This window comes from Nicotiana tomentosiformis, chromosome 7 (assembly GCF_000390325.3).
Source record: "Nicotiana tomentosiformis chromosome 7, ASM39032v3, whole genome shotgun sequence".
NCBI lineage: Eukaryota > Viridiplantae > Streptophyta > Magnoliopsida > Solanales > Solanaceae > Nicotiana > Nicotiana tomentosiformis.
Genome location: NC_090818.1, coordinates 4,311,609 through 4,455,787, shown reverse-complemented (window position 1 = coordinate 4,455,787; position 144,179 = coordinate 4,311,609). Strand labels below are relative to the sequence as shown.

Genomic DNA, 144,179 nt, shown 5'->3' with positions numbered 1-144,179 from the left:
CCGCGAGACTCTAATAAACCGGCTTGTGACTCACGACACCTATGAACCTAGATCTCTGATACCAACTTGTCATGACCCAAACTTCCTCTGTATAACGTCGTGACGGCACCTAGTCTCTACGACTAGGTAAGCCTAACAAATTGCGGAAAATAACAAAAGGAAATTAAAATTTGGCAACTAACAACAGTGTATAACTAAATAACTAGTAACAATGCCGCTCGGCATGTACAATAACCAATACGCTATAAATACACAGTCTTCCCAAAATCCGAAACATCATAAGTCACAAGCTACAGAAGGAAAGTAGTATTTCTATACACCAGAGTCTAACAAAAGAAGTGCCGAAGGTAAATGACATATGAGAGAATAGGGGGGACTCCAAAGTCTGCGGACGCGGAAGATGTACCTTGAAGTCTCCGTACAACAGCAAGCACTCTCAGCTAGTAGCGAGGCAAATAAGAAGCACCTGGATTTGAACACAAAATATGTGCAGAAGAGTAGCATGAGTACACCACAATGGTACCCAGTAAGTGCCAAGCCTAACCTCGGTCGAGTAGTGATCGCTAAACAACAGGGGATCGCCCGAGATACGGTCTCATAGTCCCAAAATAAATATACAGGGAGAACTCCCGAGGTACCGCCTCGCAGTCTCAAAAGTAAATATGCAGGGAGAACTCCCAAGGTACCGCATCATAGTCTCAAAAGTAAATGTACAGGGAGAACTCCCGAGGAACCGCCTCACAGTGTCAAAAGTAAATGTGCAGGGAAAACTCCCGAGGAAACGCCTCGTAGTCTCAAAAGTAAATGTGCAGGGAGAACTCTCGAGGAACCGCGTCGTAAACTCAAAAGTAAACACACACCTCAAACCGATAAATACAATAGTTAACAACAAGATTTTTACAGTTATACTATTAAAGAACAAGGAAAAACAGGAATCAACTAGGCATGCTTCACAGAGCTCAAATAAGCAGTTAAAGCACATAGACATTTGATATTAGACTAAGCAGAATAACTACACAAACTGGAATAGCTCAATTAAGAATGAAAACAGACTAATACTCATTTAAACGGTATAACTCAAATGAAAGGGAAAACAGGTTGCTACTCAGTAAAATAAATTGGGTTTTACAACAAATAGCCAATGCACGTACTCTTCACCTCACGTACACTGCGCTCACATATCACAACAGTACCAAATCCTAAGGGGATTTCCCACACACAATGTTAGGCAAGCCACTTACCTCGAACCATGCTCAATCAATCAGTAAGAATGCCCTTTCCTCGATTATCCGACTCTGAATGGCCCAAATCTAGCCAAAAACAATATCATACCATAAATACAACTATAATAGACTAATTTAATTAATAAAATCAAGACTTTAACAATAATTTTGAAAATCGCCCTAAAAGGCCTCCCCGGGACCACGTCTCGGAATCGGGTAAAAGTCACAAAATATGAACACCAATTCACTCACGAGTTCACTCGTACCAAAATTTTCCGAATCTGATATCAAAAATCTGAATCAAAACTCAAAGCTTAGTTGAAGAACTTCCAACCGTTTCCCAAAATTTCTCAACCAAATTCCTTAATTAGATGATGAAAACAACTATAGATTAGTGGAATATAACCATAAACGAGTTAAGAATCATTACCCCAAAGTTCTCTCGAAAAATCCTTGAATTACGGCCTCAATCCGAGCTCTCAAGGACCCAAAAATGAAAATGGGATAAAAACCCTCAACTTGGCCCTTTTCTGCCAAGCGATTCCGCATCTCCGGACCTACTATCGCACCTGCGGAATTTCCCTCACAGGTGCGAAAATGACTTAAGGGGGATGGGTCCGCACATACGGAATTTCCCTCGCAGGTGCGGATATGACTTAAGGGGGATGGGTCCGCATCTGCGATGAAAGGGCCGCACCTGCCTGTGCGCGCCTGCGGGACCTGGTCCGCTTCTGCGGTCTCACTTCGCACTTGCGCTCCTTTGGCTCATCTGCGGGCATCGCAGATATGAAAATTTGCCTCGCACCCGCAACCCTTGACCAAACCTCCCAACTCCTCTTCTGCGTTAAACCTTGCACATGTGTGATCCCGCACCTGCGGTTTCCCTACCGCTGGTGCGAAAATACTAGAAACCAGAATCTTCAGCCATTTGCCTAAGACCAAATTCAATCCGTTAAGCATCTGAAACACACCCGAGCCCCCCGGGACTTCAATAAAATATACCAACAAGTCCTAAAATACCATACGAACTTAGTTGAGCCCTCAAATCAAATCAAATAACGCTAAAAACATGAATCACCCTCCAATTCAAACTTAATGAACTTGAAACTCTAAATTTCTATAATCGATGTTGAAACCTACCAAACCACGTCCGATTGACCTCAAATTTTGCACACAACTCATAATTAACATTACAGACCTACTCCAACTTTCGAAATCAGAATCCGACCCCGATATCAAAAAGTCCACTTCCGGTCAAAATTCACAGTCCGGACACTCTCCTAAGACCAAAATCACCCAACAGAGCTAAAGGAACCGACATAACTCCATTCCGGAGTCGTCTTCACACAGTTCCGACTACGGTCAAAATCCTAAGACTTAAGCTTCCGTTTAAGGACTAAGTGTCCCAAAACACTCTGAAACCAAAAATAAAACCTCCTGGCAAGTCACATGAGCAGAAAAAGATACGGGAGAAATAGTTAATAGGGCATCGGGGCTAATACACTCAAAATGACCGGCCGGGTCGTTACATCTACGCACATGCGACCACTGCCCAGACCTGTCCATTTCGCTTCTACGACCTCAGCCTCGCTTCTGCGATGGCACCTTTGCGGTCAATTTCATCGCATATGCGATGACACCGGTGGCTCCAAAAAACCAGTATTAACAAAAACTTTCAAACAATCCGCTAACCTTCCGAAATCCACCCGAGGCCCTCGGGACCATAACCAAATATACCAACATGCCTCGAAATACAATACGAATTTAGTCTAGGCTTCAAACCACGTCAAACAATGCCGAAATTACAAATCGCGCCTCGAATCGAATTATGAGTTTTCAAATCTTCCAACTTCTATAATTTGCACTGAAATGTATCAAATCAATTCGGAATGACTTCAAATTTTGCACGCAAGTCATAAATGATGTAATGGAGCTGTTCCAATTTCCGAAATCAAAATTCGACCTCGTTATTAAAAGTTCAACCTTCGGTCGAACTTTCCAAAATCTTCTATTTTCCAACTTTCGCCAAAAATGCGTTGAATTGTCCTACATACTTCCAAATCTAAATCCGAACACATGCGTAAGTCTGAAATCACCATACGAAGCTATTGACATCAACAAAATTCCATTCCGGAGTCGTTTGCTTAAAATTCAAACTCCGATCAACCATTTTCATTTATGCTTCAAAATTGAGAATTGTTCTTTTAATTTAATTCTGAATCTTCCGAAAACCAAAATCGACCACACACATGGGTCATAATATATATTATGAAGCTGCTCGAGACCTTAAGTCACTGAACATGGCATAAATTCTTAAAACGACAAGTCGGGTCGTTATAATTAGGCTCGAATATGAACAACTCGGGGCCCATTCTAGGTCTGTTCATCTCGTCAGGATAGTCGACAGAGTCCTAAGAGATGTTGATCGTGAACCAAGGTCGAACAGGGATCGATATCAGCCATACAATAGAGACTAGAGTTGGGCGTCGGTCGATTCGGCTCAATTTTACAGAAGTTCGGTTCGATTTATTCGATTTTCGATTTATGATTTTAATAACCAAAACTGAACAGTAATAATTTCGGTTCAATTTAGTTTATTCATGTTCAGTTCGATTTTGGTTTTCAAGCCATGGCAAATATTGCAACCAAACAATGATTGGTTAACTGACAATACACCGTGTGTGATTACATTATCTGCATTAATATGTAATACTTCTGGTATCGAAGACTGTGCAGGCTGTGTCTTTACTTTAAAGCTTACTTTTGATATAATATTTTAATACTGTTGGATGAGATTTTGTCATAAATGTATTATTAGTTAAATTACTCCTGAAGCTCTTGCCTTTTGTGCTTTGTTGCAACTCACAACACTTTCTATGGTAGTTAAAACTATCTAATTTTCCTGGAATCTTGGACTGCTCACCGCTAAAAGTTACTCACTATCAGTAAACGTCGGTTTTTTTAGTTTGACCTAAAACCGAACCCTTAAAACTGATAACCAAACCGAACACCGAACTAATATATAAATCGCAAACCGAACGAATAAACCGAACTTTTCAGTCTGGACAGTTTTTTCAGTTCGGTCGGTATTATGCCCACCCCTAATGGAGACCGAATAGGTAGTGGATCTTGGCAAACCCCCGTGAAACGTGAAAGAAAGAGTGATCGAGGTCAAACCAATCGGGGACTCATGAGAAAAAATAGTTTCGATAGGCCCATCGGGCATAAAGAGGCGCCAAGACTATCAGAGTATAACTTTAATGCTGACGCCGCCATTGTATCCGCCATTGGACGCATCAAAGACACCTAAAGGCCTCTACCTCTACAGTCCGATCCATCTCAAAGAGATCCTAACCTAATGTGCAAATATCATGGCACTCACGCTCAAAGAACAGAAGATTGCCGACAATTAAGAGAGAAAGTGGTCCGGCTGTTCAATAATGGACACCTCCGAGAGTTCCTAAGCGATCGTGCCAAGAACCACTTTAGGAACAGAGATTCTGGTAAATATATCATACAGGAGTAACCTCAACATTTCATTAACATGATCATCGGTGGGGTCGATGTTCCCCAGGGGCCAATGCTGAAGCGCACCAAAGTATCTATCACAAGAAAAAAACGGACTCAGGACTATGTGCTGGAGGGAACCTTGTCCTTTAATGATGAAGACGGTGAGGGAATCATGCATTCCTACAACGATGCACTGGTAATATCAATACTTATAAATAAATCTCGAGTTAAACGTGTGTTAATTGATCCAGACAGCTCGGCCAACATCATCATATCGAGGGTCGTGGAACAACTCGGCCTACAAGATCAGACCGTGCATGCGGTCCAAATCCTAAACGGGTTCAACATGGCATGTGAGACCACTAAAGGGGAGATAACATTACCGGTGAACACCACCGGGACCGTTCAGGAAACAAAGTTCTATGTGTTCGAAGGGGACATGAGGTACAATGCTTTGTTCGGGAGACCATCGATTCACAATATGAGGGCAGTACCTTCGACTCTGCACCAGGTGTTGAAGTTCCCAATGCCGGAAGGAATAAAAATAGTTTGCAGAGAACAACCGGCCGCAAAAGAGATGTTCGCGGTCGATGAGGTGGTCCAGATATCTACACTTTCAACACCGAATGAGCTGGGTCCAGTCACCAAGGGAGAACCAAATAGAAACTATTGACTCCGTCCCAACTGGAGAAGAAAGAGATGGGTGAGGACGACGACTACAGGGTTCCCAGGTCTTTCAAAGCTACCGACGATTCAAACGCTACCAAATCAATGGTTGAGGAACTGGAGAAAGTCGTACTGACCGAACACTTGCCCGATCTAAAGGTATACTTGGGCACGGGGTTGAATCCAGAGCTCAGGAAAAAACTTATTCAATTTCTTATAGCTAACGAGGATTGTTTCGCTTGGTCCCACCTTGATATGACAGGGATCCCGCCGGAGATAACCACTCACAGGCTAAGCCTGGACCCGAAGTTCCACCCGGTCAAGCAGAAGAGGAGACCCCAATCCGAGGTAAAACATGCTTTCACTAAGGATGATGTATCTAAATTCCTTAAAATAGGGTCCATCCGGGAGGTTGAATACCCGTACTAGTTAGCAAACGTAGTAGTAGTCCCCAAAAAGGGAACAAATTAAGAATGTGTGTGGACTATAAAGACTTGAATAAAGCGTGTCCCAAGGACTTTTTCCCTTTGCCTAACATCGATCGTATGATCGATGCAACGGCCGACCACGAGATCCTAAGTTTTCTCGATGCTTCGGGTTCAACCAAATTCGGATGGACCCGGGTGATCAGGAAAAAGACTTCCTTCATCACCAAGTACGGCACCTACTGCACCACTTACCAACGCCTAGTAAATTGGATGTTTGAAGAATAAATAGGAAAATCAATGGAGGTTTACATTGACGATATGTTGGTTAAGTCCCTGCGAGCAAAGGACCATTTGAAACATTTGCAGGTAACCTTCAGCATATTGAAGAAATACAATATGAAGCTGAACCCGAAGACATGTGCATTCGGAGTCGGGTCCGGTAAATTCCTCGGATTCATGGTATCCAACCGGGTAATTGAGATCAACCCTGAAAAGATCAAGGCCATTGAAGATATCACTATTGTGAACAACGTGAAGTCCGTACAAAGGTTAACCGGACGCATAGCCGCCTTGGGACGATTTATTTTGAGGTCATCCAACAAGAGCCACAGGTTCTTCTCACTGTTGAAGAAAAAGAACAACTTCTCATGGACCCCGGAGTGCCAATGAGCCTTGGAGGAGCTCAAGCGATATCTATCGAGCCTACCACTTCTTCACATGAAAAAGACAGACGAACAACTATACTTATACTTAGAAGTATCGGAGATAGAGATAAGTGGAGTCCTGGTCCGGGAAGAAAAAGGTACGCAATTTCCAATTTACTATGTTAGCAGAACTCTAGGCGAGGCCGAAACTAGGTACCCTCACCTAGAAAAGTTGGTGCTCGCTTTAATAAGAGCCTATACGAAGATAAAACCGTACTTTCAATGTCACCTCATATGTGTTGTAACCATTTACCCATTAAGGAATGTAATGTATAAACCTGAGCTCTCGGGACGGTTGGCCAAATGGGTCGTAGAGGTCAGTGGGTACGATATCGAATATCGGCCCTAGGACCGCCATTAACTCACAAATTTTGGCAGACTTTGTGGACGACTTTATGCCGGCCCTAATACCCGAGGTCGAAAGAGAGTTGATTTAAATTCGGGGGCTTCTTCGGGAATCTGGACCCTCTTTATGGACAGCGCTTCGAATCAAAGGGGTTCGGACTCGGCGTTGTAGTGAAGCCACCAACAGGTAATGTAGCTATTCAATCTATTAGGACTGTAAAATTAACTAACAATGAGGCCGAGTAAGAAGCTATGATTGTAAGTCTCGAACTAGGCAAAAGCTTGGGGGCAGAGGTGATCGAAGCTAAGTGCGACTCCCTCCTTGTGGTGAACCAAGTAAATGGGATGTTCGAAGTCAGGGAGGAATGAATACAAAGATACCTGGATAAACTACAGGTAACGTTACATCGATTCAAGGAGTGGACTCTACAACATGTGCCTCGGGATCAAAACAGCGAGGCCGATGCCCTTGCTAACTTGGGATCGTCAGTCGACGATGATGAATTCAACTCGGGGACGGTCGTACTACTCATGATATCGTTAGTGGAAGAATGTCACGCCGAGATAAACTCAACAAGCCTAACTTAGGACTGGATAAACAAATATATAGAATATCTAAATACCGAAAAACTGCCCTCGGACCCTAATGAATCGAGGACTCTACGTACAAAGATGACCCGGTTCAGCCTGTCAGAAGACGGTACACTATTTTGGAGAACGTTCGATGTCCCACTCGTAGTATGTCTAGGACCAGGAGACACCGAGTACGTTCTGAGGGAAATCCACGAAGGCACCTACGGAGATCATTCGGGCGTCGAATCAATAGTTCAGAAAACAATCAGAGTCGACTACTATTGGATCGACATGGAAAAGGACGCGAAAGAGTTCGTACAAAAATACAACGAATGTCAAAGGCATGCTCCGATGATTCATCAGCCCGGAGATATACTACATTCGTTCTTGTCACCCTGGCCGTTCATAAAATGGGGGATAGAACCAGTTCATCGGCAACAAAGTAAGCAAGTTTCTTGAAGATCATAAGAACAAAAGAATTCTATCAACAACCTATCACCCTAGTGGGAACGGGCAAGCGGAATCCACGAACAAAACCATGCTCCAAAACCTCAGAAAGTGATTGACCGACGCAAAAAGAAAATGGAAAGAAATCTTGCCCGAAGTCCTATGGGATTACCGTATGACCTCGAAGTCCAGTACCAGGGCCACCCCATTCTTGTTGGTTTACGGCGCCGAAGCTTTATTACCGGTCAAAGTCGTAGAACCGAGTATTAGGTTCCAATATCCAAACCAAGAATCAAACAACGAAACCACGAATACGAGCCTGGAACTGTTAGATGAAAGGCTCAAAGCCTCCCTCGTCCGGATGGCCACGCAAAAATAACGGATCAAGAGGTATTACAATCGAAGAGCCAACCTTCGACACTTCAATGTCGGGAACTTAGTGTTGAGGAAGGTCACATTAAACACCTGGAACCCGAACAAAGAGAAGCTGGGGTTGAACTGGAAAGGTCTGTATCAAATTATCGAGACCACCGGAAAAGGGTCGTACAAACTCGGAGTAATAAACGGTGAGCGACTACCGAACAACTGGAACATAACTCACTTGAAACGATATTACTGCTAAGGTACGACCCCGTTTACTTCTTTTATTTATTTACATTTTGGACTAACGCTTGCAAGTAACCTTCAAAGAACGATACAATTTTTTAGGCCTGAAAGAACGTGTTGCACTTTTTTTCCATTGAACCGGTTTTGTCCCAAATGGTTTTTTCGGTAAGGTTTTTAACGATGCAACAATGGATCGTGCTAACTTAGAATTGAAGATCGGTTGTCAACACTATCCGAGGATTCTCTATGATCTACCTAGAACACTGGGGGGCATCACCCTCGGATAATGATCTTGGCAAGGAAAGAAACTTTGTGCTCGAATAGTCTAGGCTCGATCGATAGGATTTAGTGTAAGGGACAAACGGTCGAATGAACCGTGCCCACATACACCGCCCGAGCCCGGACACAAAGCTCGAACACATGTGTAACTTTTTATTTTACGCACAAAATTGAAAGGAAGTTTCTACCTTGCAGATAAATATTTTGCCCATTGAAAATTTTTCTTTCTTACATTTGATCCCTTAAATACATCGAGCCTAAGGTCCACCTCACTCAGGGACTGCCGCCTAAGGCAGGTTTGGACAGCCCGAGATAATGAAGCCTGGGGGCACAAAGCTTATTTGGTAGTGCCCGAATATTAAAGGTTACGGTCATCCCCATTCGGGGACAGTTATCTCGGTTAAGACTGGATGATTCGGAGTAATAAGCCCACTGGGAAATGCATGAACAAGAAAGGGTACGGCTGTCTTAAAAAGTCTTGGAGACATCCGACACCCGTAACCAAAAAAAAATAAGGCCTTCAAAATTTCTAAACCGGTTCAAAAGGCTACCCTTGGCAAATTGTAATCTAAAAACATTCTAAGTACTTTGGGGAAAGCTTCCAGTCATATTGAGCCCCCCACGAGTCATAAGCAAATAATATCGAGAGCAAGGCATGTTCGAACCTCCGAACAAGACCTAATTATTATGTACTAAGGCATTCTTCACAATCATAAAGAAAAAAGCGAAAAGAAACAAACTTAAAGACTGTCGAAGGGAAAAAGAGCCTTATATTTATATAAAAATCTTTACAAAGGACAAACGGCCTCGACAAAAAGGTACAAAAGTATAAAACCAAGGAAACAACTACAAGGCATTTAAACGGCTTGTTCTCCACCGGAGCCCGCCTCATCACCGGGACCATCAGAGTCTTCTCCGTCCTGGATTCGTCCGAACCCTCAGAGTCTTCTTCGTCCTCGAGATACGCCAACTTCTTGGCCTCGGCTTCGAGCTTCTTAGAATTTTTGACCTCGGCTGACAAATCAAAAACCCGAGCATGAACTTTCTCGAGGGCCTCCCTTCGGGACTGCCACGTCACATACTTGACAATATCTTTTAGGCGGTCCTGGGCTGCCTCGGCATTGGCTTTATACTGGGCCACCATCTCGTCGGCATCGGCTTTGGTTACTTCAACCACCGACTTGACCGCCTAAAGTTCCTTGGTAAGGGTCTCTCGATTAGAAACACCAGGTTTAGCTGAGGCTGGAGCTCCTCAATATTTTAGGACCATGCCTCAGCCTTCTCCCTTGTCGCTCGAAGCTGTACCTCCGCCGAGGTAAACTGCGCCTGGACAATCTCCTTATCCAAGGCCAGGCAGTCCATCCTGCCTCTCCACTCTTCGGCCTCGACCTTGACTGCATCGGAGTTGGTCGATTCGATTAATCTTTTGTTGAACTTGTGGGTTCCGACCATTAGACACCGTGTCTAACTCATCGTCACTAACTTAAATTTTTTTTATCTGTATTAGGTCGGCGTGTTGTTTCCGAGCCACTTCCAACTCAGCTCGAAGGCTCTTAGTCTCTCCTTCACGCTGCTCGCTGAGAAGTTTGTACGTGTCTCTCTTCTCAGTAAGCTCTCTGACTTCGGCTTCGAGTTGGTTCAACTCATCCATGTACCGGAGGAAAGTTTCATGGTGAAGCACCGAGGCCTACAAATACGAAAAATAATATTAGGATTATCAGTGAATTAATTCAAGTATAAATGGAGAAATTGAAATCATCGAGAGTTATCTAAAGTTACTCGGTTCAGTGTCTGTTGTGCTCCGTTGAATAGGCAGGGTGCGTCTACCTCGTTCATTTTGGCATGGACTTCTTCGGTCACTAGGCACCGGAGGTAACTGGCCACACCCACGGGGGTGGAAAGAACTTGGGCATCTTCCGGAACGATAATGATAATGGACCACTTCCGATCAGGATCTAAACTCGGGGCAAGGAACCGGTTGACCAATTTCGGGCTCGAGTTAGGCCCGCCTGCCCTTGAGGTCGGACTCTTCTTCGGTACCTCTATGTCACCCAATCCGGTGACGTCTTTCGTGACGGTGGAATCCACGCCATCAAAAAATCAGCGGAGGGGGTCGTCCGCTCTGTGGGGCCCCTCGTTGGGGATCCCTTTCACCGTTTGGGCCTCATTGTACATGGATTCGGTAAACGAGGGTGACTCGGTGATGTCTATCATACCGAGTACCTCCTTCGGGGCACTGCCCGCATCCCGAGAAACCTTGACCTCGGTCTCCTCATCGACCCCCCTGGCTTGAGGCATATCTGCCTTACGAATCTCTGGTTCGAAGGCCCCCTGCTTTTCAAGTTGCGACGGCTCGCGGGCCACTAGAGCAAAAGGTTCTTCTTCTTCAGATTCTTCCCTCAGCCGATAGAGAAAATCCGAAGTTGGTGCTCGGGCGCTAGTGTTTTATCTTTGACTTGCTCACCAGCCTTCTCCTTGTTTTCTATTTCTCCGAGCTAGGGGAACTCGGAGCCCTCTTCCTCTTTTTCTCTTCGGCATGTTTCGGAGCTGGGGACTCGGCAGGAATGTCCTCTCCACCGACTGGAGGCCTCAGTTCGACATCCTTGGATAAACCTGCAAAAAAGAAGTAAAGGGAATAAAGACTTAATGTAGAAATGAGAATCTTAATACTACCTACTCCTTGAGACGAGGGACAACATTTGGGACCCGAGCGACAGCTGCACCACCACAAAGCACCGATAAGGAAAAGAAAAGTATGAAATCGACATTCAAAGGTAAATTATACTTACGTGATGTATTCCACTTCTCGGGGAAGGGCGTGCACTCAGCTGGGATCAAGTCCGAAATCCTCACTCGGACAAAGTGGCCTTGCCAGCCCCGATCCCAGTCCTCATCAATACTTGAGAACATGGCTTTACTGTCCTGACGCACGAGCTTTATCAGTCCCCCCGGGAAGATTCAAGGACTGTATAAGCGAAGAAGATGGTCGATGGTGAAAGAGAACCCATCAATTTTGTTCACAAAGAACCGAAGGAGGATTACAATCCTCCACAGTGAAGGATGAATCTGACCGAGGCATAACTCGTATCTCTTACATAAATCTATAATCATCGGGTCTACCGGACCTAGTGTAAAGGGATAAGTGTAAACACTTAATTATCCCTCGACATAGGTGGTAATGGCCTCATCGGGATCGGGGATCACTATGTCTTTATCGGCCCAGTTGCAATCTTTTTGGACCGTAGGTAGGACCTCTTCGGTGATCGAGTAGATGTATCTCGAGACCTCCTCACACCGGCCATGTATTGAGGAAGGCTTTTCGACCTTGAAATTGACGTTGACCGAGCATCCCTCGGGGATGAACATTTTGAAAGGGGGTTCGGGTACTAGTTCATTGACAGCCGTGCGCAGAGCGGTCTCCTCGGCTTCAATATTCGGTCGCGAAGAAGAAGGAGTTTCTTTTTGGGGAACGATTTTGGAAGTTTTTGTCATTTCTTTAGAGAATGAAAATGGAGGAAAACTTAAGAAAGGAAAAAAAGGAAGGAAGTTGAAAGATTACACTTTTTGGCTTGAGAATGAAGATGGGTAAAAATTATTGCAAAGAACCTCGAATAACCGGGGTAAAAGTGCTAAAAAGTATTGAAATCTTAAATGTACGAGGGTAGAAGGTTTAGATGTAAAGTTAAAATGAACAAAGGAAGGGGTATTTATAGTAGTTCAGCGGCGTTTCGCATCTAGGGGCGGCCGACCGGCGGCTGACATGCATTTAATACCATTATGACTTGACTGACGAGACGATTCAGTTGTTTTGTCGTTTCTGTCACAATGTATCGAAGCAAGAATCGGAAGCTCATGTCGTTTCTCGTCGTTTACTCTCCAAAAAATGAGGGGACTATCTGTATACGGGTGAAATCGAGCTCATGGTGCATCCTAACCTCTGACAAAATAAGGCAGGCTCGAGACATGGCAACAAGGAGCCGAAATTGAGCCAAAGTCCCACCGGGCCAGAACTCGGGGGCATAACGCCTGCCTTCAAGAATATCGAGGCCATGGTCCCGGAATCGGTCTTAGCCTCGATCGACTTCGAATGACATTGTCGGACAATCCAGCATAGCCAACAAAAGGCCGAAATATTCGTAACCGGCCAAATATTACGGCGGGGATCTCGGCACGTATCGGTGAGGTTCCCACAATCCGTTAATCAGAAGATTGTTTTACCTTTTATAGAGTTGTACCTAAAATAGGACTCCCCTACTATATAAAGGGAGTCTAATAATTCATGAAACACATTGTAACACGCACTCAAAAATAATATATTATTATTTTCTTTGTCTTCAGCTCTAGTTCTTTTTCGTCTATACCGGTCTTGGTGAGCTCGGTTTGAGGGTGGCTATTTCACTAAGGCTGAAACTATCCAATTCGTGTTGTTTGAATTTATTTTGTCTTTGTTCATTCAATAGCAACTTACTTTATCGCTTTGTATCAAGTTAATCCGCGTATTCTTAAAATCACTTACAAATTTAAAATATTATCCGATTTTGAGGGTAAACGCTTATATTTACTTAGATCATTAATTGGCTGATCTTTTTTTCGAATGATTGATTAATCTTTCTCTCATCTTCCAGCTACATTAAGTATACACTTTTTTCCTTTTTGTTTTATCATCTTGAAAGAAAGAAAGAAAGAAGAGAGATGGAGTGGAGGACTTTTTGTTTAATCATAATAACGCAATATTTACCCTAAAACGTTCTTTCTTTGATTCTATTATGGGGAAAGGGTATGCAAGTCAATAAAACTTGCAGGCCCTGTATTGATTATGTTCATATGAATCAACTTTATGACTACTTAGATTAAGAAATTTAAATTAACGCAATGACATAACCATACAATATATATATATATATAGCCTATTAAATTCGTTTGTGTGCATTACCTTGTACTATATATAGTTTTCCTAGTTTACACAAGCTAATTGTCATCTGCAAATGGACAAAGATGCGGAAGCAAAAATATCAATGTTCTAGTGCTCATCCTATGATTATTGGTTAAATTATATATATTATTTATCTGAAAGCCAATAGTCTTTTGACCTTTTTTTGACTCATAGGATGAAAGCCAATAGTATTTTGACCAAGAAACTTAAAAAGAAATCGCACAGATGAGACGTTGGTCCCGGCGGGGCTCGAACCCGCGACCTTCGGCTCATAAGACCAACGCTCTAACCAACTGAGCTACGGGACCATTTATTTACTTCTGTATCAGGGTATTATTTGACAAGGCAGAGCAGTAATATGACTTGACACAAGTTAAGCAAGTATTTGTAACTTAGAGATTAGCCATGCAAGGATTTTAGTACGGAGAATGTTTTTTGTTGAATGTATAGTTGAATAAATTACATATTAGTATGCATTGTGTAATTTAAGTAAATGTTTACTTTAAAACAATATGGGAGGTTTTCTAATATTGTGAGGGTTAATTAGTTTTTCCATTTTAGTGTTCTAAGTCCATGTATTACTAATACACATATTTTTATTTTACATATATTCCGCATAAAAATAATATATAAATTCTTGCACAAATTATGCTAGTATTATTTATTAGAAAAACAAAAAGAGCAACAAACATGGTATACATTAATGATGTTTTTTCCGTGGGGATTGATTCTCCAAAAACTCCAACCAAAATCTAGTTGTACTTCAAATTAGGTCCATGTAGTCAAGTTAAACAGTTAATCATGATTTGGTCATATTTCTTGAATTAATTTAAGATTTAGCCCAAATTGTATGCGATGTTGATCCGATAAAATTGAAATGTCTACACTCTTATGTTAAAATAAATGTTAGTTTCTTACGTAAATCTTACTCTGAAAATGATCGTTGCTTTTATGCTTTTGTTGATATAATTATCCGTGCATGCATGCATGTTACATGAATTTATATTGCAGGTTATACACACGTTTGTGATATAAACAATTGAACTTATATCACAAAATTAGAAGATGGAGAGAATTGGAGGATAAGCATGGACGTATTCCTCATACAGTATATATATATATATATATATATACACACACACGTTTGTGATATAAAACAATTGAACTTATATCACAAAATTAGAAGATAGAGAGAATTGGAGGATAAGCATGGACGTATTCCTCACACAGTATGTGTGTATATATATATATATATATATATATATATATATATATATATATATATATATATATTAAAAGCATGAACCCCTAAACTTAAAAGTTAAATTATATATTTGTCCTTCTAAATAATTTTAATATTTTTGTCACGACCCGATGCAACGATCCGGCTGGTCGTTTTGAGAGTAATAGCCCTGATCCCCTATTTACTGCTTCTCCCATATCTATTTATGCTATTGTGACTTGCCGGGAGGTTTCGTTCTGGTTTTTGGAGTGTTTTGGGACACTTAGTCTCTAAATGGAGGTTTAAGTCTCGGAATTTTAACTGTAGTCGGAAGTGTGTGAACACGACTTCGGAATAGAGTTCTGTCGGTTCTGTTAGCTCCGTTGGGTGATTTTGGACTTAGGGACGTGTTCGGATTGTGAATTTGATGTCTGTAGCTAATTTAGGCTTGAAATGGCAAAAGTCAAAATTTTGGAAAGTTTGACTGGGGGTGACTTTTTGATATCTGGGTCGGATTTCGATTCCGAAAGTTGGAGTAGGTCCGCAATGTTGAATATGACTTGTGTGCAAAATTTGAGGTCAATCGGACGTGGTTTGGTAGGTTTCGGCGTCGTTTGTGGAATTTGAAAGTTTAGAAGTTCTTTAGCCTTGAATCCGAGTGTAATTGGTGTTTAGATGTTGAGTGATGCGAAGGATCGACTAAGTTCGTATGATATTTTGGGATGTGTTGGTATGTTTGGTTGAGGTCCGAAAGAAGTCCGGGAGACCTCGGGTGAGTTTCGGGTGGTTAACGGATCATTTTTGGACTTGGCTTGATAACTGAAGTCTGGTTGCAGCAGGTTCTGGTTTCCTTGTACGCGATCGCATAATCTTATTCGGGGTAGAGGTGAGTTTGCTCTACGCGATCGCAGAGTTAGGAACGTGATCGCGTATGTGTGCGAAGTTGTGCTTCGCGAACGCGTGGCTAAGGTCGCGTTCGCGTACAAGGATTTGAGCAGGAGGGGAGGTGTGGCCAATGCTCTACGCGGTCGCGTGAGGTAGGATGCGATCGCGTAGATATGAGAGGCAGTGATCCGCGATCGCGTGGGTGATTCTGCGATCGCGTAGGGTAAAAATGCTGGGGCAGCGAAGTTGTTCTTCGCGATCGCGAGGCTATTTCCACAATCGTGATTAAGGAAATGTCTGGGCAGTATTAAAGTTTCCAAAAATGGGGGTTTGGCCATTTTATCAAAAACTTGAGTTGGGAGCACGGAATTGAGCGATTCTTGAAGGAATTTTCGTGGAGTTGATTGAGGTAAGTGATTCTTACTTGGTTTTGGTTAAATCCCATGATTTCATCTTTAATTTTATCATCTAAATTGTGATTTGGGGTGAGAAATTGCGGAAAAATAGGAAGAACTCTTGAGTGGGATTTTGAGGTTTTGAATGAGATTTTGTTATCGAATTTGAGTAAATTTGGTATGGTTAGACTCGTGAGTAAATGGGCTTTCGTGTTTTGTGACTTTTATCGGATTTCGAGACGTGGGCTCGGGTTCGGGCCAATTTTGGATTTTTGGCTATAATTTAGTACTTTTCTTGTGGAATTGATCCCTTAAGCCTATATTGATTGTATTGTTCTACGTGTGGCTAGATTCGGGACGTTTGGAGACCGATTTGAGAGGCAAAGCCATTTCGGAGTAGAGATTTACTCGGTTTGAGGTAAGTAACAGTCTTAAATTTAGTTTTGAGGGTATGATACCCCGAGAATTTGTGTAATGTGAATATTTAGAGGTGACGCACATGCTAGGTGACACGAATGCGAGCGTGCACCGTGAGGGATTGTGAATTGGTTCGTCCTGTGAGACTGTAAATTCGATTAGCCATTGTTATTACTTATTTTCCTTGTCTTTGAGCAATTGACTGCCTTTCATGTTAGAAACCATGCTTAGGCCATATGATATCACTGTTGGGACCCGCAACGGTCGTATACTTATTTAATTGACTACTAATTATTGTCTCGTACTCAGTCATAGTCTTACTTGTGTGTTATATCTCTGTTTCCTCTCATTTCTTATTTATACTTATTGTATTTTCTGTTTGGACTGCTTATTATGATATTCTGTGAGCCCGAGGGGCTGAAGAGGTTAGTGACTAAGATAGGGTCTGAGTGCCGAGCTGTGAGGTATATGGATCGGGTTGCACACTGCAACAAGCCTTCGGGCTATATATATATATATATATATATATATATATATATATATATATATATATATATATATATATATATATTGGATCGTGTTGCATGCCGCAATAATATTGGACCGGGCTGCGTACCGCGTGTGGGCTGAAAGAGCCCCTCCGGAGTTTGTACACCCCCAGTGAGTGCAGGTACCTATTGAGAGTGTGTAATGAGGGCTGAGAGCCGAGAGTATGAGATGAGTTGAGTGACTGCTGCCTTGAGAGGTTGTACTTGCTTTTATTTATTTTTGCACTTAGTTGCTATCCGATATTGTTGTGAAATTTCTGGAAGATTCATATCTGTTTTACTTGGGATTGAACTGATTTGACTTATACCACTGGATTTAAAAGCATGTTCACTCTTTACTGAAAACTTTCGATATGAACTGTATTTTATAGCCCGTCATTGCTTCTTAGTTCCTTATTTAATTCTGTTACTTGCTGAGTTGGATGTACTAAGGCTACACCCTGCACTTCATGTGCAGATCCAGGTGTGTACGGTTCTGGCAGTCGTTAAGTTCGTGCGCAGGCTGAGTATCGGAGTCTTACGAGATAGCTGCCGGCGTCCGCAGTCCTTGTTTCTCATTTCTTATTATCTTTTCTCTCTTGTATTGGCATTTGGCACAGACTGTAGTAGACTTTGTTTCTAGATTGGTTGTTAGATGCTCATGACTCAGTGACACCCCAATGTCGGGCTATTTGTTTTTCCGCACTTATATTTTATTTGGGTTTTACCCCGTTTCTATGATAGACTCCAGTTATTTTAAATGTCTTAATTCATTTCTGTTAAATTTTGAAAGTATTTTGGAAAGGTCGGCTTGCCTAGTATCACGACAGGCGCCATCACGACGGGTTAGGTTTGGGGTTGTGACACCTAAAATCTCACATGTCGTGATGGAGCATATCTCAATACTAGGCAAGCCGAAAATCTCAAAGAATCAGCATATCTTTTAAATTTGAAAATATAATAATTAAATTCAGCGAAAGAATCTCACAATTTTAAATATAACACTCCCAAAATCCGGTGTCACTGAGTACATGAGCATCTAATATGAATACAAAGTCTGGCTGATAAAATCAGTGTCTGAAAATATAGAACAGTACAATAATTAAACAGGAAGGGAATCAAGTTTGCGAACGTCAAGCAGCTACCTTGATAGTCCCCAACAGAATTAACTTTGAAATCTAGCAGTCACCGTATCCGGGAGCACCTGGATCTGCACACGAGGTGCAGAGTGTAGTATGAGTACAACTAACTCAATAAGTAACAAGACTAATCTCTGGAGTGAAAGCAATGACGAGCTCCGCAGGTACAGTCTATTATAAATAATGGTACAAAAATGCAGGCATGCTTTCAAGTTTAAAAGTTAAACTCAGTACAAGTGAAATAGATCAATATTGCATGATATTAAGTATATGGCATCTCAGTAGAAAGACCTCATGTAAATACTGATCACAAATTCTTCGGTCACTCGGTACCTTTTTTTTTAATGGCCAATCCAGCCCAGGGGTATTCCAACCCGTATATAAATACACATCGACTGACAGTCAGTCACTCAGTACCGTATAAGGCCAATCCAGCCCTGGGGTAATTTGTCCCTAAATATAAATGATACGGACAAGATCCATGTCCAGGTAAATTCAGTACAATATAAATCAATAAGGCAAGTCCATGCCCTGGAAAATCCATTCCGAATATATATATATATATGAACATCTACGCTCACTGGGGGTGTGTACATACTCCGGAGGGGCTCCTTCAGCCCAAGCGTGATATAAAGCCTATAAGGCCTGCTGCAGGCGGGCAACCCCGATCCATAAAATAGTAAAGCCTATAAGTCCTGCTGCAGGCGGGCATCCCCCGATCCATATAATAATAAAGTATAAAGCCATTTTGGCCTGCTGCAGGCGGGCAACCCCTATCCCTTTAATGATAACATATATAAAACCAATATGGCCTACTGCGGCGCGCAGCTCGATCCCATAAATATCCTCACAATGGACGAATATGACTGAGTATGAAATATATATTTTTGAAACAATTAATTCAACACCAACACGACCCCATGGGTCCCAAAATATTGGCACATAGCCTAAATATGATATTTAATAAGAGTCTCAGCTCAATTTCTCTAACACGTGGATCATGTTCAGATAATAACACGATTTATTAATTTTTCAACTGCACAGGATTTATTCAAAACACAATTTATATGGTGCACGTCCACATGCTCGTCACCTATCGTGTGTGTCACCTCCAAACAATTTATATCATACCAAATTCGGGGATTCATACCCTCAGAACTAAGTTTAGAAGTGTTACTTACCTCGAACCGTGTAATTTTTTACTCCGCTATGCCTTTGCCTTGTGAATTGGCCTCCAAACACCTCAAATCTAGCCACAATTAATTTGATTCAGTCAATAAAATTTATTGAAATTAATCCCATAAGAAAATACTAATTTTCCAATAAAATCCGAAATTTAGCTCAAAAATAGCCCATGAGGCCCACGTCTCGGAACCCGACAAAAGTTACAAATCTGAAAGCCCATTCAACCACGAGTCTAAACATACTAATTTTACCAAAATCTGACCTCAACTCGACTTCCAAATCATCAAATCTTATTTCCGAATCCCTAAGTTCAAATCTCCGATTTACACCTCAAAAACATGTAATCTAGTCGGATTATTCGATGATAATTTAATATTATGGAGTAGAAATGATCATAAGTGACTTACCTCAAGTTTCCCTTGAATTCTCTCTCAAAATCACCCCAAAAACCTTGCTTGAAGGTCCAAAAATGGAAAAACTCGGAACCCCTTCGAAATGTATACTGTCCAGGGGTTCCGCACCTGCGACTCACTTAGCCGCTTCTGCGGTCTCGCAGGTGTGAGAATTCAACCGTTTCTGCGGTTTCACCAAGCCTCCATTAGAGCCGCTTCTGCGAGCTAGGAGCCTCTTTTGCGGGCTCGAATTTGGGAGGCTAGCTCTGCTTCTGCGGAAAGCTCGCTTCTGTGATGGCTGGTGCGCACATGCGGCTTCGCACCTGCGATCAAACCTCCGCAGGTGCGAAAAATACGAGAAGCAAAATTTCCAACAGTGGTTTTAAGTCCGAATTTGATCCGTTAACCATCTGAAACTCACCCGAGGCCCCCGGGACCTCAACCAAACATACCAACAAGTCCTAAAATATCATACGAACTTAGTCGAGTCTTCAAATCACATCCAACAACACTAAAAATACGAATCACACCTAGATTCAAGCCTAATGAATTTTGAAACTTCCAATTTCTACAAACGACACCGGAACCTATCAAATCATGTCCGATTGACCTAAAATTTTGCACACAAGTCATAAACGACGTAACGGAGCTATGAAAATTTTCAGGATTGGATTCCGACCCCGATATCAAAAAGTCAACCCTCCCGGTCAACCCGGTCAAACTGTCCAAAAATTTAACTTTCGTCATTTCAAGCCTAATTCCACTACGGACCTCCAAATAATTTTCCGGACACGCTCCTAAGTCCAAAATCACCATACAGAGCTATTGGAATCATCAGAATTCAAATCTGAAATTGTTTACACATAAGTCAACATTCGGTCGACTTTTCCAACTTAAGCTTTAAGCCTTGGAACTAAGTGTTCCAATTCATTCCAAAACCCCACCGGACCTGAACCAATTAATCCAGTAAGTCATAAAACAACTTTAAAGCTTAAATTGTGCAGTAAATGAGGAAACGGAGTTGTAATACTCAAAACGACTGGCCGGTCGTTACAATTTTATTCCTAAAATTAAAAGAAAAACTGAAAAATTGCTACATTGAGTCACAATGGTTAGAAAAGTCTATCGACACGTTGGTTTGGCACAGCACATATTATAAATTTATAATAGTATATTAACTATAAAATATTTAAATAAAAAGAAGGCAACTGATGTGTCTTTTCCTTCCTAAGGTTGTGTCTTTTTAAGATAACTCACCAACCTTTCTTTCAATTCAAAATTCACCCCATCAAACATTGAACACAAGTTCATTCTCATTGAAGAAATATATTGGAGACAAAAAAAAAAAATAATGGTCTTGAAAATTGAATATTAAAGCAATTATCTATGAGGCGCATAGACACGGCTCTAAGAAGTCAAACACTCCTTTGGTAAATTTTCAAAGTAAGTATTATTTCATGAAAGAAGGTGTTACAAGATATTGTCAAGTTTTAATTGGAGAGATTGGAGCAGTTTGATAACGAAAAAATGGTTCTATTTTCTCTTATTCAACTTATGGTTTATATGTTGTTTCTTATCCTTAGTTATTTATAAATATAATTCTATAAATATTATATGGCACTTACTATATGGTGTGTCTTGCATGCATGTTACAATTAAGAATAAAAAATAGTATTATATTGATTATTCCTTTTGACAAATGAGATTGATTTGTTGGTCTATAATTTAGTAGCATGCATGAAATTATGTGAACATTATAGTTTTAAAGTTGTAATATGTGAATTGGGCTTACTAACTTGAATAAATTTCTGAAATCATAAGAATAAATGAGGTTTACATATAAATATTATTTAAATGTTGTTGTCCTTTTATCATGAATTTGATATCTCTTTGAGAGAAAATCCAAATAACCTTTTAATTTATTTTTAAAAATAATAATAATAATAATAAATTGAAATAATTATTTATATTGTGTTTCTATAAATAATTATGTTCTTTTATTAGTAAATTATTTTTAAAAAGAGTATTTAGTTGTTAAGAAAAGAACTTAGGGTTACTTATTTTATTTTAAGAAAATTATTTGTGAGAGAAAAGACATAACTTTTTAGTTATTTTATTTGTTTTTATTATATAATTACTATTATGTATAGCTATTCAGTGTGATTTTCACGGTTGGTGTTATGAACTATAAATCAATACTGATCAAGCGACCATACGACCATCTACACTGGTCATTTACATAAGCTTGTACTTAATTTTTTCATGTATAATCATCCCCTAAAAATAATATTTTAACAATGTTAATATGATTTTATAAAATTATAAAAGTGTGAAGCCCTAAACTAAGAAGTTAGATTACTTAAATACCCTTCTAAATAAATTAAATTTTTATATTTATAAAATAATAAAATAAAAATACTAAAATTATTTGAAGGGATGTAACCCTTCATATTAATTTCTAACTAACGGTTCTAATTTTTGCTTTTATTTTTCAAACTAAAATTGATTCCTTTTCAAGTAGAAAAGGGGACTATTGGATGACTTTAAACTCGAGAAACCTATTCCTATCACGCACTACTATCTCATGCTACACAAGTTCCGATATTACCTTGAAAGCAGCATGACAGTACACAAACACAAAAATTCTTTATTATTTTTAATGTCTCTCCTGGTTTGGTGTTTATTAAACCAAAAACAAAGGGCCAAGTTTTCATTTTTCTTACTCAGTATTCACAAGTCTTGCAAACACCTCTTAACATATACTCCCAACTTTTTCCTCCTAATACAAAAAAAAAAAAAAAAAAAGGTAACAATCATCTTTTTCTCACTTTTTCTCTTTTGTGTACTTCATCGTTGGAGTTCCATCAACGTTTACTGTTATTCCTCTTCCTTTGTCAGACAAACTCCTATTATAGTTCATCATCCTGATTTTCTTATAAGTTTTTCTAGAAAAAATATCGTAATAATATGTCGTTGTATTCATCGTAGCATATAGGGTAGATTTTATGCTAATTATATGTAAATATGAGTCTTTGAGAGTAATATATGATATGTAGTCTGTGTACACTATTAATTGTGATTAACTATATTCATGGAAAAAATAACAAAATAAACATCTCTTTGAAATCTGAATTGAATTACCATGAGATCAGAAATATGTTGGTGATGTTTCAAACGGTACATGCAACTTTCTCATGAATCATGATGAGGTACTTACAGTATGTATGATGCTCAACATGTCAATGTTTTCCTTTGAAATCCAAATAGAAAATCTTCTCTTAATGGACAAAGTTAAGATGGCTGATTGTACGACACTGAAGAAGGTCATAATAACAATCTAGAGTAATAGCATTTGACATGGATTTTTTTTTCCCAATATTTGATAAAAGAAGGAATTATGACGACTACAAAAGCCCTCCAGAAAATAAGATCAATTTCTAGAAGAACTGGTTGGTTCTTCCATGGATTGAGATAAGACATATAGATGCGAAAAATGGACTAAAGGTATGGTTTTGTAAAAATTCAATAAGAAATATGAGGTTCAAAGTAGAGCATAGATTTCATACGTTAGACTCAACCGAAATAGATGAAAGGAAAATGCACTACGAATATCGTCTATAAAGAAGTGTTACGTAAGATACGCTTTATTATATTTTATATCTAAAAAATATAAAAAAAAGTTTATATGTATCTAATTAAACTTTGATTGTTCATCTTCGTAGGTTAAGACAATAGCCAATCATCTTGACTCCAACAAATAATTCACTATGCGATAATCCATACTAATAATTCACAGAAACTTATATTTTTTTCATCCAAAGCTTCGTTTGAATAATATAAAAAAAAATTACAAAATCGTATACTACGTGACATGTTATACACGTGCAACACACGGCCGAGAGAATATATATATATATATATATATATATATATAAAAAAAAAAATCTCAAGAAATAGAAACATACCAAAGCTACCGCAGCCACTAACATATTCATGTTACTGATAATATAAGAATTCAATATCAATATACAAATTATAGTAGCCTTGCCATGAAAGAGTACATAAAATTATATGTAAAAAAATAAGTACATAATCCGTGCGTCTCTCTCTATATATAAATCTAAAAAATAAGACAGTTGTCACGACCCGAAATTTCTATCGTCAGGATCGTGATGGCGCCCAACATTCCACTTGCTAGGCAAGCCGACATTAGAGAAATATTAAGCCAATCCTTATTCAAAATATCTAAAATGGAATACAGCGAGTGCAGAATAATAAAAAAATATCATTAATTACTACCACCCGGTTCTGGAGTCACAACTCACGAGCTACTATGACTCACTACAAACAGAGTCTGAAAAGGAAAAATACATTGTTTTGAAGAAAGGAAACAGTAAATGATAAAATTAGGGAGAGACTCCAGGGTCTGCGGACGCCAGCAGATCTATCTTGGGTCTCCAGACAGCAAATCCAAGCTGCTAAGCCTCACGATCAGCTGGGACCGGTATCAAAATCTGCACAAGAAGTGCAGAGTGCAGTATCAGTACAACCGACTTCATGTACTGGTAAGTGTCGAAATAACCTCGACAAAGTAGTGACGGGGCTATGACAAGACACTCACATAATAAACATGTGCAGATAACAGTATATGTACAAGAAAATAACAGTAACAGCTAAACATGTACTATTGGGAGGAGGACATGCTAAAGGGCCATATGATATAGGAGATACAATGAAAATGATAACCAGAACAGTCAACATGCTTTTAACCAGTGAAAACAACTAAACACAATGAAGAAAATTACACGGCATCACCCTTCGTGCTTTTACTCTCAGCCTCACAATATAAATCAATAGATACGGCACGGCATCACCCTTCGTGCATTAACACTCACAATATGGCACGGTATCTCCCTTCGTGCATTAACACTCTCCCTTACCAAAATGCAATGAACAATTAACAACAGGGAGATAGAATGTCACAACCCAAATTAACCCTCCGTAAGGTGTCGTGATGGCACCTAGTCTTTATGACTAGGTAAGCCTAATATTACGAAAAATATAAAGAAAATATAACATTTTAAAGATAAACAGCATATTGTGAATAGCCAAGAGTAGTACCACTCGACATATACAAAATAACTTCCCAAGACCCGAAATATCACTAAGTCACAAGCTACTATAATCTATGTAGCTCTATACAAAAGTCTGAAGATAATAAAGAAAATCTCTAGGCGAGGGAGTAGAAGGGGACTCCGAAGATCTGCGGACGCAAGCATAAGTACCTTGAAGTCTTCTAGAATCAGCGGCACGCAGTAACCTCGAGGCTGATAGCTCGCACCTGGATCTGCACACGAAAACATGTGGAGGAAAGGGCATGAGTATACCACAATAGTACCCAGTAAGTGCCAAGCCTAACCTCGGTCAAGTAGTGACGAGGTCAAGTCATGGCCCTACCAGAGTGAATATAATAAATTAAACAGTAAAAGATATAAGTAAAATTTACGGTAACGCAGTTAAGGAAATTCTCGAAATTTAACAATTGCGGGAGCCCTTGGCTCAGAACAAGGTAAACACAGTGGGAACTCTCCCGGGATACCGTCCCGTAGTTCCAAATGAATATGCATTACAGGGGGGATCTCCCGAAATACGTCCGTAGTCCTAAAGTAAATATGCAGTGCTGGGGGATCTCCCAAAATACGTCTGTAGTCCCAAAATAAATGTGCATTATTAAGGGATCTCCCGGAATATATCTGTAGTCCGAAAGTAAATATGCAGTGTTGGTGGATCTCCCGGAATACGTCCGTAGTCCCAATTTAAATATGCAACGCGAGATGAAATGGCAAGTATGGCATCGAGTTATACAGTTTATACTGAACACAGATAAGGAAAGTAGGGACTTAACTAAGCATGGCGCACAGAATGTCAGATAGGCAGTTAAAACACGTAAGCATGCTTCTTTAGTCTAAGTTTAACAATTAAACGTATTAGTGCAATTTAATAAGGAAAAACAGTTTATGATTTAGAAGGAAAAAACGAGATTTTTGCAATAATAGCATGTGTACGTACTCTTCACTTCATGTACACGGCGCCCACACATCAATTAACATCAAACATCCTAAGGGAAAGCCCCCAACACAAGATTAGGCAAGCCACTTACCTCGAACCGCTCAAATCAACTCGATATCACGTTCTTGCCACGATTATCTGACTCCAAATGGCGCGAATCTATTTAAATTAATTACATAATGTAAATATGACTACAAGTAACTAATTTAGCTAATTAATTCGAAGCTAAAGCGTGAAATTAGGAAAAACGTCCAAAACATCTTCCCGGGCCCACGTCTCGGAATCGGATAAAACTTACAAATTTTGAACACCCATTCACTCACGAGTTCACTCGAACAAAAAATCATCTAAATCCAACATCAAATTCTCATTCAAAATCTCAGATTTTCAATTGGGGAACCTTTTCCCCCATTTCCAAACTTCTACCCTCAATTTCCTTAATTACACGAGGAAAACAACAATAGATTAATATATTATGATTAAAATAGAGTTAGAATTAGTTACCCAATAGTTTTCCTTCAAAATCCCTCGAGAAATCGTCTCCCACCGAGCTCTAAATCCAATTTTGTGTTATGAAATTTCAAACCCTCGAAATCCTCTTTTCTGCCCAACGATTTCCGCACCTGCGGACCTAGGACTGCACCTGCGGTCACGCACCTGCGAACAATCCATCGCAGGTGCGAAGTCCACTTACTTGGTCTGGGTCCACACCTGCGCGCATGAGTCCGCACCTGCGGATGCGCTTCTGCGCATAATCGTCCGCTTCTGCGGAACCTTGGGTCTTTCTCACCTCCGTATCTGCGACTGTTCACAAATAAGACCGTAGTACCCCAAGGTGATACACTGGGCCTGATGAAACCCTTATCAAGCAACTCCTGCAACTGCTCCTTCAACTCTGGAGGAACCATACGGTAGGGAGGAATATAAATGGGCCGAGTGCCTGGCAACAAATCAATGCCGAAATCAATATCTCTATCGGGCGGCATACCTGGAAGATCAGCTGGAAACACATCAGGGAAGTCCCTCACTACTGGGACTGACTCAGTTATAGGGGTATCAATACTGACATCTCTCACATAGGCCAAATATGCATCATACCCCTTCTCAACCATTCACTGAGCCTTAAGAAATGAAATGACCTTGCGGGGAGTATACTCTAAGGTACCTCTCCACTTTAATCTCGGCAAGCCTGGCATAGCCAGCGTCACGGTCTTAGCGTGACAATCAAGAATAGAATAATAGGGCGACAACCAGTCCATGCCCAAGATAACATCAAAATCTACCATATTGAGTAATAACAAATCGGTTCTGGTCTCAAAACTACTAAGAGCAATCAAACACGACCGATATACGCGGTCCACAATGAGAGAATCTCCCACGGGAGTAGATACATAGACAGTGGAACTCAAAGAAGCTCGAGATATCCCTAAATGTGGAGCAAAATAAGAAGACACATATGAATACGTAGAGCCTGGGTCAAATAATACTAATGCATCCCTATGACAGACATAGACGATACCTGTGATGACTGAATATGAAGCAACGGCCTCTGAATGGGCTGGAAGGGCATAGTACTGGCCTGGCCTCCCCCTCTAGGGCGACCTTGACCTCCCCAACCTCCACCTCGAGTTGGCTGAGGAGGTAGGGTGGAAGCTGGTGCTAGAAGAATGGCCGGAGGACCCGGTGGAGCACGTGGAAGCTGATAAGTCTGTGAAGGTGTACCCCTCCTGGCTTTGGGGCAATCTCTAACCATGTGACGAGTGTCACCACACTCAAAACAACCTCTCGGAGGACGCGGCGGCTAAGATTGACCCGGACCTGGCCTGCTAGACTAGCCAGTAATAGTACCTCGAGTAGGAGCCATATTAGATACTGGCGGTGCATAATAGGGCTCCTCATGTCTAGGAGGAGCTGTAGCACCGCTGGCTGCTGGAAGAGCTGAATAAATAGGGCGACTCACAAAACCCCTACCATAGCGTGCTACTGGCGCACGAGCTCCTGAATAATGACCAATCTCTCGAGACCTCTTGGCCTCTCTCTCCTCTCTGTCCCGAGTGATCATGCCCTCCACTCTCCTAGCAATGCTCACTACATATTGATAAGTGATGTGCATCTCCAACTCCCTGGCCATACTGGTCCTAATACTGGGGTGGAGTCCCTCAATGAAGCGACGAACCCTCTCTATGACTGTAGCAACCAGAGCTGGTGCATGGCGAGCTAACTCACTAAAACGGACTACATACTCCGACACAGTCATAGCACCCTGACGCAGCTGCTCAAACTCTACGTGCCAAGCATCCTTGAGGCTCTGAGGAACATACTCACGCAAGAACATCTCTGAAAACTGAGTCCAAGTGAGTGAGGCTGCCTCGTCCGAACTACTCAGCTCATAGGCACGCCACCACTGATATGCCGCTCCCCTCAGCTAGAAAGCGGTGAAAGAAACCCCGCTCATCTCCACAATGTCCATAGTGTAGAGAATACGATGACACTCTTCAAGAAAACCCAGAGAATCATCTGAAGCTAGTTCGCTGAAAGTAGGTGGGTGGTACTTCTTGTACCTCTCAAGTCTGATTTGTTCTGCCTCAGAAGCAGCTACCCTGATCTCATGCTGAACCGGAGCCACTAGGGGCATAGAAATATACTCAGGGGCCTAATCAACCTGGACCCTCTGCTCAGGAGTGCGGGCTGCGGGAGTCTGTGCCCCTCACCTGTCCTGAGATATAGAGGGAGCTATCGAAAATAGTCTAGCCTGAGCCAGAGTGCCGAACATGCTCATGAGCTGAGTTAAAGTCTCCTGGAGGGCTGGAGTAGCCATAGGGATCTCTGGTGTTGGCCTTCTAGCTGGAGCTGTTGGGGACTCCTCTAACGCAGTTCTCACAGGTGCTCGGGTTGCACAGCATGGTCGCCCTCTACCCTGACCCCGGCCTCTGGCAGATCTGACAGGGGGATCGGGTGCCTGATCGTCGGTCCTCCCAGTACGGGTCCTCACCATCTGTGAGAAAGAATAGAATAGAATTTTAGAATTTTTATGTCAATAACTCGCACGACAAGGAAATCGAAGAAATATGATTGTTCTTACCAGTTACATAGCCTCCCGAAGATAAGTACGGACGTCTCTGCACCGATCCACGAGACTCTAATAAACCGGCTTGTGACTCTTGACTCCTATGAACCTAATGCTCTGATACCAATTTGTCACGACCCAAATTAACCCTCCGTAAGGTGTCGTGATGGCACCTAGTCTTTACGACTAGGTAAGCCTAATATTACAAAAAATATAAAGAAAACACAACATTTTAAAGATAAACAGCATATTGTGAATAGACAAGAGTAGTACCACTCGACATATACAAAATAATGTCCCAAGACCCGGAATATCACTAAGTCACAAGCTGCAATAATCTATATAGCTCTATACAAAACTCTGAAGATAATAAAATAAATCTCTAGGCGAGGGAGTAGAAGGGGACTCTGAAGATCTGCGGACGCAAGCAGAAGTACCTTGAAGTCTCCTAGAATCAGCATCACGCACTAACCTCAAGGCTGATAGCTCGCACCTGGATCTACACATGAAAACATGTGCAGGAAAGGGCATGAGTACACCACAATGGTACCCAGTAAGTGCCAAGCCTAACCTCGATCAAGTGGTGAGGAGATCAGGTCAAGGCCCTACCGGAGTGAATATAATAAATTAAATAGTAAAAGATATAAGTAAAATTTACAGTAATGCAGTTAAGGAAATTCTCGAAATTTAACAGTTGCGGGAGCCCTCAGCTCAGAACAAGGTAAACACAGTGGGAACTCTCCCGGGATACCATCCCATAGTTTCAAATGAATATGCAGTACAGGGGGGATCTCCCGGAATACGTCTGTAGTCCCAAAGTAAATATGTATTGTTGGGGGATCTCCCGAAATACGTCCGTAGTCCCAAAGTAAATATGCAGTGTTGGGGGATCTCCCGGAATACGTCCGTAGTACCAAAGTAAATATACAGTGCTGGGGGATCTCCCGGAATACATCCGTAGTCCAAATTTAAATATGCAACGTGAGATGAAATGGCAGTTATGGCATCGAGTTATATAGTTTATACTGAACACAGAAAAGGAAAGTAGGGACTTAACTAAGCATGGCGCACATAATTTCAGATAGGCAGTTAAAACACGTAAGCATGCTTCTTTAGTCTAAGTTTAAGAATTACACGTATTAGTGTAATTTAATAAGGAAAAACAGTTTATGATTTAGAAGGGAAAAATGGGATTTTTGCAATAATATCATGTGTACGTACTCGTCACCTCACGTACACGACGCCCACACATCAATTAATATCAAACATCCTAAGGGAAAGTCCCCAACACAAGATTAGGCAAGTCACTTACCTCGAACCGCTCAAATCAACTCGATATCACGTTTTTGCCACGAGTATCCGACTCCAAATGGCCCGAATCTATTCAAATTAATTGCATAATGTAAATATGACTACAAGTAACTAATTTAGCTAATTAATTCGAAGCTAAAATGTGAAATTAGAAAAATTGTCAAAAACGTCTCCCCGAGCCCACGTTTCGAAATCAGGTAAAACTTACAAATTTTGAACACCCATTTACTCACGAGTTCACTCGAACAAAAATCATCTAAATCCGACGTCAAATTCCCATTCAAAATCTCAGATTTTCAATTGGGGAACCTTTTCCCCCATTTCCAAACTTTTACTCTCAATTTCCTTAATTAGACGAGGAAAACAACAATAGATTAATGTATTATGATCAAAATAGAGTTAGAATTAGTTACCCAATATTTCTCCTTCAAAATCCCTCGATAAATCGTCTCCCACCGAGCTCTAAATCAAATTTTGTGTTATGAAATTTCAAACCCTCGAAATCCTCTTTTCTGCCCAACGATTTCCGCACATGCAGGCCTAGGACCGCACCTGCGGTCACGCACCTGCGGACAATCCATCGCAAGTGCGAAGTCCACTTACTTGGGCTGGGTCTGCACCTGCGCGCATGAGTCCGCACCTGCGGATGCGCTTCTGCGCTCAATCGTCCGCTCCTGCGTCTTCCCTTCCGCAGATGCGGCTCCGCTCCTGCGGCTCACTCATCACATCTGCAACCACTGACTCCCTGGCCTAAAAGCGCACCTCCGAACCCAGCCTCACTTCTTCTTGGCCGCACATGTGGACTCCCCACCGCAGGTGCGAAAACACCAGAACCAGCAACTCATAAATTCCTCTAAGTCCAAAACATACCAACCAATCCTAAAACACCATACGAACTTAGTCGATCCTTCAAACCACATCGAACAACACCAAAATCATGAATTAAACACGGATTCAAGCTTCAAAATTTAAAATTTTCCAATTTCTACAAATGATGCCGAATCACATCAAATCTAGTCCGAATAACCTCAAATTTTACACACAGGTCACTTTCGGAATTCCATTCCGATCTCGATATCAAAATTTCCACTATCGGCCGAAATCGCCGAAAAACTAACCTTCACTAATTCAAGCCTAAATCTACTACAGACCTCCAAAACACATTACGGACGCGCTTCTCACCCCAAAATCACTCAACGGAGCTAACGGAGTCAACAGAATTCCATTCCGGATCCATCTTCACATAGTTCCGACTATGGTCCAAACTCTAAGGCTTAAACTCACAACTAGGGACTAAGTGTCCCAAAATTCTACGAATTCCATAACCAATCACTCCGGCAAGTCCCAATAGCGGAAACAAACGTGTGGAAAACAGTTATTAGGGGATCGGGACTCTAACTCTCAAAACGAACGGCCGGGTCGTTACATAGAATAACAAGTACAAGCCTTACTTCAACATTTAGTTCCACAATATCAACCTCAACTTCAGAATCAATACTCAATTATCACCATAAGGTCCACAAATATGATAAGAATGATCAATTTACCAATATTAGTCTAAACATGGATAACATGAATAAATGAAGCTATAATTGCAAGAAACCAAGCCCCCTCCCGCATGCTTTAACCTAACTATAACGCATAAGTACTCGTCACCTCACATATACATTGTTCCCCAACATCTAAACATGTAGCAAATAGACAAACAAGTCATATTCCCTCAAGTCAAGGTTAGACACAATACTTACCTCACTCCAAAGGCCACTCAATGCTCAATTACCGCTTTTCCTCTAGAATCCACCTCCAAACCACTCGTATCTATCCACAAACGACTCAATAATATCAAATATTGCTAAAGAAATCAATTACAATACATAAATTTAGATTCCCTAAACTTTCCCCCAAAGAGTCAAAAATCGAATTGGTCAAAGCTCGAGGTTCGGACCAAAATCCATTCACCCATTCACCCCCGAGCCTAATTATATAATTTATTTCAAAATCCGACCTCAATTCGAGGTCTAAATTTCAATTATGCAAAAATTCCTAATTCTACCCAAACGCCCAATTTCCACCATAAAAATCCTAGATTTTAGGTGAAAAACTCATGAAATATAATGGGTAATTGAAAGAAAGTAGGTTAGAATCACTTACAGCAAATTGGGGAAGCAATTCTTTTAGGAAAATTTCCTCTAGGTCTTCTAGTTTTGAAATTTTTGAAAGAATGGCAAAATCCCGTAATTGGGACTGCTTTGAAAGAGGCTACATGCGTTCGCGAAGGTTTAGCCCCCTGCCCTTCGCGTTCGCGGGACAAGACCCGCATTCGCGTAGTGTAACCTCAATTTCCCTTCCCAGCCTGCCTATTGCTATGCATTCGCGTGTGACTATTCACGTTCGCGTAGAGCAATCCCCCCCAATGCTCTGCGTTTGCGATAGTAGTCTCGCGTTCGCGTAGGAAAAAAATCCACCCATCCCAGTTCACACATCGCGTTCGCGAGAGTGCCTTCGTGAACAAGAAAAAGGAAACCAGAAGGCACCTGAAACTGCAGAAAACCCAGAATTTCATAGTTCAAATCATCTTGTAGCCTATCTGAACCTCACCCGAGCCCTCAGGGCTCCAAACCAAACATGCACACAAGTCCCAAAACATCATACGAACTCGTTCGCGCTACCAAAACACCAAAATAATGCCTAGAACTACGAATCGGACACCAAATCAAATGAAATTTTCAAGAAAACTTTAAAACTTTTATTTTTACAACCGAACGTCCGAATCACGTCAAATCAACTTCGTTTCCCACCAAATTCGACAGACAAGTCATAAATATTATAGTGGGCTTGTACCGGGTTTCGGACCAAAATACGGATCCGGTATCAACAAAACCAAACATCAGTCAATTTTTAAAATCATTAAACTTTCAAACTGTTAATTTTTTATCAAAATTCCATATCTCAAGCTAAGGACCTCGGAATTCGATTACGCGCATACGCCCAGGTCCCAAATTACGATACGGACCTACCGGGACCGTCAAAAAATAGATCTGAGTCCGTTAACTCAAAACGTTGATCAAAGTCAACTCAAATCATTTTCAAAGCAAAATTTCATATTTTTCACAGTTTTTAACATAAAAGCTTTTCGGAAACACACCCGGACTGCGCACGCAACTCGAGGAGGGTAAAAATGATATTTTAAGGCTTTAAATCACAGAATTAGGTTTTAAAATATAAGATGACCTATCGGGTCATCACATTCTCCACTTCTAAAATAACCGTTTGTCCTCGAACGGACATAGAAAAGTACCTGGGCTGGTGAAAAGATGTGAATATCTACTCTGCATATCTGACTCGGACTCCCAAGTAGCTGCCTCAACGGGCTGACCTCTCCATTGCACTCAAACTGAAGGATAAATTTAGACCTCAGTTGTCGGACCTGCCGGGCTAGAATAGCCACCGGCTCCTCGTAAGTCAAATCTTTGTCCAACTGGATAGAGCTGAAATCTAACACATGAAACGGATCACCGTGATACTTCCGGAGCATGGACATATAGAATACCGGATGAACAACTGTTAAACTAGGTGGCAATGCGAGCCTGTAAGCCACCTCGCCCACTCTCTCCAGACTCTCAAAGGGCCTGATATACCTAGGTCTCAACTTGCCATTCTTTTCGAATCTCATTACACCCTTCATGGGTGATACCCGAAGAAACACTCTCTCTCCTACCATAAATGCAACATCACGAACTCTACGGTCGGCATAACTCTTCTGCCTGGACTGAGCTGTGCGAAGTCGATTCTCAATAATCTTGACCTTATCCAAGGCATCCTGTACTAGATCTGTACCCAACAACCGAGCCTCCCCCGGCTGGAACCACCCAACTGGCGACCGGCACCGCCTACCGTATAATGCCTCATAGGGAGCCATCTTAATGCTCAACTGGTAGCTGTTGTTGGAGGCAAACTCTGCAAGGGGCGAGAACTGATCCCACGATCCTCCGAAGTCTATAACACATGGGAGGAGGATATCCTCTAAGATCTGAATAGTGCGCTCGGACTACCTGTCCGTCTGAGGATGAAACGTCGTGCTCAACTCAACCTGCGTGCCCAACTCACACTGTACGGCTCTCCAAAAGTGTAAGGTGAACTGTGTACCTCGATCAGAAATGATAGACACGGGCACACTTTGGAGATGGACGATCTCGCGGATGTCAGTCTCTGCCAACCGCTCCGAAGAATAGGTAACTGCCACAGGAATGAAATGCGCTGACTTAGTCAGCCTGTCCATAATGACCCAAACTGCGTCGAACTTCCTCTGAGTCCGTGGGAGTCCAACAACGAAATCCATAGTGCTACGCTCCCACTTCCACTCAGGAATCTCTATCTTCTGAAACAAACCACCAGGTCTCTGATGCTCATACTTTACTTGCTGACAATTTAGACATCGGGCTACATACGCAACTATATCCTTCCTCATCCTCCTCCACCAATAATGTTGTCGCAAGTCCTGATACATATTGGTGGCACCCGGATGAATAGAATATCGGGAACCGTGAGTGTCCTCAAGAATCAACCCATGAACTTAATCCACATTAGGCACATAAACACGACCCTGCATCCTCAAAACTCTGTCATCTCTGACAGTAAACTGCTTGGAACCACCGTGCCGCATTGTGTCCCTAAGGACTAATAAATGAGGGTCGTCATACTGCCGATCTCTGATACACTCAAACAAAGAAGACCGAGCGACTGTACAAGCTAGAACACGGTTGGGCTTTGAAATATTCAACCTCACAAACTAGTTGGCTAAAGTCTGAACATCTGATGCAAGCAGCCTCTCACCGACTGGAATGAATGCAAGGCTGCCCATACTCGCTGCCTTTCTACTCAATGTGTTGGCCACCACACTGGCCTTCCCGGGATGATACAAGATGGTGATATCATAGTCTTTCAATAGCTCCAACCACCTCCTCTGCCTAAAATTGAGATCCTTTTGCTTGAACAAATACTGAAGGCTCCGATGATCCATGAAAACCTCACACGACACACCGTAAAGATAGTGCCTCCAAATCTTCAGCGCATGAACAATGGCTGCCAAATCTAAGTCATGGAAAGGGTAATTCTTCTCATGAACCTTCAACTGCCGCAATGCATACGCAATCACCCTGCCAGCTTGCATCAATTACGCACCGAGCCTAACACGTGATGCATCACAATATACCGTATAAGATCCTGAACCTATGGATAATACCAACATCGGCAATGTAGTCAAAGCAGTCTTGAGCTTCTGAAAGCTCGCCTCACACTTGTCTGACCATCTGATCGGGGCACCCTTCTGGGTCAACCTAATTAACAGGACTGCTATAGATGAAAACCCCTCCACAAATCGACGGTAATAGCCTGCCAAACCCAAGAAACTCCTGATCTCCATAGCTGAAATGGGTCTAGGACAGTTCTGAACAGCCTCAATATTCTTAGGATCTACCTGAATGACCTCTACTGATACAACGTGCCCCAAGAAAGAGACTGAATATAACTGGCTGGCTCTCAGAGTCTAAAGTATAATCTTGAGATGTTTCTCATGGTCCTCTCGACTGCGGGAGTAGATCAAGATATCATTAATAAACACGATCAGAAAGGAGTCCAAATAAGGCTTGAACACTCGGTTCATCAAATCCATGAATGTTGTTGGGGCATTTGTTAACTCAAAGGACATCACCAGAAATGCATAATGCCTGTAACGAGTCCAAAAAGCTGTCTTAGGGACATCGGATTCCCTAATCCTCAACTAATGGTAACCAAATCTCAAATCAATCTTCAAAAACACCTTGGCACCCTGAAGCTGATCAAATAAATAGCCAATCATCGGGAATGGATACTTGTTCTTGATGGTGACTTTATTCAACTGTCGATTATCTATGCACATCCTCATCAATCCATCCTTCTTCTTCACAAACAACACAGGTGCACCCTAGGACGAGACACTAGGTCTAATGAAGCCCTTATCAAGAAAATCTTGCAATTGTTTCGTTAATTCTTTCAACTCTAGCGGGGCCATACGGTATGGCGGAATAGAGATGGGCTGAGTGCCCGGAGCCAAATCAATACAGAAATTAATATCCCTGTCGGGTGGCATCCCCGGCAGGTCTGCAGGAAACACCTTTGGAAACTTGCGAGCAACTGGCACTGAATCCATGGAAGGAACCTCCGCACTAGAATCGCGGACATAAGCCAAATAAGCTAGACACCCTTTCTCGACCATACGCCAAGCCTTCAAACAAGAGATAACCCTACTGGTAGAATGGCTAGGAGTCCCTCTCCACTCTAATCGAGGCAACCACGGCAAGGCTAAGGTCATCATCTTGGCGTGATAATTCAATATAGCTTAATAAGGTGACAGCCAAACCATACCCAAAATGACATCGAATCAACCATATCGAGAAGTAGAAGGTCTATACTAGTCTCAAGACTCCCAATAGTGACTACACATGAACGATAAATGCGGTATACAACAATATCATCCCCACATGTGTGGACACATACACAGGAGAACTCAAATAATCACGAGGCACAATCAAATATGAAGCAAAATAGGATGACACGTAGGAATAAGTAGACCCCAGTTCAAATAGAACTGAAGCATCTCTACTGCAAACTAAAACAATACCTGTGATAACAACGTCAGATGACTCAGCCTCAGGCCTGGCTGGAAAAGCATAACGACGGGGCTGGGGCCCATCACCCGGAACTACGTCTCTGGGATGGCCTCTAGCTGGCTGGCCTCTACCTCAAATTGCCTGACCTCCACCTCTAACAGTCTGGCCTCTACCTCTGGCTACCTGACCCCTGCCTCTGGCTGGCTGAGCATGTGGTGCAGCAACTGGTGTCGGAACTGTAGCACGAGAACCCTGATGTTGTGATATGCCCCGATGCCCGAGGTAAAAATCTAGCAATGTACCTCGGATCACCACAAGTATAACAGGACCTCGGCTTCTATGACTGTTGACCTTGAAACTGACCCTGTCGACCTGAGTAACCACACTGAAAACTCTAGAGCGGAGGTGCACTAACAGGAGCTGGTGGTGCACTGTAGGCTAGTTGGTCGGAATAAGTCATATAAGGGCCACGACCACCTGAGGCACTGTGGGATGCCTGGAGTGCTGAATGAAATGGCCTAGGAGGATGGCCTCTACCAAAAGTACCCCTGCCTCCAGATGAGGCACCGTTGAACCCCCCGGAATGACGTGGTCTCTTGTCAGACCCCTGACCTCCTAAAGCAAGAACCATCTCGACTCGCCTGGCGACATTGGCAGCCGCCTGAAAAGAAATCTCACTCCCAGTCTCCTTAGACATATGCAATTTGATAAGCTGAGCAAGGCCGCCAATAAACCTCCTCACCCTCTCTCTATCGGTAGGAAGCAGAAGAAGAGCACAAGCCAACTTCACAAAATGGGTCTCATACTAAGTAACAGTCACACTGCCCTACTGGAGACGCTCGAACTGACGACGGTGCTACTCTCTCAGTGTGATAGGGAGAAACTTCTCTAGAAAGAGCTGAGAAAACTGGCCCCAAGTAAGCAGGCGACCCCGTTGGTCTGGTCAACAAATAATCTCTCCACCATTTCTTGGCGGAACCAGTCATCTGAAATGCAACAAAATTGGCCTCATTGGTCTCCACTATACCCATGTTCCGTAGCACCTCATGACAGCTGTCAAGATACTCCTGGGGATCCTCTGAAGGAGTACCACTGAAGTGAACCGGGAAGAGCTTGGTAGACCTATCCAATCCCCATAAAGCCTCAGAAGACATAACTGACCCATCACCGGTCTGTGCCGCAACAACCGGTTGAACTACTCCGATTGGATAAGCGGCTGGAGTCTGATACTGGGGATCCATCTGCTCTGGAGTGTGAATAGGAGGAGTCAGGGCTCCTCCTCCAGCCTGAGAGACGGCTGGTGCCATGGAAAATGCGCCAGTCTGGGCCACACTCTCCATAAGGCCCACCAAATGGACCAAAGTGTCTGGAAGCACTGGGGTGGCAATGAACCCCTCCGAAACCTGAGCTGGTCCGATAGGCACAGCCTGGGCTGGAACCTCCTCATCAAACTCTACTTAAGGCTCCACCGCTGGTGCTGCTACTCGGGCTTTGGACTGAGCCCTCCCCCTGCCTTGGCCTCGAACTCTACCCCTCATAGGAGCTGCCACTGGAGGCTTTGGCTGCTGCTCGGCTGAAGATGCGGTACGTGTTCTCGCCATCTGCGAGAGAATAAGAGTAGAAGAGATTAATTAGCAATGTGAGAACAAAATCGCACGATATAGAAGAATAAAAGTGAAATTTATTCCTAAACTTCATAGCCTCTAGGAGATAAGTACAGACGTTTCCGTACCGATTCCCCAGACACTACTAAGCTCGCTCGTGAATTGTGAGACCTATGCAACCTAGTGCTCTGATGCCATCATGTCACGACTCGGAATTCCCACCGTCGGGACAGTGATGGCGCATAATATTCCACTTGCTAGGCAAGCTGACACTAGAGAATTATTAAGTCAATCTTTATTCAATCCAGTAAATAACAGCAAATAAGCTAAAATGGAATACAGCGAGAGCGGAATAATATAAAAACTTCATTCATTACTACCACTCGGATCTAGAGTCACAACTCACGAGCTACTATGATTTACTACAAACAGAGTCTTAAAAGGAAAAATACACTTTTTGAAGTAAGAAAACAGTAAATAATAAAACTAGGAAGAGACTCCAGTGTCTGCGGACATCAGCATATCTACCTTGAGTCTCTTGACAGCAAATCCAAGCTGCTAAGCCTCACGATCAGCTAGGACCGGTACAAAAATCTGCACAAGAAGTGCAGAGTGCAGTATCAGTACAACCGACCTCATGTACTGGTAAATGTCGAGCCTAACCTCGATGAAGTAGTGACGAGGCTATGACAAGATACTCACATAATAAACCTATGCAGATAACAGTATATGTACAAAAAAACAACAGTAACAGTTAAACATGAACTATTGGGAAGGGCACATGATATAGGAGATACAGTGGAAATGATAATCAGAACAGTCAACATGCTTTTAACCAGTGTAAACAACTAAACACAATGAAGAAAATTGCATGGCATCACCCTTCGTGCTTTTACTCTAAGCCTCACAATATAAATCAATAGATACGGCACGGCATCACCCTTCGTGCATTAACTCTCATAACGTGGCACAGCATCACCCTTCGTGCATTAACACTCACAATATGGCACGGCATTACCCTTCGTGCATTAACATTCACAATACGGCACGGCATCACACTTCTTGTAATAACACTCACAATATGGCACGACATCACCCTTCGTGCATTAACACTCTCCCTTACCATAATGCAATGAACAATTAACAATAGAGAGATAGAATAACAAGTACAAGACTTACTTCAACATTTGGTTCCACAATATCAATCTCAACTTCGGAATCAATACTCAATTATCACCAGAAGGTCCACAAACATGATAAGAACGATCAATTTAACAATACTAGTCTAAACATGGATAACATGAACAAAGGAAGCTATAATTGCAAGAAACCAAGCCCCCGCCCGCATGCTTTAACCCGACTATAACGCATAAGTACCTGTCACCTCACATATACATTGTTCCCTAACATCTAAACATGTAGCAAATAGACAAACAAGTCTTATTCCCTCAAGTCAAGGTTAGACATAACACTTACCTCGTTCCAAAGGCCACTCAATGCTCAATTAGCGCTTTTCCTCTAGAATCCACCTCAAAACCACTCGTATCTATCCACAAACGACTCAATCATATCAAACATTGCTAAAGAAATCAATACAATTCATAAATTTAGATTCCCCAAACTTTCCCCCAAAACGTCAAAAATCGACCCCGGGCCCGCTTGGTCAAAACTCGAGGTTCTGACCATAATCCATTCACCCTCGAGCCCGATATATAATTTATTTTGAAATCTGACCTCAATTTGAGGTCTAAATTCTAGTTATGCAAAAATCCCTAATTCTACCAAAACCCCCAATTTCCACCATAAAAATTCTAGATTTTAGGTTGAAAACTCATGAAATGTAATGGGTAATTGAAAGTAAGTAGGTTAGAATCACTTACCAACAAATTGGGGAAGCAAATATTTTAGGAAAATCGCCTCTAGGTCTTCTAGTTTTGAAATTTTTGAAAGAATGGCAAAATCCCATAATTGGGACTGTTTTATCACTGGGCACCAGTGTTCATCGCGTTCGCAAAGAGCAGAGCCTTAATGGCTTACGTGATCGCGAGAGGCTATACACGTTCGCGAAGGTTTAGCCCCCTGACCTTCGTGTTCGCGGGACAAGCTCCGCATTCGCGTAGTGTAACCTCAATTTCCCTTCCCAGCCTGCCTAATGCTACACGTTCACGTGTGACTATTCGCGTTCGCGTAGAGCAATCCACCCAATGCTACGCGTTCGCGACAGTAGTATCGCGTTCGCGTAGGAGAAAAACCCACCCAGCACAGTTCACACATCGCGTTCGCGAGAGTGCCTTAGCAAACGCGAAGAAGGAAACTAGAAGGCACCTGAAACTGCAGAAAATCGAGAATTTCTAAGTTCAAATTATCCCGTAGCTTATCTGAAACTCAGCCGATCCCTCGGGGATCCAAACCAAATATGCACACAAGTTCCAAAACATCATATGAACTCGCTCGCGTGACCAAAACACCAAAATAATGCCTAGAACTACGAATTGGACACCAAATCAAATGGAATTTTCAAGAAAACTTTAAAACTTCTATTTTCACAACTGAACGTCTGAATCACGTCAAATCAACTCCGTTTCTCACCAAATTCGACAGACAAGTCATATATATTATAGTAGACCTGTACCGGGTTTCAGAACCAAAATACGGACCCGGTATCAACAAAATCAAACATCAGTCAAGTCTTAAAATCATTAAACTTTCAAACTTTTAATTTTTCATCAAAATTCCATATCTCGAGCTATGGAGCTCGAAATTCGATTCCGGGCATACGCCCAGGTCCCAAATTACGATACAGACCTACCGAGATTATCAAAACACAGATCCGAGTCCGTTTACTCAAAACGTGGACCAAAGTCAACTCAAATCATCTTCAAAGTAAAATTTCACATTTTTCACAGTTTTTAACATAAAAGCTTTCCGAAAACACGTCCGGACTGGGCATGCAACTCGAGGATGGTAAAAAATTTTAAGGATTCGAACCACAGAATTAGGTTTTAAAACATAAGATGACCTATCGGGTCATCACACAAGTGGGAAGAGAAAAGAAAAGGAAGAAGAAGGCCAAGTATGAAAGTTAGACAGAATAGAGATTTGTCCCACTATTAAACTACAATGTAAGAGAAATTGAGCAAAGACAAAAGAAATATAGATCACACGAGTTGAAATATATTAAACAAGATTGGACTCAAGAATAGAGTCTATCAGAAGATTAAGCACACATTTAGAGAAACCTAAATCATACGAGAGGAAAATATTCAACACCTTATGGTTTGCTACTCAAGATCGCTGAGATACCTGTAGCTTGCTACTCAAGATGATAGCTAGAACTAATTTAGTTCCAATAGGAGTAGCATAATATGTTTGAGAGTTGAGACTTTGAGCTTTAATTACTTGTTGACTTGTAAATGTTTCCATAATCATAAGACCCAAGGAAAATATTAATGTTTTATTATTTTAAAACTTGATATATAAAATATACTTCTCTTATATAAAATTATTTGGACGGTTCTGTTTTTTTCTTAAAATTAAAAATATATCCTAATTATCGATACAATTATAGTTTTATATAAAAACCTACAGTTTTATTTAAAGAAACTAAATAATCGGTTCGATATGGCTCGATTCGGTCGATTTAGTCAGTTTTATAAGATCCATTGACACCCCTAATTGTTTTGCACTAAAACGTGTTGAATGCTATCACTAGAAAATAACCAGATCAAACTTATATTAGATAAATCAAATATCAATAATACAGTAAAAAAAATATAAGGACAAAAAGGTACGTGTTTCCTCTCATTTCTTGATATAAAACAAATCGTTATATGCACTCTAAATATAATTAATATTTGAATTGAGATAAATTGGAATTAATAAAAGTAATATTATCTCAAGTTTAATAAACAAAGGCCTATGAAACAATCAGTGTTCTTCTAATTTATCAGAATTTTCTTCCACGAACAGTTGAGCAGCTCACTATGTGATGTTCAGATGCTTCAATCATTCTAGATATATTGCTAGTGATAATGTACTAATCTTATTATTTTGTAGAGAAATAGCAATATTTTAGACAGGGCGGAGGTAGTATGTGGGATAACACTCGGTCGAATCCAGTTGCTTTGATTCAAAGCATATACTTATCTTAAAAAATTTATTAACTATGTACAAATTATTAATTTAGAACCTAGTAACTTAAACGAACTACAATCCCGAACCTATAAACTTCAAATCCTGGCTCCACTTCTGATGGTATGTTAGAAATGCAGAATTAAAGCACCAATTGAGCAAATAATGGTTAGGGTTCATACTGAGCTTAGAGGGAAATCGGGAGATATTATTTAGAAAAGGTCAATGTGTTTTCTAATATGTAAAAATGAGATAATGCCTACATTATATATGACCCGGTAGTGGCCCAAATTAACTAAGCTACTAACTATCTGAAAAATGATAACATAAATACAAATTGGACCAGTTACAAGATATAACCCAACTAACAAAACGAGCACACATCATCACTACACTCAGTTATCTGAACACCCCCTTTAAGTTGGAGTGTGATAAAACACCCAACTTGGACAAATGTAAATGATGGGCAGCACCATGCAGGCTTTTGGTGAAGACATCAACCATTTGAGTGGAACTGGAAGTATGGAGCAGGGTAACCAAACCACCAGCTAGCTTGGTGCGAACAAAGTGACAATCCAGTTCAATATGTTTGGTCCTTTTATGAAACACAGGGTTCTTGGCAATGTGAATTGCAGCCTGGTTATCATAATAAACAGGAATAGAAGAGAGATCAGTAATGCCCAAGTCAGCCAAAAGTCTAGCTAACCATGTAACCTCTGCCACAACCTTACTCAAAGACCTATATCCAGCTTTAACTGAGGAAAGAGAGATAATTGGTTGCTTTTTAGATTTCCTGCAATCCAAACAGCCACCTAACATGATGCAAAAACCAGTCACTGATCTTCTGTTATCAGGACAAGATCCCCAATCACTATCACAACAAACCTGGACAGAAAAATCTGAGGAGTTATTAAGAAAAATCCCAAGGTCAGAAGTATCATTCAGATACCTCAAGAGGTGCAGGGCAGATTTCATATGAGGAACGCAAGGTTTCTGCATAATTGGCTAAGGTGCTGCACTGCAAATGAGAGGTCTGGCCTAGTGTGAGTGAAAAAATTCAACTTCCCTATGAGGCTTCTATAGACTTCAGGATTGGGCAAAGGCTCACCAACAGAGGCCTTTATTTTCTCATGCAATTCAAGAGGACAGAAAACAGGGGTACAAAAATCACAACAAACTCCTTTAGCAAATCACTGATAAATTTCTTATGATGAAGGAAAATCCCATATGAAGTGTACAACACATCAATACCAAGAAAATAATTAAGCAGTCTGAAATCCTTGATTTTAAATTGGTCATGCAGAAAATCCTTTAAAGCAGTCATCTCATGCAAATCAATCCCAGTTAAGACAATGTCATCCACATACACAACTATAATAACCAAAGAATCACCTGAACCCCTAGTGAACAGAGAATAGTCATTAAAAGAATGGTGGTACCCTCTAGACTGTAATGCTTGGGAGAGTTTGGCATATCATTGCATGGATGCTTGCCTCAAACCATAAAGAGACTTCTACAATTTGCACACTAAAGAGACAGACGAAGGTAGGGAAAAAATAGACAAACCAGAAGAGAGCCTCATATATACTTCCTCATCCAAGTCACCATGCAAGAAAGCATTATTAACATCCAATTGAAATAGGGGCCAACCCTTTTCTTATTGCCACAACAACAAGAGTTTTGATAGTAGACATTTTTACAACTAGGAAAAAAGTTTCATGAAAATCAATACCTTCAACTTAGGTATCACCCCGAACCACTAGCCTAGACTTATACCTTTCAATGCTACCATCATCTCTATATTTAACCTTATAGACCCATTTGCAACCTATAGGCTTCTTCCCAAGAGGAAAAGGGATAATCTCCCATGTGTTATTAGCCTCCAAGGCCTCAAATTCAGCTCTCATGTCAGCCTGCCATTCTGGAACAACTGCTACCTGAGAATAAGTTGAAGGCTCAAGAATAGGCAACTGACTAAAGATATGAGGTGGAGGATCAGATGTGGAGCCAACTGAGGTGGAGCTACTTACCTTAATAGCGAAAAATCTCTGAATCTGATCTTACCTCAGTTGAACTACATATATGAGGTGGGGGATCAGATGTGGAGCCAACTGAGGATCAGAGGTGGAGCCAGAGTTAAAATTGTTACTTACCTTAATAGCGAAAAATCCTACTCCGGGATGCCCTCGTCTCTGGACTCGGTTTTCAAAAGATCTGAATCTAACCTCATGCCGGATCCCTAGTAGGTACGTTTGTTTGCATCGCGTACATTTAACTTTGGGGACTCAACACATGAGTTGGGTCCGTCTAGGACAGGTATACCTAATTTAAAAGACATCCTGATGCATTTTACGTGCTACTTGTGCATTTATTTATTTCGGCTTGCATATTGACCGGCTTATGGAATAGGGAAAGAAAATCAAGAAAAACCAAGAGTGATGTAGGAGAGAAAATCGCCCGATTCTGAAAATCCCGGTATTCAAAATATCCTAAATCTTTGCCGAAATTTTGAAAAAAAAGAGAGAAATTATTCAAAATAAGTCATATTTTCCTGTTGCGTCAAAACTTACCTAACTACGTGGGTTTGATTCTCACCGGATGTGAGATACGTAGGCAAACCTCATCGATTCCGGCACCTAATTTTCAAAAATACAAAAATATTTCCTTTTAATTCCTTGTTTAGAAGTATTTCCTTAGAAAATTCCAAATACAAAAAAAAAAAAAAAAAATTAAAACGAAAAATATTTTCTTCCTTTATATAAGTCTTTCATTAAAAAACAATTCAACCAAAATTCAAAAATATGATTTTTCCTTTTTTGGAAGTCTTTCTCCCAAAAATCCAAAAATAAAAACAACAAAACCAAATTCCAAAAAATATATTTTTTTTTCATATGTAGAAGTCCTTCTTTCGAAAAAAACAAAAAAAAACAAATCAAATTCCAAAAATAATTTTCTTCTTCTTTGTAAGTCTTTCTTTCGAAAATTTAAAAAAATCAAATCAAAATCCAAAAAGAGTTAGTTTATCTACCTTATTTCTGATTTTCTCGAACTACGCAAGATCTGACTCATGTTCTTACATGATACGTAGGCAACCCACATCAGGTTCGATCGAAGGTTTAAAAAAAACAAAAAAAAGAGAGAAAAGAAAAAAGGAAAAAGAAAGAGAGTGTTCATTCTAACATGTTTATTGTTTTGAAATAAAAATCTGGTTAAAGGTGGTCGGTTTATTGGTTTGCAATGGTGAATCCAGGATCCCTTAGAAATAAAAGCATCTTCTCAACCGAAGGAATAAGAACCACTATTGTTGATCCAACTAAGGTCACGAAAAGGCAAGTAGACAAGTTAGTGATAAAAATGGAGGCAAATATTGGCTGACTTCTACCAGTTTTGAGCAACAGGACATGCTCTACTTGGATAATTTGTGATGATAGGGATATGTGAGAATTCATCCAAGTCTTTTGGCAAATTAGTTACTGTGAAAGTTCCCATGCTGTAAGTCCTAAAATCCGATAGCCAATATGGGGAGCAATTTGATCAAAAGTCAAAATTTGAGTGTTGAATCTAAATCAATCAAAATGTCTAAATGTTGTAGTAATGATGATGTGCGAATGTGTGGCTAAAATATTGCTTAGTAACTGAAAAGTCATTCTAGTAGGACCGGGTCGTTACATCATCCCCCTCTTAAATAAAGGTTCGTCCTCGAACGAATCTAACAGAAGAACATACCTGAAATCACAGCATCTGAAGCAATAGCGTCTGTCCTGGATGGGAGGGCATAGAAACGGGCCTGACCACCCCCTGATCTGCCTCCCCCTCTCGGGCGAACCATAGCTGACTGGGCTCTGCCTCTAGATGGCTGAACTCCACCCCTAGCTGGGTGGGTGGGTGGTGGAGGAACTGGTGCTGGTGTCGTCGGCCGAGTACTCCACTGTGGAGTCCCACCCAACAGCCTAGGGCAATATCTCGCAATGTGACCAAAATCTCTGCACTCGAAACAACCCCTCCTCTGACGAAACTGCTGCTCTTGATGCCCAAAGGAATTACCCGATGATACATGAGCGGGCGGGGCATAATGAGAACCCTGCGCTGGCAATGCACTGAATGATGACTGACTCTACTGAAACTAGCCCTGCTAAAATTGACCTCCCTCAGTAGCACTACTGAAACCACCCTGACCTCGAACCATCTTAATCTGTCGAGCAATGTCGACAACCTCATCAAAGGTAGCCCCAGATAATCTCTCCCTAGTTATAAGAAATCGAAGCTAAAAATCGAGGCCATCTATAAACCTCCTGATCCTCTCTCGGTCTATGGGAACCAACCATACCGCATGACGAGCTAACTCGGTGAACCGCATCTCATACTGTGTAACAGACATCTCACCCTGGCGAAGCTGCTCAAATTGCCTGCGCAGCTTCTCTCTGCGGGACTCAGGTACAAACTTCTCCAGAAAGAGAACGGAGAACTGCTGCCAAGTAAGGGCGATGCGCCAACAGGCCTATGCCTCTCGTAAGTCTCCCAGCATATGAGTGCAGCCCCAGAAAACTGAAAGGTAGTGAATGAGACCCCACAAGTCTCCACAATACCAGCAGTACGGAGTATCCTCTGACACATGTCCAAGAAGTCCTGAGCGTCCTCTCTCTCTGTGCAACTGAAAGGTGGCGGCTGGAGTCTCCCAAACCTCTCCAACCTACGCTGATCATCCTCAAGCATAGCAAGAACCACATAATCATGTGCAGCTGCAATCGGCTGGGCTGGTGGTGCCTCCGGTGTCTGAAGTCCCTGAACAACCTTGCTCGGGTGTACGAGCGATGGGAGTCTGAGTGCCTCTCCCAGCCTGAGAAGTGGCTGCGGCCGTCGAGATAGACACCGTCTGAGCAAGGCCGGTACATGCTGTCAGAATCTGAGTTAGGGCCTCCTGAAGGCCTGGAATCACAATAGGCACATGTGGTGCCTAAGCTGATCCCGCCGGAACCTCTACCTATGGGACCTGAACCTGAGCGGGAACAATTGGGGGATCTGTAGGTCCTGCCCCGGCTGCTGCACTGGCGGTGACTCCGCCCCTACCACGGCCTCTACCGTGGCCTCGGCCTCTCGCGGTCCAAACCGATGGTTGTCCCTCTTGACCGGTAGCACGAGTCCTCGACATCTGTGAGAGAATGAAATAACAAATGTTTAGTTACTAGAATACACAGAACGCACGATAAGAATCCAAGAATGTGAAATTTTCCTAAAGGTTATGCAGCCTCTCGAAGATAAGTACAGACGTCTCTGTACCGATCCGCAAGACTCTACTAAACCCGCTCATGACTCGTGAGACCTATGTAACCTAGGTTCTAATACCAACTTGTCATGACCCAAAATCTAACCATGGTTGTGATGGCGCCTATCGTGTTACAAGGCAAGCCTATTTCCCAAAATATTACTACAAAATTGATTATAAGAATTTAATAAAATATTTCCAACAATTGAATTTGTCATAAAATAAATCAACTCTAAATATAATTATAGAAAAAACAAAAACGAGCCCCAAACATCGAGGTGTCATTAAGTCATGAGCGTCTAAAACTATGAACTAAGAAATAAAATTGCCTAACTGTCAATACAGTCCAAAAGAAGAAATGATAAAAAGAGTAACAAGGTCCTGGAGACGCTAGCAGCTACCTTGCAGTCTCCAACGATAGACGGCCTGAACTCAACGATAGCCGCACTCTAACTCATCTGGATCTGCACATAAAGTACAGGGTGTAGTGTGAGTACAACCGACTCAGTAGTAACAGAAATAACTAAGGAACTGAGTAGTAGTGACGAGCTAAGTAGAACAATTCAATTATTTCTTTATCACAATTTAAAATAAACAGAAATAAACATGTAAATTCTATCAACTCAATAAATGCTACAAAGAAATTAATGGGTAAAATGTAGCAACACCAAAAGCAATGAATCCTCACAGCAATGTCACCCCATCACTCAGCACTCGGCTCTCGGCACTCGCACTCAACACTCAACACTCAATAGGTACATGCACTCACTGGAGGTGTGTACAGACTTTGAAGGGGCTCCCAAAGCCCAAACGCTAAGCACGGATAACTTACATGCTTCACGGATAACTCACGTACCATAATATCAATTTCTGGATCCGCATGGACAACTCACGTGCCCGAATCAAATACCTCACAACAGGCCCTCGGCCTTACTCAGTCATGTACCTCTCTAGCCTCACCATCATCAACAAATAAGGGAAACACAGCCCACGTCAAGTATCACATCAAATCAGCAAAATAATAGGGACTGAGGTATACATGTACAATAATATCTATGACTGAGTACAATTAATGTAAGCATGAAGAAATATTGAGCATGATCTCTAACATGAAGGCAAACAAGTTCAACAACAAATAAACACATAACCACAGATAATAGCCATTAGGCCTCATGGAACGAATCAAGTCTCAATACCTCGTAGTGAACACCCACACGCTCGTCACCTTGCGTGGGTATCACTTCCAAACAATCACGTGATGTCAAATCTCCGAGTTTATACCCTCAAATCCAGAGTTAAAACTGTTACTTACCTTAACAGCAAAAAATCCTACTCCGAGATGCCCTCGTCTCTGGACTCGGTCTCCAAAATCTCTGAATGTAACCAAAATTAGAATACTACTATCAACATAGGCTAAAGAATCGAATTCCACAATAAAAACTACATAAATAGGCCAAAATTTCGAAATCGACCAAAACTCGGCCTCGAGCCCACGTCTCGAAACCAGTCAAAATGGCAAAATAATAATGCTCGTCCTCTCCCGAGTCTAACCATATAAAATTTATCAAAATCGGACTCCGTTTGGTCCCTCAAATCTTCACTTAAAACTCTCCAAAACTCGAAACCTTAACTCCCTCAATTTCACCCTAAACCCCTACTAATTTCATGGCTAATCAGTGAAAAAATATCATAAACGCGTGTAAATAAACCCAAGCGACTTACCTCACTGATGTCTCGTGATTCTCCTTTGAAACACACTGCCCCAAAGCTCAAAACCGTTCAACAATGGTAGAGAAAGGGCAAAAATTCGCGAAGGGTTACTTTTATAGGTTCTGCCCCAAGGGTTCCGCACCTGCGACCCTCTTCTTCTCACCTGCACGGCCACACCTGCGGTCCCAGGTGTGCACCTGCGGACGTCACTTAAATGCCAAGCTTCGCGCCTGCACAACCTCCTTTGCACCTGCGGGCTCGCAGGTGCGACACTCCTTCTGCAGTTGCACCAACTACCCAGCTGACCGATTCCGCATCTGCGCTCGAACCCTCGCACCTGCGGTTCCGCAGATGTGGTCCATCCTACCGCTCCTGCGCCCATTTTCGTATCTGCGGTTGGTCCTCCGCTTCTGCGACCATATCACCTGTGGTCCCCACTTCACAGGTGCGGCCACACCAGAACAGCAGCATCAGTTGCATTTTCCAAACTCCAAACATCCCGTTAGCCATCCGAATTCATCCTGATCCCCTCAGGACCTCAACCAATAATTCCAACAAGTCATATATCACTACCCGAACTTAGTCGAACTTTCGGAACACCCAAAACAATACCAAATCAACCTCGAATGCAAGCCTAAGAACTTCTAAACTTTAAAATTCACCAACGACGCTGAAACCTATCAAATCACGTCCGAATGACCTCAATTTTTGCACACACGTCACAAATGACACTACGAATCTACTCCAACTTTCAAAATTTTATTCCGACCCCGATACCTAATTTTCCACTGCCGACCAAAATCGTCAAATTTCTAACTTTCGCCAATTCAAGCCTAATTCTACCACGGGCCTCTAAATTACATTCCGGACACACTCCTAAGTCCAAAAATCACTCAACGAAGCTAACCGAATCATAAAAATCCAAATCCGAATTCGTTTAATCACAAGTCAACTTCCGGTTGACTTTTCTAACTTAACTTTCTAACTAAGAGACTAAGTGTCTCATTTCACTCCAAAACTACTCCGAACCCAAACCTACCAACTCGATACAACTCAACACAGCTGAACAACACATAAATAAGCAGAAATGGGAAAACGGAGTTACAACTCTCGGAACGATCGACCGGGTCATTATAGAAAGTGGAGTTTGGCTAGTTCATTTCAGGTGATGAAACTGGCGTTTTTGATGGGGGAAATGGCTTAATTTGCTGATCTTTTTAGAAGAAGTAATTGGTGTTATTCCTTTGTATTTAGCTACTGGATATAGATCTTAGGAGAAGAAAGAAAACAAAATGACGTTTATATGGTGGTTTCTATGGCTACTAAGAGATGATATTAGGACTGACTCGCGGTAGAATTTCTGCGGTCCGTACAATTTCAGGAAAAATCAAATCCACAAAAAAAAATGAAATTATAGCCAAAAATCCGAAATCGGAAGCTTCTTTTAAGATCTGAGTTCCCTATCCTCTTTTTTTCGTCTCTGTTTTTCCCAGGTCCTTCCCGTTCTCTCCTCTCTTCTTTCGTGTCGTGTGTTTATGTAGTTGAAAGGGAGTGTGTAGGTGAATTTGGATAAGGGGAATAAATATGGTTATGGAGAAAGGCTAGATGTCACAAAGCAATTGGTTCTAAAGAAAAAGAATCTTTGAATAAGCTAGAATGGGGAAAGGGCACGTGATATGGAGCAAAAATTAAGTGAAAGGGGACCACTTAAAATTCTCTTACTTTTGCATTTCCAACTTTGTTATTCTCGTTTCTTCTTCTTTTTTTTTTGGCTTTTGTTTGTTTTTAATTTTTCTTTCCTTTCTTTTTTCCTAAAGTTAAACCAAAAATACTAATTGTCTAAATAATAGGAAATAACTAAAAATAAAATAAAATAGCCAAATTAAAGAAAGTTTAATACTACTCAATACTTATTAAAAGCCTACAACTTTAAAATAAACTAAGTAAATATATGTTTTGAAATTTTCTTCTTATCTTTTGGAAAATAAAATGTCAAGGCTATTTTTTGTATTTTTTTTTCAAGAGTACAAATAATTAGACAAAATATCAACTAAGAAAATATTTTTTGTAGTTTTTGATTTTTAAGATAAGATAAAGCAAAAGAGTCAAAACTAATAAAAATAGCAAATTAGACCAAAAAGAAGTATATAAGCACTAAGATGTGTAAAATTTCGGGGAGAGTCAAAAATTACATGTCTACACCAGCAAAATTAGCAGAAGCCAAAATATTTGGAGTAGTAAGAGAAGCAGAGAGGTGAGACTGCTGAAGCAGAGTGATCAACTGAGAGTTCTGATCCTTGGTCAACCCAGGCACAATGTAAAGCTGCTCAGTCATCATAGCATATGAAAAGTCCCACACAATACCAAATAGAACGATAACATTTTGAGAATAACAGACAAACAATTAGCTTTACAACTAACAAATTTCGAGCAACAAGCAGAGGCAAGCAAAAACAGATGATAAAAGAGGCGATGTTACCAACACCTTCGCGACCGGAAGGAGACGACCTTGTGGCAGCACTAGAACAACCCTAATTTTCCAAATGAGCTACGATAAGAAACCCTAATAGACTAGATGAACTCAGACGGACGAAAATTGATGAACCAAAACCCTAGTTGTCAGAACAACTCTAATTGACGCAAAGATTCTCACAATTGATGAAAACTAGGAAGAAAAAACGAATCTTCAGAACAATGCATGAACCATCAGACCTCCAATCGAGAGATGGAAGAACGATATTGAAACAACACAAAAAAACGATCTCAAATGTCGAAAATGAGAAAACTCGAGTGAACCACTATGAGGTTAGCATCGGAAGGGAGCCAAGCACCAGATCTAACGCTTTCCGCTCTGATACCATGTTAGAAATACAGAATTAAAGCTCCAATTGAGCAACAATGGTTAGGGTTCATACTAAGCTTAGAGTAAAATCGGGAGATATTATTTATAAGAGATCAATTATTTTTCTACTATATATGACCTGTTAGTGGCCCAAATTAAGGCCTCATTAGTTTGCACTTAATGGAGGTCTGAATCTTAATAATTCAGATCTTAGATATTAAATGTGTTTGTTTTTAAAGTCTGAATCTTAATCATTCAAATCTTAATCCTTAAGTATGTTTGTTTTTTTTACTTCACAATCACTTAATGGGTCTGAATAGGTCTGCATGATTAAGATCTATAATAAAGACATAATTTCATTAAGATACTATCATCTACATTCATTATTAATTGCCACCACTGCCTACCATTATCAACTATAACCATGCCCCCCACCACCACCATACTCCACCACCACCATACTCCATCACCACCATTCTCAATCATAGCCGTCACTATTATCAACAACCACCACTCACCATCCCACTGCCTTGTAACGATCCGACTTGTCGTTTCAAGAATTTAAGTCTCATTCGGCGGAATAAGGACCGGCGCAGCTTCATATTACGCTTATTGACTTGTGTGCGTTATTGAATTCAGTTACCGGATGATTCAAAGTGATTTAGGACACTTGGTCCTTAAAAAAGAAGCTTAAGTCTTAAGATTTTGACTGTAGTTGGAACTGTGTGAAGATGACTCCAGAATGGAGTTTCATTGGTTCCGTTAGCTCCGTATGATGATTTTGGACTTAGGAACGTATCCGAAAAATTATTTGGAGGTCCGTAGTGGAATTAAGCTTGAAATGGCGAAACTCAAAATTTTGGAAAGTTTGACCGGGGGGTTAACTTTTTGATATCGGGGTCGGAATCCGATTCTGGAAGTGGGAGTAAGTCCGTAATGTCGAATGTGACTTGTGTACAAAATTTGAGATCAATCGAACGTGATTTGATAGGTTTCGGCATTTATGGTAAAAGTTGAAGTTTCAAAGTTCATTAAGTTTGAATTAGAATGCGATTCATGATTTCGATGTTGTTTGATGTGATTTAAGTCTTCAAGCAGGTCCGTGTTAATTTTGGCCTTCGCGAACGCAAAGCAATGGTCGCGAACGCGAAGAAGGTGTATCTGGGCAAAATTAAAAGACCCAGAAATGGGAGTTTGAGTTCATAACTCAAAATAAAATTGGGAGCTCGGTAGAAGGAGATTTTTGGAGAGATTCTTGCGTGGGTGTTTGGGGTAAGTGGTTCTTATCCAGTTTTGATTAATTTTCATGATTATATCTTTGAATCCATCATTTAATTCAGATTTAAATGGAGGAAAATCAAGATTTTTGTAAAATCTTCCAAAAACAAAATTTTAAGATTTGGAGGTCGAGTTGTTATTGGAATTCGATAAAATTGGTATGGTTGAACTCGTATCAGAATGGATGTTCGAATTTCATGAAAATTATGCCGAGTTCCTGTAATGAACCAACCGTTCATTTTAATTTTCGAAACCCATTCCCTAAAATAAAATTCTCTGAATATGCTTTTATTAATTTATAACTCGCGGGGATGGTTGGTTCGGGATTTAGAAGTATGTGGGTTGAAATCTGAACACTTGGTTCCTTAAGTTAGCTTTAAATAGACAAGTTTGACTTCGGTCAACATTTTAAAAAAACGACCCCGGAATCGGGATTTGACGGTTCCAATAGGTTCGTATGATGATTTTGGACTTGGGCGTATATACGTCCGAATCGAGTTTTGGATAACCCGGGAGCGTTTTGACACTTAATAGTAAAAATCAACTATTTGAAGGTTTAAAATTCTTTCAATTTGGTTTGGGGTTGATTTTTGAGTAATTGAAATCCGTTTGGAATTCTGAGTTTGGGAATAGTTTCGTATAGTGATTTAAGACTTGCACGTAAAATTTTATGTCATTCCGAGTAGTTTAAGTATATCTCGGCGCATTAGAAGTAAATTGAAGAACTTAAAATTCATAAGCTTGAATCAATTTGGTTTGAGGTGTGATTCATAGATTTGATATTGTTTTACACATTTTGTGAGTTCGAGCGAGTCCATTTTATGATTTCAAACTTGTTGGCATGTTCGGGCGGGGTCCCGAGGGCCTTGAGTGTCAACCGGACGAGGCTCGGACCAAGTTGGAAGTTGGGAACCAAACCTGAAGCTCCCAGCTATTGTCAGAATCGCACATGCGCTTGGCCAGCCGCAGGTGCGACACTCGCAGGTGCGGCAGTAGCTCGCAAGAGCGAACCATGCAGATGCGAGTTGTTGTGCGCAGAAGTAGAAAAGGGAAGGGGCAATAGACCGTAGATGCGGATGATTTGCGCACCTGCGAACGTGCAGGTGCGAAGCTGTGTGCGCAAATGCGAGAATTGGCCACGCAAGTGGAACTCGTACCTGCGAGAATTTTCCGCAGGTGCGGAGCCGCAGGTGCGTTCCAACCTCCGCAGGTGCGAAAGACCTGTTTGGCAGAAAGCTTAAAAGAAAAGGAATTCACCATTTTTGCCCATTTTCATTCATTCTTGGGCGATTTTGGAACTTTTTTAGAGGAGATTTCAACTAACAACTTAGAGGTAAGTTAATTCTACACCCCTTGAGTTAAATACATAGATTATAAGTAGATTATAACTAGTAAATCTTAGAAATCAAAGATTTAGATGAAAAATCTAGATTTTATAAAAGTAAGATTTTAATCACGAAAATAGTTATGGAATTGGGTAGAAATTATATATTCAAGTTCTTGAGATTATGGGTAACGTTTTCATCCAAAAATTTCTAGAATCCGAGCACGTGGGCCCGGGGGTGAATTTTAGGAATTTTACCATTTTGGATAGGGTAATTTATTTAATTGATGAATTTCGAATTATTGAATATATATTAATTATTTTATATAACTTTTGGATAGTTTCAGATTTTTCGGCATCGAATCGAGAATTTTACGCGACGCGATAATCGGAAAGTGGACTTTGAGATGAGGTAAGTCTCTTGTCTAATCTTGTGAGGGAAAAATTACCCCATAGGAATTAAATTGAATAATTATTGCTAATTGTGGGGACTACGTACGCACGAGGTGACGAGAGTCCGTGCGTAGCTACTATTAATGCTAAAGTCCGGGTAGTTTAGGACTCAAAGTATGAATTACTTGTGTAAATTGTATTCTTTGTTTAATTAATATTAATTGATATGTATATATGAATATATTATGAATTGTTAGATAAAGATATTAAAGGATGGAAATCTCATATGCTTGATTTTCTGTTTAAATTAATTAAATGTTAAAAGAAATTTTTCTTCCTCCCGAATTTATCTTATAATAAATATACTCTCCTTCCGGAAGTACAAAAGAAAATGTTATCCTTTCTTGTGGAGTGGATTGAATGCCTCGGCAGGATAGATGCATCTATGGATCGTGTCGCACGTCCCTCGGCAGTGTACACGACACTCTGGATCGGGCCGTACGTCCTCGGCAGAAATCGTGCTTAATAATAATAATTATTACACGATACTTTAATAGTTTATTTCAACTTGCGAAGCTAATTGATAAATTGGAGAATCCTTGAAATTTTATGAATTATTATTCTTGCTTGTTAAGGAATTAATTGTTATTCCTGTAAATGAGATTAATTGATAAATTGGAAATTATTTGAATTGAAGAAATTTAATTAATATATTGAGAATTGTTGCATTTGAAGTAATTTGATTATTCCCGCTGGTTAAATATATTATTGTAAATTCTGTGAATCATGCTGATTTAAATATTCTAGTTGTATTTTAATTATTATTATTGACCCATAGTGAGTGTCAAAGTCGGTCATCTAGTCTCTACCACTTCGAGATTAGGCTTAATACTTACTGGGTACACGTTGTTTACGTACTCATTCTGCACTTGCTGCACTTTTTTGTGTAGGACCTGAGGCAAGTACTAGTGGGGGACCTATCGTCTTATACCCCACGTTATCCAGGGGCATAGTGGTGAGCTGCCTTTCTGAGCCGTTCTGCAGCTACTAGTGTCTCTCCTTGTATTTTTTATTCTGTCTATTTTTATTTCAAACAGTATTTGAGGTTTTGTATAATCTACTAGATGCTCATACACTTGTGACACCAGGTCTTGGCACACACATTGGTAGAATTTGGTGTTTTATTATTTTTTTGGTTTTAAATTTTGTCAATGTATGCTTAATTTATTAAGTTGGCTTGCCTAACTGTAGTGTTGGGCGTCATCACAACCTATAGGTGAAATTGGGTCGTGACAGTTCCAAGGGGCGGGTCCCGCGTTGGCTTTTCTTGACTTTTTGGAATAAATTTTTAAGTCGACGTAGTATTATCCGGAATTATTTTCGATGAATTTTAATGAAGTTATACAATTAATTTGGATAAATTTGAGCGGTCCGGAGGTCAATTCAAGCAAGAAGGCGATTTTGGAATATCGGCATAATTTCAAAGAGGTAAGTGTCTTACTTAACCTCGAGTGGGGGAATTACCCCTTAGACATCGAGTCTTACGTACCATTTGTGAAATATGAAAATCCGTATACACGAGGTGACGAGTACATACTCGGGCTTATATGTGCAAATTTTATTATGGATTTTTTCTCTGGAAATAATTAATTAAATGAGCTTAAGAAAAGGTGTTTATATAATTATTAAAAATTTAAATTTAATGAAAACTTTGCTTTATGTTGAGTAATTTCTATCTCTATTGGTTGTTTTTGGGTGTTGTACACATTGTGTGGAGCTTTTGGCTATTTGTTGTGAAATTAATTGATTTTGTTATATCCTTGGAATTTGTTGTGGACATTGAGCAAACTGTAATGTGAATTGATTTTGTTATGTTGCCGTGATAATTTTTCATGCAAATTGTTGTGTTGTGTGAATTATTATTTTGAGGAGATAAGGGTGGCATTTCACCGTTGATATTATGTGGGTATAAGGGTGACATTTCACTGTTATTGTGTTGTTGGAATATTATCTGGGCGGAGCGATAAGGGTGGCAATAGGAGCGATAAGGGTGGCTATTGATATTGTCTGGGCGGAGCGATAAGGGTGGCTATAGGAGCGATAAAGGTGGCAATAGGAGCGATAAGGGTGGCTATTGTTAGGGACGATATATGATGATGTGGGGTTGTGGTGTTGATGATTTTCATGCGATGTTGTGATTTTCTTGTGTTTATTTTTATACCTTGTGCAATTTGTCTTGTTGTTGGTAAATTGATAACAATCTGATTTATGTTGAAATTGAGAGCCTGTGGCTATGGCCAGGCAGATTATAAAATAAAATGTGGGCACGAGGTGCCGCGAGTAAATAATGAGAATATTTGGCACGTGAATTGTCCGTGCAGTAGTGATATGAAACGTGGGCACGAGGTGCTATGATGAAATGATAATGATAATTGGCACGTGAATTGTCCGTGCAGTTGTGATATGAAATGAGGGCACGAGATGCTGGAAAAATATGATGATTTAATTATGGGCACGAGGAGCCGTGAAAATATAAAAATGGGTTGAGACCCGTATTTGCGGAAAAATATAAAAATGGGCTAAGACCCGTATTTTTATGATTATGAAATGAGGTGTCATATTGTGACTTTTTAATTGAAAGAATTATATTCAAAATATTTATTTGGAAGAATTTTTATTCAAAAAGAATTATATTTGAAAAATAATTATTTGAGAAAACTACTTTTAAAAGAGAGTTATTTGGAAGAATTATATGTGAAGGATATTTATTTGAAAAACTTGAATTAATTGGGCGTACATGTATTTATTAATTGTTGAGTGATAGTTATGGTATTCTTGTTGTCTTGCTTCGCATAACACTGGTTGTTTTATCCTGCCCTTATTGCTATCTATTTCCTAGTATTTTGTATTTTATATTGCACAGGTTATTAGACTAGTGAGTGTCTTGACTGTACCTCGTCTCTACTCCATTGAGGTTAGTCTTGATACTTACTGGGTACTGACCGTGGTGTACTCATACTACGCTTCTGCACATTTTTGTGCAGAGCCAGGTATTGGAGATATCGGACATGAGCAGAGTTAAAGCGGGATCGTAAGGATTCAAAGTAGAGCTGCTTAGTCGTCGCAGTCCCTTGGAGTCTTTTTATTTTATTGTACTGTTAATTTGTAATCAAACAGTATTGTATATTCGGTACTCGTGATCATTCCATGTATTCAGTTAGAGTTCGTGACTCAGTACTACCAGTCTTGGGAGGTTGTATATTGTTATTATTTCTGCTGTTAGTTTCAAAAAGAAATGGCTTCAAGAGGTAATTGAAATCGGCTTACCTAGTCTTAGAGACTAGGTGTCATCACGACGCTTGTGGTGGGATTTTGGGTCGTGACATGCCCCTGCCACCATCATTCTCAACGACAACCACAAACTCATCCACCTCAACTATCACAACCTACCAACCAATCACGTAAAAAATCATAGCATGCACTACTACCATAATAAACTACCGCCACCTTCCTCAATCACAACCACCACCACCCACTATTATTAATTATTATTATCAACCACCACCATCCTCAACCATAATCGCCATCACTATCAATTATCACTAGTTACTACCCAAAACCACTACCATCAACCAAAACCACCACCAACCACCACCTCTAGTTAGTATTCACAAACACCACCATATATATATATATATATATATATATATATATATATATATATATATATATATATGTATGTATGTATTATTAATAGAATATTAGATTAATTAGTATTTTATTTGAATTTTATGTTTATTAATTTTCAGATAAGGATAACTTTTGTACATTCAGATGTTAAAATACAAACAGTTTTAATCATTTAGTATTCAGATCTTAATACACATCTTAATATTCAGATGTGTATTCAGATTCAAATATCTTAATCTTAATGCACATCTTAATATTCATATGTGTATTCAGATTCAAACGTCTTAATCTTAAAAAAAACAAATGAGGCCTAACTATGCTACTAACTATTTGAAAAATGAAAACATAAATACAAATTGGGCCAAGCCCAGTTACAAGATATAACCCAACAAATAAAACTAGCCCACATCAGCACTACACTCAGTTATCCGAACATGGTAAATACATTCTTCCCCTGCTGGTATAGCACAGGCACTGGTGAGAAGTTTATATATATTTTATGTTTCCTAGAAATAAATGTATTTAGGAAGAAGTTTTACATAGTCAACTATATGAGAGTGAATTGTCTCATTTTAGTGTATATTTGCCTGTTGTACTAATTCCCAGCAATCGGCACCCCTGAACTGTGATGATGAACTCATAGTCAAAACTGTACAGAGAAAGACAAGGAATAAATATTGCAGTACATTTGGCTGCATGTTTATGTCAGCCTAGCCTGCAAGTTAAAATTAGAAGCAAAATAATGAGATATAAAAATTATTGGAGTATCTATATTTTAATAGTTAATATACATTGTAAACATCTATTCCTACACTCTAGTTCATTATTCATCTAATGACCAAAATAGTAAAAGTTAGAAGAACTTTGGACTACTTTACTTTTTAAAAACATAGGACCCGTTTGTCCATTTTTTTTTTTTCCTTTTTTCGAAATTATGTTTCAAAAATGTGTTTATTCATGAAATTTTGTAAGTTTTTGGAAACTTTTCGAAAATGAGTTTTTCAAAAATCAAAAAGTGGCTTTGACCACTTTTTCAAAATTTTCAAAAAAACTTAGCTCCCCATTCACAAAACTGTAATATTTTTTCAAGTGAGATGCATGTCCAAATATAATTTCAAATTTCAAATTTCAAATATCATTTTTCAACTTAACTCCAAATACTACTTTTTTTCTTTCAAAAATTACATTTTTTTATGTCCAAACGCGTACTTAGTTCCCATCTTCTCTATATATAGAGGTGTGCAATGAAACTAATCAAAACTCACTTATTCTAATCCATTCTCAACTTCCATCACTTTTTTTCATGCACATTCCTTCGAGGGTATAAATTAGAGGAGAAAATCTTTGATACTCCTTGTTTAAGATTGGTAATATATTAGCTTTATTAATTTTTCTTAAACTAAGAAAGCATATAATATATTGAAATGCAGGATTAGGACATACAATTCTCTTTTTCTCTTTCTTCACAAAGAACTAAATAAAAGCTAGAGCTACGAACAGTAGTCCTTTTTTATTTTTATTATTTTGTTTAATTATTTGAGTTGAGCAGATAAGGAGAGAAAATGTGGAAGCTAAAGATAGCAGAAGGGGAAGGGCCATGGCTAAAGACCACCAACAATTACATTGGAAGACAATATTGGGAATTTGATTCAGAAGCTGGAACTCCTGAAGAAAGAGCTTTAGTTGAGAAAGTGCGTCAAGATTTCAAGAATAACAGATTCCTACAAAAACAAAGTGCTGACTTACTCATGCGTATGCAGGTATTAATTAACTAAAAGAAATTAAATCCATAATTTGATGAATACTCCCTCCATTTCACTTTGTTTCTCGTAGTTTGACTCGACACAATTTTTTTTCTTTAAAAAAAATTAAAACTTTTCGTCTCAAATATGTCATATAACATTTGCGTGGCTATGAAACTTTGAAAAATTGTGATCTTAAATTTATTATAATCAGAGGCGGACCCAGGATCGGTACATGGACTTATGCTAATATTTGACTATTTTTTAAAGATATTTGCAAGTATATATGGAGTTTTTGTCGAAGTTTTCCGGTGCCCATGACCCCTCAACCTATAGTGTAAGTCTGTCTCTGATTGTAACATTTGTATGATTATAAAAATTTATCATTAAGATAGAAATATGTCATTCTTTTTTAGACATTCGCCTTATTTTTTTGGAGTGGTTGTTAGGTCCACATTGTTCATAATTTTAGTGATTTTGCAGCTAAGAAAAGAGAATCCATGTGTACCAATTCCAGCAGCAGTTAAATTAGAAGAATCAGAAAATATAACAGAAGAAGCAGTGAAGACTACACTAAAAAGGTCCATAAGCTACTACTCAACAATTCAAGCAAATGATGGGCACTGGCCGGCTGAATCTGCCGGCCCTTTGTTTTTCCTTCCCCCTCTGGTAATATTTGGATCTTAAAATAGTCGACCATATTCATTATTTATTTTTCTTAGTTGGTATACATAAATTATGTATTGAATATACACGATTATGTATATATTATACATATGTTATACTTCTGTCAGTTATTTTTAATTTAAGCGATTCGATAGACAACTATATAGATTAAGGGTGTGTTTGGTATGAAGGCTTGAAAATATTTTCATAGAAAATGAGTGGTTTTATCACTTATTTTCTCTTGTTTGGTTGGTGAGTGAAAAACTTTTCCGAAAATTATTTTATAGTGTTTGGTTAGAAAGTAGAAAATATTTTTTAGGAAAATAAATTTTTATGCTACTTTCTCCACCCCCTCCCCCTTCCCCCAAGTCCCCATGTTTCTTGTACTCTTCCCCCCTCCCCCTCAAATATCCAACATTTCCAGAACTCTATTTTTTTCAAGAATTTAATTATTCTTCTAAAAATTCGCACAAACCCAAAGAACTAATGTGTTGCTTTACTTTTTTACGCAAAAACAACGTTGAAATTTGTGCTCCATAGCTAAAAGAAAATACTCTTTTTTCTGGTTGAAAAGGAAAGTACTCTTTCTACAACATAAAAATAAAGTACTCATTTTATTGAAATGAAATAAAATACGTTTTCCACATCATGAAAAAAAATACTCTTTTTATTGAAATAAAAAAAAAATATTTTTTACTACATCATTTTGTTAAAATGAAAGAAAAATATTTTTTACTACATCATTTTGTTGAATTGAAAGAAAATACTTTTTACTACATCATTTTGTTAAAATAAAAAGAAAAAAAAATTCTACGTTATGAAAAGAAAGTACTTTTTTTATTGAAATGAAAAAAAATATTTTTACTACATTATTTTGTTTAAATGAAAGAAAATACTTTGTGTACATCATGAAAAGAAAATACTTTTTTATTAAAATTATATGATGAAAAGAAAATGCTCATTTGTTGAAATGAAAAAAAAAGGATCTTTATATAAATAGCCGGTCATATTCATTGTTTACTCTTTCTAACCATATATATTCATTATACATAATTATACACATATAATACATAAATTATGCATACATTATACCTCCACCGATTATTTTTAATTTAAATGGTTGGGTGGGCGGCTATTTGGGGTAATACTTCAAAAAAAAAAGTAATCTATCTATAACATGATAAGAAAGTACTATTAATAACATTTCCATTTAGATAGGGGGTGAGGGTGGGGGTGGGGCGAGAGTGGGGTTGGGGGTATTTGGGGTTGGGGGTTGGGTGGGGGTATGGAATAGGTTGGTGGGGATGAGGAATAGAGTAAGGAAGGTTGAAAAAGAGTTTTGGAAAATGTTTTCTCTTCTCTTAATAGGAAAAATATTTTTCTCCAATTGGAAGAAAATGAGTTCATGAGAAAAATCTTTTCCAATACATTTAAACCAACCAAACATAGGAAAATTGAAAAATATTTTCCGGAAAATCTTTTCTTTCCTACCAAACACACCCTAATTCTTCAAATTTTTTACTTTGTAATTATCAACGTCATTTTCCCTCAATTGGCTATCTTTTTAAGAGACACTGAAGACAGGGTAATTAATGTCAAAGTGGATATACTATAATGTGATGAGTAAGTTTAATTAGTGGCAGTATAAAAAAATATTTTATAGTGTAATTTAACTTATTATAATATGTCGTCTGTCTTATTAATACAGGTCATGGCATTGTATGTCACGGGAGACATGAATGCGGTTTTATCACCAGCTCATCAAATAGAGATTAAACGCTACACTTACAATCACCAGGTCTTTTTATTTACTATGAATTAACACAGTATAAATTATTCAGAAATTGCAGACAGATTGTAGATGTGATAGTTAATGAACTGATTTTTATGTGGACAGAACGAAGATGGAGGGTGGGGATTTCATATAGAAGGACATAGCACTATGTTTGGGACAGTATTTAACTACATAGCACTAAGGTTGCTAGGAGAAGATGGTGAAGACAAAGCATTGGCTAAAGGACGTAAATGGATTCTTGATCATGGTGCTGCTGTTGCTACTCCTTCTTGGGGAAAGTTTTGGCTCGCGGTATGAATAATAATACTCTCTCCGTCCTAATGTATGTAACGGTATTTAACTGGACACAGAGTTTAAGCAGGAGCGAAGCTATATGTGGTCAAGTGTGGTCAACTGAACACCCTTTTGCCCAAAATAATATACTGTGTATAGGGTATAATATTAGTACTTATTATTGATAAAAAAAATAGACTTCGAACGCCCTTGAATAGTCCACTGATAGATTGTGTTCTTATTGATTTTCTGGCTTCACCGCTGAGTTTAAGAAAGAACGAAAGACTTTTGTATATTTGAAATCTCTCGATTTAGAAAAGAACTTATGAATTGTACATTACTAATTTCAGGTGCTAGGAGTATATGAGTGGGATGGTTGCAACCCAATGCCACCAGAATTTTGGCTACTGCCTACATTATTTCCTATTCATCCAGGTTTCTAAATATATCCATAAATATATATATTAAGGAGAAAACTTTAAAGATAATGTAATAAAAATATTCCTCAGAACCAAAAAAATATATATAATATATTTTGTAATGCAGGTAAAATGTTGTGTTATGGTCGTTTGGTGTACATGCCCATGTCGTATTTATATGGAAAGAGATTTGTGGGAACCATCACTAGTTTGGTACGGTCCATAAGAGATGAGATTCATAATCAACCTTACCGTGAAATTGACTGGAATAAAGCAAGGAATACATGTGCTAAGGTCTGTGGATTCTCTTCCCTTTTTTTATTAGTTTAAGTTATAAAAATATTTACGCAATCAGTTTGCTTATAAAATAGTTAATTTTTTTTAATATGAGAATAGGAGGATCTTTACTATCCACATCCACTTATACAAGATACACTTTGGGGATTCCTGCATCACTTTGCCGAGCCAGTTCTAAAGAGATAGCCGTTTACTAAATTAAGAGAAAAGGCTTTGAATCTTGCCATGGAACATATTCACTACGAAGATGAAAATAGCAGATACATTTGCATTGGATGTGTGGAAAAGGTAACTTACAATATAGTTGTAAGAGTTTATACTTCTAATTTTTTTTTACACAATCACACCACCTAAAAGATAACTGATTAATTACCTGAAAAATAAGGCAGACAACCACAGACGGACCTATGTGTAGTGTTGAGACGTCATCGGACCCTGTAAATTTCGGTAAAAAGATTGTATATGTATATGTATATACCTTGAAAATGATTATATAAATAAGGAGTTTATCACTTTTAGCCCATATCAGAAACTATTTACATTCGGTAACCGAAAAAATGTATAAAATTTGTATAATTTTTGTATATTATATATATATATATATATATATATATATATATATATATATATACAAAAAATATATATTTTTTCTATTATTTTGAGAGCGGCTATACAATGTCATTTTTCCTATAAATAACTTGGCACCCTAAATACTAAAAGTCTTTGGGGGCACATGTTGAACAAAATAATGTTGCCCCCGTCACATTAAAATTCTGAGTCCGCCTCTGTAAACAACCTGCTACAATCAGTGGTGAAACCAGAAATTTTAGCAAAGTGTGTTCAAGGTTTAATATGTATTTATAAAAAGTAATTTTTGACCTATATACATAATATAATTTTCTTATAAAAGGTATTCAACTGAACACCCTTCACTCTATTTGGCTACGCTACTGGCTACAATAAGGTAAAACTATACTGATAGAATAAGTGTTCTTTACCTTATCAGCTTATATAAATTAATTCTTATTAGTAAAAATGATAATATAACCATGACATATACATTGCTACAACATTAACACAATAATAAACCAAAAAGTCACTTTGAGATAATTGAAAATATTATTATTCTTTTGGTAGGTACTATGTCTAATTGCTTGTTGGGTGGAAGATCCAAATTCAGAAGCATATAAACGCCACATTGCTCGCTTACCAGATTACTATTGGATATCTGAAGATGGGTTAAAATTTCAGGTTTATTCAATACCTAGCCTTTCTCTTTGTTTTTTTTTTCTTAATTATCATCACATTTTATTAACAAATCATAAAATCCTTATGATTTGCCAAAACTAGTTTGCTAATGATAAGTACAATTTGATTATTCCAGTCCTTTGGTTGTCAAACGTGGGATGCAGTTTTTTCAATCCAAGCAATCTTATCAAGTGATCTAGCTGCAGATTTTGGACCAACCCTCAAGAAAGCAAATGATTTTCTAAAAGCATCACAGGTTCATCATAAAAAACTCAATCTTACTTTTTTTTTTTTTTTAATAACCGTGATGGTAAAGTTGCGGGTTCGAGCCGTGCAAACAGCCTTTTGCAGAAATGCAGGGTAAAACTACGTACAATAGACCCTTGTGGTACAGCCCTTCCTCGAACCCTGCGCATAACGGGCGCTTAGTGCACCGGGCTGCCCTTTTAATGTTAACGTAGGATAAAATGTATCACAATTATTTATCTGAAGATTTGGCACTATATTTTTAGGTAAGAGAGAATCCTTCTGGGGACTTCAGGAAAATGTATAGCCATATCTCTAAAGGTGCTTGGACATTTTCAATGCAAGATCATGGTTGGCAAGTCTCTGATTGCACTTCCGAAGGACTAAAGGTAGTTCTTTCAACAATTTATATTATTTCATCCGCACACAAAAATATGACTTAACACTCAATAAAGTTGGCTTAAAACAGATTCAAAATTTGAATTTTATGAGTTCAGATTCGTAACTCCATCTAATAATTTACTGGGTTCAAAACCTATTATCTATACATATTTAGTGGATTTTTTAACACACATATATGATCTAAGCCGAAAGTTATGGGTTCATATGAACCTATAGCTTGTACATTGGATACGCCCCTGCGGATATGTGTGTTTAAATCTCTGCAAATATGCTAGATCATTTCTTTTATTTGCTTAAGCTTAGTAATTAACAAATTTACATAATTAGTACTTGTGTTGGTGCTATTCTAAAAAAACTATTGGTTTATGATATTCTATGCTTGTTTTGCAGTGTGCACTTTTATTTTCACAAATGCCTACAGAACTAGTTGGGAAAGAGTTCGAAACTGAACGCTTATGTGATGCAGTAAATGTTACTCTGTCTCTACAGGTAAACATTGATTAGTAAAAGGAGAACTTCTTCTAAGAAATAATAATAATAATAATAATAATAATAATAATAATAATAATAATAATAATAATAATAATAATAATAATAATAATAATAATAATAATAAAAATAATAAAAATAATGAGGCGGTATATTGTGCTTCATTACATATAATACTCACAATAGTTTATATCGACTACTATTTTCTTGGTAATAGGACTCTAATATTGGATTTTATAAGTTTAAAGAAAACCTCTTGTAACACGTAGAAGGTCGTTGATGTCAAAAAAATTGTAAAGATGATTTAAATGTTGTCTTCCTTGAAAATATACGCCAGGATTAACCTTAATTATCATAAATTATAATTGTAGAGTGAAAATGGAGGTTTTCCAGCTTGGGAGCCACAACGTGCCTATCGCTTGTTGGAGGTAATAAACTAAATCCTTTTCTTTCTCCAAAATAAACTGATTCCTAGTATTATGATGTACATTTGATAGTATAAAAAATATTAACATATATAAGTTAAAATCCTATTTGGATGAGTTTATAGTTTATGCGTTGACCGTGTAATATATATATACACATAATTAGATAGTTAATAAGGCAATTTGGTTTAAGTATTAATTGATGACCTAATAAAAACGATAACTAGCTAAAATATTTTCACATGTTAAACTATACTATACTGATAGTTTAAATATTTTTATAATGTCCATCTGTATAACTTAAGTCCTATTTAAATTCTCAAACTCACACTCTTCCTACTTGTGCAGTTTGTTTAGTTTTCTAATGCTGTAGATTCTGTTTGTTTGATTTGCTATTGACTTTTTTCTTCTTATGTGCGTATCAGAAATTTAATCCTACGGAATTTTTCGAGGATACTATAATTGAACGAGAGTAAGCTTTACGTCCTACTTTTCTAAAATTCTGATTAATTAGAAAATATTAAATATATCTTCAATTTTGGAACAATTTTTTATAAGATGTTTGTTTATGATTTTAAGGTATGTGGAATGCACTTCATCAGCAATTCAAGCTTTAGCATTGTTTGAAAAGTTACACCCTGGACATAGAAGAAAGGAAATTGAAGCTGCAATTTCAAAAGGTTTACAATACATAGAGAATACACAAAATTCTGATGGGTCGTGGTATAATCTCTAAATCTTCGTGTATTCCAAATTTAAATAATGCGCATTTTGAATTGAGAAAGTGATTCTGAAACATATCTAACTCTATTTGTACTTGTTTTTCTCATACATGCGCATAAGGTTTCCCGAACATTAGGTGGTTTGCCGAACCAGTGAACCCATAGCTAGATCTGCACTCCCCCTCCCACTCGAAAGAAAAGGAAAAAAAAATCTAAACCTTATAAAAATGTACTACTAGTTAAGAATATATCATATTAGGGTAAGTTGTATACATCACACCCTTGGGGTACGACCCTTCCCAAAATGATGTATAAATGTTAGATGTTTTATGTACCAGGTTGCGCCCTTTAATTAATTGCTAGCCTTTTGCTTTAATTTTCTTAAATTGATAAAATTCGCGATTGAAATTACATAATAATATTTACAACCATATATATAAATACAGGACAGGTTGTTGGGGAATTTGCTATACATATGGAACATGGTTTGCAGTAGATGGATTAATAGCTTGTGGAAGAACATATCCAACTTGTCATGCCCTTCAAAAAGGCCTGTAAATTTTTGTTGTCAAAGCAATTGCCAGATGGTGGATGGGGTGAGAGTTATCTTTCAAATTCAAACAAGGTAACAAGATATACCCTTCCTATTCTTCCTTTACAAAATTCGGCGGAGGCAAGATTTGGAGTTTATGATTCTTATATTTCTATTTCTACGTGTTATTTCTTTTGTTGTTTCTTTTGTTTCGGTTATCTTATTATCTTGTTGTCATTACTGCTTTCTTTTTTCATGGCTACTCCACTATTGTATTGCTTTTTCAAAATTGTTGCAAATACGTTTTCCTTGAGCCGAGGGGTTGTCAGAAACAACCTCTCTACCTTCACAAGGTAGGGATAAGGTATGCGTATATACTACCCTTCCCAGATCCCACTTGTGGGATTACACTGGGTATGTTGTTGTTGTTTGTTGAATTGTCACAAGTCACAACAATCTCAAGCTATTAATATTATACAATAAATTGGGTTTACGGTCAAATATTTATATTGTTTTAGTAAATTTCTTAATGCGTATACAGAATCTGGACAAAAATAATTGGGTTCACGTGAACCCGTAAAGTACATGGTAGATCTGCTCCTATCTCTATCTTTCTAGCTATATAAGGTCTAAGATTATTAGGTGTCCAAACAACTGCTTAGGGCAATTGATTACAGGATACAAAAAGAAAATTGAAAGTTGTATTGATTTGTTTCTTTTAATTAACGTTTCTCAATTAATTCCTTTAATTTTGATAATATATCTTTCTTGCAATAGGTTTATACGAACATTAAAGGCGACCAGTCAAATTTGGTACAAACTTCATGGGCGTTGTTATCTCTTATTAACGCTGGACAGGTTTGTATTACAAACTTGTACTTTAAAAAAAGATTATTATGTCTTATTTTCAGTCCCAACTTAAGAAATGATAAAGCTCGCTTCTACATCATAAAGCAAAGTTGTTTAGTGTTTACACCCTCCCTGTCTCATATTATCTGTCATGTTTCTTTTTTACACGTCCCTTGAGAAAATATTAAATATGATAGATTTTGACTGTTTTACCCTTATTTATGTTTTAAGATATAATTTCTCTTCATTTAATATTTAGTCATAATTGAGGTGTTTGTAGTTTCAATGATAATTATTACTACGGGTAAAAAAGGAAAAAAACAATCAATTTTGTCTTGAACTTTCAAAATGACAAACAGTTTGAGATAATTATTTTTAGTAACCACAACTGATAATATGAGACGGAGAAAGTACAAGTTAATTGAAGTTAAATTTTCTTAATATGGGAATAAGTGAATCAGTTCCAAACTATATATGTCGGTTGATATATTTTCTTTTCTTTTTTTCTCCTTCAGGCAGAAATTGATCCAACACCAATACATCGTGGAATAAGATTGTTAATAAATTCACAAATGGAAGATGGTGACTATCCACAACAGGTAAGAAGCTGCCTTATAACAATGTTAACTTTTCTTTCACTATGAATTGTGACTTTTTAGTCATTAAATTGTTTCCTGAAGAAACGCGACGAGTTTGCACAGAGGATATATTATATGCATATGACACCCAGGCGAATTCCACAAAAACGGAAGAGATATATAAGTAAACAAGCCTTAGATCCTAATGGTGCGTTTTAAAGTTGTGTGGGTCTGAGTCCAAAGCATACAATATCACTAGTGGATTGGGTTGTTACATATGATATCAGAGTCACTCTGCGTACAACCTTGAATGATGGTGGGGCAAACTTTAGTGAGGAAGCTGAGTCTCGTACGTGACACCCCAGGTGATGAATCCCACATCGATAAAACACGGGAGAGATGCTGATTATATAAATAAACAAATCATTAAATCCTAGCGACGCGTTTTGAAATCGTACGGGCCTAGGCCCAAGGAAGACATTTACTAGTGGGTTGGGCGGTTAAAATCCAATAATATGATTGTAAATAAAATTCTTTCATTCCAAGATATGAGCATGTATATAGCAATTTTAAATACTGAATGACTAATGTTCTATTTCTTGTGTATTTGCAGGGAATAACTGGGGCATTTATGAAGAACTGCACCTTGAACTATGCATCATACAGAAATATCTTCCCAATATGGGCTCTTGGTGAATATCGCAAACGTTTTCTAATGAAACTGAAGTAGAATCCTTGGACTTCATTTTCATTTAATGAATCTTGAGCCTAGGGTCTATTGATTGGGGTAATATTTGCATACACACTATCCTCTCCAGATACCATTTATGAGATCACACTCGGTATGTTGTTCAGTAGTGGAGCCACATGCTCCCAAGGACCGACACCCCTTCGTCGGAAAATTTCACTATTTAGCTCGGTAATTTTTTTAAAATTATTTATGTATACTATATAATGACACCCTTTGACTTCTTGGTGAGTTTATTTATTTATATTTTGACTCCGCTTAATAAAAATCTTGGCTCCGTCATTGATGTTGTTGAAGCATGTATACTAAGTATATGTAGTTCTACTTATTTTGTGGGAAAGAGGAGGCCAAGCAAGTGGCGTACGTGTTGTAATCCTCCTTTTTCTGATCTAAGTTGTAAACGTATTCGCAACATTCCCAATATAATAGAAAGTTGGAATTGTAGTTGCAAAGAGGAGCGATTTATTCTTAAGCAAACGAAAAGCCAACCGTGCTCACCTCGGCATGGTCGGGCATTTGGTGTTTCCTCGTTGCTTGCCTCTTTCAAAGCCTGTGGTTTCAGCCTCTTGTTCGATCCTCTTATATTTACATGTAATATTGCAATTTTGAGGCTTAAAATATCACTTTTATGTCGATATGAACGAAATCGTAAAGCAAAAAAACTCAGCTCCGATAATATTGCTTTTCTTTTAACATAACCTAATCTTGGTGGACAAAGTTACCCAGTACTTGTTCTTATGGGAGATGTAGCTGTGAACTGCCACCCCCGAACACAACGGTAATAGAAAAAACAAAAAAAAGAGGAACACGAGCAACAAGGACACCAATATTTTGTACTGCAGTAGGTCTGAGTCAATATTAAGCTTGTTACCGTTAATATAATTCAAAACCTGTGCCCTAAACTTTTCTGCAAATCCCAGCCCTTTTTACTCTTTACAATCAATATTTAAACATTTCTTTCTCAATCTAGTTTACTTCTTTCAGGTGTACAAAATTGCTAAGGTAGCTAATACACAACATATCTCACGAATTACATCTTGAGATATGTAACGTTCAACTAACCCAGCAGCAATAGTTGAAGTGGCAGAAATCGGTGGACAAGTTCCTCGTACAGCCAGTACGCAACGTTCTTTCATTACCTAGAATTGCAAGTCCCAAAGAGTTTTGAGAAACTCCTTTTTTTCAAGGAAAGAGTAAAAAAAGGAACCTCAGAAGCACAAAATCTAGGCTACAGACATAGTCATAATCTGACGAGCAAGACCAGGATCTTGTTGTAAGAGCTCCCTAAGGTTATTCTCCACCTCTGCCAGATGCTTTTCCAAATACTCTTTAGAAGTCTGTCCAACAAGCAATATATGTTAACATACTGCCCCTTCACCGACATATTCAGTTAATGTTTCATACAAACAGCAAAAGGAAAACTATAATTATTCATAGCAGTAATTACTAGGAAAACGGATATCAGAAAATAGAGACCTCTTACCCTTGTGAGCACGTAATTTTTGCCCTACGAAAAATAATCCTACAAAATAGTTTTCTAGTTGTCTTTGATTTTTGTAGAATTTCTCTTTATTTGTTTGTTTGCATAGTTAATATCTATAAAGTCATTAAAAATATTTTAATCTTTATTTTTATAGCATTTTAGGTTTGTAATTGCATTTTTAGGGTTTAATCACCTTTTAATTGCATTACTAAAATACAAAATCACAAAGAAAATGCGTTAGTCATTTAGGTCATTGTAGCATTTTAGGTTTAATTAGTTGGACTTTTGGTTAATTTACCTAGTTAGTTAGGGGATTAGTTCAATTGTTGGATCATTTGAAAATGGTTTGTTTTTGCAAAGAAAATTCGGAATTAGGATGTTTTAAATTGGTCAAGGTTAAGTTCAATAACAAAGAAGAAAGGGGCCATTTGTTATCCATTTAACTAGGCCAAGAGCAGCGGCCCAGTCATTCAACAAAATACCCGCCCCAATCCTTATTTAAACCGGCCCAGACCACATCCACAACCAAACAACCCCGTTTTGACTTAAAACGATCTCAACCATTCATCTTCCTTGATCGGACGGCCCGAAACTAGCTCCCGCATCCATGCTTGGGGAAGCAAGCAATGCATATTACATGATATGTGTACTCTTTTTCTTTCACGTGGATTTTTTCCCATAGGATTTTTTCCTAGAAAGGTTTAACGAGGCACATTATCTATGGACATCCAAGGGGGAGGAGTGTTACAAAAATTATAGTGGATGTCCATAACCACCAAAGGAGTAATGATCACTACTCTTCTCCATTATCTCCATAATCTCCCTCATGATCTTCCTCCATGATCTCAAATGTTCAATGACGTATTCATGGTATTCTTTGGTATACCTCTATGTAATACTATAAATAGAGGATGAGAAGGGATATTGTATATGCTTGAAAAATACACTTGAATACATGGAAGAAATAAGAATCTCTCATATCTTTCTCTCTATATCTCTTAGCTTGTTTTTCCTTGCTCTATATTGTTACTTTGAGCTATATTTCATAACACGTTATTAGCACGAGACTCTACCGTCTCAAGAAGCTCTTTGAGAAGACTAATGTATAATTTTTCTCCTCTTTTAATTATGACTGATATTATGAAAAGAAAGTTTGTTGCCCTTGAAATTTCGGGCAAGAACTATGTGACATGGGTGTTGGATGCTGAAATCCATTTAGATGCAATGGGTCTCGGAGACGCCATTAAAGATAGAAATAAAGCATCTACCCAAGACTATGCTAAGGTCTTGGTTTTCTTGCGCCATCACCTTGATGAAGGGTTGAAAATAGAATATCTCACAGTCAAAGATCCACTTGTTTTGTGGAATGGCTTAAAGGAAAGATATGACAACTTAAAGTTGGTCACTCTTCCACAAGCACGATATGATTGGGCTCATCTGAGGCTCCAAGACTTTAAGTCTGTTTCTGAATATAATTCGGCGATGTTCAGAATTACTTCTAAATTGAAACTCTGTGGAGATAGTATCACTGACTATGATATGCTTGAAAAAACGTTCACAATGTTTCAGGCCTCCAATACGGTCTTGCAACAATAGTACCGAGAAAAAGGTTTCAAGAAGTACTCTGAGTTGATTTCTCTTCTCTTGTGGCTGAACGAAACGACGACTTGCTTATGAGAAATCACTAAAATCGACCCACTAGGTCTACACCATTGCCTAAAGTGGATGAGGTATATTCTCATTATGTTAAGCGTGGAAAAGGTCGTGGCCCTATTCGTGGCCGTGGTCGCCAAGGAAGAAATTTTTCTAGTGTTAATCATTCCCCAAAGAAAAATAACTTCCAAAATTTGAAAGGGAAAGATGAGAAGCCAAAAGCAAAGGGTTCAAAAACTGAATGCTATCGTTGCGGTGGAAAAGGGCATTGGGCAAATATTTGTCGCATACCAAAAACATTTGGTTGAGCTTTATCAAGCATCTCTCAAGAATAAAGGCCCTGAAACTAATTTTGTCTATGACAATGAATTTGAGATCACCCATCTGGATGTGGCAGACTTCTTTGAGCACCCTAATGGAAAAATAGACCACTTGATCGGTGATGGATCCGTGGTTAAAGATGATTGAGTAGTTTGATTAATGTTTTTTTTTTTTTGCATATTCGTAGTAACTAGTGAATAAACATCATGTAATCACACTTCTGTACATGAGTCATTAGTATCAATTAGTACTATATATTTTATGGAATGAGGTATGTTATTGTAACAGCCTGAGGTATGTTACTATATTCAATAGTTATATTCTTCTAAATTTCATCAGTTTACATGGACTATTATTTTTTTTATTTGTTCACATTAATTGAATATGAAGAGTAACTTTTGCGAAATTGAAATTATTGACATTTAAATACGAGAATATGGGCCTTTACATAATAATGAACACCTACTCTCAGTAGCAAATGTGCTTCAACTTAACAATTGCCCTAGCTCCACTCTATCCTTTGAATTACCTCAACAGATAATCCACATAACTAATAATACTTACATCAGTGCTTATGGGACAAACCCCGATCATATAATATGGGGATTAACACCCACGGGTAACTTCTCTGTCAGCTCTTGCTATAAAGCTCTCACTAATTCACCTAATAATGCCAACAATCATGGTTGGATTTGGCAATTAAAAATGCTTCCCAAAATCAAACACTTCCTATGGCTAATTAGTCAAAATAGATTGCCTACCAAAGACTACCTGCATAAATTGGGAATCACTTCCTCAAATATGTGCACCATTTGCCAAGTGGAAGAAGAGACTATTACACACATACTACTACGTTGTGTGCATGCAAATCATTGTTGGCAAAATCTAAAACTACTACACCTTACACGATCAATAGACACCCAGGGAACTCCCAACCATATCTGGCTTAAAACACTTGTTAATCAAAAGGGCAATTTCCACACACATGCCATACCTCTAAAACAGCTGATTCCTTTCACATTATGGCATTTGTGGAATACTCGAAACAAAAATTGTTTTGAAAATGTAGTGATCCAGCCTTCAATCAATTCAATTATTCAATTAACTACTGAACATCTTTTTTTAACTAACACAATTACAATGCCTATGTATGTCAAATGGAAACCACCTACAAAGGGGCTCATCACATTAAATACAGATGGGGCATTCCATTGGAACAAATCACGAGCAAGCTTTGGGGGGATATTTAGAAATCACACAGGTGATTGGGTAATGGGATATGCGGGTCATTACCAAGCATCAAATGTCATAGATATAGAACTTATGGCCTTACTACGTGGTTTGCAAATAGCAGTCCATCACAATCTAACCCCGCTGGAAATCCAGATGGATGCCCAACAGGTAATATCCATGTTGAACACACATACCATACAATACTCATCTTTGCTAACTGATTGCAGGTTCCTGATCCGGCAACTGAGTAATCCAATGGTCAGTCACACCTACAGGGAGCAAAATATGGTAGCAGATCGACTAGCACTTTTTGGAATGGAATTATCGGGCAGTAACATCACCTTTTTGGCAGACCCTCCTCCGCTCATCATCAACCTTCTCATGCAAGATAAAAAGGGCCATGCAACACCTAGAATGAGTAGTACAACTGCCATGTATGAACCACTAAACACTTTTTGTAATCTGTGGGACATGCCATCTACAAGCAATGTCTCCCACAGAGACTCCCCATATCACTCAAACCATAGCAATAGTAATACTACTAGTCATAGTGTAGCAATGCACAATAGTGCAGTTAATGTTATTCCTAGCACTTCTTCTAATGCTGCCCAAGAGCAGCCGCTCCCTGTAACATCCTTTTAATATTATAATATAAGCTAGTCTTTAAAAATCAAAAAAAAAAGGTAATAACTTATTTCTACCAAAAGATCAAAATGATATACATATCTGATGCAGGTACTTACCATATAATATTGCTATCTATCATTAATTATTTATGCAATTATACTTTGTTTGTTAGATTTAATAATCTTTGCTATTTGGAGTATTTCTTTTCACAGATTGTTAGAAGGTCTGCAAAGTGTTCTTGGAAGATGTGTTTTCTCAACAATCTTATGTTGTGAGTCCCAATTCATAATGATAAGAGTTGGATTTGAGTCCCAATACATTATGGCCTAACATGCCTTTATATAGGTAAGGCATTGGGTTTGAGTCCCAATGTACCATATTGATGATATAATGATGACTAAAGAAAAATAATGTATTTTTCATGAAAAAGCATGAACCTTGTCCCACTTGATTTGCTCCATTCTTGAAGTAAACGTGGTAGCGGTGCATAATAAGTCTAAATGAAGATAAGTGGTTGACCAATGAACGTGGGGGTGCCAAACAACAAAATAATAATAGTCATCATTATGGTAATTATAAAAAGGAGAAGAGTGGGTTGCTCTAGTGGTGAGCACCCTCCACTTCCAACCAAGAGGTTGTGAGTTCGAGTCACCCCAAGAGCATGGTGGGGAGTTCTTGGAGGGAGGGAGCCGAGGGTCTATCGGAAACAGCCTCTCTACCTCAGGGTAGGGGTAAGGTCTGCATACACACTACCCTCCCCAGACCCCACTAGTGGGATTATACTGGGTTATTGTTGTTGTTGTAAAAAGGAGAACAACAAGAGTTCTCAAAATATTCTTTCAAAATGTGAATGTGATGTTTACCATCAATGTGGTATGAAAATAATAAAGCACGCCCATATGATTATAGCCCAATTGAAAATGTGACTTGTGATAAGCATTGTAAATGCAAACTCATTCCTGAAAGTGAATGTGAAATATATATGTGATAAAGGTTATGCATAATAATGTACTTATGCATGGTTGGATAAATACTACAACTCACATAGGGAGGTTTGAGACAAAGAAAGATAATGAATATTATTGTGTAGTTACATGGATATGTCATTGGTCGCGTACTTGCGGTATCTCAAAAAAAAAATATTTTGTCATGCCTTATAAAAAGTTATTAAAGGCAAAATTAAAGCAAGAAATTATTTTGCTTATGATGATTATGACCATGCCGATTATTATAATATGATTTTCTCTGTGAAAGAGATATTCACTATATAGATGGTGTGACAAAAGATCTTGTAATACAAAAGCAGTTAAGAGCTCTGGAAGAACTAATTTGTTACTACCCGGATGAATGAAATTGTTCATGACATTGATATTGTAGTAAGTCTCAAAAGAAACTTTTTGAGTTTCAAATTTATTATCCAAAGTGGTTGGCATATTGAAACTATAAATGAAAGGAAGATTGAATATCTTTATATTACTATAATCAAACCGGGTAAATATGAAAGGTTACCCGACTTTTCTTCTTTTTGTACTACACAAGTATAAGCATGATTATGCAATCACGTGCCACAAGTAAACTAGAGGTTTAGTGAAACAAATATTAGTTGGCATGACCGATTGGCCATCCCGGTACAATTACGATGCGAAAAATTACTCATTCGTAGTGTCATCTTGATCATTTATTTTTCTTTTTCTAGGATTTCGATCCTCAGAACCCATGGTCTGCCACGCTTTAGGCGTGCTTTTGACTCATTAGCTATGACACTAGAAGATTGTCCAACAGGGACATCAATACGGATTGGAACATTCTGTGTAGGGATATGTGATTTCGTTATCCTTTTCAGATCCGTAAATGCGTCTGGCATTTGATTTGCTATTTTCTGCAAATGAATAATCTTTTGCGTCTCTTTTTCACAAATAGAGGCACGTGGATCAAGATGAGACAATGATTGTGGGGGAAATTATGGAGATATAATGGAGATAATGGGGGAGATTATGGAGATAATGGAGATCATTACTCCTTTGGTGGAGGAAGATCATGGGGGAGATAATGGAGAAGAGTAGTGATCATTACTCCTTTAAAATGTTTTTCTTGTGCTCCTTTAATTTCTTCTTGCTTTTCTTTTATAACTAAACAGAGCTTTTATTTTATACACTAAATAGAGCAGAATGAATGTTGAGGATTCATATAGCAAACTCAAACTAGCTTGAAATCTGTGTAGCTGTTGTTGTGGTTTTGATATACCAACTATAGTTAGGTAAAGGTGGCAACTAAAGTCCGTTCAACAGCACGGCAGCATTTATTTCTACCAACGGTCAATATGCTAAACATTGAGACTGAAATCAGCGAATAGTAGTTAAATGAAAAGTAAGGAAAATGGCAAGCTACAAAAAAAACAGGAAGTTGCCATCTGCAGAGCTAAAGGAAGAAATTGATGTCCAGTAATGAGGTTTAAGCTATAGAGTGGACCTTTTCTGTTTCCATTTTTCCCCAAATGATTTAGCTCAGACTTATTATTGGTGGATGCTTTCAGAGCAAAGTCCTCTTTGGTAAAGTAAGTGAATGATTGAACTCTTAAACACCATAGAACACTTTTTTATTTGATGAGTTCACAGCAAAATTTCAAAACTTATGTAACTAATAATTTCAGAACAAAGCATTAATATTAGGCCTAAGGTCAAAGTTGAGACTTGAAACTACATTACTTTATCAGCTTGAGACATCTCTATTTAATTACCATAATAATTCTGTGACTCAAAAATAAACTATTAACTATGAAGAAGTCAGGCCTGGTATGACAATGAGCAACAATATTCTATAATGAGAAAGGAATTTGAGAATTCACCTGCAAAGATGCAATTGCGGTTTCACTATTCTTGAGTTTTTGCTCTTGCTCATCCATTAACACAGTCTTTGGCTCTAAGATAAACCTGAAAATAAAAGATTGTTCAAAGTGAGATAAATATAAAAGCAGCACAGAAATTTGAGAAATCCAGAATAATAATATATATGATCCACATCCCCTTGTCCTTTTTCAGATAACAGCAGGACATGATAGACTTCAGTTCAAAACTTACGTTCTTCCTGCAACAAAAAGACAATGGAACACGACAAAGTTAGAACTCTGGTCAAAATTATTTAAGTGAAATCAAAAAATTAACAAATCATCCAATCAATCAATCAGCTTTTTTCTCAATTCCGAAATGGTTTGGTGTCAACTACATGAAAACTCATATATTTAGTCCACTGTATCCGAGGCTACATAATTCCAACACTAAATAATTGTTCTTTCAGGTATTCATCGAAACTGTGTCTTTTCAGGCAAATGTGAATTCTTTAAAACTAGAGGTTTTCTAAATCTCACACTTTTCCCTACACCTGATATCTAACCTGGCCAGAAAGACTTGTGCCAAATACTGAACCTAATGTAATTTAACAAACAAATCTTAATCCCTGCTAGTTGGTATCATATTTATGGATCTTTTACTTCCATTGTGTTTAGTTCTTAGAAAAATCTGCATTAATTTTACAAATTGTATGCCTTTTGAAGCAACTTCCCTCCATTTAATTTTTATGCCACGTCCCTTGTAAGCACATTCAATCATCATAGTCACATCTACGGACCAATGCATTTGGAAGTATATAAGACACAGGCCAAACCATCTTAAATTACCTCTCATTTTGACCTCTATGCTACTTGCTTCGATATGATAATTTCTGGTCTTGTTCAATATTGTATGACCACAGATGCATCTTAATAGACGAATACCGACAACACAGATTTTGCAAAATGTTGGGTCTTAAAGTACCCATATCCACTTTAATAAAACATTGTACAACTGTTCTATAAAACTTCTTTTGTTTTTTCACTTTGTTAGGCTTTTTTCTGATCTCCATTAACCACAAGAACATTGCGATGTGATTTCTTAGAGAAACCAGTTCTTCTAAGTATTAATTTACCATTGATTCCTTTATTTGAATGGAAACTAATAGTTTGCCACTGATTAGATTAATGCGCTTGACCTGCGACGAAAGGAGAAGCTACAAAAGAAAATGAAATACACCAACCATTGTGAACCCCTTCATTTGTTTCAGTTATTTGGTTGGTGTAAAAAGTGAGAATAGAATAGAAAGAACAAAATATTCAGACTATCCGATGAAGCCATCAAAACTAGCTTTGACTAGACAACCAATTCAAACCAACTTTATCTTTCTTTTTAGAGCATACCTATGGCTTTGTAGGTATTAGTATCATCAGAGAGCTGCTTGAGTTCCTCCAATGTCAAAAAAGCACGCTTCTTTTCCGTTTCTTTAGTTCGCATCTGCGTTTGAACCTACAACGCCAAAACAACTCTTATTCACCTTAGATCACAATATATAAATATCTCAATCAACTAGTTCAATTGTGCCCAATCTTAAGCACTTCTTTTCCCATTTATTTTTATTTAGGATACAAAATCCAAAGGATCAGAAAACCAGAAATTATTCAATTTCTCCTCTAAGCACAATAAAAATTGTTTCTTTTTTATTTAAATCGATCTCGTAGAGAAAAATTACTAATAAGTTTTCCTTACCTGCTTCAATTTCCCGGTAGTCTCAATCATGCGACCTTGAATTTCAATGAAAGCCTGTTGAAGGAAACAAATGGCAATTAATCCGAACTATAGTAAGTAAAAATCCGAACAAAAAAAAAAGATGCATAATTTTGGAAGGGAAAAGCTAATGATATCTTACGGCTCTATTTGCTTCGTCGGCCATTTTTCACCTTCAATTCCGAGTGCTGATACAGAAGCTGAAGCCCTAGTATATGATTCTACTTTCTGAAGCTGAGTGAGATTTGCCAACAAGAGGAGACTAACAGTGAAAAGTTTGTTGTTGCTGTTACTTTGAGTTGATAATTCTGGCCCAATTCTTGTTTTGGGCCTTGATTTGTGGAAATTGCGGCGACTTTATTTGGGCCTCTCTACGACAAACTCATTCTAATATGGGAAGGGTAGTGCGTAGAAATGACACCAGTAGCCGCTCTAAAAGGACTGTTATTTAGGAATTAGTCAGTGCGTCCTGAATTTCAGTTTTTTTGTTTAATTTTTCAGGACAAAAATATTTTGAATTGACCTGAAGTTAAGATTTTTAGTTTAAAATTTCAGGACAAAATAAATACTTGTTAATTTCTAAATAGTATCCATGAAAATAGCTATATGTGCACTTGCCCCCAGGTAGTGTGAGCGCAATGTTGAAGGTAAATTGGTTGTTTCCGATAGATCCCCGGCTGAAGAAAACAAAAAGTAGTAGCAACAAGCAGTTACTATTTGGGCCTCTCTATTTGTGAGAAATATTTGTGATTATCTTATCAAGTAATGTTACACAATTAATAAAAAAATTAAGGGATCTTTACACAAATACCCGGCTGGATTCATTCTCTATTTTTCTTAACCGATATAAATAGATCATATAATGACTATGCACTAGTTAAATATATATTGTACACAAATTATACATATATTATAATTCATCGACTATTTTTAGTTTAAGCAGATGGGTATGCGACTATTCAGGTTAATTCTTCAAAAAGAGGGTAATCCGTTTGAATGAAGCAATCATTTTCTACTTAAAAATAGATATTTTATTATATTGGTGATGGTGACCATTTGCTAATGGAATTAAAATACCTTTAATAAATTGATAAATGTAGCAAATTTATGAGGAAGTATTATATGTTGGTATAATATATTACCGTGCAATAGATAATTAATAGGTATCAAAAAAACAATTTAGATCAATAAATCTGTCATAGAAGAACCAAATAAATCCAATTGATATCCAAGTGTTGCACTGCATACTTGAGCTAGATCCAAAATCAAATTTAAACTAGATTCCTCTACAAAGTCATATTAGAAACTCAAAATTTTAATAGAGTTCATTTTATTAGTACGTGAAAGTTTCATTTCATAACGGCAAGAGAATTTCTTTAATGAAAATTTGATCCCTACATAGTTCATAACTTACACTCCTGGAAATGTAGAATATAGAAAATGTCTATAAGTCCAAAGTTGGACGTGGAGTTTGATTTTTAAAGCAAATTCGAAAGATGTAAATGATTTTCATCCAATTTTATTTGTTTAATAATATCTAAAATATATAGCAAATACAAACAGAAAATGGTATGAATCGTAATTTTCGTAAAAAGTATCATTATACTAAAAGTTTACGAGAATTTTCTAATTCTCTTATTTAATTGTTTCTAAAGTTCCTCAAATATATTTTTTGCGCAAATATTTTCTTCTAAATAAATTGCAAACAACTCTTTCCAGAAGTTGCCTTTAACGGCAATAACATTTCTATTTAAATAAAATACAAATACAATTTGTGGAAAGAGAAAGGTTGTGACTTCGCTGTTGAAAAGGAAATGTTTTTAATTAGAGAAAGGGACTTAGCCGTGTGCTGCTGACTCTAAGCGCGTGGACTATTCGAGCCCTTCGTCAAAATTGAAGATCTCACACGCTGACAAAAAACTATTAGTAGTAAAAAATAATATCATGTTTCAATAGGCTATATTTTTATTTATTTATTTTGAAAAGGATCAAAGTTTTAATATATTATTCAAATTTGAGCAATTTTGCATTTTGTAGGATTTTTGGTTTAATATATATTACCCTTACCGGTAGGCAGTGACGAGCCCAAGATTTTGTGCAAGTAGGTTCAATCTTAGAAGTACATAATTTTAATCTTAAAATAATAATTGTCAAGTGGGTTCAAATAAAATATTTATACAAAATTTACGCAGCTTTAATCTTAATTTATACATATACACAGTATTATTTTTTAATTAAGCAGGTTCAGTTGAACCCGCTTGGCACCAGTTGAAACTTTCCCATTTTCTCATTAGGCTATATTCATATTCCCGAAATATTCCTTGGACATATTCTAAATTAAAATATAATTGTTTGGCTATGACTTCACTTGCAGTAACTTAACACTAAATATTTATTTACCCGAAAAATCGGATAGAGTTAAATTTGTATATGGTTCTAAGGATACGTGATATAACTTGGTACAAATTGCAGAGTGAAATAGAAATATATATATTCTTTAACAGATGGAATGAAATATAAGGCACAAAAAAAAAGAAAATGATGATGAACAAGGCAAAGTAAATGAGCCCAAAAGTGTTAATCTCGCTGAAGTTGTCTTTTTTTATAATGCCCCTTATGCTTACAAGAATTTCTCTTTTATAGTATAGGGATCCTACTTTATGTATATAAAAAATATATAGTAGAAAACCCATGATGAATTGTCTTTTTCTCGATTCCTGCCAAGATTCTCTCCCCTAGTGCGGTTGCAACAGCTCTTGTCTGTGAGCTCGATACCGGCTCGAGCTCGGTATTGGATCGAGCCCTCGGCCTTGGTTCGAGCTCGACTCTGACTTGGAGTCTCGATATTTGGGGTGAGTGTTGGTCGGTCTATGCATTTTCGATAATCTTCGCTTTGCCTCATAGTTCGATTTGGATATGAGCTCGATAATGATACCGAGCTTGTCGTTGATTGGTGTTAAAGCTCGAAGCTCGATGCCCTTACTTCGGATCTCGACCCGTCGTCACGCATATACCCTTTGATCGAAGTATTATCACCTCGGCCAGTCTGTACGACTGACTTAATCGGTTTTGACTGTACACTGATAGTCCTCTCGTTTCTCGAAAAAAGATGTGGCGAGAAACGATATGATTTTCCAACAGCTCGATCAGATATATGCTGACGTCTGCATCGATCCTGACCATGACGTACGTAATAGTTGTCCCATCGGTTCAGTTTTACCATGGCATTCAAGGTGTATCAGACGGTGATCGACCACCGCTGATATTGAATCGTCATTGCTTCAATCTATAAATAACCCTTCCTTTTACCATTCATCACTTTTGCGTCTTCAATCTTCCAAATTTTCTAAGTTCCCTTCTGTGTTTTTTGAGTTTTTTGTCTGCAAATCTGTGAGTTTTACTGCAAATTCTTTCTTAAAACACCAAATACTCCCGTTCTTTGTTCACGGAATTTTAAATGGCAAAAACGTCTAAAACTGTTCCGCAAAAAGAGACCGCTTCTTCATCTCGACCTGCTGGTGGCGAGGATGTGGAAGAGCCCCGCCCTGAGGAATTCATTCTGGTAGGGTACTCGACTGTAGGTGATTTTAAAATTAAAAAGCCTTCTCCGATACCAGGTCGGTGTGAGCCGATGTCGAGGTACCAATGTTCAATTAACGAGAAAGTTCTTGATAAAGTCATACAAGAATACAACTCGGATAATAAAATCGTAGTAATTCCATCGCATGATGAATCAATTACTACCCACGTCGAAGGGTTCTTAAGTGTTTACACTTATCTTTTCAGGTTGGGCCCTCTAGACCCTGTCATCATTGCCTTCTGTAAGAGGTACGATGTGACCCTCGGCCAGATCCACCCTTCCTTTTGGAGGATAGTGATTCTTTTTCGATTTTTCTCGAGCAAAGTCGAGGGGCGTATCTTCACCCTCGATCATCTTATGCGCCTCTACAGTCCCCAACTTTATCGAGGAGGGTTGATCAAGCTTGCTCGCCGAGCAACCAAAGCGCCATTCTCGAGCATAGACGAGACTCGAGATCGGGGTTGGATGGGCCGTTTTGTTCGAATCAAAACCTCGGACCTGATCCTTGCCGATGACTTACCATTTCCCGATAAATGGAATATGAGCCGTGAGTGAACGTTTCTTTTTCATTTTGTGATTGCCTTTCATTTTGTTGATCCATTTTTCTTTTCTTATCACAGCCGTAGCTCGGATGCCGGAACCGATCTCGGATCTTAAACAATGGGTCGAAGGTCTAGTGTTGCAGAGACCGTACTCTGAGCGTGCTTGGGTCGAATTATCAAAGGGTCGATGGGAGGCCCGCAGTCATGGTAAATTTTTCTATCGATTTGTCTCTTTATCGGTTTGTATGGTAAATCTCCATTTTCCCTTTTGTAGGACTCGGGAAAGATGTAGTCATGAGGCCTCCATCTGGTGGTGAAGAAGTTCTTGCCCTAAAGCAGGTAAAAGAAAGGGAGAGAAAAGACGTACCGGGCTCCCCGAGCTCGGAAAAGAAGAAATCAGCTAAGAGATCTCGAAAGTCGAAGGGGGCTCTGGTGTTATGTCTTCGGAAGTGGCCCGCCATTTAAGGGACAAGCCCTAGGAAGGAGAGGAGAATTTAGCCTGTGTACGGGCTAATGTTGTGATTCAACAGTCTTCCAATTTGGTGGAAGCAAATCAGGGAACCCTAGCCATAATCCTAGAACAAGAAGAAGCCGAGATTATCCCTTCTCAAGCTAAGATGATTGAAAGGGATACCGATGGTGGGTCTTCTCGTCCAGTAGAAGATATTTCAAGGGATGAGTTCGGGGATAGTTGACATTAGTGGATCCCCTCAGATTCCGGATACCATGATTCGAGAGGCCAGTATGTTGGAGGATCGGTCCTATGAGGGTATTCAGGAGTTGGCCGATATCCACGATTTTCTGGGGGGGGGGGGGGGGGCTTAAGTCAGGTTCCTCGGAGTAGGTTACCGGTTTTGGTGGAATGCCGGTACCTAAAAAAGCATCGTGGTCGGGTTCTACCAATCCTTCATCGATTCACAAACTGGGGGACCGATTCCCAGTCCCGAGTATCGATCCTGACCGAAGGCGGAAGATAGTGCTCTACATACCTGAGGATACCCGAATGTTTTCTCCCCCATGGGGATTGCTAGTTTTCTTCGGTCCTTGGTGACCGAATAAGATCAATCAATGATGAATGCGGTGGGGGCCGCCTATCTCTTCAACGAGGCCCAACATGCTTTGAATCGGGTAACTCTGATGGCGTTTTTGCCACTTCTTTTATACTTAAAATTGTAGGTAATTCTAATGTTTCTCCTTCTGTTTGTAGGCTTCGGTGTGGTCGTACGTGGCCATGGCCTGATGTTGGACGTGGCAAGACATGGCCATGGCAAGACGCAGGTGTTACACCATATATTTTTGTACGTAAAAATGCGTCGTAAGCAAACTAATGTAGGACCAAAAATGAGATAATATTTAAAAGTATATAAAGTAAGTTAATCATGTTACCTATGAGGTTACAAATATTGAAGATCATGAACAACAAGTACAAAGAGGGTTGGACAGTTCAGAAGCTAAAGCAATTGAATAAAACAATGTTTCGTCGAAAGTCGACAAGTTGGGAATGTTATAACATGTACCTTTGGGGTGAGACTAGGGTGATTAACATGATAAAGAGATTATGTTATGATTTATATTAGTCGTATGACATCCGTGTGTTATGTTTTTAAGTCAAGCGAGTTGTGGAACAAAAGTCGATGAAAGTCATCACAAGTTACATTCATAAGTTTTACTGAAACTTTGGGTCAAATGTAACTGCAATTTTCTCCCAATATACTTAGAGTTATGGGGTGTTCCACCCATCAAATTAAAGATCTATGAGTCTATTTTCCAACGCATTAAACCATTTGTCAATACGACATCGGAGTAGAGAGATATGGGCATTTTTGCGATACTGCGCAAGCTGCTAGGTGACAAGTAGGTGTGTCACCTACTTGCTTAAATGAAAGCCCAAAAATGGACCATTTCGGGTCGTCCAAAGAGGCCTTTTAAAGGCCCATTTTCTTCATATATTAGACTTAAAATAGAGCATAATAACCAGACATAAGCTCTGCAAAGAATCCTCCCAAAAATTTCCCACAAACCCTAATTGATTTTCTCTCCCTTTCAAGTTCTAATTGGAGGTAAAACCTAGAGTTTGAAGAACCAAGATAAGAGCTGAGTTATCCAACAAATAAGGTGAGTTTACTGCTCTCTTTCATCCAATTTTTCTTCTGTAAATTCATGGTAAGTCGTTCTATACTTGTAAGAACTCACGGGACGGTGATCGGAAGCCGTGAGTTCGAGTTATTCACTTGTAGCGGACTGTTTTGTGGACTGTTTTGTGTTGCTGTTGGGCTGCGTGTTTTACTACTATTTTGTGGAGTTTTGGAGGAGTAAGGGGGTTTATAAACACCATATAAATGTAGGGTGGTTGGCTGGTCGTTCGTCATAACATTTTCGGGTCGTTTGACACTACTACGGTGGTCGTTTTGTATACGAAGAGATTGGGGTATGTTGGGCTGTTTGGTAGTATTTGATGGTGTATATAGGGCTGGAAAATGATGTATATATGTTGTTATTATTCTGTTCTTGTATTGTTGGTGTTATCTTGAATTTGGAGGAAGTAAGGATTATAGGGGAGATGCTGCCCGTTTTAATACAAAATAAGTTTGTCGTTCGTTGTGCGATAGTTGTACCTTTCGTAACTTAACGATAGTATTATTATCATTCTTGTAGATTAAGGTGCAAAGAGGTGAGTTCAACTTGGTGATTGGAAAGATTGTGATAAGGTATGTTAAGGCTAAGCCTTCCTTCATTTTGGCATGATCTCGTAGCTACATGTGTTAGTAATGAGACAAAAAGAGAAGTTCATATTCATGAATTTATTCACACTATTCTAGTCTCATAAGTTACAATATTATTCCTTATCGAGACTCTATATTCAACTTTAGTATTGTCTTCTTCCAGTCAAGAGAGCAACAAGCCTATATATACAGTATTACAGTATTTTCATTACCATCGAGCTATAATCGATGGGCAGGCCCCTATTGGGCAACCTCTGATCAGATGAAAAGTTATATACCGAGCCTACTGTGGCCGAGCGCCTATGAGCGAGCCCAGCATGGTCGAGATACATAGCCTAGTATGGCCGAGCGCCTATGAGCGAGCCTACTATGGCAGAGCAGTTATATATACCGAGCCTTATAAGGCCGTACAATTATTTTACTTACTATATTGAAGGAGTTGAGTCAGTATCAGCAGGTAAGTATATCTCCAGATCATCTTTGACTCCCAGTTACTTCCAGTTATTATATTATCAGTTCAGTTTTAATTTTCAGTTATGTTATTGCCTTACATACTCGGTACATTATTTCGTACTGACGTCCCTTTTCCGGGGACGCTGCATTTCATGCATGCAGGTTCAGATAGACAGACGAGTAGATCTCCTCAGTAGGTGTTTCCCGAGTTCAGCCTGATCGGTAAGCTCCACGCCTTTCGGAGTTGCCAGGTCTAGAGTGTTGTGTACATCTTATGTATATCTGTATATATGTTATGGGTAGGTCGGGGCCCTGTTCCGATCATAGTACATCTATCAGTAGAGGCTTGTAGACATATCCTGTTGGTTAGTGCAGTATGTTGGGTTTGTAGGCCTGGTATGTATAATTTGGTGGTTTGTCAGCTGTAGTAGCTATGACGGCCTTTTCAGCCTAGCTTTATATTGATGTTTAGTTAGCGCTAGTTTCCATTCAGTTTTATATTTTGCTTCGCAAATTGTCTTGCAAGGTGGCCCCATGGCCAAAGTATGACATTATGTGTTCAGAGTCCCTTAGTCGTAATTTGGTACGCTAGGTTAGGTGAGGCACCGGGTGCTTGTCTCGCTCCTAGGTTCGGGGCGTGACAGACTCGTACAAGCTTCTTAGTGAAAACTTCGAGCAGATTTGACAGCAACTCGGGAGGAGCATGAAGAGATGGTTGAGCAGGTATTCCGAATGTTCCATGATAGTGAATATGAAAAAGAGATAACCACTAACGATCCGATTCTGCAGGTTTGGCAGAGGATCGAGCAGATTGGACGGCTTAACTCACAAGTAGATGCGCTACTGGCCGAGGCAGAAGAATTGAAAAAGTGTATGGATATCCTTGCCTCGAAAAAGGAAGTAGTTCAAGCTCAGTTGGAGCTGTCTGATGCCCAACTTCCATATGCGAAAGAAAATGCTTCGGGGCTGATCGAAAAGATGAAAGAGCTTTAGCATTGGTTGGATTTGGCCACTTCAAATGAAGCACATTTGGCTAAAGAACTTGAAGTGGCCAGATCTGAGGTGATCAGGGCCAATAAAAGAGCCGATGCAAAAGTATCTCAGTTCAGGGTCGATGTTGAGGTTAACCAAGCCAAAGCTAAGAGCATGGTCGAACATACAAAATGGCAAGCTCATAGAGAAGCTCTCGAAGAGGTCAGAGCTCAAGGCTTCGATATTGGGGCCGAGATTGAAGTCGCCAGGGCGGAGGAGAACACAGCTTGAAGGTTGGCCTTTCCTGAGGAGGACTCTGATGACTCGGGGGAGTCTGAAAATGAGGAAGATGCCGAGAACATGACCTCTGATGAATATTGAATCATTTAGGGTCTTAGGTCGTTTGATGCGTTCTTTTGATACCACTTTCGATTTTTGTGTAAAGAAATTCCTTTTGGCTGAGTTGCCGCCTTTGTACAAAAATTTGTAAATATAAATCTTTCTTACTTTTGAAGCAAAATATCCTTTTAAGATAAATAGATAGTTCCTTGTGGGTAGTCCCCTTTGCTTTATCGGGCTCGAACAGCCTTCAGCCTTTAAATAGTCAAGTGTTCATTTGGACTCGAAGTGATGAGTAATGTTACTCGAAGTAATGTAGCCCATAGGCGTAATGGTTGAGTGAGTGCTCGCTCGCACTTAAAATAAAAGTAGTGTCACGCCCCAAAAACATGGAGCGTGACCGGCGCTCAACCGAGTGAACCCGACCGAGCAAGCCTGTTAGATTTCTTCTACCCAAACTCATTCATGAATAAATAGAATATATATTTTCCTTAATTAAATAATAAAGTGGTTGTGTCTGCAATTACCAATTTCTTACCATAAGTTTTACCATTTTTAAAGTCTCAAATGGATAAGTAATACAACCACAACATAACATAGTTTTGTCTTTCCCAGCACCAATACACAACCCATACTATGTCTATGGAGCCTCTATAGATAAAGAAGAGTACAATGATAATGCCTGCAACAAGGCCCCGGTTATACCTCAACTATAATAGATAAAGAACAAAAGATACATGAACCCGAGATGAAGTGGAGCTCACCAAGTCAGCTGGGAAGAAGGTGTACTACTATCACTGATCAATGTCTCCTGTTGTGGAACCACCTGCATCCATTTAAAGATGCAGCGGCTCCGGCAAAAGGGACGTTAGTACCGTCGAATACTACTAGTATGAAAACTAAACACCAATTTAAGAATTTAGAAATACAAGATAATTATGATGAACCAGTGCGGCAATATAATAATATAGATAACCGTCTCAACCATAGCAAGCTTATTAAAAGTTATCAACAACATTTATATGATTTAAGATGAGATCTTCTATAACCATCTTCATACAAAGCGGCCCCTCCGCCTCACCCGATGCATGCAGGTGGAGGTGTACGTACAATACCACAATTCAAATCAAGCGGCCTTGCCGCCTCACCTCAATGTACGCAGGTGGATGTATAACCACAGTACCAAGAACCTTCACAAAGCGGCTATGCCGCCTCACCCCAATGTATGCGGGTAGAAATGCATCAACGATACCAATACCAACACAAAGCGTCTATGCCGCCTCACCCCAATGTATGCGGGTGGTGGTACCACAACAATACCAAAACCATACACAAAAGCGGTTGTACCGCCTCACCCAAATGTAAGTGTTACACTCTGTGCGTCCCAAGGTGACGTAATGAATATGAGACTTGTTAATCATGATTTAAATGATTTTAAAGTCATAATATGGCTATATATGATATTTTTATATAAAATATAAAGTTTGAGAAAAATTGGATTAAAGTTGCGAAACACCGACTAAGGATTTACCATATAACTGAGCTTTTTGAGAAATAACTTTCGTGTGCTATATGAGGTATTTTTGGGATATATTATATACAAATTGAAAGTTTTAGAATGTAGTTTCCAACGCACTTAACCGTTCATTCATACGATATCCGGATAAAAAGATGTAAGCGTCGGAAGATGGACGAATCAAAGGGTGCCAAGCTAGCACCTTTTGACTTTTCAAAAGTTGATATATATTTTGTTAAATCGTCTCTCTCTCTCTCTCTCTCTCTCTCTCTCTCTCTCTCTCTCTTCATTTTTACATAGCATCTGACAAGAGGACAGCATAAAAATAGTGCTTGAGCTCTCTAATAGTGCTTCAAACAAGACTATCATCTCGGACATGAAATCAAGAAGCGATAACATTAAAACGATCCCTACGACGTAAGTATCGCTATTTTACTTCTTTTTTCTTTGTAGTTTGAGTTTTGTAATGCATTTAATAGTTAATAAAAATTCCTAATTTATGTATTTAAGTGTTTAAATATCAAGGAATGTTGATAAATTCGTTTCCTAATAGTTAGAACTCACGGGACGGTGATCGGAAACCGTGAGTTCGAGTTATTTGACTTGTAGTGGACTGTTTTATGGGTTGTTTCGTGTTGCCTTTGGGCTGTATAATGACTAAATGGTGGGCTAGTCATTCGTCGTTATATTTTTTAAGTTGTTTGACACTACTTTGGTTGCCGTTTTATGTATGAAGTGATTAGGGTGTGTGGGTTGTTTTGTGGTATATTGTGATGGAGATAAGGTTGGAAAATGATGCTTACATTTTTGTATTGTTGTGTTCTTGTTGTTGTTGGTATATGGTATTGGAGGAGGGCCTAGTTATAGGGGAGATGCTGCCCAAATTTACGTAAACGAGCTACTAGTTTAAGTTGAGGACTTAGCCTTTACTCAGCACTGATTTTGAATCTCCTTATGATGTGGTAGATTGGATTGAGTTGTTTGAAGAATTTCTTGGAAGGTATTAAGGACTCAACGGAGTTAAGGTATGTTAAGGCTATCCATTCTTTCTTTTTGACATGATCCAAATGATAGACACGAAACGAGCAAAATACACAACTTTCATAAATGACTCTATTCATAGAAATACTAGGGGTGTCTATATTCTTGATTCCCTATGTGAATTATTACTATATACTCTATTCATGGGTCTCAAAAAAATACGTATTTAATAAAGTTTTTCCGAAAGGCATATTGATTTTTTGATATTCGAGAAATCTTATTAACGTATTTCTTATGCATTTCATACATTTATACATATACATTGACCCATGACCAGAAGGCGTTATATACGTATATATTATATGTATATGGGATATGGGAAAAGGTTAAGGCGTTATATACGCACCATCACCTGATTAGCTGGTATACGTTGATGATTTTGCCCACAGTGGCTGAGATGATATGATGGGATGCCCTTAGAGGCTTGATGATATTATGTACGCATATACCTATGCATGGCATGGCATTTATACGCACATTCATGACATTATAAAAAAAAAATTATGATTCAGAGATCTATTCAGAATTACAGATTGAGTTCTTTACTCTATGTTTCTCTCATGACTTTTATTTACTAATGTTCATTCCTTATATACTCGGTACTTTATTTGTACTGACGTCCCTTTTGCCTGGGGATGCTATGTTTCATGCCCGCAGGTCCCGACCGACAGGTTGAGAGTTCTCCTAGTAGGCTATCAGCTCAGCAGAAGGTGTTTGTGCACTCCACTTGCTCCGGAGTTGCCTATTTGGTCAGTATGATTTGAATATGTATTGTTTGGTATGGCGGGTCTCTTTCCCGACCTTTATGATATTTATGTACTCTTAGAGGCTTGTAGACAGATGTCATGTATACGGATACTGGTATGGCCTTATAGGACAGTACGTCACATATATAAGTCAGTATATCAAGTTGGGTCACCCTATATTGAGTATTTTCTCATGTTTTATTCTACTTATCTCACGACATCCTCTCCGGCTCAATTACCTATGATAGTATGATACGAAAGATACGTTAAGTTGGTATTCGGTTGAGTAAGGTATCGGGTGTCCGTCGCGGCCCATCGGTTTGGGCCGTGACAAAAGTGGTATCAGAGCAGTTCTGTCCTGGGGAGTCTACAAGCTGTGTCTAGTAGAGTCTTGTTTATGGGTGTGTTGTGCACCACACTTATAAGCAAGAGGCTACAGGGGCATTTAGGATTGTCACTCTTTCTTCTTACTCTATATCTTGTGGTAGAGCTCAGTTGTAAGAAATTCAAACTCTTAAGTTCTATTTTATTCGTTATACAATGACATCTACATCCAGAAAGACAATTGGTAAGAGATTGAAGGTGGTTGTGGATGAGTTGAGTTAGAGGAACTCGATTTTGCGTCATGCTTATGACGAGTAAATGTAAGGCCTTCAGTAGATTATGTGTGTAATACGCCGTGTGAGCTTCTTGAGAAGGATCCCTAAGGCATGAATATCTATCTACCCCTATCGTAAAAAGTTATGAGAGAATCAGAAGGTAGATAAAAGTTTCAACAAGTAAAAGAAGTTAGGTGAAGAAGGATACGAGGTACCCAGTTAGTGAAGATTATTTGTATTTACAATTCAGGAAGAGAAATATAAGCATTATGAGTTACTTTCAATAATAACAAAGATATATTTACTTGACAACACCCATTTCAGTTATGCCCTGTGGGAGCTAACATATATAATTTAAGAGAATGATGGGATATCAACATCTAGTTGGGGTCAGAGTAACCCAAAATTATGCATGAATTGTTGTCATTAGCTCACATTTTCGAGGGATATTGCAAACGTGATAATGGTTCTCCTTGTGAGGCACCCAGATGGTGCACTCTAGAATAGTACAATCAGATATAAATACTAGAATGTTCAGAAATTTCAGAAGATTGGCATTGGAATCCTAGAAGGGATAAATATTTACCTTTGTATGACTCTCGTCCCTAGTAAAGAGAGAGTGCTAGGCGACCCAAAGAGTCAGTGAGTTGAATCAAGGGGGGCTAAAAGTGAAAGAATATTTTGAAGAAGTTTTCATAATAAGGTGATAGATAGAAATATTAGCAGGAGAATAAAAAGAAAGTAAATGAAGCATTATGAGTAAGATATTATAAATGGATGATAACGATAAATCAAAATATGACAAGACTACAGATTCTATAGTCAAGTAAAGGAAAAGACAAGAAGTTACATGCCTTGAGATAATAAAAGAGTATAAGCTATAAAGTCATGTCCCCATTTCGAGAAATGAGTTGGTGACTCAAACGTGATTACCAGAAAGAAAGGTTAGACCCCTGGAGTAATAGAAATTAGTATGGGCTGGTGAATAAGATAAACTGAACATGAATTTGGGGCCGAAGAATTTGATAATAGTTGACATCGTGAGAATTTCAGAGGTCACATTCCGACGATAATTGAATGGACAACAGAAGAATAACCTTTAAAGGTCATTCAGGAAGACGCTTCCCTAAAACAAGCGATGTGAGCAGAGTTAAGCTTAATGGACTAAGTATGACAGTTACACTAGGTGTCACCTTTATGTGTAAGGAATTAAATTATCCCTGGTATAGAAAGGTTACCGCAAGGCAAGTAAGAGTCCGTGAAGATGTGAAAAGATGCCAAATATGAAGAAGTGAAACATTTATGGGTAAATCTTCATAGCAATAAATGTTAGTACTCCCCTAAAGGGGGGAAGATAGTTTGATATGGTATTAAGTCGAAGTTATGTGGTTAAGGTAAATATGGAATAGTAAAGGAAGAATGTGGTAGAAAGGCGAAAGGAATGAGATTGCATTTATTCAGATCTTACGGATATGATACGACTCCAGAACATTATGTAAGCATGACGAAGGGGAGAGGAAGAAAGGGTTCCATCACTAGATGTTATTGATAAATAAGTGCAAATGAACACGGGATACATAAGGAGCCAATATGTGGGGTAAGTTAAGACAAAGGATATAACCCACGAGAGATTACGTAGAATATAGATATGATAATGGACTAACGTGTAGTTAGTAGTTGATTCAGGAAAAGCCTGACCATGCCTAAACAAGAGGGTACCGACAAATCTGCAGGTTGTGCAAGATAAACATAGCGAAACCCAACATAGGGAATGCAGTCTCGCAAATATGATGACATCGTAATCCTTGAGAAATATTTAGATAGGATTTGGGATTGTTAAAGGTACCGTATAAGTGTTACGAAAAAAACAATGGTGCCACTGAAAAGACAGTCAAAAATTTCAGTTTAGAATCAACCTTATGAGCACAAGGGCGCAGAGATAAGTAATTAAGGATAATTATAGGCGAGTAAGAACGTCAAAAATTCTTTCGGGTATATGATGTAATAAGCTCGCAGTTTTACAGAAGTCAAAGGGTCTCCCCTAGGTCTACAAAGAAAGACTAGTTGAGGAAATAAGGAAGAAGGCTTCTAGTTAAGCATAGTGACATAAGGAAGAAATGGTCTTGTAGCAACAGTCTCACAACAACATTGTATGCATTCCATAAGAAAGTGGCACCTATCGTGGCTAATGAACGGGAAAAAAAATTCAAAAGATGATATTTGAGATCATATGAGTTACATGAAATTCCAGTATTTATGGTCAATGAGATAAGCTATGTATTCATGCAACAAGTGGCAGAACGACCATGAAAAGTAATTGCTTATGTTTAAAGACAACTAAGAAAGCACGAGAAGAATTATTCGACCCGCGATTTAGATTTAGTCGCGGTGATTCATGCACTAAAGATGTGGAGACACTATTTATATGGCATTTATGTTGATATCTATACGGATCATAATAGTCTTCAATATATCTTCAATCAAAAGGAATTGATTTTATGCCAAAGGAGATGGTTGGAGCTACTGGAAGACTATGACGTTGATATTTTATACCATCAGGGGAAGGCGAATGTAGTAGCCGACACCCTCAGCCGTAGATCTAAGGGTAGTATGTCATATTTACAGCCAGAGAAGTGTGGGATAGCCCATGTGTTTCATCAGCTAGCTAGTCTTGGAGTTTAATTACTGGACTCAGGTGATACCGGAGTTACTATTCAGGACACGACAACATCCTCTTTAGTAACTGAAGTGAAGGAACGCCAGTATGAGGATCCTGTGCTAGCTCATTACAGAGATACATCCCCTCAAAAGAATAATACACCATTCAAGATTACAGGAGATGAAGTCCTCAAATATCGATGTCGATTATGTGTTCTAATGTGGCAGGGTTGCGCCAATAGGTTATGGGAGAAGCTCACTATTCTCGTTATTCTATTTATCTAGGAGCGACGAAGATATATCATGATATCAGAGAAATATACTGGTGGGATGAAATGAAGAAGGATATAGCAGAGTTTGTTGCTCAGTGCCCTAATTGTCAGCAGGTTACGGTTGAGCATCAGAAACCTTGTGGATTATTACAGGCTATAGAGATTCCGACTTGGAAATGGGAAATGATTAATATGGATTTCATCATAAGCTTACCTCGTACCCAACGTAAGTTCGATGTTATATGGGTTATTGTCGATAGACTTACAAAAGCATCCTATTTTCTGTTTGTCAGGAATACCTACTCATTAGAGGATTATGCAAGGCTTTACATTAGGGAGATAGTACGACTTCATGATGTCCCTATATCTATTATCTCAGAGAGAGGTGCTCAGTTTACAGGTAATTTCTGGAGGTCCTTCCAAAAAGGACTGGGGACTCAGGTAAGTCTTAGTACAACATTTCATCCCCAGACAGACGGTCAGGTTGAATGTACTATTTAGACATTGGAGGAATATACTACGGGCTTGTGTGATGGACTTCACGGGTAGCTGGGATGATCATCTTCCACCTATTGAGTTTGCATATAATAATAGTTATCATTCCACCATTCGGATGGCTCCATACGAAGCTCTTTACGGACCAAAGTGTAGGTCTCTTATAGGATGGTTCGAGATTGGGAAAACTAAGTTAGTAGAACCAGAGTTTCTACAACAGGCAGTTCAGATAATTAAGCTTATAAGGGAAAGGCTATTAGCAGCACAGAGTCATTAGAAGTCCTATGCAGATAATCGACGACGAGACTTAGAGTTTCAGGTAGATGACTGGGTATTCCTAAAGGTGTCACCGATGAAAGGCGTTATGAGATTCGGTAAGAAAGGAAAGCTTAGCCCTCGGTACATTGGACCTTATAAGATTATACGCAGAGTAGGCCAAGTAGCATATGAGTTAAACTTGCCTTCCAAATTGGAGTCTGTACATCCAGTATTTCATGTGTCTATGCTCCGTAGGTGTATTGGAGATCCCTCTAAAGTCATTCCAATTGACGATGTTCAGGGTTACAGAGCAACTATCATATGAGGAAGCTCCCATTGTTATACTAGATAGACAAGTTCGGAGATTAAGAACTAAGGATGTAACTTCGATTAAAGTACTTTGGATTAACAATAATGTGGAGGAGATGACTTGGGAAACTGAAGAAGAAATAAAGACTAGGTATCCTCACTTGTTTCCACTTCCGTAGGAGGATCATAGTGAGACATCACAGCCTTTAGGTACGTATATGATACTTGATTCTTATGTTAGTTATTGTTATTGGTCATGTGAGGCCATTGATGTTATTGATGATTGTGGCCCTGTGTGGCTTTGTATTATTGGGTTTGTTTTGTGACAAGTTGGTAGTAGTACCATTACAGAGGAGACTCTGCCAAAATTTCTATAGATTTCTGGGAGTTTAACATTCGAGGACGAATGTTTCTAAGGGGGGAAAAAGATTGTTGTTACACTTTATGCGTCCCAAGGTGACGTAATGAATACGAGATTTGTTAATAATGATTTAAATGATTTTAAAGTCATAATATGGCTATATATGATATTTTTTTATAAAATATAAAGTTTGAGAAAAATCGAATTAAAGTTGCGAAACACCGACTAAGAATTTACCATATAACAGAGCTTTTTGAGAAATAACTTTTGTGTGCTATATGAGGTCTTTTTGGGATATATTATATACCAATTGAAGGTCTTGGAATGTAGTTTCCAACGCACTTAACCGTTCATTCATACGACATCCGGATAAAATGATATAAGCGTCGGAAGATGGGCGAATCAGAGGGTGCCAAGCTAGCACCTTTTGACTTTTCAAAAGTTGATATATATTTTGTTAAATCATCTCTCTCTCTCTCTCTCTCTCTCTCTCTCTCTCTCTCTCTCTCTCTCTCTCTTCATTTTTACATAGCATCTGACCAGAGGACACCATAAAAATGGTGCTTGATCTCTCTAATAGTGCTTCAAACAAAACTATCATCTCAGACACGAAATCAAGAAGCGATAACATTAAAACGATCCCTACGATGTAAGTATCGCTATATTACATCTCTTTTTCTTTGTAGTTTGAGTTTTGGAATGCATTTAATAGTTAATAAAAATTCCTAATTTCTGTATTTAAGTGTTTAAATATCAAGGAATGTTGATAAATTCGTTTCCTAATAGTTAGAACTCACGGGACGGTGATCGAAAACTGTGAGTTCGAGTTATTTGACTTGTAGTAGACTGTTTTGTGGGCTGTTTCGTGTTGCCTTTGGGCTGTATAATTTTTTAATGTTTAATGGAGTTTTGAAGGATAAATGGTGTCGAGAAACACCACATAATGACGGAATGGTGGGTTGGTCGTTTGTCGTTATATTTTTTAAAGTTGTTTGACACTACTTTGGTTGTCGTTTTATGTATGAAGTGATTAGGGTGTGTGGGCTATTTTGTGGTATATTATGATGGAGATAAGGTTGGAAAATGATGCTTACATTTTTGTATTGTTGTGTTCTTGTTGTTGGTGGTATATGGTATTAGAGGAGGGCCTAGTTACAAGGGAGATGTTGCCCAAATTTACGTAAACGAGCTACTAGTTTAAGTTGAGGACTTAGCCTTTACTCAGCACTGATTTTGAATCTCCTTATGATGTGGTAGATTGGATTGAGTTATTTGAAGAATTTCTTGGAAGGTATTAAGGACTCAACGGAGTTAAGGTATGTTAAGGCTATCCATTCTTTCTTTTTGACATGATCCAAATGATACAAACAAAACGAGCAAAATACATAACTTTCATAAATGACTCTATTCATAGAAATACTAGGGGTGTCTATATTCTTGATTCCCTATGTGAATTATTACTATATACTCTATTCATGGGTCTCAAAAAAATACGTATTTAATAAAGTTTTTCCGAAAGGCATATTGATTTTTTGATATTCGAGAAATCTTATTAACGTATTTCTTATGAATTTCATGCATTTATACATGTACATTGACCCATGACCAGAAGGTGTTATATATGCGTATATTATATGTATATGGGATATGGGAAAAGGTTAAGGTGTTAAATACGCACCACCACCTGATCAGCTGGTATACGTTGATGATTTTGCCCACAATGGCTGAGATGATATGATGGGATATCCTCAGAGGCTTGATGATGTTATGTACGCATATACCTATGCATGGTATGGTATTTATACGCACATGCATGACATTATAAATTTTTTTATGATTCAGAGAGCTATTCAGAATTACAGGTTGAGTTCTTCACTCCATGTTTCTCTCATGACTTTTATTTACTGATGTTCATTCCTTACATACTCGGTACTTTATTTGTACTGACGTCTCTTTTGCCTGGGGATGCTGCGTTTCATGCCCGCAGGTCCCGCCAGATAGGTTGAGAGTTCTCCTAGTAGGCTATCAGCTCAGCAGAAGGTGTTTGTGCACTCCACTTGCTCCGGAGTTGCCTATTTGGTCAGTATGATTTGAATATGTATTGTTTGGTATGGCGGGGCTCTGTCCCGACCTTTATGATATTTATGTACTCTTAGAGGCTTGTAGACAGATGTCATGTATATGGATACTGGTATGGCCTTATAGGCCAGTACATCATATGTATAAGACAGTATATCAAGTTGGGTCACCCTATATTGAGTATTTCCTCATGTTTTATTCTACTTATCTCACGACAGCCTCTCCGGCTTAATTACCTATGATAGTATGATACGAAAGATACGTTAAGTTGGTATTCGGTTGAGTAAGGTACCGGGTGCCCGTCGCGGCCCATCGGTTTGGGTCGTGACAGTAAGCGGGTGGAGGTGCAGTCCCACAATATCATAATCCCTATACAACGCGGTCATGCCGCCTCACCCCAAATACCATACTCCCCACATAAAACGGTTATGCTGCCTCACCCCAATATATGCGGGTGAAGGTGTATCACAATCACAATCTCTACACAACTTGGCATAATAACTTTCACATAAATCACGACTAGAAATTATAACATGTGGATACATAATCCATAGTTTGGGACACATCCTCAATTTATAATGCAATATGATAAGAGTATTTGAAACACAAATCAAACATATATCTTCACCACAAAACTTATCGGAATACTCTATTTATAATCAACAACTCGGAACATACAAGGATATTGGGAATTCCAATTCTTAAAGAAGAGTTTAGCCAACATACCTCAATTGAGCTTCCTTAAACTCTAAAATATTCCGAAATTCTTAGCAACTCCAATCTATTTTAGAAATATAACAAATTTACCCACAATTAGGAAGATGATTATGGTTCTAGCTCATTTGAGCATTTTATCAAACACTAGGTGTGCATTAAGGTTTCAAGGCCCTTTTTATGGAGGATTCCATCATCCCACAACCCAATCTTTACCATTTTTAGCTCAACAATCTTCCTACATCCCTTGATAACACATGCATGTAAAATAACTAATCCTCTTGCCCAGAAATTATCTTGCTTATTATCCATTTCTACATAAAATTCGAAATTGAGGGCTAGGGTGTAGAACCTTACCCCTAGAATGAAGACCTAGTGAGTTTTCCTTCTTAATCTTCCAAAACTTGGCCAAGAATTGAAGGACAAATATTGGAGAACACCTTCTCACTCTAGGGCACCCTCTCTCACTCTAAAATGTCATATAATAGCTCAAAAATGACCCAAAGAGTGTATTTAACGAAATAGGGTCGGGTTTTAAAAACTCAAAAATGGAGCTCCGGAACAAGGTATGCGATCGCATAACCGATATGCGGACCGCATATCGGTCGCATAGTTGGTTACAAAATAGCCAAAAGAACTGTCTGTGTATGCGGTCACTATGCGGTCCGTATAACCGTTATGCGGTCACATAATACACCGCATAACAGTTATGCGGTCGCATAGTCGACTGCATAATTGCTTTCAATTGGCCCAATTAACTGCCTCACTCTGCGGCCATTATGCAGCCCGCAGAGTGATTCTGCGATCGCATAGTGGACCGCAGAAATGCACTTTTCCGCCGAATATTTTTCTTTACTTTTCAGTGCATTTTTCAACCCCAAAAGAAAGTCCGAGCTTAGTCCGACACCATAAAATATTATTTTCTTTGTAAAATTTAGAGCTTACCACTTAAGTACTTCGAAATTTTTTGGGGTGTTACAAGTAGCCCATAGGCTTAGTAGTCGAGTAAATGATTCGAACTCAAAGTAATATAGCCCGTAAGTATAATGGTCGAGTGAGTGCTTGCTCGAACTCGAAATAAAAATAGCATGTAGGCTTAGTAGTTGAGTGGATGATTTGAACTCGAAGTAATGTAGCCCGTAGGCGTAATGGTCGAGTGAGTGCTTGCTCGAACTCGAAATAAAAGTAGCACGTAGGCTTAGTAGTCGAGTGAATGATTTGAACTCGAAGTAATGTAGCCCGTAGGCGTAATGGTCGAGTGAGTGCTTGCTCGAACTCGAATTAAAAGTAGCCCGTAGGCTTAGTAGTCGAGTGAATGATTCAAACTCGAAGTAATGTAGCCCGTAGGCGTAATGATCGAGTGAGTGCTTGCTTGAACTCGAAATGAAAGTAGCCTGTATGCTTAGTAGTCGAGTGAATGATTCAAACTCGAAATAATGTAGCCCGTAGGCATAATGGTCGAGTGAGTGCTTGCTCGAACTCTAAATAAAAGTAGCCCGTAGGCTTAGTAGTCGAGTGAATGATCCGAACTCGAAGTAATGTAGCCCGTAGGTGTAATGGTCGAGTGAGTGCTTGCTCGAACTCGAAATGAAAGTAGCCTGTAGGCGTAATGGTCGGGTGAGTGCTTGCTCGAACTCAGAATAAAAGTAGCCCGTAGGCTTAGTAGTCGAGTGAATGATTCAAACTCGAAGTAATGTAGCCCGTAGGCGTAATGATCAAGTGAGTGCTTACTCGAACTCGAAATAAAAGTAGCCCGTAGGCTTAGTAGCCGAGTGAATGATTCGAACTCAAAATAATGTAGCCCGTAGGCGTAATGGTCGAGTGAGTGCTTACTCGAACTCGAAATAAAAGTAGCCCGTAAGTTTAGTAGTCGAGTGAATGATTAGAACTCGAAGTAATGTAGCCCGTAGGCATAATGGTCGAGTGAGTGCTTGCTCGAACTCGAAATAAAAGTAGCCCGTAGGCTTAGTAGTCGAGCGAATAATTCGAACCCGAAGTAATGTAGCCCGTAGGCATAATGGTCGAGTGAGTGCTTGCTCTAACTCGAAATAAAAGTAGCCCGTAGGCTTAGTAGTCGAGTGAATGATTCGAACTCGAAGTAATGTACCCTGTAGGTGTAATGGTCGAGTGAGTGCTTGCTCGGACTCGATCCTGTTTGCATAGTAAATCTTGGATATAAGATATCGGTAAAAAAAAGAGCTTTCTTTGCAAATCATTATATATGTGTTCATGTTTTGCTTCAGGGATCATGCCAATTACATGAGCATGGTTCATTTTGACCATTTGGCTCTTACAATGTTTCCTGTCGAGACATTGTTTGTCATGAAATAACGAAGTAACTTCTGTTGCATCGTAGTTGATAATTGTCGTTGATATGCTTGATGACGATGGCATGCCCCCAGGATTCGAGGTTGATTGTAAGGAGGCCTCGAATACTGTTGAGTTATTCCGAGTTAGCACGATCAATGGTTGCCTTATTAAAAAACCTTGCCGAAAAACCCATTTGGGACAAACCGGTCTAAGGGAAAAAAGAGTGTAACACGTGCTTTCGGACCTAAGGCTTCGTGTTGAATAATCCATCTTTGTTCCTGATCGAGTTCATTAATCCTCGTATTTGGTTAAATACCTGCATTGGTTAGTTTTGAAATATAATTGAATAGATGGGGGAGTCATACCTTAGCAGTAGTATCATTTTAGCCGTTTATCACACCGAGCTCGTAGGATCTCCATTATAGGACCGTTATTGATTTTTGATAGATCTCTGTTCTCGGTTGGCAACCCTTTTAATAACGGACCCAAAACCCAATTGATCGTCTTCGATTCTTATTTTGGATTGATACCGATTATGCGTATCGGTCCAAGTAATAGCTGGGTACTCGATCAGGTTGTGCTTTAGCCGCCATGAAGCCGTCGAGCTTCATTCGTTTAGTCCTTGAGTGAAAGCTTGAACAACCCAAGCGTTTATGACTGGAGGTAGATCCATTCGTTCTATTTGGAAACGAGATATGAATTCTCTTAGCGTCTCGTTATCCTTTTGTCTTACCTTGAATAGGTTAGACTTCCTGGTTTCGACCTTTATGGCCCCGACATGTGCTTTTACGAAAGAATCTTTAAGCAAAGCAAAAGAATCGATAGAGTTAGACGGTAAATTATGATACCATATCATTGCTCCCCTTGTCAGGGTTTCACCGAATTTTTTCAATAATACAGATTTTATCTCATCGTTCTCTAGATCGTTCCCTTTGATGGCACATGTGTAAGAGGTGACATGTTCGTTGGGATCAATCGTTCCATTATATTTAGGAATATCGGGCATGCGAAACTTCGTTGGGATAGGTTTAGGAGTCGCGCTTGAGGGGAAAGGCTTTTGCACGAATTTTTTGAATCCAACCCTTTTATCATTGGTGGAGCTACCAGGATCTGATCGACCCTGGAGTTATATGTTTCTAATTTTTTATCGTTGGCTTCGACTCGCTTTGTGAGTTCCTCGAGCAATTTAGCAATTTCGGGAGCAGTCCCCAATTCTTGCTCATTTGACTTCACTATGGCTGGCTCCATTCCGTGTGTGATTTCTCGAGATGGATTGGGCTCCAGCCTACTTTGTAGCTGGGTTTGGCTCTGCAACTGAGCTATTGCTACCTGTTGAGCTTGCAATATTTTGAAAATCATATGCAAGCTGACACCGTTTTACTCGGCGTTATGAGTATCTCGAACTGCAGATCGAGTGCCTCCATGAATGATTTTTTCGGGTTCAGAATGTATGTTCGCCTCAATGGCCACATGCAAATTGATATCTATCAGTGCTCTGATTCGGTCTCCAACGGCATCGACAAGTGGTCTTTCGGTGCTGGGTGTCAAGTTATTATTCTCATCTCGAAGACCGACTTCGTTGCCGATCGGCGTGGCCATTTGACTGATAGTTAGTCGTTGCTAATCCAAAATCCAAGATATTTTCAGAAACAAGAGCAAAACACAACGGTGTGTTTTTGCAGATTCGTATCAAATAACCACTGTTATCCTTAGTCCCACGGTGGGCGCCAAACTGTTTACCCAAAAAATCGGATAGGGTTAAATTTGTATATGGTTCTAAGGATACGTGATATGATTTGGTACAAATTGTAGAGTGAAATAGAAATATATATATTCTTTGACAGATGGAATGAAATATAAGGCAGAGAAAAAGAAAATATTGATGAACAAGGCAAAGTATATGAGCCCAAAAGTGTTAATCTCCCTTATGCTTACAAGAATTCCCCCTTTATAGTAGAGGGATCCTACTTTATCTATATAAAAAATATATAGTGGAGAACCCATGATGAATTGTCTTTTCCTCGATTCCTGCCAAGATTCTCTCCCCTAGTGCGGTTGCAACGACTCTTGTCTGTGAGCTCGATACCGGCTCGAGCTCGGTATTGGATCGAGCCCTCGGCCTTGGTTCGAGCTCTACTCTGACTCGGAGTCTCGATATTTGGGATGAGTGTTGGTCGGTCTATGCATCTTCGATAATCTCCGCTTTGCCTTGTAGTTCGATTTGGATATGAGCTCATTAATGATACCGAGCTTGTCGTTGATTGGTCTTAGAGCTCGAAGCTCGATGCCCTTACTTCGGACCTCGACCCGTCATCACGCAAATACCCTTTGATTGAAGTATTATCACCTCGACCAGTCCGTACGACTGATTTAATCGGTTTTGATCGTACACAATATTGTTGAACTTCAACCAAATATTATCTAGACGCTTACAAGCTTGTATTCTCAATTTCAATCAAATATTGTCCAATCGATGAAAATTTTCAAATGCATGTATAAAAGGCTGTATTAATGCATGTATGAGTTATTTTGGTTCTTTTCCCCTTTTATTGTTGAGGAATTAGTTTTTTTTTGAGGTGTTAGAAAAGTTACTGCAGGTTGTCCTTATGCCACATATATTGTCAATTACTAACATTAATGAGTCCGTTTTTGAAGCAACGACATTGAGTGTACCTTCCCAAGTGGTGCAAACGTAGGTGGGTTTCTAAAGTTATTTTGGTATTCGTATTGAGCTTCACTAAATTTGAAATAGTACCAAATTTTTTATATTAAAGGTAAAGCGCTTCTTAACAAGAACAACTTCATATTTAAGACTCAAAACCGTAATCTTTAGTTAAGAATGAAATTACCATGACCCTGACCCTTACTTGTGAGGATTCTAAAGTAAAGAGCTCGGGCTTTATTTGCGTTGTTGTTTCTCAATACTCGAGCCTGAACCTCTTTCTTTCTAACTATTTAGCTGGACATATTTGATTGAATCTTATAGTTTTATATACCAACACTTTTCATGTTTTAATTTACATTAATCTTTTCTCAGTGTGAAATGACCTAAAATATTTGTTATTATAATGTTCAAATTTAAATTTTGATTTGATGCTTTTTATCAAAGTAACTTTTCAATTATTAATTTAATATTTATGTTATAATTGGCTGGCATTTGAGGGCCAACAGAGAGGTAGATGCAGGCCGAAAAAGTATTTGGAGAGGTGATTAGGCAAGATATGATGTTGCTTCAACTTATCGAGGACATGACTATGGATATGAAGGTGTGGAGGCTGAGAATATAAAGGTAAAAAGTTAGGTAGCCGAGTGTTGTCCTTGTTTATAACAGTAACTTTGATACACCACTTAGTGTCTTTCATGCATTTTCGTATCCCTACACTTTTGTTACTACTTATTGTTGTCTTTTGTTTCGATTTTCTGGTTGCATTACCTAGTGCTAGTTTTGTATTTTCGCTTCGATTGTCAGATCAATTTGCTTGTCATTGCCCCTCCCTTTTTTCCTTCTTGAGCCGAATGTTTACCGGAAATATCTCTATCTTCTTAAAGGCAGGGATAAGGTATGCGCACACTCTACCCTCCCAAATTACACTTGTGAGACTACATTGGGTTTGTTGTTGTAATATTTATGTTATAATCGTTAATAATGTGATATTAAAAGTCAAATTCAGAACTTAAACCTTGTTTCCCCAAAACAGTGTCATATTTTCTATAATAAGGCAATTTTATATGATAAATGAAATAGTAGTATTGTAAGAAAAAGACCAAAAAAAAAAAAAAAGAGTATCTCATATGAAGATATAGAAAGGGCAATTTGGGAAAATATTAGGAGGTTACGAACTCAAGGATTCAAAGTCCAACCAAAGTAAAGTGGGGATTCCAGCTGTTGTCATTTGGCATTTTTCTTCCTACCCAGCGCTTGACTGACTAATCATTCATCAAATCAAACCCCTCCTAAATACTCTCCAAAACTCAAAATTAAATTGAATTAAGTGGTTGTAGTAGTTTAGAACAAAAAAACAAAACTTAAGTAAATAAAAACACCCTTCTTTTTGCATTTCTTGGTCTTTACAAATTTTCAGTGTCACTTTTCTACTAGTCATCACATCCTCATACTACTGCATTTTCTAGAAGGTTTTGCTTACATAGTCCCTTGGGATTTTCTTGGAATATCCCATCAACCCCAGATCAGATTTTTGCAAATTTAGCCATTTTAGATTTTGAGGCAGTTGTTGGCAATTGAAACTGACCCCTTAGTAGAGTAAAGAAAAGATTTTTACTGCATAAAAATCTGATCTTTAGTGGGTTTTAAGTGATTTTGGATAAATGAAATGCAAATCTGTTGTTAAGGCCAGATTTTGATTGCATAAAAATCTGATCTTTAGTGGGTTTTAAGTCATTTTGGGAAAGTGAAATGCAAATCTGTTGTTAAGGCCAGATTGTGATTGTCTAAAAATCTTATCTTTAGTGGGTTTTTTAAGTGATATTTGGAAAATGATGTGTAGATGAAATGCAAATTATTTGTTATTAAGGCCAGATTTGATGGGTTCCTGTTTCAGTATTGAAGAAGATGAATCAGAACTGCACCAACATAACAAGCCAGGTTTCTTTTTTTTCCTCATTATTCTTATTTGGTGTTATTTTGATAGTTTTGTTATTTGTCCTGATACTTTGTAACAGAATGTAAATTTAAAAATTTTAAGTGACCAAATAGATATGTTTGATGGTCCTTTGATTAACATCAATTCTGGTGCATTGACTTTATTTTTGTCATTTTGATCTGTTTTTTCTTGTGATGTTACTTTTGGAATTCTTAAAGTATAGTCAAGTTACTACTATTAGTGTTGCCAATGCTGCTAATCTCAAGATAGTTAAGGCTTTCTGATTGCCAAATTTGGAAGTTGGCAGTCTGATTGGAATTTGGATGTAAGTAACCATTTGGGAATAGCTGCTTGGACTCTAAATTGCATTTCATTGCCACTTTACTTGAATCAAAATTGACCTAATTCATTGATTAGGGGAATTGCTTTGACCTTTGAGATATTAGACTTTGTGCCGATTTTAAGCGTAAAACGGACCGTTTTCCAAGCTGCCATTTTATCTTAGACAGTAAGAACTATTGGCTAAACGGAATCTCTTCAAGATCACTGCAAATGATGTAATGCATAGTCTATTACTTGATGTAAAGACAAGACTTTTACTGCTTTTGTAACATGGGATCTCCTAATTGCAAAGTATAAGAGTAAAAATTACTACTATATCTTATGTTAAAGAGAATCAAATGTGAACAGGATATTTGAGGGATTCTGTTTTTTTATTCTTCTTTTTCTTTTACTTCCAGTTGGCCATGGTGTTGGTGCATATCCTACCAAGTCAAAAAATCCTGTAATTCCCCAGAGTACTAATCGTGATGCTAAAGACACTGAAAAGGCAAGCAGCATTGTGATAATACCCAAAAATCTCAAGGACCTGCGGCAGAATCCCGGGAGCAGTGATCTTGATATCTTCACATATGAAGAGATGAAGTTGTCTACTAAGCACTTTCGACCGGATAAGGTTCTTGGAGAGGGTGGATTCGGCATTGTATACAAAGGAATTATTGACGAGCATGTCAGGCCAGGATACAAGACGACATATGTTGCCATTAAGGAGCTTGATCCAGAAGGTCTTCAGGGCGATAGAGAGTGGCTGGTACGAGTTCAACTTATTGACTATTAAACACCATAATGCTTATTTGCAGATTGCGTCTCTATGGAATTGAAGCATGGTATTCTAATGTCATTGGATTAGTAAAAGGATTTTCGTAATATCTGCTGAACTAATAAAACCAGCAGATCAGTTCTGCATCAACTTTACAGAATTTTGGGTTACTGAAACTACCAAAATGGGGGGTTGACATATAGATTAGAAAATATTGTTGTTGTCTCTATTATTTACATTCTCTTGATATCTCTTTGTCTAGTTTGATGTGTTGTTGAAATAGTCATTCACCTCTCTTTTCCCGCACCTCTGATGGATCCTGCCTAAAATGCAAATAAGGGAAGGTAGCATAAGGTGTGTCTATGGAACACACAATTGCCTGATATATCTCCAGAAACTAGATTTAATCAGCAATTTTAGGAGAGGTTCCACACATTTTTATTTCGAAGCATAATAGTAAGTTGATTGTGGGCTGTGACCTTCTATTGTGCTGTGAGTTGTAACTTTTTTTTTTCCTTCAGCTTTTTAGGTACAATTGTGTTGTCTAACCAAAGAAATTATGTAAACAAGTCTCCTGAATGACATAATCTTTACTAAGAATGAATATTTACAACTTGTTTGAACAATAAAAGAAATTTGCCATATCAAGCAATTTATCCGAGTTCAAAATTGCCCTCTCGTCTTTCTCTTTTCTCCAATATCCAATATAAAGAGGTCAGTTCTCCAGCTTTCTGATTTAATATCATAAGAAGTGTCGTTTTGGTTCATTTGTTTTGTTTTCTTCCATGGGTTTCGGGCGTTTCTTGTCTTCCTATAAATTTCTTTTCCGAAAGTTTTCTTTCTCTGTTTTCACTTGTCACTTATTCCTGTGTTAATTGCCGTTGTCTGTTTGTCTAGCTACTCAAATAATGGTCGACTTTTTTCTGTTTCCTTTGTGATATAAAGACCAAATATTTTGTTGTCAATGGACTCTTAGATGCCATCTAATATATCTTACATCTCAACTGCATACAAATTAAAAGTGACATGTTTTTGAGAGTATGCAAGACACGATATGTAAAGGTCTTTGCTAAGTGTACACTTTAGTCTGCTGTTTGATAAGAAATTTGTCTTATGAACCAGACTTGCCAGGATACACTCAACTCACGTTCTAAGTAGCTACAAAAGTTTTCATGAATGTGCAACAAGTTCGACGACACTGTTGTTCAATAGCATGTCAGTCTCTTATTTTTGACTCATTTATGTGCAGGCAGAGGTGAACTACTTGGGGCAGCTTCGACATCCAAATCTGGTGAAGCTGATTGGATACTGCTGTGAGGATTACCATAGACTATTAGTTTATGAATATATGGCATCTGGCAGCCTGGAAAAGCACCTTTTTCCAAGTGAGTACTCAGTACCCATGTCACTCCATGTTGATGAAGGCTAAAGAATTGCATTTCTTGTTTCCCAATCCTTATTTAATGGATCAGTATTTTCAGTTGTTTGTTCTCTATGGGAATTTGCTCTTCCTCTCTTCAACCATGTATTGTGCTGTAGGAGTGTGTGCAACTTTAACGTGGTCAAGAAGAATGAGAATTGCTTTGGATGCTGCTAAAGGGCTTGCTTTTCTTCATGGAGCTGAAAGGCCTATAATATACAGGGACTTCAAGACATCAAACATTTTGTTGGATGCGGTGAGTTGTCTTTTCCATGATGTACTTTTCTTTCGAGATCCCTTCTGGTTGGTTTTGTGTTTGTGGTCTTCTTCATTTTCATTTGTTAATAAGAGGCCCTAGAAAACTGGTATTTGGTACTTGCTGAGAAAAAATATGGGTGAAATTAAAAGTGCTATGCAATCTTTGCCTTTGTTTAAATTTTGATGCAGGAATTTAATGCAAAGCTTTCTGACTTTGGACTTGCAAAAGATGGGCCCATGGGAGATCAAACACATGTATCAACTCGTGTAATGGGCACTTATGGCTATGCTGCTCCAGAGTATGTCATGACCGGTGAGTCTTGTGGTTGCTTGTTGCACAAATTAGGCAAGCGCTAACCAAAGCTTATGAGATAGCTGTTTGCTTTATGCGGTCGCTTATTTGGTTCAATATGTAAAGCATCTTCTGAGCCTAGCAAAGAACGACAGTTAAACACATTTTATGCTACAATTCCTCTTCAACCTTTATAAATGAGTGGTTTGGCTTTTTGCCTATCTTTGTGAACACATATAGCATCAATATCTAGTCCATCTGCCTTCCATAGCTGTTTACAGATACTGCCATTTGAAGACCAAAGTATTGAAATTCTTCAACGTAACTCATAGCATCTTCCCTATCCTCTTTATGCAGCCAAAGACCAAAATGTCATACGCCTTACGGTTTATGCCTTCTGTGATCATCTTCATTTTTGCTTATGGCTTGTGTTTATTCTGTTTATTGTTGTTGAACTAAGATGCATAGTTGCATTATTCAGGACATTTAACAGCCAGAAGTGACGTTTATGGTTTTGGCGTTGTCTTGCTTGAGATGCTCATTGGAAGGCGAGCGATGGACAAGAGTAAACCTAGCCGGGAACATAACCTTGTAGAGTTTGCTCGACCTCTCTTGAATCATAGCAAGAAGCTTTTCCGGATAATGGACCCCAGACTGGAAGGTCAATACTCCTCTAAAACTGCATTAAAAGTTGCCAATCTAACCTATCAATGCCTAAGCCAAAACCCGAAAGGAAGGCCTGTCATGAGTCAAGTCGTTGAAATACTTGAAGCGCTTCAACCACAAGATAAAGGCGAAGAAACAATTCTTATGAGTGGAAGTGGCAGTGTCACCTTGTATGAAGCTAAAGCAAACCCACTCAAATGTGAAAGTGAAAGGGAAGCTGATGCAGCGCAGAGGAGTAAACAAACAAATGGAAGAAGCAAGAGCGAGATACCAAAGGAGTGTGACCTTTATAGCCCTTCTCCTGATCTTGTGCTCGACGTGGGATCAGTTTCTTCAAGAAGTTGAAGCTACCAAGCAAAAGCTAAGATGAAGCTTGTGTTGTACCAAATGCATTGAGCAAAAATTCATCTTTATTAATCCGCATTACATATCTTTTCTCTTAGCATTCCTTCATTGGAGGACTTATCTATACTTGGAAGACACTTTGTTTGTCATTCCGCGTCTTTTTTATTATGTTGTTCTGAGGAAATTGCCTTAGCTATGAGACATTTGGTGATATTAGGGAAATAATAAGGTCCCTCCGAAGGAGGGTCTGGCATCAAGCATCATTTAGACCAAATATATTGCTAAGACCTTAAGTTTTTGGAATTCTTTCTTTTGAATGGAGTCTCTATAAGGAAACCAAGAAAGTCGTCTGAGGGATTTGTTTCTGTTGTTAATGAGTAAAGCTAGACATGACATGGTCGTTACATCCAATCAAACCAAAAAATAAATTAGTATATCAAATTGGATTTTTGGTTTTGGTACAGATTTTCATTTGAAGAAGCTCGGATCCTCAATGTACCAGGTTGAACAATCAAATCAAGTGACTTGTTTCTTATTCATTTAACGAAGTCCTAACTAAAGGGAGCTTCTTATAATTTTTCTTTGCTGCTAACAAAGATTGGAGAAGGAAAGACATGAAATAACTGTTCAATTTCAACTGTACAATGTCACCTAATGAATGGTTGACATCTATGGCTGATATGTCTGACGTTCCAATGTTTAAACAGCATTTTCAAGTAAGCTTAGAAATGAACAAGGAGATCACAAATTCAGGAAACGGTTTTGATGCTAGAAACTTGAACCTTTCATTCTACAGCCATACTTCAGGTAAAGTTTTGAAAAGTTTTAAAGAAAGAAAAGAGTCTTTCCAAGCATCAAGATTCATTTCCCCACATCCATTCTCTGCTGCTTTAAGTCTATAAGCCTGCTTCCAAATTCAAGCACAGAATATCTGCAACCTTTTTGGCATGTTATGGCGCATTTTTTCCTGCAATGAGAAACAAATGATGTTAGAGTGAAGACACCTCTATGAAGAGTGAAGAGAAACAGAAGCAACACGAGGTTCTCTCTAATTCAGGTAATCTAATAAACACAAGCTTTTGCATTGCAGTGTCATATGTAGGGCCTCGTCAACGGCAAAATCATATTGTCCTTCCATTCTCTAGAAACTTAAAATACAGGAGTTACAAATAGGGGCACCACCATGGAATGAGACTTAGTACAGTATGCTACAAACTTGGGTTCACCACTTCCCCTGGTTTTTGAGACCAAAAACCAGAACAGTGAAACCTATCATCAATTAAACTTCCTTCCCCACATGACCACACTCTCCTATCCTAAGAGTTGCAGGTTCTGCTATCAACTCGTTACGTTCTATGTTCATAATATGCATCACATGCCACAATACCAGGACTTAAAATGTAACTAACATTATGCACGTCGCTTCTTCATGCAAGGATCTATAACAATAAAGAAAGGATCTTTCTGAACAAAATCTCATATGTACAGATACACATAATAATATGCATGTATATATATATATATATATATATATATATATATGTTAATGTTGTTCTATCCTGCCCTTTGCAGCAGGTAGAAGTAATTGATTAGTCAATAATTTAAGCTTCTGACTGGAGACAAATTTAAATAAGAAAAAGACTTTTCTTACCCCAAATCTGGTTTAAAGTCATTGCCAACTGCATCAAAGATTTTCTCTCTGCCGGGGTAGAATATCCACCATTTATCGCATCCTGAAATGCAGAAAGAAACTCCCGCCTTGCTTTTGAAGAAACGGCAATGCAATCTGGTCCATGGACGGAACTCAGGTCCACCACCTAAGCTTCAGAAAAAGTACATCATGAGGCTAAAGTCCAGATATATTTCGAAAAGAATTTGTCTATGAGCCAACCCCTACTAGCTTGGGATTGAGGCATAGTTATTTTTACTTGTTCATGAACGAAATACATCATTATGTAAGAAGTAATCAGACTAACAGGTTTTACCATGTCATACACTCAGAATTGTTGCAAGTTGCAGAACAAAAAGGCAGTGGACATGTCATCTAAGTCGTGTAAGATACAAAAGCAAGATGAGCAGAAACTTATGGAATAAAACGGAAGGAAGCTCTCACAAATTTGGCATAAAACATAACTAAGGCAGAAGAAGGGAAAGTAATTTGACACAGTATTCAAACCCTACTTATGACAAAAAAACTTGTCTACCTTCAGTGAGAAGCAACCTTTTTTCCTAATTAAAAATTGTTTGTGCATTTAAAGTTTCAAGAACAAGGATAACGTTAGTTTAAAGATTTTGATAACCACAAGATGCACTTGCCTTTTGCAGCCAGGGAATTATGTTATTCACATATGTTTGTTCACAGAAGTACGATGCCAAAGTGGCCAAAAGATCACTTGTGGTCTTCTGCGATAAATTCTCCAGAACCGGACCTGTTGTATCAATAAGTTCAAACAAAACAAGTTCATCACCAGAATAAAGAGCTTCCACATAAGCAGAGTCTACATCCCCTTCCAACAGATGTTCTTTAACAACTCTCCAGAGGTTGTTCTTGACATCTACATGGTGTTGTTTGGCATTAGTTGTAGAAATCCTGCTGAAGACATCATTGTTTCTCCTCAATTGACCTCCATGAGTTCCCTGTCCACTATTTTTGTGAACTCCTTTTCCAACAGGATATCCACCTTGTTTTGCAGCAGGATCAGTCCACATATCTAGATTTTGCTTTCTAAAACTGCTCGATCTACTCTTCACAAGTGTCCTTTCCTCTTGAACATCCATGTCTTTGGTGGGCAGTAGCGGAGACTTCCTATGATGTATATCAACAGATGGCCTTGGGGTGTACGTGGAGAGTCTTGGGGAAGCAACAGAAGGACTTCTTTTCATAAATTTTGTTGCCAATGGATCAGGACATCTCCCTCCATAAGAAAGTTCACTGGCCATTCTATCAACCATGCCTTCAAGACCGGCCACCTTCATTTGCATCATTGACAGGTTATCCACTATGTTGGTTGTGAACTCCTGAAAATATCAGTTACAACAGGGGGACAGCCAAGTAACAGTAAGTATTTCAAACACTAACTCAAAAGAATATGGTGGCTATGAACAAACAAAACTGAATTTCAGAGGAAAGGGAAAGAAAGAAAACAGAAATAATTGAACAGTGGCATGCAGGTGAAGGAACTGCGGCCTTGCTATTATCTGATATCATCTGTGTGCTCAAGTCTTTTCTTTACAAGGCAAAGATGGATTTGAGGAAAGAACAAAAGAAAAACCCATTCTTCAACAAATGTTTTGTTTCACATATTATCTAAGCAGTACTCCATAAATACATAATCTTAGTCATAAGTTAAATCTAGTGAGAAGATATATTAGCCACAATAACCGTAAAGATCATATTTATTGCTCCAATATCTACAGGAAACCTCATACTTTGAAAATAGACATACCCAGACCTCTTTGTTTATCTTATCATTTCTATCATCAACCGAACATGTTTTTTGGACAATGCACCAACTGAACATGTTATACATCATATAAAGAAACTTAATAAGATACAAGCATAATGCATATACTGAAACTTCTTCTCTACCTTTATAAGTGTGCATTTGAGAGGACATTTTCTAGGAAGTTTAGTTCTTGGCTTACTTTACATATTACAGATTAAGAGCATGTGCTGTGCCTTCCACAAAATGGCATGACGCAGAAAGGTTGGTTCTCATAATACGTATTGGTTGATCCAGACTAACACAAAAGAAATGTTAAATTAATTACCTTTAATAAATCTAGTAAATTGGATTGCTTATTCTCAATATCCAAGAGTTGCTTTCGGACAGATAACATTTCTTTTGCTACATGAGAACAGCAGCCATGCAATTTTTGAGAGCTCAATTCAGTAGTTGTTGAATCTAAGCTTCTTCGGTCCTGCGTTACATCAAAATATCGTTGTTCCTCAATACTGATTTCTTCAACTGCAGAACGCTGACTTGTTCCCAGTGGTGTACCCAAACTGGCCTCATCAATTATCTGGATAGAACCCATGACTTCTTTGCGTTGAAAGTTATCAGGAAACAGATTTGACCCAGAAGAGCACTCCTGTTTGTCATCTATGTGCACATATTCATATTCAACATCATGAGAACTTCTAGTCTCAGCACTTTTTTCAAATGCCTTCATAACAGAACTACCCTCTGATTCTCCATCCCTAACTTCTGGCATAAAGATCTTACGTGTTGTCGGAACTGCTATCTCCACATGCCACTCATTAGTTCCGCAGTGCTGAGGCTTTTCGACATGGTTATGGCCTGCTTTTCTCAAAGAAAGGGGAAGCTTGTTTCTAGCCGAGTCACAACCAAATTTCTTAGGTGTGGCATCCTTCAGTGTTGACTCACTGGCACTTGTTATATCACCATAATCATCTTTATACCGATTTTCTGCAAAATACAAGCTATTATTACACAAGTCACCAAAAACAAATATTAAGAAAGTCAATTTTCAAAATTACTGATGTAAATAACATGTAACTGGTAAACATGCCGGTAATATGGCCAGCCCAACAAGGACAGAAGCAAGTCTGAGCTGAAACTAGATCAACAGTTAGGTTTAAAATCCAAGGGCTCAAGAACCATCTTAATTTAACAAATAACATAGCTCAAGAACTAGAGCACTCAAATCGGCAACTTTAACTGCTTAGTTGTGAGACAAATCAACTAGGTTATCGGACATCACAAAGCATCATAGTAAGATGAGTAAAATCTGCACCAACTGAAAGAAATATCACATCAGAGAGCACCGAACATCTTACCTTTTATGGAAGAGCCTGCTTCAGAAGGTTCAGATGTACCAGGGCCGGGAAACCTTTTCCACACGTGTAAAGCCTGCAATGCTGAGTCCCTGACTGGTTTCACCTGAACAGAGCACATAAGGTTTAATAATTTCAACTTTCATATTAGACAACCACAATATAGAATCATACCACATAGTTCAATTATGCATTCTGGCTGCATCACTTACCTTATCAAATCGACAAGATTCGAGGCTCCGGATGCTGGAGGACTTGAAAGCACTGAATAATGCTCCACCAGTTGAAGCAATGTCCCCTAATGCTGCACATGCAGCTTTTCTTGTTGCCCAATCGCTGTTCTTGAGTGCTTCTTGAATGCTAGCCATTGCAGTTGATAAAGCACTATGTGTATTGGCACCACCAGCCTGAATATTAGAAAAAATGTGAAAATTTGTCATCTTTGTCGGAAATATAAATCACCCTAAGCTTGCAAAACATAATTTAAATTTTAATTAGGTTATACTGCTGAGACTAATTCCCAAAGGCCATTTCCTCATTCTTTTAAGGCGCCAACTATAAGCAAACATATGCTGCACAAGTGCGAACACAATAGGATTACACTATGGTGTAAACTGGAACATTCTTATCCTTCAAGTCGAGCATTGATATGACTAGTACATATGCGCGACAGAAAATTTCAAAGATTCAAAGAATTTGGCACAAGATAGACCAACCTGAATAATGCTTCTATTCAATTCAATAACAGCTGGCTTTGCCATGAAGTGTGGATTCTTAAGCAACTTCACAGTTTTAGCCAGCATCTTCTGCAAAATGGCAGCTGGAGGGTTCTGAATACTGTCTATGACCCGAGCCAAACACAGAGCTGAACCAGTTTGCACCTGCTTATTTTGTTCTCCCAAGGATTCAAAAATAGGTCTCACTAGCACCACAAAAACTCCATCATTGTCATTGTCACCTGCAACACTGCTCATTTTAGAAGCCAAAATTCCAACAGTATCCACACAAGCATCTCTTACAACAGTATCCGAGTCCTTGAGACGCTTAACAATGCTGGATACCATCTTCGCAAGATGTGGAACAACAATACTATCATGGAAGTTGGCTAGCATGCCCATCAACCGGATAGATTCCTTACGAACAGCACTTTTCTGCTCCGAATCAGTATCCAATATACAGGATAGAAATGGAGCAACTCCATCTGGGGTTAAGCATTCAATTATTTTCTCTAGCTCTTCAACTCCAAGTCGGTAAGTATCCCTATCTGCAAGCTTGTTCAGCGCAAGAACCACACGTTGTTTAAGCTCGAAAACAACATGTTGGCTGTTCACCCTGCTGGGACCTCTTCCTTTCACCATATTCACATGTGTCTTCATCTCTATTTGCCTGCTCATTCACCTCTCCAAGAGTAGAATTCCAGCATTTCAAAATTGTAACCCATGATTTTGCCCTTCAATATTCAAATAACAGCTTGTTAAAAAAAAAATTCAAGTTTTTCTCTCTTGCTAAACAATATAACAGCTACACCAATTTTCTTTGGTCAAAGTCATTTTCATTTTCAAAAATTTTCTTGGGTCAAAGTTTAGTATATGATCAACAATGTCGTAAAGACAAGCAGGCAGCCACTAATGTTTTTCTCCACCTCAAGCCCACCCAGTAGACTATAAAGAGAAAAAATGAACAACTGTTTTTAAGATTCCACTTTGTTTTACACTTAAAAAAACAACTAAAAAGACGGACAAGATCACACAAATGACTGAACTTGAGCGCATTTTGCGGAATACATAATGCAAACACTCTATAAGATTATCCAACAGTGGCGTGTGCACTAGTAGTTAATGAAGTCGGATTAAGAAACCATGGGATGCCAAGGTTCAAATCTCAGCGATGCAGAAAATGCTAGTGATTTCTTTCCATCTGAATAAAGTTTGGTAGGCGGAATTACCCAGCATTTCTGTTGGTACAGTCAAGGTGAGAGCAAGCTGGCAGAACACCAACATTATTCAAGAAAAAATAAAAAAAATCAAAAGAGTCCGCATTCTCACAGCAACTTAGCATAAACTACAGCAAGCAAAAGCAAAAAAAAGTACAGAAAGATGGTTATAGAGCTAATAGTAATAGATTGAGGGAACTTACAAAAGAAGTAGAGCATCTTCAGTCTTCACCAAGTACCAAATGTTCAAAAGCAGAGGGAAAAAATCTAACTCATAAAACCTAGGGTCCCTGGAAAATAAAAACTACTCTCTCTCAGTTGACAACATTTTACGGTACACATTAAAAATGTTAAAGTAATAACAACGAAAATCATCATTTAAAGTTCAAATTTTAAATAATAATAATAATAAATAATACTCCAATAACTAGTGAAATGGCAAAACGTTACTGGATATAATGGAGGATATTAGAATGAAAAAAAAGTTGATGATCAGGGGCGGATGCAACTATACCATCTGAATCCACTACTTTCTACTCAAAATATAATATTTTGCGTAAAAATAAAAATTCACTAAAATTTTAATAAATATTTCATAGATATGAACTTATAACGTTAATAAATATAATTGGTTCGATTTTAAGATCCGTTTTAGAGCTTAAATTCTGAATTCTTACCGTGGTGAGTAAAAATATACCTTGTAATTGCTGGCTAAAGTAGGAAACTGCGAATTAAAGCTGTAAAAAATGTTCCCTGCATGTGGACTGTTGAAACATTGGGAATAAAATTAATTGAACACTACTAGTTGTATAATTTAATATTTGAAATTTACAAATCTCGGTGATAGAGAAAGTGTAAGGAAAGAACCCGTACAAACAGAGTGAGAATGCGAAACTCTGAAAAGTAATGTCAGAGAGACGCCGGAAGTTGGAGAACACGCGCGGCGGAGAGCGACGGTGCAGGGTTTTTCGGGGGTTTTAATTGAGTGGCTTTTTAAGTTTTCGCGCTTTGCCTTTGGTTTTCGAATTCAGGGGGAGCGTTTAAAGAGATGGGACCCACTTCATCCGACTTGGCTGTCTTCTCTGCTGCTTCTCCCGAGGTTAATTTTGCTCTTCCTTTTTTGTCTTTTCCACTTTTGAATTTTTAGAAATTTGAATTTAAAATACTTTTTATATCAAAGAAACACATTTTTCAAAAATTCAAAAAGAAACACCTTATATATTAATCCTCCAGATTTGTTAAAATAGATAAGAATTCCCTTTTCAGTTTATAATAATGAATTTTCTTTAGAATACTTTGATATACTCATCTTTTTCATCTTTCTTCATTTTTTATTTTGGCACTCTATCTCAACCTTGTTTCATTTTGGTACTCCAACTGTATTTTTTATATTTCATATTAACACAAAAGCTGAAACCAATGCAAAAAAATATAGCGCGTATGTATACACAAATCTGAGGTGTAATAAATATTCAATTAAATGTTGTCACCTGATTTTTTTCATCCTTTATTTCATATAAGCTTGAAATTTGAAGTGAATCCATGTCTCAAAGGAAATTATTTTTTCATGATAGAATGGATATTTGTTCTTGTGGATTTTAAGTTGAACCAAAATTATCATGGACATCAAAAAATTTGGGTCGGGTATTTTAGTATTGATCTGTTTGATAAGGATGAGTAATATTTAATTGGATATTTATTACACCTCAGATTTGTGTATACACACGCGCTATATTTTTTTGACATTTGTTTCATCTTTTGGCGTTAAAATAAAACATAAGAAGTAGAGTTGGAGGGTCATAATGAATCTAATTTCTAATATGTCAATGGATTTGACAAATTTAATGTGGCTGTATGGTGTTTTAATTTCAATACAATTACTTTGTAAAGTTTTCCTTAAACATTCACTCATTTAAATCGACTGAGTATATACTTTTGTTATCAATGGCTCTTGTGATTCTACTCTTTCCATTGTATTATTGCAGACTATTTATCAATAGTGGCGAAACCAAAATTTTCGTTAAGGGATGTCAAAATATATAAAAATAAATATATCAGAAAATTAAGGGGGGTCAATACATAATATATATACATATAATTTATTTTTTTACCTACCTACACAATATATTTTCTCCACGAATGGGTGTCATTTGACACCCCTCCTTATAAGGTGGCTCTGCAACTGTTTATGGATACAGATTGTAAAGTATTTCTAAAATACTAAAATAATAGCTGAAAAGTCAGTTTAATGAAAAAATAAAACATCACTTCGACAAGTTACATAAGCTACACGGAATATCGATCTTGCAGCGAAATTTCTTGTACACACCTCTTGTTCACGAAAAAAATTTTACACACTCAACTTTTTAGAAGTGTGTCTAAGACACACTACTTTTATGCTTGACTAATTTTTCAAATAACGTGAAAGACACATCCTAATACGGGCCGTGACATGTGTCATTGACATTAAAAAGAAAAAAAAAATAGAAATTATAATTAAAATCCATCTTCCCATTTTCTATCTTAAGCACAATTGTTGCTGCCAGTCTGCCACCATAGTTGTTTGTGAGAAAGTTTCCAACAACACAAAAATTCAACCACACTATCTAGACAACTAGCTAAAAATAATCGAGCAACAAATTGAGTTCAACAACCCAATAATCAACAAGACCCAATTGAATTTACAAGCTTTTTTCGATACCCCAACAATGGTGGATTCTAAATTTTTTTACCAAACCTTCAATACTACCGTTAAAGTTTTTAAATCTATCACAAATAAATGGTTTTCATAATATTTAGACAATAAACCAACAAAAATCATTCAATTTAGATATAAAATTTTATGTTCTTTCAAAAATTCTATTTGGGGAAGAAGACGGGGGGAGGGTGGTCTTAGGAAGAAGACCAGAGGGAGGGGGAGGGGTTCCTGTGGGGAAGGGAGACCAAAAATGAGATTTTTTACGGACTTCACGCATTTTTTTGTGTGTAAACGCGCAAGTGATATCTGGTCAAAAATAATGTCTTAGACACACTTTTGAAAGGTTGAATGTGTAAAAAGTTTCTCGTGAGGAGATGTGTATAATAGAGATTTTGCTACAAGATTGATAGTAAACTATGTATTCTGCCACACAAAAATGATATAACAAACAATAATGTCTAATAGATAAATAGAAAAGGTGTCATATAAATTGAACTTGATGGGATACTCGTTACATCATATTCTAGAATTGAGTAAATATAAGGCACATAATAATGGTAGAACGTTACATTGTTATAATTTTTCTGTGACTATTTTGAGCATTAAACGCTGATAGCAATGTCGCCATAATTTTGATAGGAGATAAAACACAAACGTTAAAACGTAGACTACACATAATTAAGGAAAGTTGTTTTTTCCCAATTTATGTAAAATATATTTATCAAAAAGGATATTTTATGACAGACAACTTTGATACTGAAATTAAAAAAGTATAAACATTAGGTGACAAAAAAGTTACTCAACTTTGCCTTAATATTACAGAAAATGACTTTAACTTTTTCTAACCAAGTAGTTACTCAACTTGGCCCAAGTATCATAAAAATATCTCCTTTGGATAATAGTAATTTAAAGCACATGAAGGATTACATCTTGACTCGAGTTCCCTGGATAATAATTTAACAATGTTCTTGTCACTACATTATAAACTTCAAGAGCACAAATATATTTGTAATATCTTCCAGAAAAAAATAACTGGCAGTTAAAAGAAAGGACCATCTTCTAATCGATTAAATTTCATAAAATGCAAGGACCTACAGTCATAACTCATATTGTGTTTCAAGATAAAAATTTGCTCTCTCAACTCAGAAGCAACTCCAGGTTCTATACCAATAGCATTGCAGGCTTTAGCCGAGAATGGGGAAGATACGCGTAACATGCTCCAGTGGAACACTATCAGCAGTATTTTTCTTAAGCTCTGGATGGTTGAACTCAGTGCGAGGAAGCGTGATAAGTTGGCCCTTACCCTGACCTTTCTCAATAACCCAACCGTTATTCGATACTTGGTGCTCAAGGAACTTATCCAGTGAAAGACCCTCAATGTTGATTGCCTGCTAAGAATTAATTATACGGTGAGCTGCAAAGCATGTCATAGTGATAGAAGAAACTCGAGGGACTATCGGGTAAATTCAACCATCCAATTCAACTTCTCAAGTTTCTCCATTCAAACTCATACTAACAGATTCATCTTATTGTTTTGCAAACCATATATTTATCCAATGATTAAGATTTGTGAGCCTTCCAAATTCTTTCAGGTGGTTGCACAAGTAAATATCAGAATAGATAATACACAAGCAATCATGAAGAAAAACATACCTCTGCAAGAATTGCCCTTGGAACCTTCTGGTAGGTTATTGAAAGGACATGAACAGCATATGCTTGAATTGCTTGTTCAAAACCTGCAGTACATATTTTCTGAATATAAACATCATTCATTTATCTATACACCAGCAAAGAGGGTGGAAACACCTGAGCAAAGGCGCATTACGATATTCCCTGTAAATTCTATATGTAAAAGAAGTTATCCTAATTCAAAATCTCAAGATTATAACGAAACTTTTTTTTTATTGTAAAAAATTATGATAAAACTTCAAGCTAAATCTACAATGTGTAACACAGAAGGAGAAGCAGGAGACAACTACCAAGAAAAGAAATTTGTTTTGATGAGCAACAAAATAAGATATTTATAAAAAAAAAGTCAACATTATGGGCACAAGTCTGAGTTAGCCAACATATAAATAATACAAGAGGGGATCAAGTCTCGGCAAAAGTCCATCTCATACTATTTTTCTCCAACATTTCTATTCAAGTTTGTCCCAGAAAGTATTCACTTTCATCAAATACAGAACTGATTTTGCATTTGCAACGTCCTATATCTGCTTGATATAAAAGAGGTATGGTTGGCTGTTGAAAAATCAGGAAACAATAGTAGTTTGAATGCACACATCAAAAGCAGTTTCTCTGAAAAAGCTGGAAGTCAACAATTTTATTAATTAAGTTGGAAGTTAAACATAAATAACACAAGGACAATACAATTGTGCGATCACGGAGTTTTCAAATGCAGATACCCAAATCATGTAAATCTTTGTGTTGAAAAGAGCACAAAGATTTAGGTTGGACCAGGTCTAAATTGTCAGGGAGAAACACTCATGTATGTTAATGGCTTAAACTTCCAACACAAAGTAATCAGTAGTAGAATAAGCAATAACAGCTATGTAAAAGGACACAGTTTGAAACTCAAAATCCCTCCACGAAACTCCTGTTGTTTCCTCAGTTCTCTTCAAAGATGTAATACGTTTTTAAACTTTAAAAAGTTCCTCATTTTATCGAGGCCTACTGCTATTGAACAGTGTGGGGGCAAGGCGAGGATTAAAGAATACAGGGACAGAATACCCAAATCACGTGATCAAAATTTTTTTATTGGTAGATCGTGTGATCAATATAGGGGTTGGGAATATTAGACACTATATTTCTTTCACTTTGTTGCAGTGTTATCAAAGGCGAAAAGCGCAAAAAAGCTCTAAGGTCTGTTGGGGCTTTAAGCGCAAATAAAGCGTGGGCTTTAATAAGAAAGGCGCAAATGGAGAAAAACTATGAATATGTATGTGTAGTCCAAGACTAATATTTATAAGCATGAATACCAAATATATGGATAAAGAAATTGAAGAAAATTTGTAATAAAATAAAATATCAATTGTTTATTGTCGCTTCTTCAGGATTACGCTCATTGGCAAGGAAAAGTATGCCTTGGAGCCTTGATGAAAACACTGAAGCGCCCACTAAGCGAGGCAAAGCGCTCAACATGTTTTGAGCCTCGCTTCAGGGCTTAAGCGCGCCTTTGATAACACTACTTTGTTGTTAAAAACAGTACAAAGATTTAGGCTGGGCCAAGTGTAGAGCGTCACAAGAAACACTCAGGAATATTAATGGCTTGTATCTTCTGCATTAATTTATTACAAATTAATAGATCAAGCAAATTGAGCTAACTAAAAGGAAATGGTCTGAAACTCAATCCTTCCATGAAATTCCCCTTGTCTCAACAGTTCTAAGCATGTCTGCACAGAATCTATACTTTTTTGTAAAATAAATAGGTTTTTAAGTAATACCAGGGACAACTTCCACTATGTGGCGGCTCTTTGAAGCTTCATCCCAAAATTGACGGAACCTTGCAGTCTGGAAAAGATGTGTTCACTTGTTCAATAAATCATTGATATAAAGAGAACTATCAGCAATCAAAGTATGACATACCTCCAAGTAGTGTGAGAGAACAATTAGTGTCTTGAATTGCTCTTCCATTTGCTGAGGAGTGAAATGAGTAAATCATTATGATAAAAAGGATAGTATCTGCATCTTACACAGTTGAAGATTTATATCCAGATATCAAATTGTGTTCTGCCTTACCTCCCCGAAAGCATCATATGACCACAACAACCACAAAAAATAAGTAAAGAAAATTAAGGAAGGCGAAAAGTGCAGCAAAAGTTGGTACATGAAAGTGACCATCAGAACATAGAGGATACCAAACAACAACAATGCCTTAATCCAGACTTGTTGGGTCGGCTATATGAATCCTCAAATTCAATATCCATTCTGATCCATATGGATGCATTTCACAAACAAATAGGAAACTGTACTAGCTAAAATTTTGAAAAAGACCAACAGAAGGAAATGGACAACTTCTTGGGAAGACAGTCTTTACAATCTTTATATTTGTAGATATCTTTTCACAGATCAGCGATCAGATCTCAGACATCATTATATATCTATTTATCTGTTTCAGACTTTAGCTGATTTCCTCATCAAGGCAAACAGAGGACATTTCTGACATAATAAAGCAACAATCCTTCCCAAATCCCCAGCCCAAAAATAATGATGCAATATACTTACAATCTAGTTGGATACCATAAGAGACAATAAATGAGTACTCAACATTAGGCAATCAAAAGACAACGATGAGTACCACAAATTTGGCATCCAGAAAGAGACAAAAGAAGGAATTATGTCGCTAACCGAACCACTTACCTCACTGAAGATCTTTTCGGATTAAAGACTACTATTAACCTGACAGACGATCTTTTCGGGGTTTTTTCATTACAAAATCATGTTGATAACCAACTCACTAACTTCCCTTATTGTATTTTTTTAATTAACATAAGCAATGAAACTACTAACATGTTGTGTTCGCCATTAACGGATGGTTAAATATTTCTGGTAACAAGAAGTAGTAGTAATAGCACAAAATTATACATAGCAAAATCACAATGCATATTCACCAAAGCGTAAGTCATTAATAAAGGCAATGTCAGAGATAAGTACCACTCGTTCAGGGATAAGGAAGAGACAGAGGCTGAAATCTGGAGCTGGCATTGCCATTAGGGCCTATTTTTTCCAAACAAATAAATAAATTACATAACAACAGAGGCAATTAGTAATGTCACAGGATACAAGACAAATGAACTTTATTGCACCTTAACCAAAATACGAGCAACAATTGGTGTACTCATTCTCTCTGGCTCAAACTGCACAAATAAAACTCAAAATATAAGTAAAAAAAGATTGTTTTTTTAGCACCAAATTAAATTATTACTTCTTAAAATAACGACACAAACCTGATAAAGACGAAGAAGGCAAAGGTTCGCATCCAGATTGTATGTTTGAGAAGAAACCTAAAATTTACATTGAAATTACTCAATCAGAAACAAAATTCCAAAAACAAAAACTGAAAAGCGGATAAAAACCCATTAAAAAAGATCAAAGTTTGGAGTCATTAGACTTACCTGTTCGTTAACATAGTTTTCAAGATCAGGGAGGATATCTGGATTGTAAGGGTTAACGGCAATGAGCTGCTCTACAGTGACAGCCAGCTGTGACTTTTGGGTAGTCTCCTCTTTCCTCATTTTTTTAATTATATCTGCGTTTTCTGTATGCTGTCTTTGGAGGAAAAACCGAATATGGGACTGAGAGGAGGAGCCAAAAAGGGGTTGAAGTTTAGCTGAACTGAGGTTTTAGGGTTAGAGACGGCGAGAGAAGAAGACTGCTGGAGCGAGTTCATTCGTTTTGTGTTAATGACTGATATACCCTTCCCTTTTTTTCCTGTTTTTTCAAAAACAAAAGTAAAAACAACAACATAAATGAAAATATTGTTATTGTTATAAATATATTATATTATGGATTTAGTACTCCGTTGTAAATAAGTTTCCTGAAGAATCTTATACATATGATACTCCGCCGTAAATATATTTATATATTTAGTACTCTATTGGAAATAAGCCTCCTGAAGAAGTTTATCCTTTCGGTACTCCGTTATGGATAAATATTACCCATGGTAGAAGATTATCTATATCTGGCACAATATCTTAGAGTAGCAGCTTACATTGCAACTTGCAGCAGCAGCTTACACAGCAGTTTGCAGTAACAGCTTCCTTTTTTCTATAAATAGAGGAGAATTCAGTTCATTATTTACATAAGTTTGAAGTTTGAATAATATATCAGTTTTCTCTCTATACTTGTCTTTACTTTACTGTCTTTATTTTATAACACGTTATCAGCATGAGACTCTGCCATCTCGAGAAAATACTTTGAAAGTATCAGAGGTACGAACTTTCTTTTTCTAAATAATGTCAAATCTTTCTAAACTTGAGTTTGTAGCCCTGGATATATCGGGCAAAAGTTACATGTCTTGGGTGTTTGATGCCGAAATTCATCTTGATGCGATAGGTCTGGAAGATACCATCAAAGATAAAAATCAGGCATCAAACCAAGACCGTGCCAAAGCAATGATATTCCTACGCCATCACCTTGATGAGGGCCTGAAAATGGAATATCTTACTGTTAAAGATCCAGTCATACTGTGAAATAATTTGAAAGATAGATATGACCACCTGAAGATGGTCGTTCTTCCACAGGCACATTATGATTGGACTCATTTAAGGCTACAAGATTTTAAATCTATTAGTGAGTATAATTCTGCTATGTTCAGAATTATTTCCCAATTGAAACTATGTGGTGACAATATTACTGATCATGATATGTTGGAGAAAACTTTCACCACTTTTCATGCCTCGAATATGCTCCTGCAACAGCAATATCGAGAGATAGGATTCAAAAAGTATTCTGAACTTATCTCACATCTTCTTGTAGCCGAGCAATGTAATGGGCTATTAATAAAAAACCATGAAAGTCGACCTACTAGTTCTTGTCCATTCCCTGAAGTGAATGAGACGAACTTCCACCAAGCTAAGCGTGGAAGAGGACGTGGCCCCAGTCGTGGTCATGGCCGTGGTCGGGGAGGAAACTCTAATCGTGGTTATAACAATGCACCAAAGAACCCTCCTCACCACCAGTAGTGGAAAAGAAAGGAACAAAAGCATGAAGCGGTTCAAGCAGCAAAGCCAGAAAATGCATGCTATAGATGTGGAGGAAAAGAGCACTGGCCACGTACATATCGTTCGTCAAAGCACCTGGTTGAGCTGTATCAAGCCTCCCTGAAGAAGACAGAGAAAAATGCTGAAGCAAATTTTATTTTTGAAGATAATTTAGACTTTATGCATTTGGATGTAGCCGATTATTTTGCACTCCCATAAGGAGAAACAAGTCATGTGATCGGTAGTGAATCTGTAAAAATATAAATATTTTAATTTTTGTTGTTTGTAGTAGACAGTATGGTTATGTAATTATTGTACATAAATAAAAGTTATGTTTTGAAAATGATGTTTACTATCATATTTATTTTGTTTATGTCATTTTGAAGAATATGAATAATCCTCAAATTATGTTTGGATCAAAGACCAATCATGAAGATATTTGTGTAATTGATAGTGGAACAACTCATGCCATATTCAAAGATCATAAATACTTTTCTTATTTTCATAAGGAAAAAATTAATGTTTCAATAATTTCTGGTAATATATGTTTGATTGAAGGCTCCGGAAGAGCTACTATATTTCTGTCTAAGGGAACAAAACTTATTATCAACAATGCATTGTTCTTCTCCAAGTCCCGAAGAAACTTGTTGAGTTTTATAGATATCTGCCGAAATGGGTATCATATTGAGACAATAGATGAAATGAACGTGGAATATCTTTATATTACAAAGAATATTTCTGGCCAGAAATGCATTATAGAAAAGTTATCAACTTTATCTTACGGCTTATACTATTCAAAGATTAGTACAGTTGAAGCACACTCTATCGTAAACCAGAAGTTTACTGATTCAAATACTTTTGTGCTTTGGCATGGCCATTTGGGCCATCCTGGATCAATAATAATGAGACGAATTACTGAAAATTCGAGTGGGCATCCATTAAAGAACCTGAAGATTCTTACAAATGATGAATTTTCTTGTGATGCTTGTTATCAAGGCAAAATGATCACTAGACTATCACTAATGAAGGTTGGCGTTGAATCCCCTACCCTTTTAGAGCGTATATATGGGGATATATGTAGACCTATTCACCCACCAAGTGGGTTGTTTAGATATTTTATGGTCCCAATAGATGCATCTTAAAGATGGTCTCATGTGTGCCTACTATCATCTCGCAACCTGTGCAAAGCTATTAGCCCAGATAATCCGATTAAGGATACAATTCCTAGATTATCCTATAAAGGCTATTCGTCTTGATAATGCTGGAGAATTCTCATCTCAAGCTTTTGATGATTATTGTCTATCAGTTGTGATAAAAGTTGAACATCCCGTAGCTTATGTTCATACTCAAAATGGCCTTGCAGAGTCATTTATCAAACGCATGTAATTAATAGCAAGACCACTACTTATGAAAATAAAATTGTCCACTACTGTTTGGGTCTATGTTATCTTGCATGCAACATCACTTATCCGTCTTAGACCGATACATTATAGTAAATATTCTCCGTCACAATTAGTTTTTGGTCATGAACTAAATATTGCCCATCTACGAATTTTTGGATGTATTGTATATGTGCTAGTAGCACCACCACAGCGCAGTAAGATGAGCCCCCAAAGAAGGTTAGGAATATATATTGTATTTGAATCACCCTCTATTATTCGCTATCTTGAACCATTGACGAGAGATTTATTTACCGCTCGATTTGCAGATTGTTGATTTGATGAAACAAATTTCCCACAATTAGGGGGAGAGAAAAAGGAAATCAAAAGTAAAATTGTGTGAAAAGTTTCATCATTATCTCACTTTGATCCACGTACCCCAGAAGATCATCCATTTACAGAATATAGCAAATCAAATGCCAGACGCATTTACTGATTTGAAAATGATAACTAAATCGCATATCCCTGCAGAAAATGTGCCTATCCGAATTGATGCCTCAGCAGGATCATCTACTATCATGAGAGCTAGTGAACCTAAAGCACGCCTGAAGCGTGGTAGACCTTTGGGTTCTAAGGATCGAAATCCTAGAAAAAGAAAATCGACAAATGATCAAAATAATATTATGAAGGGATCTCCTGAAGAGACCCAAGATCTGATTAGTTCTGAGATTCATGAAGAAATCAATGAACCTGAGACTTAAGTGAGGAACTTTTAATAAGTTCTATTGGCGATGGGATTAATTTAAATCGATCTAAAATAGTAGTGGACAATATTTTTGCATACAATGTTGCACTTAACATTATGCAAGATAGTGAGAATCTTGAACCCCGGTCTATCGAAGAATGTCGACAAAGATCTGATTAGCCAAAATGGCAAGAGTCAATTCAATTGGAATTGAAGTCACTTGCTAAAGGAGAGGTCTTTGGACCAGTAGTCCAAACACATGCTGGTATAAAGCCAGTTGATCATAAATGAGTTTTTTGTGCGAAAAAAGAATGATAAAAATGAAGTTGAAAGATACAAGGCTCGCGTTGTTGCACAAGGATTCTCACAACGTCATGGAGTCGATTATGAAAAAATATATTCACTAGTTATGGATGCCATAACATTTCGATATCTCATCAGTTTAGCCTTACGTGAAAGGCTTGAAATTTATCTAATGGATGTGACTACAGCTTATTTGTACGGGTCACTTGATAATGAAATTTACATGAAAATCCCTGAAGCATATTCAAAATCTCAGAAAATGTACTCAATCAGATTACAAAGATCTTTGTACGGTTAAAGCAATCTGGGCACATGTGGTATAATCGCCTCAGTGAATATTTGCTGAAAGAGGGTTACATAAATGATGTTATTTGTCCATGTATTTTTATAAAGAAAATGACTTTAGAATTTGTTATACTTGCTGTTTATGTTGATGGCATAAATCTTGTTGGAACTTGAGAAGAGCTTCAAAAGGCAATTGAATATCTTAAGAAAGAATTTGAGATGAAAGATCTTGGAAAGACAAAACTTTGTCTTGGTCTGCAAATTGAACATTTAGCAGACGGGATCTTTATCCACCAATCTGCCTATACAGAAAGGGACTTAAAACGCTTTTACATGGATAAAGCGTACCCATTGAGTACACCAATGGTTGTTCGATCACTTGACGTGAATAAAGATTTGTTCCGACCTCCAGAAGAGGATGACGAACTCCTTGGTCCCGAAATACTCTATCTCAGTGCAATTGGTGCACTAATATATCTTGCTAATGCTACAAGATATGACATAATATTTTATGTTAATTTACTAGCAAGATATAGTTCTTCTCCTACACGGAGACATTGGAATGAGATTAAGCATATATTGGGATATTTAAAGGGAACTCCTGATATGAGTTTGTTTTATGCTAACAAAGATAGTGCAGATCTTGTTGGCTATGCAGATGCAGGTTATTTATCTGATCCCCATAAAGTTAGATCTCAAACCAGGTGCATTTTTACATGTGGAGGTACTATCATATCATAGCGCTCCACAAAGCAATCTATTGTTGCTACTTCTTCAAATCATGCTGAAATAATAGCTATTCATGAAGCAAGTAGGGAATGCGTATGGTTGAGATCAATAATTCATTTTATTCGAGAAAAATATGGTTTGGAATGTGAGAAAAGACCCACAATTTTATACGAAGACAATGCTGCATGCATAGCCCAATTGAAGGGAGGATTAATAAAATGAGATATAACGAAGCACATTTCATTAAAATTATTCTACACACACGATCTTCAGAAAAATGGTGACATTAATGTGCAATAAATCCGTTCAAGTGACAATCCGGCAGATTTATTCACTAAATCTTTACCAACTTCAACTTTTGAGAAGATGATATACAAGATTGGAATGCGGAGACTTAAATATTTGAAATAAGGTTTTTATTAGGGGGAGTAAAATACGCAATGTACTCTTTTTTTCTTACTAAGTTTTTTTCCCACATGGTTTTCCTTATAAGATTTTTAATGAGGCAACTAGCAATGCGTATTACTAAATATGCGTACTTTTTTCCTTCACTAGGATTTTTTTCCACAGGAATTTTTCCTAGTAAGATTTTAATAAGGCACATTATCTTTTAATGAATATCCAATGAGGAGCGTTATAAATATATTATATTATGGATGTTCATTTAGTACTCCGTTGTAAACAAGCTTCCTGAAGAAGCTTATCCATATGAGACTCCGCCGTAAATATGTTTATCTACTTAGTACTCTATTGGAAATAAGCCTCCTGGAGAAGTTTATCCTTTCGGTACTCCGTTATGGATAAATATTACCCATGGTAGAAGATTATCTATATCTGGCACAATAGCTTAGATTAGCAGCTTACAAGCAGCTTACACAACAGCTTGCAGTAGCAGCTTCCTTTCTTCTATAAATAGAGGAGAATTCAGTTCATTATGTACATAAGTTTGAAGTTTGAATAATATATCAGTTTCTCTCTATACTTGTCTTTACTTTACTGTCTTTATTTTATAACAGTTATAAATATATCTATCTATATCTATATTATTATAAAAGTATGAATACAATGTTGCTAGACCAAAATAGCCCTAAAATATTAATTGATTACTTATAATATTATCTATATTATTATAAAAGTATGAATACAATATTGCTAGACCAAAATAGCCCTAAAATATTAATTGATTACTTATAATATTAATGTACAAAAATGTAAAAGTACTTCATTAATGGTAGAGTCCAAGTCAAGTTGGTATACAAAATACAAGTAGAATAAATTTCTGCATTCAATTTTACAAAGTTTAACGTTAACAAACGCTGATCAAAAGCTGACACGTATATTTCCTTATTAATTAATTGCAACAGTTAAAAGAAATTGAATTTATTATGTAAGGAAAAAAAGAATAAGTTTAGGATTACTTTTCAAGTAGGAGTACAAAATAAGACGTGATTATTTCTGGCATTTCAAAATTAGCAGTAATTTTTTAAAATGTTTTTCTTTTTTCTTTTTTCTTTTATTGAGTAACTTGGTTCCGAAAGTACTGTATAATATTTTAAATGGTTAATCGTATTTGCATAGTACGCAGTCTTTTGATGTTAATGTATTCGCATTTAATTTTTAATTTTTTTATTTAGTTATATGTTTACAATAATTTTTCAAAATATATTTTTTAGACATTTCTCAGTCATGAATATAAATATTTTTTATATTAATTTTTATATTTTTTTTCTGTGCCTATTATATTTTACTATATCTATACTATATTAAAAGCACGAAGGTCCTTAACGAAATGTCGTTGGCCTTTTTTGTCCCTTAAAAGTAGATTTTATATTGAACAAAATTGTAATTTAATAATTATGTTCCTAATATTTAGGAATTTAAAATCATCTAAAATTTTGATTATTAAATTTTTTTTATTTGAACTGTGTAAAAACTCCTATATTTAGAAATTTAAAATTAATTAAGTTTCACTTTATATAAATATTTTCCTTATTTGAAAACAGCTAAAATTATTTGTAGTTCATTGCATAAACAAGAAACGTATAAATATATATTCACACTTTTTTAAAAAGTTGATAACTGTTTTTTTAATATTGAAACTAACTCCCATCAATATCTATTAGTTTTGGGGAGTCTAAGTTCCCACCATCCCTGCTAAATAAATTAACGTAAATATACTATTAAATATTTTATTCAAAAGCACTATCAACTCAATCATTCAGAGATAGTACACAATGTAATAGAGTGAAAGTGGAGCTATGATTTTCTAAAATATAATCAGAAAAATAAACAAAAAAAAAAGATAGGAAAAAATATGTTTAAAGCACGTTCATTTTACACTTAACTCATAATATCACCATGACTTCGTCATATGCTTTTGTAATTATAATTCTTTTGAGAAGGATAATTCTCATGACACAAAATTTATATGCAACTTGTGTCGCAACCATGTCGATTAGTACTGATATGTCTATATTTGTATAATAATCCATTTTTTTAAAAGTTATTTTATGTTAAATAGAATTATCATTTAATCTTGTTTAACTATAAATTGTTCGATATTATATTTGAACAATTTTAATTTTCTACTCAAATACTAATATTTTCCTCTTCTTCGGGGTTTTTGCATAATATTTGAAAATTATACTCAACAATTATAACAAAATAATAATAATATAATTAAAAATCTAAAGAGAGAGAGAGAGAGAGAGAGTTTTATCTTTAATAATTAAAGACAATGCCAAAATCACAATAAGACATCTTTTTTTTTTATTGAGCTAGCTAAATAGGGTTAACATTTATTATTTTCAGGAACTTATATTTATTTTTTATTTCATCACTCAAACATATTTGTTTAATAACAAAATACTCTGTATAATCTTTCAAGTGAGATCTAGAGATGGTAGTTTGTACGTAGCCTTACCCATATCTTATGCAAGTAAAGAAATTGTTTCCGATAGACCGCCGGCTCAGACCAACATAGTCACAATATTGAAACTACAGAGATAACAAAATACTTTTGACACTAAGATAAAATAGCACTCAACCACCACCAAAGGTTATGTTTATAATAGTAAGTATTTGTTCATCCTTAATCCGAAGTTTAATATTCGAACTTTGGAAAATTCGTTCTCGTCGGGAGCACTTTACTCTTTAAAGTGAAACTTTCGGGATCAAATCAAATTTAGTTAGGCCCAAAATGAATACAAAACCACAAGTGAAAAAACAAACAACACTTAACATCATACATTATGTAAACTGATTTTTATACTACTTAAAAGCTAAATTTTATACTTTTTCAAGAAGATAATTTTTTGTTGATGGATCGTAATATTTAAAACTTTAGCCACTATGGATTTGAAGCAAAAATTATAACTCGCTGATAATATAATAAAATAGTTTACAAGTAAAAAAAGTAGTTCAAATATAACGCAAATAATGAAAAACCAGGTTAACTATTTTAGGACAAAAACATAAGAATGCATATATGTAGTACATCGGTGACAATCGATATTTGGACACACTAAACTATTTCATGTACGAACATGTATACTTGTGGATGAGAAATATGATTGGAGTTTAATTAATCAGAATAGGAGTTGAATCTAGAGACTGGATTAATGCCTAATGACTTTCTATTTTTGTGTTCATTATTAATGTATCTTAATTTAAAAATATATGACTTCTAAGTACCTGAATCACTAAGACTTAACTAAAGTAAATCAGCCAATCAGAAAAATAATATTAAGTATTGTTGCATTTTTTAAGTGATGATTTTACAACTTTATTAGCATAATTGTGTCATTTTATAATGTTTCTTTTAAAATGTGTTTGGTAATATTTAACATAAGATATCCTTGTATCGCACGAACGTAGAAACTAGTTATATTATAGATGTTCATTTAGTACTCCGTTGTAAATTAGCTTTCCGAAGAAGCTTATCTATATGAGACTCCGCCGTAAATATATTTATCTATTTAGCACTTTGTTGGAAATAAGCCTCCTGAAGAAGTTTATCCTTTCGGTACTCCGTTATGGATAAATATCACCCCCAGTAGAAGATTATCTATATTTGGTACAATGAGCTTATCCTTTCAGTACTCTGTTATGGATAAACATCACCCCGGGTAGAAGATTATCTATATCTAGTACAATGAGATTATCCTTTCGGTACTATGTTATGGATAAATATTACCCCCGTTAGAAGATTATCTATATCTGGTGCAGTAGCAACTTACACAACAACCTCCTTTCTTCTATAAATATAGGAGATTTCAGTTTATTATATACAGAAGTTTGAATAATATATCAGTTTCTCTCTATACTTGTCTTTACTTTACGGTCTTTATTTCATAACACGTTATCGACACAAGACTCTGCCATCTCGAGCAAATACTTTGAAAGTATCATAGGTACAAACTTTCTTTTTCTAAATAATGTCAAATCTTTCTAAACTTGAATTTGTAGCTCTGGATATATCGGGCAAAAGTTATATGTCTTAGGTGTTTGATGCTGAAATTCATCTTGATGCGATAGGTCTGGCAGATACCATCAAGGACAAAAATCAAGCATCAAACCAAGGTCGTGCCAAAGCAATGATATTTCTACGCCATCACCTTGATGAAGGCCTGAAAATGGAATATCTTACTGTTAAAGATCCAGTCATAATGTGAAATAATTTGAAAGATAGATATGACCACCTGAAGATGGTCGTTCTTCCACAGGCATGTTATGATTGGACTCATCTAAGGCTACAAGATTTTAAATCTATCAGTGAGTATAATTCTACTATGTTCAGAATTATTTTTCAATTGCAATTATGTAGTGATAATATTACTGATCATAATATGTTGGAGAAAACTTTCACCACCTTTCATGCCTCGAATATGCTCCTGCAACAGCAATATCGAGAGACGGGATTCAAAAAGTATTCTGAACTTATCTCACATCTTCTTGTAGCCGAGCAACATAATGGGCTATTAATAAAAAATTATGAAAGCCAACCTACTGGTTCTTATCCATTCCCTGAAGTGAATAAGACGAACTTTCACCAGGCTAAGCGTGGAAGAGGACGTGGTCCCAGTCATGGTCATGACCGTGGTCGGGAAAAAAAACTCTAGTCAAGGTAATAATAATGCACCAATGAACCCTCATTACCACCAGCAATGGAAAAGGAAGGAACAAAAGCGTGAAGCGGTGCAAGAAGCAAAGGCGAAAAATGCATGTTATAGATGTGGAGGAAAAAAGCACTGGTCACGTACCTGTCGTACGCCAAAGCACTTGGTTGAGTTGTATCAAGCCTCCCTAAAGAAGACAGAAAAATGCTGAAGCAAATTTTATTTCTGAAGATAATTTAGACTTCATGCATTTGGATGTAGCTGATTACTTTGCACTCCCACAAGGAGAAACAAGTTATGTTATCGGTGATGAATCTGTAGAAATGTAAATATTTTAATTTTTGTTGTTTGTAGTATATAGTATGGTTATGTAATTATTGTACATAAATAAAAAAAATTATGATTTGATAATTATGTTTACTATCATATTTATTTTGTTTATGTCATTTTGAAGAATATGGATAATCCTCAGATTATGTTTGGATCAAAGACTAATCATGAAGATATTTGTGTAATTAATAGTGTAACAACTCATGCCATATTTAAAGATCAAAAATACTTTTCTTATTTCCATAAGGAAAAAGCAAATGTTTCAACAATTTCTGGTAATATAAGTTTGATTAAAGGCTCCGAAAGTGCCATTATATTTTTGTCTAAGGAAACAAAACTTATAATAGATAATGCATTATTCTCCTCTAAGTCCCAAAGAAACTTGTTAAGTTTTATAGATATCCGCCGAAATGGGTATCATGTTGAGACGATAGATGAAATGAATAAGGAATATCTTTATATTACAAAGAATGTTTCTGGCCATAAGTGCATTGTAGAAAAGTTACCGACTTTATCTTCTGGCTTGTACTATTCAAAGATTAGTACAGTTGAAGCACACTCTATCGTAAACCAGAAGTTTACTGATTAAAATATTTTTGTGCTTTGGCATGGCCGTTTGGGCCATCCTAGATCAATAATGATGAGACGAATTACTGAAAATTCGAGTGGGCATCCATTAAAGAACCTGAAGATTCTTACAAATAATGAATTTTCTTGCGGTGCTTGTTATCAAGGCAAAATAATCACTAGACCATCACCAATGAAGGTTGGCATTGAATCTCTTGCCCTTTTAGAATGTATACATGAGGATATATGTAGACCTATTCACCCACCAAGTGGGTTGTTTAGATATTTTATGGTCCCAATAGATGCATTTTAAAGATGGTATCATGTGTGCCTACTATCATCTCGCAACCTGGCGTTTGCAAAGCTATTAGCCCAAATAATTCGATTAAGGACACAATTCCTAGATTATTCTATAAAGGCTATTCGCCTTGATAATGCTGGAGAATTCTCATCTCAAGCTTTTGATGATTACTGTCTATCAGTTATGATAAAAGTTGAACATCCCGTAGCTTATGTTCATACTCAAAATGGCCTTGCAGAGTCATTTATTAAACGCCTGCAATTAATAGCAAGACCACTACTTATAAAAATATAATTACCCACTATTGTTTGGGGCCATGTTATCTTGCATGCAACATCACTTATCCGTCTCAGACCAACACATTATAATAAATATTCTCCGTCATAATTAGTTTTTGGTCATGAACCAAATATTGCCCATCTACGAATTTTTGAATGTATTGTATATGTGCCAGTAGCACCACCACAACGCAGTAAGATGGGCCCGCAGAGAAAGTTAGGAATATATGTTGGGTTTGAATCACCCTTTATTATTCGCTATCTTGAACCATTGACGAGAGATTTATTTACTGCTCGATTTGCAGATTGTCGGTTTGGTGAAATAAATTTTCCAAAATTAGGGGGAGAGAAAAAAGAAATCAAAAGAGAAATTATGTGAAAAGTTTCACCATTATCCCATTTTGATATATGTACCCCTACATATAATCATGAGGTCCAGAAGATCATCCATTTATAAAATATAGCAAATTAAATACCAGACGCGTTTACTGATTTGAAAAGGATAACTAAGTCGCATATCCCTGCAGAGAATGTGCATATCCGAATTGATACCCCAGCAGGATCATCTACTGGTATGAGAGCTAGTGAACCTAAATCACACCTAAAGCGTGGTAGGCCTTTGGGTTCTAAGGATCTAAATCCTCGAGAAAAAAAATCGACAAATGATCAAAACGATACTATGAAGGGATCCCCTGAAGAGACCCAAGATCTGATTAGTTCTGAGATTTCTGAAGAAATCAATAAACCCACGACTCAAGTGAGTGAGAAGATTTTAATAAGTTCTACTGGTGAATGGGTTAATTTAAATCGATCTGAAATAGTGGTGGATAATATTTTTGCATATAATATTGCACTTAATATTATGAAAGACAGTGAGGATCTTGAACCCCGATCTGTCGAAGAATGTCGACAAAGATTTGATTGGCCAAAATGGCAAGAGGCAATTCAATCAGAATTGAACGCACTTGCTAAAAGAGAGGTATTTGGACCAGTAGTCCAAACACCTGCTGGTATAAAACCTGTTGGTCATAAATGGATTTTTGTGCGAAAAAGGAATGATAAAAATGAAATTGAAAGATTCAAAGCTCGCCTTGTTGCACAAGGATTCTCACAACGACCTGGAGTCGATTTTGATAAAACATATTCACCTGTTATAGATGCCATAACATTTCGATATCCCATCAGTTTAGCCTTACGTGAAAGGCTTGAAATACATCTAATGGATGTGGTTACAGCTTATTTGTAAGGGTCACTTGATAATGAAATTTACATGAAAATACTTGAAGGATTTAAAATGCCTGAAGCATATTCAAAATCTCAAGAGATGTACTCAATCAGATTACAAAGATCTTTGTACGGTTTAAAGCAAACTGGGCGCATGTGATATAATCGCCTCAGTAAATATTTGCTAAAAGAGGGTTACATAAATGGTGTTATCTGTCTATGTATTTTTATAAAGAAAATGACTTCAGAATTTGTTATACTTGTTGTTTATGTTGATGACATAAATCTTGTTGGAACTCCAGAAGAACTCCAAAAGACAATTGAATATCTTAAGAAAGAATTTGAGATGAAAGATCTTGGAAAGACAAAACTTTGTCTTGGTCTGCAAATTGAACATTTAGCAGACGTGATCTTTATCCATCAATTTGCCTATACAGAAAGGGTCTTAAAACGCTTTTACATGGACAAAGCGCACCCATTGAGTATACCAATGGTTGTTCGATCACTTGAAGTGAATAAGGATTTGTTCCGACCTCTAGAAGAGGATGATGAACTCCTTGGTCCCGAAATACCTTATCTTAGTGCAATTGGTGCACTTATGTATCTTGGTAATGCTACAAGGCCTGACATAATATTTTTTGTTAATTTACTAGCAATATATAGCTCTTCTCATACACGGAGATATTGGAACGAGTTTAAGCATATATTGCGATATTTAAAGGGAACACTTTGATATGGGTTTATTTTATTCTAACAAAGGTAGTGCAGATCTAATTGGTTATGCAGATGCAGGTTATTTATCTAATCCACATATAGCTCGATCTCAAACCGGGTACATGTTTACATGTGGAGGTACTGTCATATCATGGCGCTACACAAAGCAATTTATTGTTGCTACTTCTTCAAATCATGCTGATATAATAACTATTCATAAAGCAAGCAGGGAATGCATATGGTTGAGATCAATAATTCATTTTATTCAAGGAAAATGTGGTTTGGAATGTGATAAAAGATCCACAATTTTATACGAAGACAATGCTGCATGCATAGCCCAATTAAAGGGAGGATTTATAAAAGGAGATAGAACGAAACACATTTCACCAAAACTATTCTACACACATGATCTTCAAAAAAATAGTGATATTAATGTGCAACAAATCCGTTCAAGTGACAATTCAGCAGATTTATTCATTAAATCTTTGCCAACTTCAACTTTTGAGAAGATGGTATACAAGATTGGAATGCGGAGACTCAAATATTTGAAACAAGGTTTTTATCAGGGGGAGTAAAATACGCGCTATACTCTTTTTTCTTTACTAAGGTTTTTCCCATAGGGTTTTTCTCATAAGGTTTTTAATGAGACGACTAGTTACACATATTAGTAAATATGTGTACTCTTTTTCCTTCACTAGGATTATTTCGTACAGGATTTTTCCTAGTAAGGTTTTAATGAGACACATTATCTTTTAAATGAGCATCCAAAGGGGAGTGTTATAAATATATTATATTACGGATGCTCATTTAGTAATCCTATCACGACCCCAAATTCCCTCCGTAGGATGTCGTGATGGCACCTAGTCTCTAAGACTTGGTAAGCCTATTAATGCGGAATAATAATAATATCTGAAATAGATAAACTACAATTCAAACAATTTCAACTCCCAAAACTCGGTAGAAATAAATCACAAGCTTCTAAGAATTTATTCTCAATGTCTCTATAAGTCAAGGTCTAAATAAAATATAAGGAAGCAACATAAAATGATAGAAGGGGACTCTGGAGTCTGCGGACGCTGACAGATATACCTCGAAGTCTCCGTGCGCAAGTAACTCACTGACGTCTAGGCTGGTAAAATATACCTGGATCTGCACAAAAAGATATGCAGAAGTGTAGTATGAGTACACCACAGCGGTACCCAGTAAGTGCCAAGCCTAACCTCGATAGAGTAGTGACGAGGTCAGGTGAGGCCCTACTGGAATATAATAATGGCATGGTAAAATGTTTATCAATATAGTAAAATAAAATGACATTGAAAATGAATCAAATAGTATGTCACATTTAATGACACCAAATAGTTGCAAATAATATCTCGTGGAATCAAAACAAAATTTTCTTCAACTTTATGAAAATCACAACAATTAATCGAAAGCAACTATGGCCATAAATCAATATCAACAAGGGCACTACCGAGGTACCGCCTCGTAGTCCCAAATTATAAATAATTTCACAATATCTCATTTCCTTATACCACCGCGGGAGCCTTCACAATTTATTTAAAGAAAGCAATTTTTTCCCGAAATAGCATCCCGCGTTTTAGCCACCCTTATCACACCGCATGACTTCTAGTAGTCACCCCTACTAGCCACGCGTATCAAGCCACCCTTATCTCACCGCATGCGTTTCAACACCCAGACCTTATACCACCGCATGCGTATCAATATCACAATATATCACAATTTGCACCTCAAGTGCCCAATATTTTAATTTTCCACAAAAAAATCAACAATAATATTTTTCAATAATAAAGAACTCACGGCTCATGCCAGAATAATCCAAAAAAAATCTTACGAAAATAATCAAGAATAAATAATTCAGGAAAATAATATTTCAATTTTTTAATACGTTGCTTCAATATCAAATTTAAAAATGTCAAATACTTCATATTAATAATATTTAATTTAAAGAAAATCAACCTTCAATAATGCACAGTATAAAAGAAACCAAGTTTCAATTAAACAAGTAAATCAATTAGCAGGAAAAGGCAAACAAAATTTTTATATATATATATATATATATATATATATATATATATATATATATATATATATCAGATCAATGATGAAGAATATAACAAGATAAAATAATTTAATAAATGCGGAACAATGATCTACACAATTTAAAAATATAATCTTTCACATTTAGCCCGTGTACACACTCGTCACCTCGTGTACACGACTTTCAACACATTTCAATAATCACATTAATATCAATTCTAGGAAAATTTCCCCACACAAGGTTAGACAAGTCACTTACCTCGACTTGCTCCAATTTAATCAAGTATTATGCTTTTTCCTCAATTTTTCGACTCCGATCGACTCGTATCTAATCATAATTAATTCGATACAGTCAACAAAAATTATAGTAATCAATTTCATAAGAAAATATTACATTTTCAATAAAATTCGAAATTAGCTCAAAATTTGCCAGTGGAGCCCACATCACGGAATCCGGCGAAAGTTACGAAATATATACGCCCATTCAACCACGAGTCTAACCATACTAAAATGACTAAATTTCAATAATGATTCGACCCTCAAATCCACTTATCTATCCAAGAGGGTTTTCAAATTTATCCAACTTAAATCACCAATTAAATATTAAAAATCGTACTGCATTCGGGTAATCTAACCAAAATTGAGTTAAAAACACTTACCCCAATGTTTTTCCTTTAAGATATATCAAAAGTCGCCTCTGCTCCAGCTCCAAGTTGTTAAAAATGGCGAATGGGATGAAACCCCCTTATTTTTTATAACTTACGGATCTGTCCAGGCTGACCTCGATCGTGGAGTCCGATCCTGGACCTCGATCATGGGAGTCCGATCATGGGGAGTCCGATCATGGCCCTCGACCATGGGGCTCGATCATAGCCGTCGATCCTGGCTATCGATCATGGCTTCGATCCTTATGGCCTTCGATCACTGGCCTTGGTCATAACCCTCGATCCTGGGCCTTCGATCAGTGGCATTCGATCATGGATCTCGAGCCTGCCTTCGATCCTCGGCTCGATTTATGGGGCTCGATTGCACAGCAGAAGAGAATTGCAGCAGCTATTTAAGTCCCATTTTGATCCGTTAACCATCCGAAACTCACCCGAGGCCCTTGGGACCTCAACCCAATACACCAACAAGTCCTAAAATATCATACGAACTTATTTGAAACAATCAAAATCACAACAAACAACGCTAAAATCACGAATCACACATAGGTTCAAGCCTAATGAACTTTGAAACTTTCAATTTCTACAAACAACACTGGAACCTATCAAATCAAGTCCGATTGACCTCAAATTTTGCACGCAAGTCATAAATGACATAACAGAACTATAAAAATTTTTTGAATCGGATTTCGACCCCGATATCAAAAAGTCAACCCCTCGGTCAAACTTTCCAAAAATTTAACTTTCGGCATTTCAAGCCTAATTCCACTACGGACTTCCAAATAAAATTCCGATCACGCTCCTAAGTTCAAAATTACCATACGGAGCTGTTGGAATCATCAAAATTCTATTTCGGGGTCATTTGCACATAATTCGACATCCGGTCATTATTTGAACTTAAACTTTAAATTTTTCGTCAAAATTCCATATCTCGGACTAGGAACCTCAGAATTTGGTTACGGGCATACGCTCAAGTCCCAATTCACGATACGGACCTATCAGAACTGTCAAAATACTGATCCGAGTCCGTTTACTCAAAATATTGACCAAAGTCAACTTAGTTGTGTTTTAAACATCTAATTCATATTTTAATCCATTTTCACCTGAAATTTTTTTACGGTCTGCACATGCAAGTCGAGTAATGGCAAATAGTGCTTAGATCACATAATTAATCATTAAATTTAAATATGACATTTTGGGTCATCACAAATCCGTTGTAAATAAGCTTCATGAAGAAGTTTATCTATATGAGACTCCGTCGTAAATATGTTTATCTATTTAATACTCTATTGAAAATAAGCCTCCTGAAGAAGCTTATCCTTTCGGTACTCCGTTATAGATAAACATCACCCCCGTAGAAGATTATCTATATCTGGTTCCAATGAGCTTATCCTTTCGGTACTCTGTTATGGATAAACATCACCCCCGGTAGAAGATTATCTATATCTGGTACAATGAGCTTATCCTTTCGGTACTCCGTTATGGATAAATATTACCCCCGGTAGAAGATTATCTATATCTGGTGCAGTAGCAGCTTACACATCAGCTTCCTTTCTTCTATAAATAGAGGAGATTTCAGTTCATTATGTACAAAAGTTTGAAGTTTGAATAATATATCAGTCTCTCTCTATACTTGTCTTTATTTTACAGTCTTTATTTCTTAACAAATTCAAAAGTATTAAAATTATTATAGGGACTAGTTTTAGTTTGAGGTATGAAAGAAAAAATTACATTTGTATAAAAACTCTACATTATAGTTAGGTGTGTGGTTATCATTTTTTGTTTCCAACATAGATAAAATTTACATAATTTACGCGATAATCTTTGTATGAACTTACACTAAATTCAATTTGCAATAAGATACACTTGTGAAAACTAATATACATGTATTTGATTGTGTAAAGTATGACTTACTTTAGTTTATAATCTTTTTTACCTTATAAACGCTCGTTAGTTGATAATAGTATTTGGAGTTTGCTTCTAAAATTAATTTACTAAAGATGTCAAATAAAAATTTTCATGTATTACTTAATATTATGCAAAAGATTGATAATTTTTTTAAAAACCAAACACGTGTTTTATAGTTTAAACCCGTATATCCAGATTTTAACCAATCATTATACAAATAAAAGCAATTATACGATTATTATCAATCAGTGTATGA

At 37.7% G+C, this 144,179-nt stretch overlaps 4 protein-coding genes, 1 long non-coding RNA gene, 1 other non-coding gene and 1 pseudogene across 8 annotated transcripts; 2 read left to right on the top strand and 5 right to left on the bottom strand.

Moving 5' to 3' along the window:
* Window positions 1-13,948: 13,948 nt before the first annotated feature.
* TRNAI-UAU (transfer RNA isoleucine (anticodon UAU)) lies at window positions 13,949-14,022 on the bottom strand. The gene has a single exon. It is a non-coding gene; the product is annotated as a tRNA-Ile (tRNA).
* Window positions 14,023-60,474: 46,452 nt separating this feature from the next.
* Window positions 60,475-70,844, top strand: LOC104114662 (lupeol synthase-like; annotated as a pseudogene).
* Window positions 70,845-71,446: 602 nt separating this feature from the next.
* Window positions 71,447-80,841, bottom strand: LOC104114660 (prefoldin subunit 1). The gene is made up of 6 exons (XM_009625153.4): window positions 80,688-80,841; window positions 80,528-80,581; window positions 80,182-80,287; window positions 79,031-79,037; window positions 78,799-78,883; window positions 71,447-71,973 (listed from the first exon to the last, which is right to left on the bottom strand). Exons 1-6 carry the CDS (start codon window positions 80,709-80,711, stop codon window positions 71,860-71,862), a joined length of 390 nt encoding a protein of 129 aa, XP_009623448.1. The 5' UTR covers window positions 80,712-80,841; the 3' UTR covers window positions 71,447-71,859.
* On the bottom strand, window positions 74,424-78,792 carry LOC117281081 (uncharacterized). Its single transcript, XR_004511679.2, has 2 exons — window positions 75,668-78,792; window positions 74,424-75,595 (listed from the first exon to the last, which is right to left on the bottom strand). It is a non-coding gene; the product is annotated as an uncharacterized lncRNA (long non-coding RNA).
* A 25,584-nt stretch (window positions 80,842-106,425) lies between the features above and the next one.
* LOC104110604 (probable serine/threonine-protein kinase PBL17) lies at window positions 106,426-111,496 on the top strand. 2 transcript variants are annotated; one of them, XM_070181249.1, is made up of 7 exons: window positions 106,426-106,896; window positions 107,045-107,115; window positions 107,854-108,203; window positions 109,462-109,597; window positions 109,752-109,888; window positions 110,080-110,203; window positions 110,664-111,496. In XM_070181249.1, the coding sequence occupies exons 2-7, from the start codon at window positions 107,055-107,057 to the stop codon at window positions 111,191-111,193; spliced, it is 1,338 nt and encodes a 445-aa protein (XP_070037350.1). In that variant the 5' UTR covers window positions 106,426-106,896; window positions 107,045-107,054; the 3' UTR covers window positions 111,194-111,496. The 2 variants fall into 2 exon arrangements, with proteins under 2 accessions (XP_070037350.1, XP_070037349.1); XM_070181248.1 differs by having other exon boundaries at window positions 106,426-106,979.
* A 312-nt stretch (window positions 111,497-111,808) lies between these two features.
* Window positions 111,809-118,995, bottom strand: LOC104110606 (TORTIFOLIA1-like protein 2). Of its 2 annotated transcripts, none has more exons than XM_009620133.4 (10): window positions 118,798-118,995; window positions 118,602-118,688; window positions 118,128-118,214; window positions 116,708-117,441; window positions 116,204-116,398; window positions 115,995-116,097; window positions 114,965-115,623; window positions 113,510-114,211; window positions 112,845-113,010; window positions 111,809-112,160 (listed from the first exon to the last, which is right to left on the bottom strand). In XM_009620133.4, the coding sequence occupies exons 4-10, from the start codon at window positions 117,383-117,385 to the stop codon at window positions 112,144-112,146; spliced, it is 2,520 nt and encodes an 839-aa protein (XP_009618428.1). In that variant the 5' UTR covers window positions 117,386-117,441; window positions 118,128-118,214; window positions 118,602-118,688; window positions 118,798-118,995; the 3' UTR covers window positions 111,809-112,143. The 2 variants fall into 2 exon arrangements, with proteins under 2 accessions (XP_009618428.1, XP_009618427.1); XM_009620132.4 differs by having other exon boundaries at window positions 118,622-118,688.
* A 2,501-nt stretch (window positions 118,996-121,496) lies between these two features.
* On the bottom strand, window positions 121,497-126,004 carry LOC104110607 (eukaryotic translation initiation factor 3 subunit K). The gene is made up of 8 exons (XM_009620136.4): window positions 125,737-126,004; window positions 125,569-125,625; window positions 125,428-125,478; window positions 125,276-125,338; window positions 124,208-124,258; window positions 124,066-124,132; window positions 122,276-122,358; window positions 121,497-122,010 (listed from the first exon to the last, which is right to left on the bottom strand). The coding sequence occupies exons 1-8, from the start codon at window positions 125,854-125,856 to the stop codon at window positions 121,807-121,809; spliced, it is 696 nt and encodes a 231-aa protein (XP_009618431.1). The 5' UTR covers window positions 125,857-126,004; the 3' UTR covers window positions 121,497-121,806.
* Between the last annotated feature and the right edge of the window lie 18,175 nt (window positions 126,005-144,179).

Coding starts and splice junctions, on each gene's coding strand:
- LOC104110606 (XM_009620133.4), bottom strand. CDS start 117,385: ATGAGCAGGCAAATAGAGATGAAGACACATGTGAATATGGTGAAAGGA. Junction 114,212..114,964: donor ATTTACTAGATTTATTAAAG/GTAATTAATTTA, acceptor TGATATTTTCAG/GAGTTCACAACCAACATAGT. Junction 113,011..113,509: donor TAATTCCCTGGCTGCAAAAG/GCAAGTGCATCT, acceptor TCTGAAGCTTAG/GTGGTGGACCTGAGTTCCGT.
- LOC104110607 (XM_009620136.4), bottom strand. CDS start 125,856: ATGAGGAAAGAGGAGACTACCCAAAAGTCACAGCTGGCTGTCACTGTA. Junction 125,626..125,736: donor AAAACTATGTTAACGAACAG/GTAAGTCTAATG, acceptor TGTAAATTTTAG/GTTTCTTCTCAAACATACAA. Junction 124,133..124,207: donor TTCTCTCACACTACTTGGAG/GTATGTCATACT, acceptor CATCTTTTCCAG/ACTGCAAGGTTCCGTCAATT.
- LOC104110604 (XM_070181249.1), top strand. CDS start 107,055: ATGGGTTCCTGTTTCAGTATTGAAGAAGATGAATCAGAACTGCACCAA. Junction 107,116..107,853: donor GCACCAACATAACAAGCCAG/GTTTCTTTTTTT, acceptor TTTTACTTCCAG/TTGGCCATGGTGTTGGTGCA. Junction 109,598..109,751: donor GGAAAAGCACCTTTTTCCAA/GTGAGTACTCAG, acceptor ATTGTGCTGTAG/GAGTGTGTGCAACTTTAACG.
- LOC104114660 (XM_009625153.4), bottom strand. CDS start 80,711: ATGGCCGACGAAGCAAATAGAGCC. Junction 80,288..80,527: donor CTACCGGGAAATTGAAGCAG/GTAAGGAAAACT, acceptor TTGGCGTTGTAG/GTTCAAACGCAGATGCGAAC. Junction 71,974..78,798: donor CCGCAATTGCATCTTTGCAG/GTGAATTCTCAA, acceptor CTTGTTGGACAG/ACTTCTAAAGAGTATTTGGA.